Source organism: Mytilus edulis, chromosome 8 (assembly GCF_963676685.1).
Source record: "Mytilus edulis chromosome 8, xbMytEdul2.2, whole genome shotgun sequence".
Classification (NCBI taxonomy): domain Eukaryota; kingdom Metazoa; phylum Mollusca; class Bivalvia; order Mytilida; family Mytilidae; genus Mytilus; species Mytilus edulis.
This window is the reverse complement of record NC_092351.1, coordinates 15,854,158-15,998,336: the sequence shown is the minus strand read 5'-3', so window position 1 is coordinate 15,998,336 and position 144,179 is coordinate 15,854,158. Positions and strand designations below refer to the sequence as shown.

Below are 144,179 nucleotides of genomic sequence, written 5' to 3'. Positions count from 1 at the left end.
TAAAAACAAAACAGGTTGACGATACCATGGAGAATAAAACCGTATTACTAGATATAGATGGTGATTGCCATAAAAACCCAACGAACGGACAAATAAGACCGTACGATACTACTTAAAAACTAAAGACTCATCAACATTAAACCCACCAAAAGTGGAAGGGTATGCATATTTTGCTTCATTTGTGGTACTCATAATGCTACAATTGTCGCTATTGTGACTTTTATGTTTCGTTGTTGGATTGATATTTAAAGTCTTTGTCACCGGTGGAGCCTCTTTTGCGTGCATTTTAATTCTTTATTAACATATGATGTGTTTTCGATGAAAAGATCAAGTTCGTGAAATCATGTATAAAGTAAAATCACAAAAATATTGAACTCAGAGGGAAATCTAATCGGAAAGTCCATAATCACATGGCAAAATCAAATGATAAAACACATAAAAAACGAATGGACAAGAACTGTCATATTCCTGACGTGGTACACATGGTACAGGCATTTCCAAATGTAGAAAATGGTGGATTAAACCTGGTATCATGTATTTTATTTTTTAAAAGTGATACTTTAAGATAAAGTTCTGAAGAATACATTTATCAAAACAGCATATACATAAATGATTTACATGAACGGAATTAATCAGAATCCGTAGTTTTATATATAGTTTATTTTGTGAAAGCGCTCAACTTGATACTGTTTTTTTAAAGCTGTCTTACTGTAATATACATGTAAATAAAATTGAAAATAGAAATGAGGAATGCGTTAATAAGACAAAAACCCGACCAAAGAGCAGATAATAGCTGAAGGCCATCAATGGGTCCTCAATACAGCGAGAAAATCCCACACCAGGGGTCGTGGTTCAGCTGGTCCCTAAACGAAAATGTGTACTAGTTCACTGATAATTGACGTCATACTAATTTCCGATATAAATAAATGAACTAAAATTAAAAAAAAATCATACAAGACTGACGAAGGCCATGCATGTATGTATGATGAATATTCTATACAAGACGATCAGAACGGAAAGGTAAGAACGGTTTATATAATTAATAATGTGTCTTTTGCACGTGCTAACTAAACTAAGGAGCACAGGTATATAAAAAGAAAACTTTTTATAAAAATATTTCTACAGTTCTGTATGCGGGCTATAGGAAGAGATTACCTTAGCTGTATTTGGCAAAACTTTTAGGCACTTTGGTCCTCAATGCTCTTCAAATTCGTACGTTATTTGGCCTTTTTACGTTTTTATTTCGAGCGTCACTGATGAGTCTTTTGTAGACGAAACGCGCGTCTGGTGTAAATACTAAATTTGATCCTGATATCGTGTTGAACCGGTGCTTCTAATAAAAGGTCTTCGACGTGGTTGGACATCACCATTTTTATTTTTTTACATAATCCATAATTTGATAATATTTAAACCTAGTTACATAAAATTATCCGAAATAAGCACTTGAATTTTAGAGTACTATCGTTATATATTTAAATGTATAATGTATTAACACATTTTCCCGAATTCGGGCTCGAAGTGATTTGTTGTCATTTATATCTATTTATAGCAATAAATTATATAATATATAAACTATTTCGGCGTGCAATCAACTCAATATGCATTTTTTTTAAATTTGTATAATGCAGTCATGACAGATTTAAAGGAGCAATAACTATGAGATATAAGCAAATATGATTTATTTTGGGTAAGCAATCATTATTAAAATTAAATAGTGAAATAATTATTTGCTTTAATCAACCAGTTTAGTTCAATGCTGTCAAATTAAGGTTTAAAATGAATATTTCGGCCAAATGGATTCCGTATTCATGTGACCTTTAATTTAACCAATTAGCTGGAGATTTACGCATAATATAGTCAGTTGACCACTAAACTGTGTACAAGTTTAGTGAAAACAGATGTCAGACTAAACTCAAAAACATATAAATGAACTTAAATAAAACATAATACAAGACTAATAATAGCCAGAGGCTCCTGACTTGGGACAGGCACAAAAATGTGAAAAGAGGGGGAGGGGTCAGACTGTATGGTGCCCTTTCGATATTGTTTCTTTTTAGTTTTGTTTTTGGTTACTGTGTCATTTGCGTTTAGGCTCCTTTTTAATCATTATAAACATAATCTGGTTTAAAATAAGCAAAATTTGTATAGTTTGCTAGACACAATGTAAAAAAGAGTTACAAGCTTCTACTTTTTGAAACTTTGACCAGTTGACTAGTGATGCCGCTCTCCATATCTGTATGCACCACGCAGTCTGCCTTTGGTGTTCAAAAAAAATATTCATGATTAAAAAGAAGCAATGTTTATTGTATTTGTAAATTGCTTTAACGAATGCCAGAACATAGATTTAAATAAAAATTGCACAAAAAAGTATAAATGTCTTATGTACGGTTTGCTATTACCGTCACTGGATTTGGTTAAAAAGGCTTCTTTTCCAAGTAGTCAATCAGTAAATTTTGTGACATCGTCTTCAAATCATATTGCCAATATCAAGATTAAACAAAAATGTATTAAATCGGATGAAAACAATTACAAAAATAATCATCATAATGACGAATTATCAAAACCTTTAATGATCTATGTCAATTTGCTTCACCAAACTTATTAATTTCAGTATTTTGCTTATCCTTTGTAAATACTCCCATAAAAACACAAATTTCAATACAGATCGTTTGACTTTTAATATAGATTCAAACATCTAAATTGCTATTTATTTGCCAATTATAAAAGGGCTAAAACAATCATTCTAGGAAGGAACCTAACCAAACTAAAACAAAAGCACTGTGTTTAACGCTCCTCAATATGACGGTGTTACACTCAGTGCTAATGAGCAAACTGTTGTTATGACAAACATTCTGCGCAGAATAAATTTGTTTCCATTTTGTTGATTTCTCTTTTTAAATAGTCTGATGCAACATACATAAGTTCTCTATACTTTATCATAATTGATTTAGTTTAAAGAGCAGGAGGTTGTCTATTATTATTTTGATCAAAGTCCAACAAAAAAGTAGAGTTAAAACATGAACATACTGTTAAGGATTAGGGCATTTCTGTCAAAGGTAGACAATCAACATAGTTACATATCTACTTCGATAGTTACATATTATGTTGTAGTGCTTATCATATACAGAAAAGTCATTCAATAGTAAATATAATTAGGTCATAACGTTAGAACGATTTGCAACCGGATACGAAAACCATGCTAAATATTCATTTTAATCTATAAGATCTATTACAAATAATAAACTATATATAGTGTTTAATCACCAATCTTTCTGTTATATTACAATGACCAAGACCTATTGCATAATTTACGATTAGATGCATATAGATAGACTAATCTTATCTCATTAAAAAAAATAGTTAAACATTGTGATGATTGCGAGAAAATTATGTAATAGATATAGACAATAATAGTGCATTGACTTGACATATCAACGATATAAGGATGAGGCTTAGAAACGGGGAAATGCGAGGCTGTGCCGAGCTATTTCCCCGTTTCGGGCCGAATCCTTATATCGTTGATATGTCAAGTCAATGCACTATTATTGTCTTTATACTGCAATCTAAAAAAACATTGTCAATTGTTGTTTAATGCGTTAAGGTTATTCATTTGATTTAAATATTGCGGGAAATACCCTTTAAAAAGGCCTCACATCATGCTCGCGGAGAAATATACAACACAATGAAATTTACATTTACCTGATGAAACCAACACTCGATGGTGAACGAAATCGTTTGAGTATGGACTTAAATATCAACCATAAGCATAAAACATAATGATTTATAGGTTGCAAACAAAAAATATTAACAAATTAAATATGTTTTTCCAATAATTGCAAAAGAAACAATGTTGAGTCGTTCCACGCATCGTTGTATGCATTTGAAACAAGAACAGGTTGAAGAGGTCGTATGAATAATTCAATATTATTTCGGCAATTTCTATTTAAATATTCATGAGGAAAAGTGATATCGGGTCAGTGACTGTATATGACATAGAAATATACAGTCAACGCATTTTGACTGCTCAAATAGAACGAGTGCAGTATAAATATCATTTAAACGAACAAATTTTGATGTAATTTATTTGAAACGTATATTGTTGTTAACACATGCTCCTTATCTGCCTTGAAACATTATTTCTGTTAAATTGCACAGCACTAGGCGGTGCAGTTCCATTAAAATACGTTTTTCAAATGAATGAAGGTCTTTGCATTGGAATTAAACACAATTATCCTAAAACCAGTAGTTGGCATGAGACGGGTTATGTCCTTTTCATATATTTTATGATGGTATAATACTAAACCCTAATAGGAGGGATTGTGCCTGGTATTAATATGATGAAGACATAATCTTTCAATCAGTTTCATTGGGGTCTGACGCTGGCATGTCAGTAACTGCTAGTAGTATGTTGTTATGTATGTATTATTGTCATTTTCTTTATTTTCTTTGTTTCCTATTCTGACATCGAACTTGGACTTCTCTTTAACTGAAATTTACTGTGCGTACTGGTGTGTATTTTTTTTAATTGGCTAGATACGGAGGAGGGTTAAAATCTAAAAAAAATATGTTTAACCCCGCCGCATTTTTGCGCCTGTCCCAAGTCAGGAGCCTCTGGCTTTTGTTAGTCTTGTATCATTTTTAATTTTAGTTTCTTGTGTATAATTCGGAGTTGAGTATGACGTCCATTATCACCGAACTAGTATACATAATTGTTAGGGGCCAACTGAAGGACGCCTCCGGGTGCAAGATTTATGCTGCATTGAAGACCCATTCGGCTGTTGTCTGCTCTATGTCGGTTTGTTGTCTCTTTGACATATTCCCAATTTCCATTCTCAATTTCATTACAATGTTGACAAGTCTTATATACTCAGTTAAATGATGGCTAATTTGGTTGTAATGGCCTGAGGGAACGCCGTTGGACATAACAACTGCTCAAGGCCATAATTAATACAAATTTACATGGTTCGTTCCTCTATTTAGGTATGACAAATCACTTGATAAGTATCCATAAGTTTAATGATATTAACATCTATACATTGAATTAAAGTACAAATGACAACTCCAACCGACGACATTGATTATATCAAATACGACGATGCGCATACAAAGATAACAAATCGAGCAACGCATGACATAATTACACGCGACATGATTTTGAACTGGCAAATTCATTGTTTTATAACAACGCATTCAATGACAGAAAAGAAGTAACGGATGCTTAATCTTAAGTTTTGAATTTCTGCGTTATATTTTGTTACATCTCTTCCGACATTCTTCCCAATCTATAGCTAAGTTTTGATTTTGTTACAACACCTTACTTTTCATAATACTTCTAGTGAATTAGTTATTGTAATTTTCGCACATTTTAACATTCATTTTACCATACCTATACCTCTCGGATTAATATGTAAAACGTGTCCCATGATTAAACAAGTACAAGTTTAATGTGTTTGAGCTTTTGATTTTGAAGTTCAATCAGGAATTTTCCGTTTTGAATATTCCTTGGAGTTCAATATTTTTGTGATTTTACGTTTCCTGTGTTACCAATTAACCGGAGTGCTATAAAAAATATATGAACCTAAAATATAAATAGCCAAAACTCTTTAATGTTTAAACATTATCTATTTAAAAACGGCGTTATTTGTGAAATTATAATTACGTTTTGTAAAACATGTAAGTACCTAAGCAATGACTACGGAGTTGATGATGAAAAAGTATGGTCCGCCCAAACATTCCAAATTACTTAAAGCAGTTATATTCATCAGTATCAGCGGTTTAAGAACGATGAATGATACATGTTTTATCTTTTGAAACATTTTCGAATTTAAAAGAGTTTATATTTGCTAAAATAAAAACAGTGGTCACAGTGTTTAAATGATTGAGAAGCTATATAAATGTATGCTACTTCGTATATAAATATAAAAGACTAAATAGATATCGAACAAAGTACCCTAATATATTCCGATATTTTCCTTTAATGTACTAATATGTTTGTGGTATATCCAATATACAAAATGGGATTAACGATAACCAACGAAACAACTCCCTTGATACCATTTGCGAGTATGGTCTTGAGGAAACGATGATAGTCCGTCGGAAGGGGACGATAAATGGCTGACCCGTGTTAAGAGAGAGCCATATCTCTTGCACGTTAAAGACAGCCTTGTAGATTTCAAAAAAGAGCAGGCTAATACCGCTACAAGGCAGCACTCGCACCCGCAAAGTGGAAAGGGATTAATATAAGTTGCAAAACTTGTTTCCCAATCCACTATAATTAAATATGTTTAAACTAAACTAAAACAATTAACAAAGGATCAAAGAGTGTGAACAATAAAAAGCCATAATTTGGCCTACAATGGATTAATTTTACAAATTGTGACTTGAATGGAGCATTGGCACTCATATCCCATCTTCTTAGATCTACCTACCATATGAACCCTCGACGACAAGGCAAGTAATCGGTCTACAGTTACCGACAAAAAAGCTTCGGACTATATCACAATAATGCAAAACTAGTCCCCCCCCGTATTTTTAGGCAAACGACAATAACCGAACAGTTTCCTGACTTAAGATAGGTGCAAACAAATGGAGCGGGATTAACCTTTAAACAGACGCAACATTTTAATCCTGAACTAAACAGTAGCATAACATTACAACATAGAAAGACATACTATCAAAAAACAAAAAAAAGTAGAAATCTATTGGTATAGAGAAACGTTTCTGATTCTATAATTCTATAAAGATACGTTTTAGATTCTATAACCATTTCAAAGTTGATCAAGCTAGTAAAAATACATAAAAAGTAAAATCACAAGAATACAGAACTCCGAGGTAAAAGTCAGAAAGGAAAGTCCCTTATCGAAGGGCAAAATCAAAAGCTCAAACATTGTATTTCAATTGTCATATTCCCGACTTGGTACGGGCATTTTCTATCGTAATTAAGCACACTTCATACGGCGAAATATAGGGAAAATAGTATACTGGAGGTCAATAATTCATTTCAGAAGGTTTTGATAATAAAAATGATTTTCTTTTACAAGAAGGTTTACTTACTCTTGTATTATATAAAACTTAGCCATTCATGTATACATGTGAACATGATTTTTTCAACCTTTTTTTAGTTTAAACTTTCATATGATTTTAAAATATATGTACAATGTATAATGTTTTAGTACATTTTGATGAGGTTAGGTTAAGTAAAATGTTCCACAACTTCATATTTTATTAACAAAATATTTATAAAACAAAAATTAATTTAAACTGTAAAAAAGAAAACCATAAGGTTGTCAACAAGTCAACCAAAAAGAAACTATCACAGAATCTATGATGTTTGTTCAATATTTACATATGTTCGTACGTGTCCATTGATACAGACGCGGCATGAGTATTAGGATTTGGATCAACATATTTACTCGAATTTGTTTGAATATCCTCTGAATAGTCCGAATGTTCATCGTAAGTCTCCGACACTCCTTCGTTCATTGAATTGTCGATAGACGTCGTCATATGCGAAATCGACGAAGACCGTTGATTGTGCTTTCTTGTTGCATTTTGGTATCTGAATCTGAAACATAAATAGAACATTATTAAAATCACAATGTACATTTTCATTGGTGTAAATACGGCTGCATACATGTACTTAGTATTCGTTTAGCTTATTCTCGATTTTTTTTTTAATATTTAATGTGCACTGTTTATAACATGTTAAATTGTACGAAACACTGACGTTTTTCAAACTCAAGTTTAGATTTTCCTTATATCATTTGGCATTTTTGTTTTTAAATTTTGGGTTTGAATGTTCTTTAACGTCATATTTAATTTAGTTTTGAATTGTTTTGATTCAAGTGGTCAAAACCTTGTACAATTGTTTCCCAGCAATGGCTTGGTATTGCTGAAGGTGAACGGTAAAGCTCAGTAATCAGTGCCCCAATAATGCGGCTTTTACGGATATATGAGAAAAGCATGCATGCATAAGCATAACTTAAAGTATTCTTTGAAATATAAAGTTGTTCGGAGTTTGTCTGTAGTTAACAACTCAGTAGTTGGTTTATATGTTATCCAACTCACCAACTCTTTTTTAATTTGATTATTTTCAATTTGGGTATACTAATATATCAACTTATATAAATATATTTTTTTCTCTTTTATAGATAGATTTTGAATGTGTAATAACTGTATATGCTTGGCTTTGTGTAAAATTAAGAATGGAAATAGGGGGGATGTGTTAAAAAGACAACAACCCGACCAAAGAGAATTAAGACTGATTTTATATTGACTTTAGTTCAAAAAATTGCAATAAATATTGAAGATAATTTGGTAAAACTGTAGTCAAATTTATCCTATTCATATGTTGTTTTATTTTATAAATATTTTTATATTCGTTTGAGTTTTGCCAGTTAGAATTCAACTACGATTATCAGTGTAGAATAAGTGTCGATTGAATTTTTAAATAAATAAATGGCTATGAATGTATGTTCTTTTCTTCAATTTTACTCGGATATGTCTGCTCAAAATGACAATGTCGAAAGGACAAACAAAATTATTTTTTTTATTCATTTTGATTTGGGAACGAATTTAAGAATTTATTTTTCAATTAATAATGGCGATAATATTAATAACATTTATAAATGATTGTTAAATTGAACTGCAATAAAAACAAAAACTAAATTTTTTAAGAACAAACGTTAATATTCTGACCTTTACTGAAATCATCTTATAATAAGTATTTTTTTAAAAAGCATATGAATATGTCATTGTCATTTATATCCCCTCATTACTCATTCACCACTGTATATTTTTATGTAGATTTTCCCTATGTTTGATTACATTTTTTTGTTATTTTAAATCAGTTTATTCTTATATTTCTTAATTTGTAAATGTATCGAATGAATTTTAAAAATAAAAAGGACAAAACTGTGGTTTTTTTAACTTTAAATTTCACACAATTAGTTACTGCTTTATATATCATACCAGATTGAAAATTTGTTTTTAACACAACCCGAGTACTATATTAAGGATAAATTAGTCCATTATGGTTAACATATGACGTTAATATACAAATATAAAAAAAGAAGATGTGGTATGATTTCCAATGAGACAACTCTCCACAAGAGACCAAAATGACACAGAAATTAACAACTGTAGTTCACCGTACGGTTTTCAACAGTGATCAAAGTCGGCTATAAAAGGCTCCGAAATGACAATGTAAATCAATTCAAACAAGAAAACTAACGGCCTATATTATGTACAGAAAATGAACGAAAAACAAATATGTAACACATAAACAAACGACAACAACTGAATTACAGGCTCCTGACTTTGGACAGGCACATACATACAGAATGTTACGGGGTTAAACATGTTAACGGGATCCCCTAACCTGGGACAGCGGTATAACAGTACAAACGTTTACATATTACAACTTACCCTTTAGGTTTAAATCCAAAGATTTCTTTCGCCTTTTCTCTAAACACTTTGTTCCATGCAGCATACCAAACAAAGTTGAGCGAATAATTTGAGTATTGAAATAAATACATCACCGACCATGCGACATCCTTCTTTGCGTTATTTAAATCATCTTTAAATTTAAAATAAGAATCGTAAATAAAGTATACACTAATAGGGACTGTTGAGCATAAAAAGTATGCGCTGGTAAAAAGTAACATTCGAGTGAGTTTCTTACTGAATTGTCGTCTATTACCTCTTTTTCTTCTGCTATGCCGTGACTCAACAACGGAGGCGCTCCTAAAGTCATGATGTCTTTTTAGAGCTCTATAAACGAACACATTCAGAATCAACATTATTAAGAAAGGCAACGCAGATAAAATAATAATATCTATATATACAAACACAAATTCCCCGAAGTTATGGTATTTTTGGTTTAGGTCATCGCATTCTCCATCTTTTATTCCATTGGTCCAGAAAAAATGTAAGTCTATCCCTGCTAATATGATAAATAGAACTAAAATAATGAGACAGGTTTTCTTCATAGTTGCTACACGCATGTATAAAAATGGAAAATTTGTTTTGAGAAATCTATCAATAATCATACAAACAAGAATCCATGAAGAGTATTGCATAGCAATATAAATCACAAATAAATTGATTTTACAGCTTGCATTTGACAATGTTCGAATGTCTATTTTAAAAGCATAGTTAATCCAATAGCGTAGAAGACCATCTAACAACACTGTTATATCCGTTACAGCTAAAACGACTAATAAAAACAACGGCGTCCGTCGCCAAAATCTCATCTTTTTCAGAACAGCAATGCTTAAACAATTTCCAAATACTCCAACAAGAATTAAGACGGGCGACACGTACGTCCATAAGTAACTTTCCACTGAGTTTAATAAGGTGACTTCATCAATATTGAAACTTTGTTCTGACGCGGTCGTATTAATAGTTGATGTGTTTAAAAAGTACAGAGATTCATTTTCATGAAATGACTGGAATACTGTGGTCATTCCTGTTGTATTGAACATACTCTTTATTGAAGCATTTGAATTCAGTGAAATATTTTTCGGAGCATCCATAATTGCCAAATATCACATTTTCTCCATTAACATTGTTGTGTTACAAAATAATGAGTCACATCATGTTAAGGTGCAGTTGACATGTGTTTCTAATCGGATATCTCGCATTGTTTTAATAGTGTCCTCAAATATTGTTACACACCACGTGGCTAAGTGTACTCCAATATACTAGTAGTTACAAATTGCACACCGTGCTACTACTTAAAAAAGTTCGTGGAAGCCTATCCAGTTAAAGATATAAAGTGAATGAAATTAAATCATGTATTTGCATATGATATAATCTTGTTGATTACAATATCATTATCTAAACTATGAGGACCCTTTTATCCAATTTCACATACCCAATCAGGAAGTGTTTGTAAGCAAACGTAGGTCTAGTCATATTTTCTGATTTTTTTCAAGATCGATTTATTATGTATGCATTTCAGCAAAAGAGACATATTTATGCACTCGTACTTACAAACCTTGTCATACAATGTCCGTTTGAATGACTTGTATTCTTATAAAGCGTATGCTATAAGAAAGATAAATATAAAAACCGAAAACAGCTTTTACCTTTAAATAGTTTTAAACAAAAGTGTGCATTGGTTATTGAAATGACGCTTTTAAATAATCTATTGTACAAATGTACCCTAAATGCAATGTGAGTGAGCGTTTGGGGTTGACTACAATGTTTTAAACTCATCATTTATTTTATTATTCCTATGTGTCCTATTGTTATGCAAAACGCGGGTTATGTAAGAAGGATCTGCTTACCTTTCCGGAGCATCACCACCAGTTTTTGGTGGGGTCCGTATTGCCATGATGTTGTCAGATTATTTTCGATCTATGAGTTTGACTGTCCCTCTGGTATCTTTCATCCCTCTTTTATGATGTATTTTTTTTAATAAAACACAAGTTGTTAATAATATTCTATTTTTATTCATTTACGCAGTAATCTATTTTCCCCTCTATTTATCATGTGTTGTGGATGGTTCTTATGTGTGTTTCACCTACCATTGTTATAGCAATTAAAAGTTATTTAACACAATTATGAAATAATTGTCGGATTGTAAGTGAAAAGGCAAAACATGACTAATACTAACTTATTCTTTAACTTATACAAAATATCTTTCGTTTTAAACCTTTAAAATCACTAATCAGTTAACTTGTAAACTGGAAATGGTACGAAACAAAACAACTTTCTACTGCCATTACACCTTGCTATTAGATTACGTTATGGTAAAATGAGACTACCAAAAAAAATCAAAGAAATCACAAAAATAAATTCCAAACAGATAGACCATAATAAAATGGCAAAATCTAAAGCACAAACACACCAAATGAATAGAAATCAACTGTCATTTTCCTGAATTGTTACAGCAATTTTTCTGTGTCGAAAATGATGGATTATACCTGGTTTAATAGCTAGCTAAACCTCTCACTTGTACGACAGACGCATAAGATTCCATTATATTGACAAGGATTTGTGAACAAAACAAACATACATATATAAGAGGAAAATTGTCCAAAATAGAGGTACAGCGGATAAATACAGAGCAACTTCAAATGCATCAAAGAAACCCAAAGAGCATTTAGTCAACAAAACCTATAAGCAAAAATTAAAGACATGAATAACAACATTAACACAATGGTGGGTTGTGTAAGTACAGAGCCATGTCATATGTATCAAAGTAACACAAAAGGTCATAGGCAAGGCACATTAGCAAAAGTGAAAGACAAGAATACAAAATATAATTTTTCAATTTAATTATTTAGTTTACTTGTGTTTTAATTAACATCACCACGTTTCCTGAGTCTTTCTTTGAACAAGGGGTATTACACTAATTTTGTATAAAATATTTAGTTTATTCATGATTATTCCTTATTTTTCTCAACCAAATACTGAAATTGCAGACTAGTGATAATTGTATGACATACAATAAACAAACAGTATTGTCTCGTGTTTCCTAATGTTACAAGTCTTCACCGTTCAACAAAATAAAACAAAACTGATGTAAACATGTCCAGTGTTATACTTCTGCCTGCGATGAGGAATGTGATAGTCTTTAAAAAGCCTTAGAATATACTACGATGAACAATTAAAAACAAACAACTCATCCCAGACTATCAATATAGAAAGGTACAAAAATTGTGACATCAACAATGCTAGTATAATGGGCCGATTTGTACTTGCCAGGAACAATAACACTGAAGCTACTAATCCGGCTTCTTTTGTAAGGATCATATATCTAAGCACGCTGTAACCACATGATTGTTTGCCTTTTTGGTCATTGTACTGACTAATTGTTATCGGCAAATTGTATTTTATTCCTTCTTGGAAATATCTTCATCTAGTTTTACTGAAACCTAGAAAAAGTCAAATTTTTACTTTTAAACAAGCCCTGCTGGTCCAGGTTAAAACAATCAATACACATTACTAAAACTTCAAGCAATACATACAGAAGTTCTTATATAAATATTTAGTTAACTAAGTATTTTTAGACTTCTGCAAATCTCTTTAACTTACTCAATCTTTTTATATAATTTTGAGGTGAAAAAAAACCCAGGATACGAATTGATACTCCAGAGTCGTTTTCCGACCATATAAAGCTGTAATGTGTTACAGAGTGTAATTGCATAAAAAAAAAAATGAAATAAATATTGTGTCAAATCTGGTTAACGAAATCAATGTATGTTGTTCATACCAACAACAACACAACTATAAATAATGAATTTGACAGTTTGGTAAACGCTGCAATGACTACAAAAAAGGGAATCTGAACAACACTGGAATTAGTATGAATGATGATAGACCTAAGTGGACATCCGTCAAGGCTTACAATCACGTATACGTCTTTCTTTGCCTTATTAAAACACAATAAAGATGGCAACAATTTCATTATCCTGTTTAAAGAAGGAAATGTGGTAGGATTGCCTATGAGACAAATGTCATCCAAATTCCAAGTAAATAAAGGCGATGCAAGTAACTATAAGATACTTAAACAATATGCAACGCTCATACCGTAGTAAGAAAGCTCCGATAAGACAAAAAGTGACACAAATAAAACAAAATAAGGAAGCGGTCTAAATTATGCAATTTGAAAGAGAATAAACGAAATTTGACGGACATCAACCAACAATCAATAAACTGCGTACACTTCATTTGACACATACACACTCTCTTACTGCAGGAAGTTCTTACTGAACAATATCGTTGTCGCGGAAAGTTATAAATTAATGTTTTACCCCAACAACACAAACACATTTAACAAATTTGGATGGTTGTAGAACCTGAAGGGTGCCAATTTTTCCAATTGAAAACACTTATTGACTGTCATTTTATTGTATGTGGTATTTTATAAATGTATTGTTGTCGGCCTGATAGAAAGTGTCTTCTGAGCTCCAATGGCATTTATATTATTTACCATTCGCAACACGTTTTATACGATTATGTAATCAATTCTAACTAAATGCCAATAACTCCTAGTTTATTTTGAATTCACCAATCTTAAAATTAATTAAATATTATTAAATTTTAATCAACTTATACTTTAAGCTCATGTAGTAGTTAAAGGGTGACATGACAATTTCTTTAACTACTACAATGTACTAGTCGTTTGCCCTTTCCTTCGACTTCTTTTCATCATCTGCTTGTTTCTCTCATATTTTAATACTGCCCTAATGACATATAAATGATAAATGAAATAAAACATTTCAGAGTTTTTTCACTACCAAACACGATTATGGATAGCTATTACAAATTTGAAATGTCATTGGAAAAAAGAGATTAATGGATAAGGGAGAATAAAGCCTTGAAACAAGTCACCTACGGATCACTCACAGAGTTGTTGCAAGGTCCTAACGTGCAAAGAGCAATGCACAAAGTATACAAGTTGCAGCGGATTTGCAATCCCTATTCTCACCGGACGTGACTGTAACCTACATATTTGAAGGGGATCACAACATCGTCATCAATGCGCCTCTCTTGACCTATAAGGATCTATAACCGAATATACAGATTATAGTTTTTGGTTTGGTTCGTGTTGCTTATTCTTTAGTTTTCTATGTTGTGTCATGTGTACTATTGTTTGTATGTTTGTCTTTTCATGTTTAGCCATGACGTTGTCAGTTTATTTTCGATTTATGAGTTTGACTGTCCTTCTGGTATCTTTTGTCCCTCTTTAATACTATAAATATGGGCTTTTGTAATGATCTCGGCGTTCAGGTCGAAGAACCAGACATGATAGATGTGAAATAATTCAAACGAGACACCATTGCAAACGGCCTAATTGATAACAAAACAATTTTCAAAACATATATATATGACAGATATGAACCAACGACAATCAATGAACTACAGGCTCTTGACTAAGATCTAATTTAGCTGTATTTGTTGGTCCATTTAAAGTTCCTTTGAAGGTCAGAACATGAAAAGGTGGATTAAACGAAACACAGTGTGATACTTGTTCCAAGTGATACACTGGATTCGAGTTCGTTCTTACTCCTGGAAACTAGACACTTCCGTACAATATTTCTATTACAGATCTACAGATTCTCCACTCTTTTTTGCAATCTTAATATATTCGTGCTGGAACAAGTTACATTTTGAAGGCTTAAAGAATAATAAATTATTATGCTTTGAACTTTTCTAAGAGATTAATTATAAATGGATGACGCAGTTGAAAGTAGCTTGGGAGTTGTAGAAACCAGGGGCTACTTCAACACGTATAATATCAATATACGTATAGTTCCAGTTTCGTATAACTACATGTAATGACTAAAAAGTTATATTTTCTACGTTCATATGTACTTCGATTTTCCGAAAATTGCTGGACAACAGTTCTAGTTAACCTTTATCAAATGCATAGATTACAAATGTTCAAAACTAGTTTTAAGATTAAGATTGTAAAAGTCTATTCATATTTTAATATCGGTTAGATAAATTTAGATTATTAAACGATTTTTATTCAAGCTTGTGTATTACAATGTCATTATCTTAACGTTGACAACAAGTCTATCAAACTTTACATGACCAATCAGGAAGAATAGTTTTGTGTAAGCACAATGTTCAGATAGCGAACTGATACATATAAAGAATAGTTCAAATGAAGAGCAAATGTGCTGTCTAACCCGGATGTGTCTATAGTAAATAGATTAATTTCAGAAATTTGCATACCTCCACAATTCATATTCTATCAAAATCGCTATTTAAGGAGGCTCGCGGGTATAAGATTTTCAGAAAAATATTAAACATTATTTTCCATTACAAATTTAATTGATTACCTTAAGTAGCTGTTACTTTATCATATGGTACAAAAATCATTCCAAAAAATCAATTCGTGTTGGCCCCAGCGGACTTTTAAAATGTAGATGTCATTGAAAAAGCTTCAAATTATCTCCCTTTGGTGCAAAAATGCCATTTTTTGGCATAAAAAATGAAATATCTTTTTTATCTCATCGGTGACCTATATTTTTTATTGTGTTTTCGAATAAGCTGTACATAGACTAAATAATTGTAAAATTTTAGCGATTTCTGTAATTTAGTTCTTTTTTTATTTCGATATTGCTCTCCTATTAGTTCAACAGAAAAAAAGAACATTAACAAAAATGTATGCTCCTTTCGGAGACAGATTGTTAGCGTAAATGAACGGTGACCCCATTTTTTTATTTCATTTTTCTATTAAGTATAAGAAAAAGTTCATTTATAGAAAAATATAGTGAAATCTTATATTAAATAGAAAAAATCATTTAGACCCGCGAGCCCCCTTAACTTAAAAAAAATCTACTTTGATTGTTTTTTTATTTTTGTTTAAATATTATAATTGTTTTTTGTTCTCGTGTTGATTTATCTTGTGTGTAAATTGTGACTTTTTTAAACGAATGTCTGACTTGTTTTTCTACATATGAATTGATTGATTGACTTGCATTTACTCATGTTAAACATCACGCTTATTTCATTAATACTGATCTCAATATCTATATAAGAAATAAATCAGGAACAACAATATTAAACAATGCATTCATTTTATTTTCAAAGCTACATGTATATTGACTAAATACTAAAATGAACATTTGATCAAATATGAAGTGCCTAAACACCTGACGCATTGGTTGTAAGCAGAAGGTCTGATGGGTTATCGCATTATCAACAATTATATGCATGTCTTGATTGTTTGCATGCTGCACATAAGTATGTTGCTATAAACCATGTGTTAGGTACGGACTAGAGTTAAACTAGTAAAGGCCAACTACAATGTTTTACGCATCATACTAGATAGGAAAGAAAAAAACAACACACAACTGTCAAAGCACCGACTTAAGACCAGGGTAGATTTTATCTTCTAAACCCCGTTAGATGTTATTAAACAAATGTGTTTCAATAAAGTGTGTCAATGTACAAAATCGAATTTTGCTGAGCTGTACTCGAGTTTTGTAAGCTCCATTGTAAAATAGTGCTTAATACGTCTTTTCTTTTTAATGTGTTCATTACTATACGAGCAGTGAACAGTGAAAATTAACGATTCTTCGTTGCAAATGACTTTGTACAAATGTTTACTACTAGTTTTAATTTTTAGAAAGCGTTTATGAACTTAGATAACGTTAGCTATTGTTTAAGGTCTATTTTGGTCATATAGCTCGTCAACTGTTTAGGTAATTATACATTCTTTGCTTTCAAATACAATGTATTCAGTTTAGAGCATTCCTGTTGAAGATAAATCAGAAAAGCGCTTCCAACTTTTTATTGAGTTGTATTAATCCTTTACATCCCGGTGGTATTGTCTGTTGATGGACTATCATTCCCCGAAGGTATCGTCAGCTTGCTCAGTAGTCAGTACATCGGTAGTTAGACATGATGTTTAAAGAAACTTTCTAAATTGTCCCTTTATACATTTTGAAAAAGTATAAGAAACGAAAGTTCCAACTATTGTTTTAGGTTCTTGTTTGTCATAAAGTTCTTCAACTGATTCGTATAAATAATTTGTATAAATATTAATAATTTATATATTTTTGTGATAAATGATATTAATATATGATTATACTATCGTTTTAGTATGCTTAATGTAATGGTTTCACTTGTGTTCTGTAAGAAATACTTTTTAAGCGGGGAAGGATATTACAAAGTCATACGAATAAAATATATCCGGACCTTCAACTTATGATAACATTTATAAATAGACTGTTGAAGGTTCAAATGTAACATCAAACAGTAATGTTGGTTTCAATCTTATCTTGGAACAAATTACATGTATATGAATATTCAACACTATCGGTCAATAAATGTAAACAGTCATTATGTCAACAAAAAACGATCAAGAAAAGAACTCAACTGTTTGATATCTGTGTTGCATGACTTGTATAGACACAAAAAAAAAAAAAACAGTATTTGTGACATTCTATTACAAAATTGAATTACACATCTTATTACTGGTTGTCGGTACGGCAGATGCAATATGCAATTAATACAGACAAAACATTTGCTGTAACTCAATTAATTTCTTTAGAGAAAATGTTTTTATTGCATAAAACTTTGTAAAACGCGATTGAAATGAGTAAACATATTGACACAACATTTATGTAAGTATACATTTATCTTAAAACATTCTATCTTATGTTCAGTGGTTGTCGTCTGTTTATATGGTTCATTTGTGTTTCTCGTTTTTCGTTTTTATATATATTAGACCGTTGGTTTGCCCATTTGAATGGCTTACACTTGTAATTTTGGGGTCCTTTATAGCTTGCTGTTCAGTGTGAGCCAAAGCTCCGTGTTGAAGGCCGTACCTTAACCTATATATTTAATAGCTAGACTACTTTTTAATTGTTGACATTTATGGCTATTGTTGAAAGCTGATGGATGACCCTCTGAACTATATAAGATCCAGCTTTGGACTCGAACAGGAATAGATTGGTACGGCGATTCTGACGGATAGATTCCGACAAGGGATTCCGCCAAGGTCTCCCCCCTCGTGGATAGGCTGGAATTAATGCACTTAATATCCAAATGTACTCCAACAGAACTGAACAGTTATACCACTATACAATCACGTGTTCGTGTGAGATATTGAACATTCGAACAATTCAACTTTAAAGACAGTCTGTGAACATTCGAACAGTTTGAACTTTAGAATCTTTCTTGACTTTTTAATTACATAATAAAATTATTTAATTAACCACTGACTTCATTACATACGTGTATATATGATGTCCTCTTGTACACCTATGTGTCTGAGGTTTATTAATAAAGTATTGTCTATTGTCTATTGAAACATAAATCTAATGTAATTATTAAGGTATTTAGGATTTTTTTCTGTGACAAATGCCTGTGAGTCTGCACGTAGAAATTTAGAAGGAAATTCAAACCATTGACCGATCATGGAGTTGAAAATGAGTCAGTGCGATATCTAATATTGAAACCATGCCTTCTTACTCACCTCTATTGACTCTGTTTTAAACAGGAAGTTGTAACTGAACAATACATGAAGTTGTCAATGATTGAGTTTATTCGAAAATGCAAACAAAGTTTACAATTTAATTTGCCTCTCAGGACTGAAAAAAAATACCCTCTTTGTATTTAAACAGCAATTTAAAGCACTTGGTAACTGTAATATATACCCTTTTTAAAGTAATTTATTAATATATTGTTTTCAGCGTGATAAACTTCATCGTTCTCTAATAAATCATCCACAGAATATTTATTTTGTTTAAATACAGGAAAAGTATCACGCATTTATGCAATGAATATACACCGTATTGCATTAGGTACTTAGGTTGATCATTTATCAGTTCTGGAACTATAAATTATAAATTACCGAAAATAAGCATGTCTTTTATTCTTTTTTCAAGTTTTGTGAAAAGTTGGTGCAATGGTGAGTTTAATTTAATATACCCTTTTATAATTGACTATCTGGTATGGGCTTTGCTCATTGTTGAAGGCCGTACGATGACCTATAGTTTTTATTTTTTGTACTTGGTCTCTTGTGGAGAGTCGTCTCTCTGGGAATCATACCACATCTTCTTTTTATATTAATGTATGAATGTACAAAATAATGTACCTCAATTATCCCTTCTTTAATGTGTTCAAAGTGTTCGAAATCAATGCGTAAGACATGTGTGCAAATTGAAGTAAAAAAGGCAATATCCTACTTATAGACTGTACTAGATGTACCGGAATTTCTTAATTTAAAAAAGTATATGGATTTAAATTTCGAACGGGTAAAATGGCCCTTGTCGACCATTAAATAATCTTGTGGAGAGTCGTCTCTCTGGGAATCATACCACATCTTCTTTTTATATTAATGTATGAATGTACAAAATAATGTACCTCAATTATCCCTTCTTTAATGTGTTCAAAGTGTTCGAAATCAATGCGTAAGACATGTGTGCAAATTGAAGTAAAAAAGGCAATATCCTACTTATAGTAATTGACTGTACTAGATGTACCGGAATTTCTTAATTTAAAAAAGTATATGGATTTAAATTTCGAACGGGTAAAATGGCCCTTGTCGACCATTAAATAATTAATCCGTTTAACGAAAGCTATTGTCAAACGATAAAGATACCAATTCGTTGTCATTACGTTCGTTACAATTATCATGATCAACATTATCAACAATCGGAGGTTATAAACCATGCGGAAGGGTCAATTGTAAGTACTGCAAAGTCGCCAACATCGAAACCCAATTCGTCAGCACAGTCACAAAGAAAAATTCAACATATTTATAACATCAAATTGCAAAACGCAAAATTGCATTTATGTTCTAACGTGTGGAACTTGCCAATTACAATATGTTGGTAAAACAGAAACACCATTTAACATCCGACTAAATAACCATCGGTCATTTTATACAAAAGAAAGGAACTGCCCAATTACAAGACACCTTTTAAGAGCAGGACATGATTTTGAAAACGTCACATTTCAAATCATTGAGAAAAATCAAAATTGGGATACACAAGGAAGACAAAAAAGAGAGAGATTTTGGATGCACCAGTTACGAACTCTTGAACATGATGGACTCAATGAGAGAGACGAAAAAAGATTTAAAAGCAAATCAAAACCATAATTATCTTGAAATCATACAAATTAAATTATAGAAATTCATACAATTAAATGCGTTATTAAACTTTTATTCCAACTTCATGTAGTTGTAGCTACAAACATATTTTATGCAACATCAATCAATATGTTACACTTTTCCCCAACTCTTGTAGAGATGAAGCTACAAAAATATTTTTTTTTGTCATGCATCCAATTTCACCTTGAGAGATGCACACGCCTGATGAAGCTAATTTGTTTAGCGAAATATTGCGTATTTCTATTTAAAATCTATTAGAAAATTAGCGTGTTTAAGTTATACTCTTAGACATTTATATAATTTTAATTCAGTAACTGTATCAGTTTATTTTCACAAGCTGATCCACGCGTAAATAGATTGAATGTTGATTGTTGCTATTTTTAGACATTATATATATACAACTCGTCTAAACATCAACCCAACAATGTTAGAGCTGTAAATTTGCTTTCGCAAATTTTTTGTTCTTCCCTCGCCGGAAATTTACAGATCTAACATTGATGGTGATCCAATGGATAAATCTGTTGTAGAGTATTGGACAGAGAAAAGGTTGATTTTTGTTTATTTATTTGTTATTTTTAAGTTATTGAAGAATGTGTACACATATATAACTAATTTCTATTGTGAGGTGTAATATATTTCTATAACCGTTCTATATTAACGGAGAAATACGTAACAATGCATGTAAAAATGACGAATTGAGTGAACCTGGCCTCGAATTTGTTTAATATCTCGTTGAATTGTTCACATTGTACGGGAAGAAAGGTATGAAAAGAAAGATATTGACACGGAGATTACAAAACTAGCCACTTTGAGCACTTCAATACTTCTATTTCTGAGCACGTGTATGGAATGAAAGAAATGTGGCATGTCAAAATGGAAGGGGCCGGTTTGGTCAATGTTGTTTAGGCAGCAACCATTTGATTTTCTGGTCCAAAAAAAACCATAGCCCCCCCCCCCCCAGAAAATCAAATGGTTGCTGCCTTACTACACAATCACCCGGTTTTGTCTATGTATATCACCCGGTTTTGTTTTGTTTTGAAACCACAAATTTATGAAAAGCAACACTAACACGGATCTTAATAACAGTGTCTGTTGAATAAAATTCAACATAAATATGACTGCTATTGTAAAAAAAAATTACTTGTGCTTTTCAACAAAAATAAATACTACATACAATGTATTACATGTATTTATACAAGAGTGCACACACTGACATGTAGCGACTGCTTAAATATTCGTAATTTTGAATCTATTTCTAAGATCTTTAAGATAAATAATTTAATAAAAGTTTCACCAGAAATTAAAGTCATATGAAACGAGTGAGTGGTGAAAAAAATAATAAAAACTTAACATTTACCAATCAATCAATAAGATAAGTTCTAGGTAACAAGTCATAATAGTCATGTGGCCATATGAGCAAATATAGTTGACCTATTACCCATGGTATTAGAGATACGGACTTGTGTTACATATTTGTTTTTTCTCGTTTGAATTGTTTTACATTTGTGATTTCGGGGCCTTTTACAGCTGAATATGCGGTATGTGCTTTGCTCATTGTTGAAGGCCGTATGATGACCTGTAGCTGTCAATTTATGTGTTATTTTGTCTGTTGTGGAGAGTTGTCACAGTGCCAATCATACCACATCTACTTTTTTTTTAATACTGAACACGAAATGTTAACCTTCATCATGGATATCAACAATTAAGGAACAACCATTTAACTTCCTGGAGAGGGGTATGTTTTTTTTTCTTTTCAAAAAAATAATGAATTCTGATCACCAAATTGATGAAAAAAAAATAGTCTGGGTCAAACAGATTACAAAACAAAAATATTTGAAATGCAGAATTCTAATATTAAAAAAAATTAAAATAGTCTGATTGATATAATTGTGATTTTTTTTTTAGCTAGAAAAAAGCCGTTAACCACACCCCTCCGACTTTGAAGTTGATTGATTGCTCCCTCATCAGTGCGACATTTACAGCTATTCATTTTGATTCGAAATCGCTGATCTATAAAAATGAGTTCAATTGAGGGCAATGGTCATACATGTATGACAGATAGAAACAACGAAAGGCAAAATATCTGTGTGCGAGGTTTATTGCAGTCAGGCCTTCTCATTTCTTACATATGAAGCCTCATACAAATAGTTCAAGCCGCCATGAATTTGCATTCCTCGGTGTCGCATTTCGACGATTCTAAATTACCAATGTGAATTTTTAGATTAAACATGATAATCCTTTTCATATACATCCAATTTCACGGGTGTCGCTGTTTTCTTATTTCTACTAAAAATTCTAAGTTGGTATACGATTTAGTTATATCACATTTGTGAGGAATCCAGGCGGTGTATAAGTCACACGCCCCACATCCACCTGGGATGGCCCTTAAAAAAATAAATCTTGTTTTTACGTTGTTTTTTTTTTTTGTATAGCTTAAAATCGTCTCAAATACATTTGTCTTCTTATCATGTCTTATTTAAACACTTATCCTTAACATGCTTAAGAAGATCTATAACTACGATGGATTAAAGTAGTCTTAGGCTATTTTAATAGATCATAAGAAAGATTACACCCCTTGGAAGCGGGGAGTTACGGTTGCGTGAATTTGTCCTACGTTTGCGCGAGTAGATTGAATTACTTATAAAGTTAACCATCCTGTTGTGCAAGAAATTCACATATCAAATGTGCGTGTTCAATTGTTAATACCTTAAACTGCAATTTCAATTTTGATCCCATACATTTACATAGTGCATATAAAAAACGTATCGAGAACTTAATTCTCAATTTGTGTGATAACCTTCATTCCTGTAAATTTCGCAGTTATGATTTTTTTTTTATGAAAGCCAAACAAATAATTTCTTTTTTAGTTTTAAATAAAGTAGGAATATAAGTGGACCATTTAAAAAAAAATGAGGATTTTAACTTTTTGTGTTTTTTTTTTATTAGTTAAGTTTAGAATAATAACACAGGTGTCATAAAATGCAGGATAGTCAGGGCTAGCTTGCTACCAAGTTTCATGAAGATATCTCAAACCACTGCAAAGAAATGCTAATAAAAAAACAGGCCATTTTTGTCAGCAGTGTGACGCTTGTTGCGTGACATTTAAAAAAATAGAAATTTTCAAAGAAGTGTTAAAAAAGGTGGATTGTTTTTATGCTATACTGAAATATTTCTGGTAATTGCTACATTATTAGACAATAATATTTTTGTAATGTTGTCCAATAAAATTTTAAAATAAGTAAACACTGATCTTTATTGTGAAGGTATGTACAAAAAAATGTCTTCCAAAAAATGACACTTTTAAAATCAAAGCTTCCTTGTAACCATGTTTTAAAATCTAATAATATCAGTATGTGAAATAAGTTTGTATTGGATATATTAGTGCTATAATAAAGGGTATATTGGTGCTCTAAATCACATATTTTATTGTTTTAATGGACACCAAAAGGAGGCACCCAACATGGCAGGAGTGTAACAACTGTCTTTAAAGATCTACCAAAGAATACATAGGACTCAAATGCTGTCTTTTTTTTCATTTTTCAGAATTGGCTATTCCAGAGAGACGAAAAAAAACTATACTACAACTGTAGTATGTTTATATCATAGATGTGGGAGTGCATTATATATGTCAGGAGTGTGACGTTTTTTTAAGGCATTTTCTGTCAATTCATAATTTCACAAGTGCAAGATCCACAAGTTTCTTTGTGTTAGAAATATGTTAAACCAAGTTATATTCATTTATCATGATTGTTTTGACAAAATAAGTTTTAATTAGTCATTTTTCTATTTTATGTGCACAGTAATGCAAATTTATCAAAGAAAATAAGTTTCTACAACTACAGTATCATATAGGAAAGTGAGGAAATGTGTTTTGTACAAAATAAAACAACTATTTTGATTTAAAATGGCAGATTTAAAGAAGTTTTGAAACTTGAACAAGGGTTAACCATTCAGTTGTTATTAGTCACACTCCTGACATGAATTTAACAATTTAAGAAAAATGTGAAAATTAGCTATATTTTTCCGACAGATAATTGAAAAACAGCTAGTAAATTAAAGAAACTTTTGGTAAAACTTCCATTCCTTAAAAAATCCAGTAGACTTGCTGAAATAAGCCGGGCAAAAGTCTCTAGAAGAAATGAATCTAAGAAAGAGACTTCGAGAGAGATAACCCGCTAATACTGTCTGAATCTGAAATTGAAAAATTATCAGAGGAAGTTGGACAATCTTAAACAAAATAAAAAACTACAAATCCAAGCTAACAAAAAAAAAGCTTATTGATCTCTCATTACGTTCTACTACATATGAGATCTAACTACCAATATGTAGTTTCACTTCTGACGATTTTACACGTGACTTTTTAAACCTATTAGAATTCGCCTTAACAAATCTTTGCAGTCCATTCGATACATAGATGTATATTTGGCTTATCGATATCATGTAGATATGTCCTGAGAATACCGAAAGATAAAACCGCGGGTAAATGACGACAGCTTGTTACTCGCTTCAAACACAATGTCTATTGGTAAGCAAAAACAGGTTGACGATACCATGGAGAATGAAACCGTACTACTAGATATGCTTGGAATGTGATTGCCATAAAAACCCAACGAACGGACAAACAATACCGTACGATACTACTTAAAAACTCAATACTCATCAACATGAATCCCACCAAAACTGGAAGGGTATGCATATTGCTTCATTTGTGGTACCATCATGCTACAATAATCGCTATTGTGACTGTTATGTTTCGTTGTTGGATTGATAATTAAAGTCTTTGTCACCGATTAAGCCTCTTTTGCAAGCAATCGAATTCTTTATTAATATATGATGTGTTTTTGGTGAAAAGATCAAGTTCGTGAAATAGTGTATTTTATTTTTTAAAAGTGATACTTTAAGATAGAGTTCTCAAGAATATATTTATTAAAACAGCATATACATAAATGATTTACATGAACGGAAATAAACGGAACACGTAGTTTTATCTATAGTTTATTTTGTTAAAGCGCCCCCCAAGGGTGATTTGGGAATAGAAATATGGTCCTTTGGTCTTCTCCCGAAGTGGGGCGTCCGTTTGGCTGTGCGGGATGTATTAAGTTCGCAGCCACGTCCGGTCATAATGGGGACTTTAAATTCGATGTCTCGTGTAAAGAGAGTGCCACGCTCTTTGCACGTTAAGAACCCTTTCAACAACTCTTTGAGGGCCCGTAGGTGGCCTGTTGCAAGGCCAAATTTCTGTCCGTATCCAATATACTCTCATTTTCCAGTGACAGTCCAAATTTCCCCGACCATCATCCCTTTCGGCCTTTATTGTGACAAGAACTACATATTGTATTTATTGTGAACTTGTTCCCGTCCTGAATATGCATGAAATATTTGCCACTGGACGTTAAGCAACCAACAATCAATCATCAATCAATTTTGTTAAAGCGTTCAACTTGATACTTTTTTTTTTATTAAAGCTGTCTTACTGTAATATCACCAGCCCAGTAGTCAGCACTTTTTTGTGCTGACATGAATTATCATTGATATGGTTATATTTATAAATTTAACTGGTTACAAAATTTTTAATTTGTGAAAAAACTAAGGCTTTTCTACCTCAAGCATAGCTGTATTTGGCAAAGCTTTTAGGAATTTTGGTCCTCAATGCTCTTCAACTTCGTACTTTATTTGGCCTTTTTAATTTTTTTTGGATTCGAGCGTCACTGATGAGTCTTTTGTAGACGAAACGCGCGTCTGGCGTATATACAAAATTAAGTCCTGGTATCTATGATGAGTTTATATACATGTAAATAAAATTGAAAATAGAAATGAGGAATGTGTTAATAAGACAAAAACCCGACCAAAGAGCAGAAAATAGCCGAAGGCCATCAATGGGTCTTTAAAACAGCGAGAAAATCCCACACCCGGGGGCGTGCTTCAGCTGGTCCCTAAACGAAAGTGTGTACTAGTTCACTGATAATTGACGTTTCACTAAACTCCGAAATAAATAAATGAACTGAAATAAAACAAATCATACAAGACTGACGAAGGCCATGCATGTATGTATGATGAATATTCTATACAAGACGATCACAACGGAAAGGTAAAAACGGTTCATATAAAAAATAATGTAAGTTCTGCACATGCTAAATAAACATCGGAGCACAGATATATAAAAAGAAAACATTTTTTATAAAAATAATTCTACAATTCTTTATGCGGACTATAGGAACAGATTACCTTAGCTGTATTTGGCAAAACTTTTAGGAATTTTGGTCCTCAATGCTCTTCAACTTCGTACTTTATTTGGCCTTTTTACCTTTTTTTGATTCGAGCGTCACGGATAAGTCTTTTGTAGACAAAACGCGCGTCTGGCGTAAATACTAAATTTAATCGTGTTGAACCGGTGAAAAGGTCTTCGACGTGGTTGGATATCCCAATTTTTATTTCTTCACATAATCCATTATTTGATAATATTTAAACCTAGTTACATAATATTATCTTAAATAGACACTTGAATTTTAGAGTACTATCGTTATATATTTAAATGTATAATTTATTAACACATTTTCCCGAATTCGGGCTTGAAGTGATTTGCAGTAATTTATTTCTATTTAAAGCAATAGATTATATAATATATAAACTATTTCCGCGTGCATGCATTTAATTTCTTTTATTGAATTTTTTAATGCAGTCATGACAGATTTAAAGGGGCAATAACTATGAGATATAAGCAAATATGTTTGTTTTTGGGTAAGCAATCATTATTAAAATTAAAAAGTGAAATAATCCTTTGCTTTTATCAGCCAGTTGAGTTCAATGTTGTTAAATTAAGGTTTGCAAATAAATAATTCGACCGTATGGATTCCATATTCATGTGACCTTTACATTGGTTACGCATGATTTAGTCAGTTGATCCCTAAACTGTGTACTAGTTCAGTGAAAATAGACTAAACTCAAAAACATATAAATGAACTAAAATTAAAACAACATACAAGACTAAAAAAAGCCAGAGGCTCCTGACTTGGGCCAGGTCAAAATGAGAGGGGGTCAGACCGTATGGTGCCCTTTCGAAATTATTCTTTTTAGTTTTGTTTTTGGTTACTGTATCATTTGTGCTTAGCCCCCGCATCTCCTTTTGATCATCATAAACATAATCTGGTTCACAATAGGCAAAATGTGTATAGTTTGCGAGATACAAATGTAAAAAAGAGTAACAAGCTTCTACGTTTTGTAACTTTAATTAGACGTCTTTAACCAGTTGACTAGAAACAAATGTTTCTGATGAAAAAGAAGCAATGTTTACTGTATTTGTAAATTGCTTTAACGAATGTCGGTGCTTAGATTTCAATCCAAAGAAGCACACGAAAACTATAAATGTCTATTGTACGGTTTGCAATAACCTCCAATTGATTTGGATAAAAAGGTTTCTTTTTCAAGTAGTTAATCAGTACATTTTGTGACTTCGTCTTCAATCATACTGACAATATCAAGATGAAACAATAATGTTTTAATACGGATCAAAACACTGACAAATACAATCAAAATCATGACATTTTTTTGAAATAAACTTAACTGAACTAGGTGAATATGTTTAACCAAATGTATTCGTTATTTTGCTTATTCGATATTTTCTCTTATAAAACACAAATTTTTATAAAGGTTATCTAACTTTCGATATCCATTCAAACATCTGAATTGTTATTTTTATTGCTAATTATAAAAGAACTAAAGCGATCCTTCCAGGAAGTAACCTAACCAAATTATAACAAAAGCACTGTGTTTAACGCTCCTCAATATGACGGTGTTACGCTCCGTGCTAATGGGCAAACTGTTGTTATGACAAACATTCTGCGTAGAATAAGTTTGTTTCCATTTTGTTAATTTATATTTTTAAATAGTCTGATGCAACATATAGAAGATCTCTGTACTTTATCATAACTGATATAGTTTAAAGAGCAGTAGGTTATCTATTATTTATTTTGATCATAGTCCCAAAAAATAAGAGTTCAAACATGAACATACTGTTTCGGATTATGCATATCTGCCAAATACAGAAATCGTCAAAGTAACATATCTACAGTATATATATATGTTGTAGTGTTTTTCCGATAGTTCGAAAACTCAAATAAAAGCAACAGTAGTATACATTGTACCGCTATTCGAAAATTATAAATCAATAATGGTAAAACAAATCCGGGTTACAAACTAAATCCGAAAGTGATTCATAGTAAATACCACGAGTACATAACGTCATAACGTCAGAACGACTTTGCTACCGGATACGAAAGCCATGCTAAATATTCATCTTAATCTATCTATTACAAATAATAAACCATATATAGTTTTCACAATCACCAAGCTTTCTGGTATATCACAATGACCAAGACCTATTGCATAACTTTACGATTAAGATGGCTAGTTTTTAATCTTATCTCTTATAAAAAAAAGCATTGTGATGAACGCGAAAAATTATATAATAGACAATCATTAATAATTAAACGAATTCAAATTTTATGAAATTTGTTTAAAACGTATATGGCATATTATTGTTGTTTTACACGTGCTCCTTATCTGCCATAAAACATCATTTTTTTTTAAATTGCATAGCAGTAGGTCATACAGTTCCATTAACATTTGTTTTTGAAATGAATGAAGATGCATACAATGTTGAGGAGGCTATAATATATACTGAATTAAAAATTCGAACTGCACAAAATGGTGTACTTCCGTATGTGTCTGCTGTAACTATTGGCCAATATAAGTACTATTATAGTAGTAATGTATGGAATTTTTCATATTTGCTCTGTAACATGCCTGAGGTATAAAGAATGGCAAATTTGGTTGTTATGATCCAATTTAACGCCTAGGGACATTACAACTATCCAATTCTATTATTAATACCAAGGCCATTATTAATACCAATTTACATGTTTCGTACCTCTATATAGGTATGACAAATCACTTGTAAAGTACCAATAAGTTTTATGATAATCACATCTATACATTAAATTAAATTACAAATGACAACTACAGCCGATAGTATTGATTATGTCAAATACTACGATGCACAAACAACGATAAAATGAATCGAACAACGCATGACATAATTACATGCCACATGACTTTGAACAGACGAATTCAGTGTTCTATAGCAACGAGTTCAATGACAGAAAAAAAGTAATGAATGCTTTTCAATTTCTGCTTTATATTTTGTAAAATCCCTTCCTTCTGATAAATCTAAAGTTTTGACTTTGTTACAATACCTTAGTGAGTGTGAGCAATAAAAGGCAGTAATTTGATCTATAATGGTTTAGTTTTACAAATTGTGACTTGAATGTGTAATTGTCTCATTGGCACTCATACCACCTCTTCTTAGATCTACCTACCATATAAACCATCAACTACAAAGACAGTAATTTAAAGGCAAACGGCAACAACTGAACAACAGTTTTCTGACTTAAGAGAGGTACAAACAAATGCAGCGGGATTAACTTTTTTAAACAGACGCAAAATCTGCTCCCTGACATAAAACAGTAGTATAACATTACAACAAAGAAAGACATACTATCAAATAATAATTAAAATAGTTTAACTCAATCAAAAAGAAAATTAACAAAAACAAGTAATCATACACTGAACGGATAAATTTGATCTCTGTCCCAGTAAAAATATAATATGTTAAAAAAACTATAACTTTTGTCAAAATAACTTTAAATAAAAGAATAACGTACACACGAAACTTTTATATACTCTTTTTTTTTTGTGTTAGTACGGAAATATTTTAACCTTCAACTTTATAATTATATTGACACTCAAAAGTGTAAATTGAAGTAGAAATCTATTGGTATAGAGAAACGTTTCAGATCCTATAATTCTATTAACATACGTTTTAGATTCTATTACCTTTTGAACGTTTATTAAACTTGTAAAAAATACATAAAAAGTAAAATCACAAGAATACAGAACTCCGAGGAAAAAGTCAGAAATTAAAGTTCCTTATGAAATGACAAATTCAAATGCTCAAACAGATCAATCGAATAGATTAAAATTGTCATATTCCCGACTTTTTACGGCATTTTCTATCGTAGTGAAGCCCACTATATAGGGAAAATAGTGTACTGGAGGTCAATAATTCATTTCAGAAGATTTTGATCATAAATAAGATTATCCTTTACAAAAAAGTTCACTTACTCTTATAAAGACTTATAAAACTTAGCCATTCATATATGTGAACATGGTTTTTTCAACCTATTTTTAGTTTAAACTTTCATATGATTTTAAAATATATGTACAATGTATAATGTGTTAGTACATTTTGATGAGGTTAGGTTAAATGAAATGTTCCACAACTTCATATTTTATTAACAAAATATTTATAAAACAAAAATTAATTTAAACTGTAAAAATGAAAATCATAATGTTGTCAACAAGTCAACCAATAACAAACTATCACAGAATCTATTATGTTTGTTCAATATTTACATATGTTCGTACGTGTTCATTGATACAGACGCGGCATGAGTATTAGGGTTTGGATCTACATATTTACTCGCATTTGTTTGAATATCCTCTGAGTAGTCCGAATGTTCATCGTAAGTCTCAGACACTCCTTCGTTCATTGAATTGTCGATAGACGTCGTCATATGAGAAATCGACGAAGACCGTTGATTGTGCTTTCTTGTTGCATTTTGGTATCTGAATCTGAAACATAAATAGAACATTATTAAAATCACAATGTACATTTTCATTGATGTAAATATGGCTGCATACATGTACTTAGTATTCGTTTAGCTTATGCTCGATTTTTTTTTAATGTACACTGTTTATAACATGTTAAATTGTACGAAACACTGACGTTTTTCAAACTCACGTTTAGATTTTCTTTATATCATTTGGCACATTTCTTTTAAATCTTGTGTTTGAATGCTCTTTAACTTCATATTTAATTTAGTTTTGAATTGTTTTGATTCGAGTGGTCAAAACCTTGTACAATTGTTTCCTAGCAATGGCTTGATATTGCTGAAGGTAAACTGTAAGTTCAGTAATCAGTGCCTCTATAATGCAGCTTTTACGGATATATGAGAAAAGCATGCATGATTAAGCATAACTAAAGTATTCTTTGAAATATAAAGTTGTTCGGAGTTTGTCTGTAGTTAACAAATCAGCAGTTCGTTTATATGTTACCCAACTCACCAACCCTTTTTTAATTTGATTTTTTTCAATGTGGGTATACCAATATATCAACTTATATAAATATCAGTTTTTCTCTTTTATAGATTGTGAATGTGTAATAACTGTATTGGCTTGGCTTTGTGTTGCATAAAATTAAGAATGGAAATAGGGGATATGTTAAAAAGATAACAACCCAACCAAAGAGAATTAAGACTGATTTTATATTGACTTTAGTGAAAAAAAATTGCAATAAATATTAAAAATAATTTGGTACAACTGTAGTCAAATTAATTTTTTTATTCATTTTGATTTGGGAATGAATTTTATAATTTATTTTTCAATTAATAATGGCGATAATATTAATAACATTTATAAATGATTGTTAAATTTAACTGCAATAAAAACAGAAAATAAATTATTTAAAAACAAGCGTTAATATTCTGACCTTTACTGAAGTCATCTTATAATTAGTATTTTAAAAAAAGCCTATGAATATGTCATTGTCATTTATATCCCCTCATTACTCATTCACCACTGTCTATTTTATGTAGATTTTCCCAATTTTGATTACATTTTTTTGTTATTTTAAATCAGTTTATTCCTATATTTCTTAATGTGTAAATGAATGAATTTTAAAAATAAAAAGGACAGACATGTGGGTTTTTTTTAACTTTAAATTTCACACAATTAGTTACTGCTTTATATATCATACCAGATTGAAAGGTTGTTTTTAACACAACCCGAGTACTAAATTCAGGATAAATTGGTCCATGGTTGACATATGACGTTAATATACAAATATAAAAAAAGAAGATATGGTATGATTACCAATGAGACAACTCTCCACAAGAGACCAAAATGACACAGAAATTAACAACTGTAGGTCACCGTACGGCTTTCAACAATGAGCAAAGTCAGCTATAAAAGGCTCCGAAATGACAATGTAAAACAATTTAAAGAAGAAAACTAACGGCCTAATGTATGTACAAAAAATAAACGAAAAACAAATATGTAACACATAAACAAACGACAACCACTAAATTACAGGCTCCTGACTTGGGACAGGCACATACATACAGAATGTAACGAGGTTAAACATGTTAACGGGATCCCAACCCTCCCCTTAACCTAAGACAGCGGTATAACAGTACACAAGTTTACATATTACAACTTACCCTTTTGGTTTAAATCCAAATATTTCTTTCGCCTTTTCTCTGAACACTTTGTTACATGCAGCATACCAAACAAAGTTGAGCGAATAATTTGAGTATTGAAATAAATACATCACCGACCAAGCAACATCCTTCTTTGCGTCATTTAAATCATCTTCAAATTTAACATACGAATCGTAAATAAAGTATACACTTATAGGGACTGTTGAGCATAAAAAGTAGGTGCTGGTAAAAAGTAGCATTCGAGTGAGTTTCTTACTGAATTGTCGTCTATTGCCTCTTTTTCTCCTGCTATGCCGTGACTCAACAACGGAGGTGCTCCTAAATTCATGATGTCTTTTTAGAGCTCTATAAACGAACACATTCAGAATCAGCATTATTAAGAAAGGCAATGCAGATAAAATAACAATATCTATATATACAAACACAAATTCAATGAATTTATGGTATTTTTGGTTTAAGTCATCGCATTCTCCATCTTTTATTCCGATGGTCCAGAAGAAATGCAAGTCTATCCCTGCTAATATAATAAAAAGGACTAAAATAATGAGACAAGTTTTCTTAATAGTTGCTACACGCATGTAAAAAAATGGAAAATTTGTTTTGAGAAATCTATCAATGATCACACAAACAAGAATCCATGAAGAGTATTGCATAGCAATATAAATCACAAATAAATTAATTTTACAGCTTGCATTTGACAATGTTCGAATGTCTATTTTAAAAGCATATTTAATCCAATAGCGTAATAGACCATCTAACAAAACTGTTATATCCGTTACGGCTAAAACGACTAATAAAAACAACGGCGTCCGTCGCCAAAATCTCATCTTTTTCAGAACAGCAATGCTTAAACAATTTCCAAATACTCCAACTAGAATTAAGACGGGCGACACATACGTCCATAAATAACTTTCAACGGAGTTTAATGTGGTGACTTCGTCAATACTGAAACTTTGTTCTGACGAGGTCGAGTTGATAGTTGATGTGTTTAAAAAGTACAGAGATTCATTTTCATGAAATGACTGGAATATTGTGGTTATTCCTGTTGAATTGAACAAGGATAGATATGACATACTCTTCGGTGAGGCATTTGAATTCAGTGAAATATTTTTCGGAGCATCCATAATTGCCAAATATCACATTTTCTCCATTAATATTGTTGTGTTACAAAATAATGAGTCCTTTCATGTAAATGTACAGTTCACATGTGTTTCTAATCGGATATCTCGCATTGTTTTAAAAGAGTCCTCAAATATTGTTACACACCACGTGGTTAAGTGTACTCCAAACTAGTTATAAATGCACAATGTGTTACTACTTAAAAAAGTTCGTGGAAGCCTGTCTAGTTAAAGATATAAAGTGAATGAAATGAAATCATGTATTTGCATATGATATAATCTTGCTGATTACAATGTCATTATCTAAACTATGAGGACCCTTTTATCAAATTTCACATACCCAATCAGGAAGTGTTCTTAAGCAAACATGGGTCTAGTCATTTTTTTCAGATTTTTTTCAAGATCAATTTATTATGTTTCTATATATTTCATAAGCATGCATGCATTTCAGCAAAAGAGACATATGTATGCACTTGTACTTACAAACCTTGTCATACAATGTCCGTTTGAATAACTTGTATTCTCATAAATCATATGTGATAAGACGGATAAATATAGAAACCGAAAACAGCTTATACCTTTAAATAGTTTTCAATAAATGTATGCCATTAGTTATTGAAATTTCATTTTAAAATAATTTGGTGTACGTCAAATGTACCCTTAAATGCAAAGAGAGTGAGCGTTTATGGTTGACTAAAATGGTGTTGATTAAGTATCTTTTTTATTTATCCATTCGTTTGATGTGTTTGAGCTTTTGATTTGATTTCACCATTTGATTGGGGACTTGCCTTTTTGAATTTCCTTTGATTTCAGTATTCTTGTGATTTTTTTCTAATTTTTATTTTTTTTAAAGATCATTACATTTTGATACCTTTTGGTTGTTTGCCTTTTTGGCCATTGTACTGACTAATTTAGATATTTAGTTGAGCTTTTGATTTGATTTCGCCATGTGATTGGGGACTTGCCTTTTTGAATTTTCCTTTGATTTTTTGATTTTTTTCTAATTTCTATTTTTTTAAAAGATCATTTGAAACCTCTTGTTTTTTTTTGCCTTTTTGGCCATTCTACTGACTAATTTTTATCGGGAAAATGTATTTGGTTTCTTCTCGGCAATATCTGCGTCGAGTTTTACTGAAACCTAGATAAAGGTCAAATTTTACATTTTAAACAAGCACTGCTTGTCCAGGTTAAAACACCACTCAATACACATTACGAAAACTTTAAGCCATCAAGCATTAAATACAGTAGTTTTTATATAAATTTGTATATAGATATTTAGTCAACTAAGTATTTTTAGACTCCTTCAAATTATCTTTAACGGAATCAATCTTTTTATATAATTTTGAGTAGAAATCCAATGATACGACTTATGAATTGATACGTCAGAGTCGCTTTCCGACTTCAAGAGACCATCTGAATGCATCACATAGTTGAAGTGCGTAGAAAATCTAAAAAATAAAAAGAGTTTGTGCCAAATCTGGTAAACGCAATCAATGTATGTTGTTCATTACAATAAATAATGAATTTGACAATTTGGTAAATGCTACTATGACTACAAACAAGGAAATCTGAACAATGTATATTACAAATAGTGTGAATGATAATAGACCTAAATGGCCGTCGATCATTGCTTACAATCACTAATACATGTATGTTTGCCTTATCAATACAGATGACAACAATTCAATATATTGTATATAAAGTGAGATATGGTAGGATTGCCAATGAAACAAATATCAACCAAATTCCAAATAAAGGCGATATATAAGTACAATAATATAATTCAACAATGGCAAAAGATCATATAGAGTCAGCCGAAAAAGGCCCGATAAGACAAAAAGTGACAGAAATAAAATCAAATAGGGACGCGGTCTGAATTATGCAAAGAGAATAAACGAAATTTGACGGACATCAACCAACAATCACTAAACTACGCACACTTCATTTGACACATACACACTCTCTTACTACAGGAAGTCTTACTGAACAATATCGTTGTAAAGGAAAGTTATAAATTGATGTTTTACTCCAACAACGCAAACACATTTTACAAATTTGGATGGTTGTAGAACCTGAAGGGTGCCGATTTTTCCAATTGAAAACACTTGTTGACTGTCATTTTATTGTGTGTGGTATTTTATAAATGTATTGTTCTCGGCCTGATAGAAAGTTTCTTCTGAACTCCAATGGCATTTATATTATTTACCATTCGCAACACGTTTTATACGATTATGTAATCAATTCGAACTAAATGCCAATAACTCCTAGTTTATTTTGAATTCACCAATCTTAAAATTAATTAAATATTATTAAATTTTAATCAATTTATACTTTTAAGCTCATTTTGTTAAAAGGGTGACATTACAATTTTTACTACAATGTACTAGTCGTTTACCCTTTCTTTCGACTTCTTTTCATCATCTGCTTGTTTCTCTCATATTTTATATTGTAATACTGCCCTATTGACATATAATGAAATAAAACATTTAAGAGTTTTTCTCTACCAAACACGATTATGGATAGCTTTACACTTTAAGGCAGTTTGAAAAACGCTTTTTTATTTTAGGTATTCAGTGAACCTTCTATTTGAGAACTATTACAAATTTGAAATGTCATTGGAAAAAAGAAATTAATGGATAAGGGAGAATAAAGCCTTGAAACAAGTCACCTACGGATCACTCACAGAGTTGTTGCAAGGTTTCTAACGTGCAAAGAGCAATGTACAAAGTATAAAAGTTGCAGCGGATTAGCAATCCCTATTCTCACCGGACGGGACTGTAACCTGTATATTTGAAGGGGATCACAACATCGTCATCAATGCGCCTCTCTTGACCTATAAGGATCTATAACCGAATGTTCAGATTATAGTTTTTGGTGGGGTTCGTGTTGCTTATTCTTTAGTTTTCTATGTTGTGTCATGCGTACTATTGTTTGTATGTTTGTCTTTTCATTTTTAGCCACGACGTTGTCAGTTTATTTTCGATTTATGAGTTTGACTATCCCTCTGGTATCTTTTGTCCCTCTTTTATACTATAAATATGGGGTTTTGTAATGATCTTGGCGTTCAGGTCGAAGAACCAGACATGATAGATGTGAAATAATTCAAACGAGACGCCATTTGCAAACGGCCTAATTAATAACAAAACAATTTTCAAAACATATATATGACAGATATGACAATCAATGAACTACAGGCTCTTGCCTAAGATCTAGTTTAGCTGTATTTGTTGTTCCATTTAAAGTTCATTTGAAGGTCAGAACATGAAAAGGTGGATTAAACGAAACACAGTGTGACACTTGTTCCAAGTGATACACTGGGTTCGAGTTCGTTCTTACTACTGGAAACTAGATACTTCCGTACAATATTTATATTACAGATCAATAGATTCTCCACACTTATGCGTAATCTTAATATATTCGTACTGGAACAAGTTACATTTTGAAGGCTTAAAGAGTAAAAAATTATTATGCTTTGAACTTTTCTAAGACATTTATTATAAATGGATGACGCAGTTGAAAGAAGCTTGGGAGTTATAGAGACCAGGGGCTACTTTAACATGTTTATTTACTAATATACATATTATTCCACTTTCGTATAATTACATGTAATGACTAAAAAGTTATATTGTCTACGTTCATATGTACTTCGACTTTCCGAAAATTGCTGAACCTCAGTTCTAGTTAACATTTATCAGATGCATAGATTATATACAAGTAAACTATTTTAACGATAAAGATTGTAAAAGTCTATTCATATTTTGATATCGGTTAGATAAATTTAGATTAGTAAACGATTTTTATTCAAGCTTGTGTATTACAATGTCATTATCTTAACGTTGACAACAAGTCTATCAAACTTCACATGACCAATCAGGAAGAATAGTTTTGTGTAAGCACAATGTTCAGATAGCGAACTGATACATACTAAAGAATAGGTCAAATGAAGAGCAAATGTGCTGTCTAACCCGGATATGTCTATAGTAAATAGATTAATTTTTAAAATTTGCATACCTCCACAATTCATATTCTATCAAAATCGCTATTTAACTTTAAAAAAATCTACTTTGATTGTTTTTTATTTTTGTTTAAATATTATAATTGTTTTTTGTTCTCGTGTTTATTTATCTTGTGTGTAAATTGTGACTTCTTTAAAAGAATGACTGACTTGTTTTTCTACATATGAATTGATTGATTGACTTGCATTTACTCAAGTTAAACATCACGCTTATTTCATTAATACTGATCTCAATATCTATATAAGAATAAATCAGGAACAACAGTATAAAACAATGCAAACATTTTATTTTCAAAGCTACATGTATGTTGATTAAATACTAAAATGAACATTTGATCAAATATGAAGTGCTTGAACACCTGACACATGGGTTGTTAGCAGAAGGTCTGATAGGTTATCGCATTATCAACAATTATATACATGTATTGAATCAAGAACTAATGCTAATTGTTTACATGCTGTACATAATTATGTTGCTATAAACCATGTGTTAGGTACGGACTAGAGTTAAACTGTTGAAGGCCAACTACAATGTTTTACGCATCAAACTAGATAGGAAAGAAAAAACAACACGCCAATATCAAAGCACCGACAAAAGACCAGGGTAGAATTTAATTGTGTTAATGTACGAAATAAAATTTCTTAGAGCAGTACTCGTTTTAAAATGATACATGGGCGTTTTTCAATAAAAACGTACTTTCTTGTCCTAGCCACTTTAAACAAAATGTGTTTGATCTTTGCAAGTAATTTTTTGTGCAGTCAGTACATTGAATTAGATATAACATTTTTAAGCAAAGAAACAGTTCATACTCTAAAACATCGTAAAAAAATGTAGAAATAAACATAAATTTTACTTAATATAAGTTCTTTAATAATTCAAAAGTATGTTTAGAGCCAACATATTTTATTAAACAGCTTTTAACATAGGATTTTTTATTTTAGAAGGTGTGTCCCTAACACAATGTCCACTACGAAACGAAGTCATTAAAACTTGCTTATAAACAGTTTTATAAAATCAATGTAATTTTTTGTTTGCAAGAGATATAAACATTAGGGTCTTACAAAAGAAGTGATGTTTTTATAACGGCAATTAAACTGTTGGTAAGAAAAATTGAGCACATCAAATGGACCAGAGTGATACCGTATTTTTGTAAATGTCCACTACGAAACGGATCAAATCTCCTTCAGTAACTGGTATTAAAATTATGAAAAAAATATCAGTGTACAGCTTGATAACGCTTTGATGAATACAGTCAGTCTTGTTACTATTGCAATATAGGGGTTGTGAGAAAAAAATAAAACATGTGAATACGTCCCCTACGAAACGCTCCCCTACGAAACAAGTTTGGGAGAAAAACGTTTCGTAGTGGACACTACCACTACCATGCAGTCTTTTTTTACTCTTTTTTCAATTATATTCGTGCAAAGCAAATAACAAAGATTAGTTTCATGTAATTTTTATTATGTTTTTATTAACATAAAATAGGGTTGATGTCAACTACGAAACTTTTTGTTCACTACGAAACGGTTTTGTCAACTACGAAACGCATCAAAATGTCCACTACGTAACATGAGTTGTACCTTCATATGTGAAGTACTGTCTAATCTTTATCGATAAAAATTGGTTCTCCAATTCAGAAAAAAAAATGAGATTTTTCTAGTATATAAAGTAAACAAACTGGAATGTCTATAGGAAACATTTAAAATTGCAAAAATATGTGTTTTTAGAAGCAGTTTCGTAGGGGATATAAGTCCCCTGCGAAACAGTACACAAATTATGAAAATAATATCATTTTAAAGATGTTTTGAGATTGCACTTTTTGTTTACAAACAGGTCTATAATAGAGGTATTCAAAATAACTCTTGAAAATAAATTTTAGACTAGTTAATTTTCCATTTTTTTAGGTCTGAAAGGAACGCTTTTATTGAAAAACGCCCACATACGTCTTTTCTTTTTAAAGTGTCCATTACTATACGAACAGTAAACAGTGAAAAAACGATTCTGGGTTGCAAATGACTATGTACAAAACGATTTACCTCTAGTTTCAATTTTTAGAAAGCGTTTATGACCTTAGATAAAGTTAGCTATTGTTTTAGGTCTATTTTGGTCAAATAGCTCGTCAACTGTTTAGGTTATTATACATTCTTTGCTTCCAAAAAGTTAGTTTTGAGCGTTCCTGTTGAAGTAAATCCAGAAAAGCGCTTCGAACTTTTTAACATGTTGTGTTCATTTTTTACAGCACTGGGTCGATACCTCTGTTGGTGGACTATCATTCCCAGAGGGTATCATCAGCGCAGTAGTCAGTACGTCGGTACAGACATGATTTTTAACAAACCTCCAATTTCTTTAATTTTAAAAGTATTAGAAACGGAGGTTCCAACTCCCTCAGGCTTCTCTGCAAATAAACCGACCAAGAAAAAGAATTCAACTGCTTGATATCTGTGTTACATATATAGATAGAAAAATAAGTATTTTTGTAATTCTATTAGAAAATTGAATTACACATCCTATTACCGGTTATCGGCATGGCAGATGCAATAGGCAATACAGATCAAAACCTGATGTACACCATTGGGAAATCCAATGTATTGCGATGTCAATTGGAAATACAGACAAAAAGCTGCTGTACACGATAGCCAAAGCAGTTTGTTTTTAGGTAGCAATCTAGTACACGGATAATATTGACAAATGCACAAACCAGAAAGATGTCAAGTCGTGTTTATGATTAAATCTTTTGTAACATTTTGGACAATATAAGATATCTTTTTCTCTGATGCATAACTTGTATATAACTTCTTTTATATTCTTTCAGTTTGTATTTCTCTTTTTTACAACTTAATCAATTGTGTTGTTTTTATTTAAATTCTCACCTTTTTGTATTTGTCAAAATTCTGAAAATTAACATTATTGACATGTACACGGAAAAAGTATGCACACTTGTCTCAGAAAAAAATCCTATATACCATAATACATGTATGTGTTATATTAAGGTATTATATAGGATTTGTTTCTGAGACAAATGTCTGTGAGTATGCACTAAGAAACTTAGAAGGGAAATCAAGCCATTGAATGAACCAGGAGTTGTAAATAATTCAGTGCTATATATAATATTGAAACCATGCCTTCTTACTCACCCCTATTCACTCCGTTTTAAACAGGAAGCTGTAACTGAACAATACATGTAGTTGTCAATCAAGTTATAAAATGAGCGAGTCTATTCGACAATGCAAACAAAGTTTACAATTTAATTTGGCTCTCAGGATTAAAAAAAACTTTTTGTATTTAAACAGCAATTTAAAGCACTTGTTAACTGTAAAATATTCCTTTTTTTTACGTAATTTATTGATATACTATTTTCAGCGTGATATACTATTTTGTTTTCTAATAAATCATCGACGGACTGTTTTAACTACTAGAATAAGTATCATGAGATTATACAATGAATATTCCCCGTATTGCATAAGTTCTTAGGCTGATCAGACAGGCACCATTAATCAGTTATCGAGCTAATTATTTATTATCAATAAGCATGTCTTTTTTTCTTTTCTCAAATTTTTTAAAAAGTAAGTGCTATGGTGTGCTTAATTTTTGAATATAGCCTTTTATAGCTGACTATGCGGTATGAGCTTTGCTAATTATTGAAGGCCCACAGTGACCTATAATTGTTCAATTCTGTGTCATTGGTCTCTTTGGTCATTGGCAATCATACCACATATTCTTTTTATATTAATGTATGAATGTACAAATGTACTCAAATAGTCCCTTCTCTAATAATATGGTTCAAAACAATGCATATTGGACGCAAGAAAAATTTAAGTAAATACCATACTTATAATGATTGACTGCACCGGATGTGCCTGAGTTTTTAAATCTAAAAAAAGGATATGGACTTAAACTTCGAAAAAGCAAAGTGGCCCTTGCGACCATTACAATCATTAATCAGTGTAACGAAAGCCACTATCAAACGATAAAAAAACACCAATTAAGTCGTTGGCATTACTATCGTTACATGTATACAAAAACTACCTACGTGTAATGAAAGGTCTTTCGAAATCATGTAATCTATATCTATTATTCATCAAAAGTTACATTTTAAAATTTAACGATGCTGAGATATTAGGGAATTTTACATACTCCGTTCAGTTAGTAGACTGATGGTAATCTTTATTTCACAAATTATGTCAGTAGATTGTTGGTAAAACACGGGGGATAAGAGATGAAAACCATTACAAAACTAATTAAAATCTTAAAAGTTTTGATCTATGTACAAAATGTATTATTTTTTTTAATATTTCAGATGTATTTAAATTAATAAAATTTAAAAATCCAAGGACCTTTTGTGAGAAATTATAAATAACGACCCTATAAGCATCCGTGTATATTATCTCCTTGGAATGGACAGTAACTTGGACTTCCTCTATAACATAGAAAGAACATACAATGACCATATGATTGTATTATCATGTTTGTTTGTTTAAATGGAGATACATCCTCATTCCGTGTGATAAATCTGTCAATCTATACATGTATATCTGTAAATCGTTTGTTACTTCAGATCAATTGATTATATGTGAATGTGTGAATATTTGATAAATTATAGTTAATTCAATTTAATAATGAAGTTCACAAGTTTGTATTCATAACATCAAATCCATATGGTTGCGTTGCAAGGTGCTGCACAGCTGCATAGCAATAACATACTAAGACACTAAATAACTAAATGTAAACGACGTTCTATACTATTACTATTCTAGTTATTTCCCTTTTTGATACGTATAACAGCTAGTATGATTGCTTCCATGACAAATCTTATAAATCCTACTATCGTTTCTGCATGTAAAATATAATTTCAGTAAATATTTTCTTGCTATTTCTAATTAAACTCACCATAGATACCAGGATTGAAACTTTGTATATATATGCGCCAGATGGGCGTTTCGTCTACAAAAAACTCATCAGTGACGCTCGAATCAACAAATGTTAAACTGAATGCCAAATAAAGTACGAAGTTGAAGAGCATTGAGGACTAACACACTGAAAATACAATAAATGTACATCTCAAAAGTAATTCCTGGCGGCAATATAATATAAATTATTTGCAATATTTACTAGTTCTTTTACTTAAACTTAATTTTATAACTATTCTCTGATTGTTACGACAGCAATTTATATTGTAGTTTTATTTTGAAGTTTACTGGTATTTGATGATCTCTTGTAAATTTTGTGTGTGTGTGTGTGTGTGTGTGTGTGTATATGTTGAAAATGCGATGCAATGTAAAAGCTACATGACACAATTTATTTTAAAGATATACTCATTGAGTAATCATGGTTAAAACCAATCTAATTAAAAACCGATCTCTCATCGCTCCTGTTTCTGATATGTCGCGTGGGAGATCTAACGAAACCCGCTTTGAGGTCACATGTGAGTGACCTCGTAGGTGTGTCTTTTTCGACCAATGAAATTGAGTCTTCCACGATCTTGGAAGTTTAACGTAAGGCAAAGGGATGTAACTCATTTTATTTACGACGAAATCGTCAGTCATAATAATTAATAAACTTTTTTGATTGGCTTAATAATAGGTCGTCAACTCATTTGCACATCTTAATAAATTTATGACTTTTAGTTCACTCACATGTGACCTCAAAGCCGGTTTCGTTAGATCTCCCACGCGACATATCAGAAACAGGAGCGATGAGAGATCGGGTTTTAATTAGATTGGATTAAAACTTATATACATATACACACACGGATTCAACATTCACATGCATTATGATAGTATGTATTTCATCTTGCTTGAACATAACTTCACACGTGGTTTGTAGGTTGTCCGAATGAAATGTTGTTCATCATGTTCATGTTGTACTCTTTGTGAAAATTAATAGTCAATCTGTATTAAAATTTCATTAAATTTTGATAAAAATTGTTTATTATATCTTATGAATTTTTTGTACTAAATGATTGTATCAAAATATAATCGATTTCCTTTTTTACAATTTGAGTAAAGGATTTATTGTTTACTTGTCATGGAATTGATTGATACCATTGAACCGGGAAGATCGCATGGATATGCCAAAAGAAGTGGAATGAACAAATAATGTCATTTTTGACTGCTTTGCATGTGCTAAATAATCATATGTCTCTTTGAAAAATAGTAAAAGTTATGTAAAAATATCTCCAAACTTTTTCGTTGCTATTTAAATGCCTCATTTTTTAAATGTTTTGTTTACATTAGACTTAAGTGACCAAATATCAATACGTTTTGTAAATCTTAAGTATATATTCTTCACACCTATGAAGTGATGTTTCTTGAATCCAAATACATCAAATGAAAAATGATCTTTTTTTGCATTTACTTCATTTTTAGATTCTACAATTACTAAGTTCTAAATGCAAACCACCTGATTATGTTATGAAAATTCCCTTGATTGATTATAAGAATTACATCATTAAGATAGCACAATACAAAGATTTTTGCATCCCCAATCAGACAACTTTAAACTGATGCAATTCATTTCATCCTTCTTTATATTTTATAAATGAGGTACCAAAAGAAAGAAGAAAGATTAATCTTTCAAAGTTTGAAAAATTCATTATGACATAGTTATTACATAATTAATTATCATGTAATTAGTAATGTTGTTATATTGTGATGTCCACACTTGAATGAATTTAGCGTCTTTGTTCTTGATAGCATCCCGAAATATTTTATAGATTCTTGTACAACACAGCTTGACCTTCAAAACTATGTCTCAGATTTCCAGATTTTCTCTTATGAATTGATGTTGCAAACTTCATTGAAGATTTATGAGAGAATGCAATGCAATAGGAAAAATCTGAGACACAGTTTTGGAGGGCAAACTGTGTTGTGCAAGAATCTATAAAATATTTTTGGATGCTATGAATAACAAAGAAGCTAAATTCATTCAAGCGTGGACATCACAATATAGCAACTAATTACATAATAATTAATTATGTAATAATTATATCATAATGAAATTTTCAAGTACACAAACACTTATGGAGTGGCTGAAGACATCCTTGGGTGTCGGGTTGGGTGGGGGGGGGGGGGGGTCTTTTTCAAGTCTAGTCTTACTTTAAGGTAGCACAATACAAAGATTTTTCATCCCCAATCAGACACCTTTAAACTGATGTAATTCCACTCATCTTTCTTTAAAATTTATAAATGAAGTACCAAAAGAAGGAAGAAATATGAAGTAACTGTAATTCTACCTCAAATCTTGCTGTAGTATTTTAATTATTCAGTGTAAAAAAAAATGAGAATCAACTCATCAACTATAATAGCCAATGTCATCAGTAGTGGCAGATTATAAGAGTAACTATTAATAGCACTAATACATTATAAATATGATGAATATCAATAAAAGCTTTTTTCGTATGCATGCCATATCCTCTCTTTTTCGTAATGTAACCGATGTATGTACATGTAATGCAACAGGTCTCTTGTATCTCCGGATTCGCCAACTTATGAAATATTTTTTAAGGTACAAATTGTTCTATCTCAACATTTTATTTCGCGTAATGAAAATGACTAGATATAAAATGTATTATTTAACTTTTTGTTAGTCACGTAAACATGGTAAACGAAGGGACTCCAACATTTCCTTTCATATACACATATTCAACGAAGGGCAATTCAAAGATTTCAAGTACACAAACACTTATGGAGTGGCTGAAGACATCCTTGGGTGTCGGGTGGGGGGGGGGGGGTCTTTTTCAAGTCTAGTCTTACTTTAAGGTAGCACAATACAAAGATTTTTAATCCCCAATCAGACACCTTTAAACTGATGTAATTCCACTCATCTTTCTTTAAAATTTATAAATGAGGTACCAAAAGAAGGAAGAAAGACTTTAAAAATTATAAATGAAGTACCAAAAGAAGGAAGAAAGATTAATCTTTCTTCCTTCTTTTGGTACTTCATTTATAAATTTTAAAGAAAGATGAGTGGAATTACATCAGTTTAAAGGTGTCTGATTGGGGATTAAAAATCTTTGTATTGTGCTACCTTAAAGTAAGACTAGACTTGAAAAAGACCCCCCCCCCCCCCCCCACCCGACACCCAAGGATGTCTTCAGCCACTCCATAAGTGTTTGTGTACTTGAAATCTTTGAATTGCTCTTCGTTGAATATGTGTATATGAAAGGAAATGTTGGAGTCCCTTCGCTTACCATGTTTACGTGACTAACAAAAAGTTAAATAATACATTTTATATCTAGTCATTTTCATTACGCGAAATAAAATGTTGAGATAGAACAATTTGTACCTTAAAAAATATTTCATAAGTTGGCGAATCCGGAGATACAAGAGACCTGTTGCATTACATGTACATACATCGGTTACATTTCGAAAAAGAGAGGATATGGCATGCATACGAAAAAAGCTTTTATTGATATTCATCATATTTATAATGTATTAGTGCTATTAATAGTTACTCTTATAATCTGCCACTACTGATGACATTGGCTATTATAGTTGATGAGTTGATTCTCATTTTTTTTTACACTGAATAATTAAAATACTACAGCAAGATTTGAGGTAGAATTACAGTTATTACATATTGTGCAATTTACGAGTTATATAAATGTCATTTTTTTTATCGTTATAGTGTCGCAGTTTCAAAGCTAACGTTTCCGTTTTTACTCACGCGGCTTTTCACGTTCCCGACTTTGATTATTTTATTTTATTTTTCTTTAGAGAGGGGGAGGTTGAGAGTAGCTAGGGTATGACGGTGAATTTATTTTTATCAAATGTTGATTTACACTTACAAGTTACAGATGATTATCATTAAAGTTGTATTGTTGTATTGCAGTAGCTGTCTAAATAGCATAAATAGGTAGAGATCATATCTTCCATGTTAACAAATCTGGCCTTTCTGAAAACTAATATATTTACATTTCAAAATTTTACTTATTATTATGAATCTTTGAAAAGGAGAGCAGATAAATATAGTAATTATCAGATAAATGGTCACATTTTAAAAATATATGTCATTTAATTGTATAAAACATACCCGTCCGGTATTTTGCAACACCCCCCCCCCCCTAATTAAATGTTACCTAAGACGAGTTTGATTTTCCCTTTGTGTGCCCATTTACTTTTGATACTTTTAAACATCTGTGTACATGTCTATTATGTCTTATAAGACATTTGGTGACAGGCATGCAACATCAAAATGCAAGAAAAAGAGAACTGTCGACTCTCGTCTTGGCACTTATGATTGAATACGTAACATTCGGTAACAATTATTATTACCCACAAATTTTAAACTATAAAAAGAAAGTTAACTCGATATGAACATGGACAGTATCATTGAATCCAATTGAACCCACCATATCATGATATAAGCAAGGATTTGTATAGTTAGAAGGATTGGAATCTCGCGGTTTATCGTAATCTCTTCCGCGGCGAGACTTCGGTACTCGCCACTATTACTACTACTACTACTCGTCACTTACGATATCGGAACGTGATTTTTTTGTACACATGCATCGAGTTGTGTTATTATTTTTGTCACGTATAGACAATGTTGTAATGGTTAAAGACTTTATTCTTACTATACAAATCCTTGATATAAGTCATATCAATATTTTGAGTTATTGTTCTTTGTACACAGTTGGAACGCGTTTGAGAAGATCGAACATCTGGTTTTTTTTTCTGACTTGTAAAATTTGCCCATTCCTTCTTGATCCCCAACCTCTCCCCGAAAATTGAAGAAACGGACGTATTTCAGTTCTATACAAATATGTTTGTATCAGGATATATTATTTTAATGTAATCCTGCTTAATGTCCACTGGTAAATACTACCAACACGACTAAAATATATACTTTACAAGGTTGGGGGACAAGAAATTTCGATTTTTCATTCTTATTTTAAATTTACACGTAAAAAGGAGAATAACATAGCAAATTCCGTATGTTAGAACTTGACTGTCTTTCACTTAAGATAAGGACCGAAATTTTCATCATTCAAATAAGAATGTTTTAGCTTTTTGGTTTAAGACATGATACATGTAACAAGAAAATAATGACCTACAATTTGATAAGACAAGGATTACCATTGGGTAACACATGTGATTGACCAAACTCGGCGAATGAACATTGTGCTCAAAAGATGATACATTTCTGTTCCACATTTTCACATTGTAGATGATGTAATTTTACCCAATACTTTCCTAGTAAGGACTTTCATATTTTTAAGACGTTTGGTGTTACAACATATTTGTATTAGAAAAGATTTGTCAAAGCGTTTTCAAGTTATTGTACGTATACTGTTTTGCAGTCGCCCACCCCTCAGCCCGACCGCCCACAGTGCATCACCAAATTAATAATCGATATTTTCCATCGGAAAACAGGTTAAAATATTCCTGACTTTGTACATGCATTTCCAGAGAAAAATGATATGTTAAATCTGGTTTTATATCAGATAAACCTCCTACTGGTATGCCATGGCCAGTTTTTTTTTTTATTGTTACGTTATAAAGACAAAATTGGGAGAGCAACCTAGTAAACTGACATATGGATTAATGTGACAATAGTTTTATTATACTTCACGTTAAAATGCCATATTTTGTTTGGCTACTACGAGGGTGTTAATTTACGCTTCGCCGCGGTAGACAATGCTTATCGGGGTAACAATCTGCTCTATCACCCTCTCAGCTATGTGTTATTTATATACTATAACATGGCTTAGAGGGTGACACTTTTTTAAATGTTACCCTCTCTTCCAGACCAATCAAAAATCATTAATATAAATGACAATGAATTGAAGTTAATAAAGTCAAATTGAATGCTTAAGTTCCGCCTTTTGGCTCAGATTCTTTTGTTTGTCTTTCAAAATAATAAATAAAACATCTCGCTTCACTTCTGTTGATTTTTTTAATACCCATAATGTTGTTATACAATGTGACGTCAAGAGAGCCGTGGTGTAGTGGTTAGTGCATCGGACTACTAAAACAAAGGTTCCTGGTTCGATTTCCGTCTGGGATGAAAATTTCAGGGACTGAATTTTTGGCTCTCCCTTGACACCATTTGCGAGTATGGTCTTGAGGAAACAAATGGCTGACCCGTTTTAAGATCTAGAGAGAGCCATATATCTTGCACGTTAAAGACACCCTTGTAGATTTCGAAAAAGAGCAGGCTAATGCCAATACAAGGCAGCACTCGCACCTGCAAAGTTGAAAGGGATTAATATAAGTTGCAAAACTTGTTTCCCAATCCACTATAAATATATATGTTTAAACTAATGTGACGTCATAGAAAATACCCTTGAATAAAATTCATTTATAAAAAACAATAATGATAGAACATTCAGTGTAATAAATTAAATAACACATAGCTGAGAGGGGGATAGAGCAGATTGGTACGCCTCGAAAAAGCATTGTCAAACTTGGCTTCGCCGCGGTTGACAATGACTTATTGTTTTCTCGAGGTATCAATCGGCTCTACCACCCTCGCAGCTATGTGTTATTTATATCTCAAGCAGTGAAAAAAGAACACGAGTAATAACATATAATATTCTAAAAAGGCTCTGGATTCAAGTTCGACCAATTTTGAAAGAATGACTGCTTGATAAATGTTTTGGAGAATTACATATATTCCTACATTTTGTAGAACATATTTTTAATTCTTCACATTGGTCTATGTGTTTATGTATATCCAAAAGTTGATTGTTCAATACTTTTTTCTAATTTTAATGTTCAGATATAATGATAGTCTCAAACAAGCGAATTTTATATTAAAAAATATGAATGCATATAGGTATTTTATTTGTAATTGACCACTGCATACTCTTAAAGATTCAGGTTAGTAATCCAAATAACCCTACTTTCATCTATAAAATCCACTTTTTAAAGTGTTTCCCATTCACTGGGTTGGACAATACTTATAAAACCAGCTTGTGCCAACCCTGGTGAAGGAACGTACGTTTTTACAGGAGTCGTCATTTTTTTTTTAGATACATTGATTTTGTGTGGTATCTCATTTTTTCGCTTTGGCAAGTTTGTTTGGTGAAAGAATTATACAGTCCACCCGAATTATTCTCACTTATTATCTAAATGTCCTGCCAAGTCGATTGACAAATATTGTAATGTGCTCTTTGGTTGTCTCAAGAGTGGGCAGGACCTTTTCGGGACGTCGGGATCGGGTGTTTTTAAGCTCGGAATTTCGGGATAGACCCTTTCGGGATCCGGGATTTCTTTTTTCGAATTTCGGGATGTCGGGATTTATCTTATTTTAAATTCGGGACCTCTGGATTTCATGTTTTTAAGCTCGGGATTTCGGGACCAGGACCCATGCAATTCCCCTCTCAATTATGATTAATTATGAATTTTTCACGCATATAATGCATGTAAATGTTAGAATGAAGAGTAATAACCACTGGTGCTTGGGTATCAATTCAATTCAATCAATTCTTTATTACTTTAAGCACATTATGCTTATCAGTGCAATAAATACAAATACATTTCTATAACACAACATGACATAATACATCAGAGAAGCAAATACATATCAAGTATTGACCAATAACAGTTTGGTCCTATGATTATAAGTGCATTAAACAAGAATTTACACAAATTACTCAAATCTTTTACATTTTCCGTGCTGAGAAGTTGCACTAATTTGAACGACGATGGACGTCTATAATAATAAGGTTTAATAAACTGTCTCCTCAAGTCTCTATAGCTTTCACATTGTAACACAAAATGGAATTCATCTTCAGTGATATTCAAAGTACAAAGAGTACACTTTCTATCTAACCTATTTACCCCATGATAACGGCCTACTTCAACAAACAAATTATGAGATGACAATCTAAGGCGAGTTAAATACAGTCTAAAATTCATATGTTTAGTTTGATAATTCTGTAAACATACATTATTGACAATATATTTATATAAATAAAATAACACTTGGATGAATCGTTCAGTTGATCATTCAAAGTCTGTTTTGCTTGATCATATATCCTTGTTTTTACAAATAATAATAAATTTGTATCAATAATCAAATTGTCTTGGTTATACCAGATCTCATTTAAACCTAAGTTAAATAATAATTGTTGTAGTTGATAAATACAACTGCTTCTAATATTACAGAAATTAAACAGTTGTTCCCTGTAGCAGTTTTTAAGAATACAGTTGCTTGTGGATAACAATTTTAACCAGGGGCCTGGTTTTCGAAAGTATCATAAGATATGTCATAAGATATATCTTAGGACATATTTTATGATGATCTTATGACTATCATATGATATGTCATAGGATGTAAATCAAAGCTGTCTTAAGAGAGTCATAGCTATGATGCTCTTATGACTGTCATAAGTGAACATTATTTTCTATTATTTAAAATAATGATTAAAAAGTGATAAATATAAAAATAAAAATGAAAAGTATGAACATATTATTTATTACCTTTCTTAATATTTACGAATATTCTATTTTTTCGTTAGAATGAACATGAAATTTTATACAAAAAGGAATTGAAATATAAGTGGATAACTTGTTTAAATTTAGTTTGTAATATCTAATAAATCTTGAACTTCGCTTTCGTGTATTACCATACATGCATTGTTATTTAACTGTGAATACTTTTAAGATTCGGTACATCGAGTACCCGCTTAACGAAATGCCCGAGCACATCACTAATATAGTACTATTAAATATACTAGGAACGAAATAATATGTATATTTATTATACAAAACCATGAGTAAGAAAAGAATTCAATATTGTATGACGCAGGCATGAGATTCAAATTTTAATTCACGTAGGTGATTAAGAAAAATCAAATCTTTACTGATTAGCTAACTGAGAAACACAACATATATTTTTATTGCAATTAACATGGAATTATACATGAAAAGCAATTAAAATTTTAGTTGACGATCATAAGTCATGTCGCGAGGGGTCTTAAGTTTACAACATAAGTTATGACAAATCGTAACTTAGGACACTTTCGAAAACATATCTTAATTACGACTTTGACATGTCGTAAGACCATCATAAGACATGTCTTAGTCGGGAGAGATCCGTTTGCGCCAAAAATGCGTCCTTTTGCGCCACAACTTTTTTTCTCAAATGCTACGTTTGCGCCACATGTTTTAAAATTAGATGGTTTCATTTGCGCCAAAAATAAAACATACGATTGCGCCAGTTAAAAGGAAATTACTTCCTTACTCCTTTATTCGGACTTGGAACCGGCAATGTAACACGGCACATGTTTCCTTTTCTGAAACATATGTTTTTATTACTGCTGCTGCATGGGTACTTCCCAATTTAATGTATGTAGTAGCTTTTAACTTCTTTTTATTGTCCAAAAACACAAACATTGAAGGATGAAATCAATAAAATAGTTAATAATAGTTCATAATAATAATAAAGCCCATATGCATGGTGGAACAAAGCTCTGTGTCATCAACATTTGTGGCTAAAACATAAAGAGCAAAAACCTCTATTTTCTATATTGGCATATCTTTGTTAAGCAAAGCAATAAGTTTTATTCTCTCTCTGTACATTGACTGTCTAATGCTGCTTAAGTCATTTAATTCTCTTCAGAAACTCGTCTTTATGGTGAAATATCTCCTAACATGTGATACCTTTTGGGGCAAAAATAAGAATACATATATAGTAATCATTAATATTTATGATAGATATATGTACAGGTAAATTGGCGCAAATGAGTTCCGAACATTGGCGCAATTGATACATTTTGAAAATAAAATTTGGCGCAAATGATACCCCTGAAAAACAGTAATTGGCGCAAAAGGACTGCTGCCTCTTAGTCATAAGATACTTTCGAAAACCAGGTCCCTGTACTTCATTATTTTGTACATTCTAAAATATATCAAAGGGTATATGATACAGATTTTTTTTAATATTTTTTGTTGTTGATTACAAAATTCATTTTTCTATATTTATAATACGTATCTATCTATGGCAAGCCGTTGTGGAATTTATTCCCTATTTATTAATATTAAAAAAATCATTTATTAAAATTTCAAATAATGTGTCTTAAATAATACGGTAAGTAGTTTAATGATACAAGACATTTGACGGCTTACTTTATTTTCTTTGCAATTGTGTTTGTTTCTTACACTCAACCATAGATGTAATACATCTATGACTCAACCAATACGGTTTTGAAAAGAGGGTTTTATACAGTGTGTGTCCCGACCTGTGAAACAAGCAAGACTTTGGAATTTCATTGAAGGGCATTGAAAAATATTTTTTTTTAATATGATTGCCAATGAAACACTTCAACAGAGACCAAGCGACACAGAAATTATCAAAAGTAAGTCACCGTAAGGCCTTCAACAATGAGCAAAGCCCATTCCGCATAGTCAGCTATAAGAGGCTCCGAAATCAAATGTAAAACAATCAAACGAGAAAACTAACGGCCTAATTTATATACAAAAAATGAACGGAAATCATCAGCAACACATAGAGTTGTCTTTACAAGTAACAAAAAAAGTCTTGTGAACACTTAACGCCAATTTTAAACTGGTTGTAAATTGATTGGCCTCTAATTAATTTTTGTTTTTTTAACACTTAATCTATAAATATTCTATTTTTTTCAACCTATGCCAACATATTTTCATACAATTTTATACCTAAATTTCAAAATGTTGGCATAGGTTGAATGAACCGTTCAAACAAATTCTAAATGAATATTTACTGACCTATTTCCGGTTTTGTCACGTGAAGAAATAATGTACACTTGACGGCTAAATATAGCACATTTAGCAAGAAGGAAGTATCAAGGACACTGATAACATTTTTTGGAATAATGCATAAATTTCAAATAATGTGTCTTAAATAATACGGTTAGTAGTTTAATGATACATTTTGTTGTACAAGACATTTGACGGGTTTCTTTATTTCCTTTGCAATTGTGTTTGTTTGACTTTCGATTTTCTTACAGTAATACATCTATAATGACTCAACCAATACGGTTTTGAAAAGAGGGTTTTATACAGTGTGTGGTCCGACCTGTGAAACAAGCAAGACTTTGGAATTTCATTGAAGGGCATTGAAACATATTTTTTTTTAATATGATTGCCAATGAAACACTTCAAGAGAGACCAAGTGACACAGAAATTATCAAAAGTAAGTCACCGTAAGGCCTTCAACAATGGGCAAAGCCCATTCCGCATAGTCAGCTATAAGAGGCTCCGAAATCAAATGTAAAACAATCAAACGAAAAAACTAACGGCCTAATATATGTACAAAAAATGAACGGAAAACAAATATGTAACGCAGCAACAAACGTTACGACAACCACTGGATTACAGGCCCAACGGCTCGGGACAGGCACATACATATAGAATGTGGGGATGTTTAACATGTTAAGTTCATTTCATATTGCATTTTTGGCTAAAATTTTCAACGTTGTGATTTTGTATGCCCTTATCAAAATACTCCGTTTCTCGCGGATTTTTCGTTCATTACAACATTGTATTTTAATGCTCTTCAACGTCGCATGAGCAAATTTTTCCCCTGGGAAAATTTTGGATCATTACCATTCTTCCCCCGCGGAAATGTGGCAATACGTATACATATAGTCACTTATAGTCTAAATGTATATCCACTAATCCGTCTACATTTCAATTGGTCCGTCTATGCCCACTAGTCTGTCTGCATGCAGTGTTCAATAGTTTGACTTCATATTCACCACTTCGTCTTTCTGTCTACTATTCTGTCTAAATACCCACCAGTTGTCCACCAGTCTGTCCACCAGTCTCTCCATGGTTAGGTAGCAATACACAGTTAGGAGTTTAGTTTCGCATTTTGGCCCCTGTGGATTTTTCAAATAGGCAAGTTATTGTGTAATAAAATTCATTTTTAGACAGATGAGTTCTTATTTATAGCCTTCAAAGATGGTTTATAAGTGCATCAAGATTATTTTTTACATGTTTTATGGGCTGTTTTCTGTTTGACAATCCGTCTTTTCATAGCTAGACCGGCCATCGGTCCAGAAATTAATGTACTGTTTACAAACACACTTTTTCTACACGAAGTTTTTGGCGCAATTTTACAAAAAAATGAGACGAAAGACATATGATTTTTACAGGATTTGCTGAATGATATATGTACACAGTTTCAGAAAAGGTATTACTTTAAGCGATTGAAATTCTACTTTTAGCCAAATTTTGGGGAAATATGTGACATCTTTCCCCCCTTTTTGCAATATTTTATAACAAATAAATGCAGATTGTTGCCATGGATACACCAAAAAGAAATTATATTTTACCATTTTATATACTGGATATAAAATCTATGGAAGATTCAATCTGATTACATACATATGCCCATATATGACACAAACAGTAAGCTTGATATTGCAAGAAAGCAATGAAAAGGGGATGGTAAAATTCATAAGGGCAAATTTTATTATTTTTTCCTAACTGTTTATTGCTACCTTGGATTAAGGGGATGATTGAATGTTTATATCCGCCACCATCTATTTCTGCCACTCCGAAGCCAGAAGCATGTAGTACAATGGTTGTTGTTGGTTATTGTCGATATATATTGTTGTTTCGTAAATAAATTTGTTATAAATTAGGCCGTTAGTTTTCTCGTTTGAATTTGGCTACATATGTATACAATACAATGAAGGCTTGGTACTAACTAAAAGTGTTATTATTCTTTTGTTATACAAATTTCGATCTGACGTCGCCGACTTTATATTACAAGGGGGAAACATTAGCTTTTCGTGCTAATACGGGGGTGGGGGAAATTGGGCGGATCCTGCTTTCCCCCATCACGATGTGGGATGAAAAGTTGGATCATGCCAAGTCCCCCCCCCCCGGACAAAAATGGATCGATCAAGGTCCCCCCGGAAAAGTTGGCAAGGAGGAAGAATGGCAATAGGACACCGGTGTCTATTGTGACGATCCCGGTAAACTTATCGATCCTTTAAATGAACTTTTATCTAAAAGGTTATCAATACAACACTGTAGTTGGATCTTTGAATATTGTTTTTATTTGTATTAACGAATATTCGTTTTGTTATCAGCAAATTAATATCAAAATATATACATATGCACATTCTTGGCCATGAGCGGGGCGACGGCCCTGCAATCTGTCAATACCTGTATGATATACTATGATCTACTATCTTGGTATTGCACAAGGTCATATATTTCTCTAGTTGTTGATGATGTCTGTATACTTAATCTTTTGGATGTTGGATGTGAACTGATAGACAATTCAGTCTCAGATGCATGCTCTTTTTCTTTTAGTTGTTATTGGCTTTAGACTAGTTGTTTTATCCTTAGTTCCACAATATAATCTCAGGTTTGGGCCGGGGAAGGGGGGGGGGGGTATTTGTTGTCGCCATCAAACTTGTTTTACCACACCATATTCCGTATTCGCCAAGTTGTCCCAAGTTTGGAGCCTGTGATTTGGTGGTTATCAATCGTTTGTTGCTGCGTTACATATTTAGTTTTTGTTCATTATTTTGTACATAATGTAGGCCGTTTGTCATTTCGGAGCCTTTTATAGCTGACTATACACTGTATGGGCCGTATTGATTGTAGAAGGTCGTAAGGGTGATCAACTGTAACAGTTGATAATGAATGTTTCTTTTGGTCACTTGTGGAGATTTGTTTCATTAGCAATCAAATCGTATTTTCTTTTTATTTAAAAAAAGCGTTTTCGGTCTATCAGATGATCAAATACTGTATAAACATTATTGTTTGAAGGTGATCATCCATTTATTCATTTACTGTTCCTTTACAAAATTAACCTTATTTTGAAAGGACATCGGTAATTAAGCCTTTATATCCAGTAGTTTATCATAAACATAGGATAAGATTGACTGTGCAATTGGATATTTTGTAAGGTCTATTATATAACTAGCATCCAAAAGATAGATTAAATTTAACGAGTTTTTTCTGTTTCAGAAAGACAACTGTTTTGTTTTTCGGTGGGCATTTTTATGCCCCACTTACGATACTAGAGGGGCATTATGTTTTCTGGTCTGTGGTTCCGGTCGTCAGTCTGTCCCGCTTTCGGTTAAAGTTTTTGGTCGAGGTAGTTGTTGATGAAGTTGAAGTCCAATTAACTTGAAACTTAGTACACATGTTCCCTAATATGATATGATCTTTCTAATTTAAATGCCAAATTGGATTTTTGACCACAATTTCACGGTCCACTGAACATAGAAAATAATAGTGCGAGTGGGGCATTCGTGTACTATGAACACATTCCTGTTTTGTAATGTGACGAGTATTTAATTTTCAAAGAACACATTAATATCAAAAGAAATTATAGTAGTCTTTATATTCAGATAAGGATATGTTTGTTTGAATGACTGGCCAATATTTCGGTACATATTATTCAGATTATCATAGGCCTTTATTAAACCACATTTCCACCATAGAGCAATAAAACGCTTTGGTGTTAAAAAAGATTATTTAGAACTGTGAACATATTATAGAATTATCACTACAGAGAAATAATCTTTGTAATTAAAGCAGGAATAATTCAATTAGCAAAATAAGAAATATTTTGTTTGTTTTATTTATTGTAGGTTTTAGAATCTCCGAAAATGGCTCAAAGCGCAAAACAAAATTTCTGTGAAATGTGCATGAGTGCACGTGGGAGTCAATTTTGTTTAGATTGCAACCAGTATTTCTGTCCAAATTGCAAAACGAGTCATTTGCGGATTGCTGTTTGTCGAGATCACCGATTCAAGAACTCTACAAATGCAGCACCAGACACATCACTTTTCTGTCAAGATCATAACGAATCACATGTTTTTATTTGTGATGAGTGTGATGTTCCTGTGTGTCGAATTTGCACAGTCAAAAACCACAAAGGACACTCAATGGCGGATATTGAAGAAACTGTTTCAAAAAAGAAAAACACATTTTTATCTTCTCTTAAATCAACCCTTAATACGGACGAAGTCCTTGAACTGGAAAACAGCGGTAATCAAATAGATCAATACCAAGTCATCTTAGATGAAAGCGTAAATTCAACAGTAGAAAGTATCCGAAGAGATGGTGAAGCCATCAAAATGAAGGTCGACACAGTTGTTAATCAGATGATACAAGAGGTAAATACAGAGTCATTAGAACAGAAAAGTTTGTTAAATGCAGCCGTCAAGGAGACGAATGATGCCAAGGAATTTACCAAAGATCTGAGGTGTAAAGAGGCAGAAATTAGGACAAGCAAAGACACTATTGGTTTACTACTTGAAATGAAGTCATTAGAAGGCAGTTTTGAAAAGATGAAAGTTCCATTCATCCCCATACCACACACTTTTAAGTACACCAAGTCGATGGCCAAAGAAGATGACGTAAGAGCATTGATGGGCAAGGTTGAAATTAAGTGAGTCATTTTTTCATTTTAAGTTATTATATATAGATAACCTCTAGATATTTTTTCAAGGGCGCTGAGTCCTTTACTTATTACAAAAGAGGGACGAAAGATACCAAAGGGACAGTCAAACTCATAAATCTAAAACAAACTGACAACGCCATGGCTAAAAATGAAAAAAGACAAACAGAAAAATAATAGTACACACGACACAACATAGAAAACTAAAGAATAAACAACACGAACCCCACCAAAAACTAGGGGTGATCTCAGGTGCTCCGGAAGGGTAAGCAGATCCTGCTCCACATGTGGCACCCGTCGTGTTGCTTATGTGATTACAAATCCGGTAAATAGTCTAATTCGGTAGGTCATATTCATGAAAGGGAAGGGGATTGTAGTTACGACGTAAGGAACATATCCGATATCATTTGTGAAACGGTTATTCCATAACGGTCAACCAACTCGTGATGGCGTCCGTAAAATTTACGAAGGGATGATTTCAACTTCACCATTTGGAACTCTTGGTTTAATAGCTTCCTTGTGAGCAGCAAACCTCTATCAAGAAAATCATGATAGGAAATGCAAGCACGGGAATATCGTATCAATTGGGAGATATATACCCCGTATGCAGGTGCTGCTGGAATGTTGCTACTTAGAAATGGAAAGTTCACAATTGGAAAGCTGAATTCATCTCTTTTGTCGTAAAGTTTTGTTTTCAACCGACCCTCATTGTCAATTTCTAGATGTAAGTCAAGATATGAAGCCGACTTAACTGTATCTGTAGTATCCTTTATCTCTAGTTCGATTGGATAGATGCGTTCCACATAGTCACCAAATTTTGAATTGTTTAGTGAAAGAACATCATCTATATAGCGGAAAGTAGAGTTAAAGGATATTGCTAACTTCTTATCTTTCTCATGCATGAAGTCAGCCTCATAATAATAAAGAAACAAGTCGGCGAGTAGAGGGGCACAGTTTGTTCCCATTGGAATGCCGACAGTCTGTTGAAAAACACGTCCTCCGAACGTAACAAATATGTTGTCAATCAAGAAATCAAGCATCTTGATAATATCAGTTTCAGAGAATTTTTTGTTTGAATCAGAGTGATTCTTTACAAAGTAGGATTTATCCCTCCCTAAGACAAGATACTTGTATCTACGTTGGCCATTCTTTTTTATGAAGCAAAGTAATACCAACTCTTTCAATTTGTCTTTTAGTTTGGAATGTGGAATACTTGTGTACAGAGTAGAAAAGTCAAATGTTTTAATACTGTTACAAGATGAAAGAGAGTTAGATTGTATGTACTTTAAAAGATCTTTTGAATTTTTAAGTATCCACATCTGATTCACGCCACCTCTAGAATAGGCAGTTTCACAATAACTTTGAAGCCCGTCTTTGATTGCTGATAAAATAGATGTTAATAATTTAGAAAGAGGTTTCGTGGAGCACTTGGAAGACCCAGCAATATACCGTTGTTTGTAAGGACACTTATGTAGTTTAGGTATCCAATACAGTGATGGAAGATCCAGTTCTTCATCTTTGGTTTACAAACGACGCTGTACACAATTGAAAACAAGATGCATACAAATACAACACCTATATAAAAATGAAACAGTAAATACAAGATACAAAAACGTTGGTACGAAATTAGACTAATGCACATATGTTGCTTAAACCACACAGTGCTAACCCCCGCAAATAAATGTGTTATTTTTTTCCCTTATATATAAATAAGCAGCCTCTATTGTTAATATTAAATTTGCGATCACTTTGAAATTTCAGAATTATTCAAAAAGGGGGGTGGATTTTTTTTAATGTGTTAAGTTCCTGATTGGCTTTAGTAATTTCATATTAAGTTGATCAGAATCATTTTACATTTTCCATCGTACTATAATGAAGGATATCTGTTATCTGAAATATGTATCGATACGTGTATTAACTGTTTCACTTTTTATCGTGGTGTTCGCCAGTGAGTGTATAGGACTAAAAATATAAAAGCAAGACAAATTTTAAAATCGCTGTATTGTATAGCGATTTCGTCAATTGCATACAAATATATAACTAAACAGTGTACAAGAACATCTTAATAGGTTAATTATAGAAAGCTATAATTGATGATCATTTATGAAATCAAACCTCTATTTTGGAAACAAATTACACCCTTATTGAGTTTCAACTGCCTAATTAACAATAGTTATATCCTTTTCCGAAATCCTAAAGATATACATAGGTCAATGCCTAATCATTACAGCAGTACGTTTATACATAAGTTGGAGATCAGTGATATTGTTGTCTTTTTTCAAAACTACTTCTGTCGTTTTTATTGAGAAAAATGCATATTTTTTATTGAAAATGGGAAGCTTGATTATTAATTTTTGAAACACATCTCCGATTTTTGCTGACCTTTGCGGACATTTTTGCACAGTTTTGTCACGTATATTTTGGTTATCAGACATTTTCAACCTGAAGGGTATTTTGGGGGGAGGGGAAAGAAACAAAAACAAAGCCACATGTGTTACAAACACCGTGATGATTCTGATCAGAAACTCAGATCTCAAAAGGGCTTTTATGATATTAAAATAATAACATGAATATGAATTTTACAAACATTACTACCAATGCCATCACTATTTGGGGGAAAATGTAATACTTATTGTGATGATTTTTTTGCCAAGTAATTGGACATTTTTTCTAGGGGAAAAAGCTGAATTTCTCATGTAATTTGAGGCAAAAAGTATCTATAAAGATGGTAAACAATGTAAGCACATACTGGCTGTCTCAATGGCAAATAAGCGGGATTGAGATGGATCTGACTGTCCTTTATTCAATACCAATTCAGCTTGTATATTTATCTAGTAAATCAGTATTTTTACATTTAAAGACCACGATGTTTTCTTTAAAAAGAAACAAAATTACAAAAGAAAACCTAAACAAAAAAATTTCTTTCATTACAGAGATAGACGTGTCTTCGTAGATGAAAATGAAGTTTTGTCAGGTATAGTTTTTGAATCTGTATTAAGCCATGGAACACAATTTAGGAACACAACTTGTTTTTTGAAAGATAAAATGAAAGCTACAAAGAAGCCAAATGATACACAATCGCTGATTTTATTTTACAAAAGTCAGATGATGAACGAACTAAGTAGTTCATATACACCGAAAATTGTACGAGTTTTTATAGAAATCAGTTCAAACTGGAGACATTTCGTTTTGTCGTCAATTGAAGAGTTAAATATGTACGTGCCAGGGTTGGTCCTTGCTGTTACTAAAGATCGAACCGGAGCTAATGTTGTTATGATTGACAACGCGGCATCACCTAATAAGATTTATATATCTTGGTTTAAAAGGGTATCGCATTATGTAGCGGAAATCGCCTTCGGTCAGAATTTTAAAGGCACATCCAAGCTAATGAAAGCAGCGGCGATGCTTCCAATTGTACAAAGTATAGGATTTCGTTATGAAACAACGAGATTGTACTCGATTCTTGCGAACAGTAAGCTACCAGATAAAAACGAAAACCAAGTCATTAAGAGATTTGATCCGTATAGTATTCTTTTGTTAGGGTCGATGAATCTGATTGAAAAGGGTGTTTGGACTTTTCAAGTAGAAGATCAAAACATCGAAGGCTTAAGTGAGCTCGATAAGGTCGTCCTTAACTTACTTTTTCCTCCATGTTATACCAAGGATTACAAACCAAAAGTAAGCGATGGAACTGGGTTCTTGTATTGCGGACGGAGAGTAATGGCAAACCACAATCACCCTGCCAGATCATTTACTGATGGACACTGTGGTCCAGAAAATGGTGCAAACTGTCCATCTTGTAGAACTATTAAAGAGCAAACACTTGGTATGATGCAGCGGTGTGGTGAATTAGGTAAATTCCAAGGCTGGAGTGGCTTGATTTATTGCAACGATTCCAAAAAGAGTTGCGGACCAAGTTACGGAAAACCTTGCCAGTCATGTTTTTAAACAACATAACCTACATTTGTAAGTCTAATTTGCTGTTGATATATTCCTTTGTGTACATGGTGTATGAAAAAAAGGTCGCGCGTAGTTCCAGAACATTTTACCTGAACACGACGACGGAATCAGATCAATTCACTTCTATAGTGTTATTTTTTTTCATTTGTGCGTTGCTATCATTCATTTTGAAGACATTATTCGTTCATTTAACATTTCCCTTGTATTTTAAAGTTGATTTGTTTTGATGGATAATCACTAAAATTTTAATGATTTGAGCTTCCGATTCGATAGTTTATTTTCTGTTTATCGGAATAGAATAAAATGCTTTTGAATTTATATGCTCTTTACGGACAGGTTATATAACAGATATCGTGTACAATGTTGTCAAAATGTTCGTAATGTTTCTGTCTCACTTGCAATGGAATTGTTGGTAAATAATGTGTTTTTTTTCAATTTTTTTTTTGTCGCTGATGAGTCTTTTGTATACGATACGCGCATCGGGCGTACAAATTCATAAGCACGGTTTCTTTAAGGAGTTTTGTTGCCCTATTCAACTTTAGATTGGTTGATATTATTTTAGTTTATGCATTCAGGTACATGTAGGAACAATGTTCCGGGAACCACAGAGCTTTTAGCGTGTGGTGAACTGTTGCCCCGTGTTGACGGACACACTGTAAATTCGAAATCAAAAACTGAGCTTTCTATTGCTTTGGGATTTGTCTAATGTATGCATATTTTTTGTGTAATTATAAATTAACACTTCAAATCCTTAGTTACTTGTCTAGGTTGATTCATTCCGTAAAATATTCAGTATTGCCTTGGAATATATATAATTGTTTTCAAACTTGTAAAATAACGGTCGGGTACCAGTCTAGAATAAGGGTTTCTATCAAAAGATACTTTGAAAATTTGTATAACACTTCATGACAATGATACTTTACTTACAAGTATTATTACATGTTCGATACTTAGATATATGAAGATGTGGTATGAGTGCCAATGAGACAACTCTCCATCCAAGTAACAATGTACTTACAATGTATCTAAAATCTTTTTGTAATATTAATGGTTCTCACTTGACTCAAGCTAGCGACCAATCCTAGCGACCAATCAAGCTAGAGACCAATTCTAGCGACCACTAAAGAACACAATGAGAATCAACTTGTCAAAGAATCATAATGTGGTATATGAGAAAACCACAAAACGACATAATGAAACAACGTTCTGTTAAAAATAAAATATGGCTACCAATACGGTTTATATTGTTTTTTACTTTTAAATAACTAGAGATATCAATCATATCAATTCAGAAGGGACACTATAACATCAATGCCGTCTGTAGCCTAATGTACTGACCAGTTTGCTTGCTAAATGTCTGCATTAATATAAATCAGTAAAGGGAGAACGTTCCAGAAAATCGTAAAAAGTCAAAATATCGTAATACAATAAAACAAAGGAGATAGGGTATCTTTAATCAGGAAATGCACAGCGCAAAATACACAAAAAAAAAGCAAAGGAACAATCTTTTAGCGACGATTTTTATTCCCCTACACAAACACATACTTTATGTTATTATATATGTATTTATAGAATGGAAAGTGCGCTCCTCTACGTATTTTACTCTATAGAGAAGGGCATATACTAAATTTTGAAGTCTTCTTTACGTTTTCTCGGTTTTCCAAACTCTTCACCGAGATGGTAAAAAAAAAATCAAGGATTGCAAATAAACTATTAAAAACGGATCGTATATCCCCCAATGACATAATAGTTATCATATACGAGTAATTTGCGGATGCGAAATGAGAATAAAAAGTAAACGAATTAAATTAGAAAAAAAACCAACAGTGTTTGTCTATGATGAATTGCTCGCACAATTATTTTCCATATTCAGAGAACCGTAAATAATTTTAAAAAGAACATAAGAGTATAAATGGATGGATACACGGACGAACGAACAAACCTACAGATCAGATACGGTTTTTACTGTTGTAGGCATAGCATAGAATAACTATTTAATGTGAGTTGACTTGAACTCGTTCCTGTGTTAATTGTATAAGCTTTCAAATAAACGAAATAAGAAATAACTTATGTTCGAAAGAATTGCTTTCAATACATTCGGCATCCTCAAATGGTCCGAGTACACAGTTATCGTCCTTTGATTTTTTCTTTGATATAGTCCTTAGTGCGACAGTGTGTTATTTGCCATTTTGATATACCCCTTCCAAATGTATTTCTTCATGTTTTATGCCTCAAATAGCAAGTTAGGGGGATTAAAGCACACTGTAAAAAAAATGGGTCATGAATTTTAGAGTAAGTAGTGATTTGGTCCAGTTAATTAGAAAAGGTTAAAAAAAATAGCACATCGGAAGCTTTCAAAAGATTTAAGGAACCCCTTAACATAAAATTGTCCATTTGGAGTTAGAGTTAGAGGCAAGGCATTTTTCTTTATTATTTGGATGTTAGTGAGAAAGTGTAGGTGGGATTCAATTCCCGGAAGGTTTTAACCCCCAAAAATCATTTCAGTGGGCTCTGCTCTGATTTATTACCTTTTATTTGAGCCATGTCCGGTGGCGTACTTTACCGTATGGAGCTTGCGAGGTTTGCCGAAAAAATGAACGTTGGACACGAAAAAACAACATCGCCACGTGTGGGAAAAAACTTTGCCGTATGGAACTGTACAGAAACACTGAAAAATGAACCCATACTCATTACTGTATAGGTACCTCAGATTTTGGATGGCCAGTGAAGTCTTCAGGTGCACTTTCCCACCCAGGGATTGATACGAGTTGAAAATATGGATAATAGCTTTCAATCTAACCACCTGCGGTCAAGAACTTTGCCGTATGGGGATGGGAGTAAAGCGACTGCTGCCACCACCCATAATGGACCAAAATGAGAAATTGAGTATGTTGTTGTCAGCTTCCGGTGCACTTTCCCACCTGGGCATTTTCATGAATAAAAGGGTCTTGGACAAGCTTTCAATCCCACTTGGTGTGGGGAAAAACTTTGCCGTAGGGAACTGTACAGAAAGACTGGATAATGAGCCCATACCCATAACTGTATAGGTAACTCAGACTTTGGATGGCCAGTGAAGTCTTCAGGTGCACTTTCTCCACCCAGGGATTGATACGAGTTGACGATATGGATAATAGCTTTCAATCTAACCACTTAGGGTAGAACCGTTCTAGGTAGAACTGTTCAAGGACAGGTTAGAACAGTTCTATGACAGATTATTCTGACAGTTCTAATGAGAAGTTAGAAGTGATCTCCACTGTACATACACAATGTGGCGGGGTTAAACGTCATGTTAACGGGATCCCAACCCTCCCCCTAAGTTTGTAGGAATAGGTGTCCTGGGGAACAGTGGTTAAAAGAACTTGGGTACACAGTTTTAATAGGGCTTCAATGGGGAGGACGCATGAAGAATCTCTTTAAGAACCAACAATAGCAATGCAGTTATAATTTGCATCAAGCCTCAGTAGTACTTTAAGATTCAAGTGTGTACAAATGAAGGTACAGAGATCCGTGGGTCTGAGCACTAAGAGTCCAAAGTTTAATATGTCTTTATTGGGAAAAGCTTAAAATTCATTTTATTCAGAACCTGCAATGGAAATGCAGGACTTCATAATTTACACAAATCTGTACATGCCAAACATAATTAGAGGTCTAAGGAGCTTGAATTGCCCCTCTTTTCAACTGGGTATCATTTGACTTGAATATAAATAAAGTTCTAGTATGTGCAAGTCTGAGGTGCATGCAAGTGAATAACTTTAATTAAGCTTGATTGCATATAGGACGACCATTTTGAAATTCCTATCGCTTCAAAAAGTGAAAAGTTTAACTAAAAGGTTGTCGTTTTTATCAGATCGCGTTCAGGAGTCTGTAATTCGTTTGTTACTGAACTACATATGATATTCATTTTTTGGGTTTTGTTTGTACATTATTAAAACTGTTATTTTTTCTCGTTTGAATGAAATTGTTAAACAGCTGTCATTTCAGGGACTCTCCTTTTGGTATCTTTCGTCCCATTTTTATAGCTGACTATGTGGGGGCTTTCTTCATTATTGAGGGCATAATGATGCCCCATAGTTGTTAATTTCGGTGTCTTTTAGTCTCATGGCAATCATAATACATATTCTTTTATATATATAGCGATGTCGTTATTACGACTAGCTATGTTGTTATTACGACCTAGTGATGTCGTTTTAACGACATGTTATGTCGAAATTACGACATCAATTTTTGATTAATGGCCCTTATCGGCTTCCGTAATAATGTGAGCAATTTTCATAATGTCTAACTTTAGTATTCTGTTTTGCTGTACTACTTTTTTGTATTTGTAATTGTAACTCTACATTGTCATACTATGTACACTTTGCCCCTTTATGATACCTCTTATGGTAAATAAAAGATATTCTATTCTATTCTATTCGTAATGGTTTTATCGAATACATGTAGTTTTTATGCCCCGAATCAACAAACATACTTCATTAGACATATTCAGACAAAGCAAGCAGCAGTAGCTTACTTGTCTTGAATTAGGGTTATTACTAAAAGAGATTGACTTGTAAAAGTTGCCCGACTTCTAAAAGTTGCCTTACACTTTATGGCCGGAAAAATTTACTTATCAATACACAACTGATATTAACGATGTATGCAATGCATTTAAGTTATTATATTCATAAAGTACACAATTGTTCAGGTATTAGCAAATCATGAATGGAACTCGGTGTAAATATAAGATAATAGCATATACGAATACATGTACATGTACCTACTATCGCAAAGGAATCATTTCTCGTCAAAATTCAGTGTGCGAAAGTAATCGTTGATGTTCTGACAAAAGTCTTAACCAAAGAAATATTATTGTTTAGATGTCTTTCTTTAGTAGTGCATTTTTTAGGAGAAAAGGTGATGCAGTTTTCACTTCCACATATATGCGCGAGTGATTTTTTGAATAATATTTAAAATTAAATGTGATGCAAACAACATGTCACTTAATTTTTCAATATAGAGGAATGAAGACTCTTCTTTAAAATTCAACGACGGTCGATGGTTCTCGCTGCGCTCTCTGGCTTCTTTTACCCATAAGGCTGACAACCACAAGTTAGCCATACATTCAGAAAAAGGCTTTATATATCAACCAACTCGCGGGTGTGTTCTAGTATCGTTTTAAACTAAGTGCGAATATTTGTGTGTGTAATACAAAGCTACACCCCATATATATGGTGTTTGTTTTCGTAGCGATTAAATTGATAAGTATTTAAATAAAAGCGCAGTCTGATTTGAAAACGAATCCTATAATAACGAGCACAGTGAGATATCAAATAAACGTCTTTTATGTAATCTGTCATTTGCATGTTCTTTATATAGTCCTCGATTTGAACGACATACACATGACATAACTATTCTCTTTAAACTTTAATATAAACGTTGTCAGAAGATATTGAGTTACTCTTCCCTATCTGAGATAGGCTATTTCCACAAGAGAAAACAGCAAAGAATTCACTGAACGATATTGAGAAATTTTAAAACGACAAAAGCTCGGATTTGTCGTTTACATATGGTTTGTTTTAAAGATCAGTGAAACATTTAACACGCTTGCAGGTTTAGGACGATGTTTCACAGATGGTTAAACGTGTACAATGACTTCAGTTTTAATTATGATAAAAATACTACTCTCCCCGTTTATTTACAAATATTGTAAAGGTGTTTCAAATGAATTGCATTTTACGTGTTTGAACCGTGTATACCTTTGTGTCATATGTTATCTCCACATGCCAAGAAGAGTCGAGCAATTGAGGTTCCCGCCCATTGCAAATATTGAATTATGTTGGTTTTTCCTTTGCAATTTCGTAACATGAATTTACATATTTACGATACATTGAATTTCGTTATCCGCCCTTCATAGATACAATTTGTATTAAACAGTTGAAAATATCTGGAAATCATTGCATTATATTTTGATAAAAATGATCAACGTGAAATACTTTGAAATATTTGACAGATCAATGTAAACACAAAATACCAGAACTAAACTCTTCCATAAGACAAACAATCTCGAATAACAAGCTATTCAGTTTCTTGTATATTCCTCCATTAATTGCGTAGCACTATTCAAAGGGTATAATGTTAGCAACTATATACACTTTAAAACATAAGGAAACATTAATTTATATACAGATGACTGAATTTGGTTATAATAATCACTAAATAATAAATATCATAATTAATTCATAGGATTGTCATCATAAATTAATAAAAAGATATATATAAGGTTCATATGTGTAAGGAAACGTTAAGTAACAACTGCATATATTTACAAATAAAACACCATCATATTCGAATTGAATTTAAAAAAAATGTATCTCAGTTGAATCGTCCAGAAGCCACTGCAATGAGTGCGGAGAGTTTTGAAGCTGCTCTCTTTCACAGTCAAATAAATGAACAGCAACTCGCAGTCTTTTTATTATTGTAACATTAAAACATTGTTTCTAATAATGTTTAATTATATAAATACCATGAATCTTGACTGAATAATTAGTTAAGTTATAGTAACCAAAAGTACAAATGGAACATGTAATAAGGAACTCAAATCAAAATGTGTTGAAGGCCGTACGGTGACCTATAATTGTTTTTAAAATGTCTGTGTCATATTGGTCTCTTGTGGACTGTTGTCTCATTGACAATCATACCACATCTTCTTTTTTTATACCCCATTGTTATATATTTAAATAATCTAAAACATTTTGTTGAATCTTAATAAAGAAAAAGAATGATCAGTGATATTGACTTACAAGATATTTGATTGTGCCGTCTTCCGTCTTTCAGACTTTCTTTTACAAAAATGTAGTTTTTTATTATTTCATTTTTGTAGTTTTTTTCTCTCGCTATGATCAGTACAAAAGTAATCTTCATGATTGGTCACCAATATCGTATGGTCGGCTATATAAAAGGCCCCAATAAAAACAATATGAAAGAACACAATAACGAACTAAGTTATAACAAAGAATTTTACAAAAATATATGACAGAGTTATATCAATAACAACCACTTAACTATAGCTCCTTAATCGGGACGTGCATATAAAGAATATGGTTGCTTTAAATATGTTTGTAAACGGAAAAACTTTTCAGTAATACAAGACAGTGTAGTTAAAGCAACACATAAGTACAAAGTGTAAAAATTAAAAACAATTAAAAAATGATACGCTTAAGAGGCATGTTAACTTTTTGGATTTTAATCCTAGGAATGAAACTCATACAAGGAAGGAACCTTGTTCTAACTCAAAAGTTCAGATCCTTGTATTATCATATAGGACCTTATTTCATAATTTCAATGAGCCGAAAATTCAATAGCTGTGTGTATATGTAAATCAAATTTTAAACATTCTTTATTGATGATGATCGTCAGAGATATGTACTTTCTATAACTTGATTATGTGTAAAAGATTCATCTTTACCAGTAACGAGGATCGTGTTTTGTTCTGATAAAGCACTACTATTATCTCGTAGTGATGGAACAAGTAACAATGACAAATCGAAGATTTGGGGGGATGTCGCTGTTTTCTAACATGTTTGTCTGACTCCTGACATCCAATTGAATCTTTGGAAGCATGAACGTTGCCATTTTGAACCGAGTTTGAAATATCAGATTGTGCTGTCATGGTAGAAAGAGTTGAATTCTACCGTGTCGAAGTCCGTCTTTGTATTCTATAATAAAGTAAAAGAGTTAACATTTGATAAAGTAAAGCATTGCCGATTTTTGAATGCTGTCTGAACTAAAAAGTAATCAATCCATCTATTTGTATTGTAGCTATTTATACAACAGTTATGTTCATTTTTATGTACGTTGCATTTTCTTTTGTTTTTATGTTACACTTAAAGGTTCTGTTTTCTTTGTTTTCCTCTTATAGTTGATGAGTTTCTCTCCGTTTTGATAAGTAACCAGGATTGAGCAGCGGTATATTACTAATGCCTTTATTTATGATTTGCAATTAGGAATTATTAGGTCAGTATGTTAATTCTATTGTCGACATCATTTGTCTCCTTTAGTGATTAGTATTTGTTTCCGAAAATTCCCCACAGGTCACGGTCATGTTTCGTGCATTTACTGCATAACACAAACAAAAAAAAACGATCCGCAACAGATTCATCCTTGATAGAATATTTGAAATGTAGATATGTTAATTTAAAACTTCAGTTTGCAATCGATTCTCGAAAAATAATCTGCAGTGCACAATAGTCGGGGAAATAAATGTTTGACGCTTCTTAACTTCCCTACAAACCTTTTCTTAGAAAGGTAATTATTTGTCGTTTTTTTGTATTTTGAATTTTAATATTCTCGATAGATTAGATACTAATTCAAAATTTATGCAAGTTCACCAAACTGTTGTGAACAGTTAAAAGTAATCCTTCCTTATTGGCGGTGTTTGTTTTCGTAATTCGACTCGAAATGAATGTTAAGCACAGCTCTTCCTTTTTGTGATTAAAAGATTAAATTGATAGATAAATTATTCAAATGAAAGTGCAGTTTAATTTGAATACGAGTCCTCTAATAACGAGCACAGTGAGATATCAAATAAAAGTCTTTTATTTAATCAGTCTCTTTCATGTTCTTTATTATATTGTACTTGATTTGAACAACATCAACATACTTACATGACGTAATAACTACTCTTTTTAAAATTTTATCATAAGTGTTGACAAAACATATATGTCTTATTCAAATCAGTCACTATTTCGTTTCAATGATAGTAGAAAACAGTGAAGTAGTAATTTGCAAGGATATTGAAAATAACCTAGCTCATGACGGTCATGTACTTGTTGTTTGTTTCAAAGTTCAGAGGCACATATTTTTCAAATATTTAGGACAAGAGCAAATGCAATAAAGAAATAAGGTAGGTACTGGACAGTTGGTCAATCGGGAGGAAGTTGCCAATGTGATCTATTCACAGAATAAAGGGTATTATTTGCTACAACTAAGCGACAGAAATTATGAAACATGTTACTAAAGGAAGTAGTCTGCTCTCTTGTCACCTCCAGATTACACTATGGCAACGCTTTGTAATATAATGTAAACTCTTCCACTATAGCAAGACTGCAACACGTTCAAAACACAGCAGCTAGACTTATCACAAGAAAAAGGAAGTTTGACTGCATACCACCTGTTCTGATGCAGCTGCATTGGCTCCCCGTGCAATACCGATCACATTTTAAACTTTTACTTGACGTTTTAAAGCCATTACACGATAAAGCACCTAAATATTTAAAAGAACTGATTGTACCATACGCTGTTAGAACACTTCGGTCAGAAAATAAAGGACTCATAACGAAACCACTAACGCACTGAAAGACGATTCGATCGTGCTGGAGCTACATTGTGGAATGACTTACCAATTTCATTTACGGAAAGAGCAATCGCTTCCTCGTTTTAAAAAAGGTTTAAAAACACATATTTTTAGAATGGCGTACTGTGACGTGTCTGACCTGTAATATCTATTTATTGTTCTAATAGTTTAAATGATAGGGCCTTTTTATTTTTACTTTATTTAAATATACTTAATATGGTAACAAATAGTTAGTGCATGATCCAATTACCAAAACAAAATGAGAAAAGTAAAAACAAAATATGCAATACAGGACGTGAAGTATGAAAACTTTCAAGTTATCTATTGTTATTAGTATTCCCTTTTTCTAGACTTTCGCATTTTTAAGATATACTAGAACGAACCCGTGATATCGCGGGTCCGTGACTGAATTAAAGTATATAACTATGCGTATGCCTTATTTTAGTATTGGTATTGTCATCAGATAAAGTCATGCCGATTATAAGATGCACAGTTTTCTCTGCTTTCAAAATCTTTCTCTGTGAATCCGTCGACCTGGAACCTATGAATTATTGATAATATTAATAATTTGGAAAACAAAAGGGCCTGGAATGGAGTATTTTTTACTCAATAGTATACAGCAAAATTCTAAATACACCGTTTGGTGGTGCGCCTGTCAGATGCGGAACGTACAGATAAGGTAATAGGTAACATATGAATATACTATTGATATCGGTGTCGGACTCGACGACACGGATTTTCTTAATTATTTGCAATATTAATTACGTGGAAAACAAATGGGCCTGGAGTGGTGTAATTTTTAATCAACACCATTGTACTATTTTAGTTATATATAAAGTTATATTCTTTGATTCATCGTTTTTACGTGATGACGGCTGACAAATTGGACCTCGTTATTTTAGTATTATAGATATGTTATAAAAAGGAAATTTTAGTAATTGAGAATTTTTATGACTTTTATTTTGAAATCTTCTCTTTCAAACTAGCAAAACTATTTGTCATACACTCATGTAAATGCGCACACAAGACCTGGCGTGTTTCGATATATTTTTACTCTTAAACTGACCATTACTTTAAGGATCGATGTCTTCGAAAAACTGCATATTTCATATTTGACTGAATAAACATTCAGATCTTATCAACTTCAATTCAAGAAGTTTGGTTTCTATAAGCACAAACATCTAGAATCTTTTCGTTATCAAAATCCTGTACAATTGGTCGTCTACATATACAGAAAACTTTTGCATGATACAATTAAGCTCTAGAAGTTTAATTGATATTAACAGTTTATCACTACATTTATATAAGATATTTAAAATTTAACTGTCGAGAGTGGATAAATATCGTATTACACGAGATTTGGTGGTGGAATCTGTTTCTCTAATGATTTTCAAACAATATGCAGTCAAACTTATTCCTTCTATGCGACTGATCTGCAAAAAGATGTGTTCTTTCTATGTGACGTCATCAGATATGGTCGCCTTTCTTCATGCCGTCACAATAAGAAATTCAGAGGAAAACAAGAAAATTCGACGTCGAGCCTCTCGTTTTAAATTCGATAATTTAACTGTCTCGAGGGGATAAATATCGTATTACACTCGATGCAGTGGTAGAATCTATATATCTATAGTACTGCTTCCACCTGTTTGAACATCGGCAACCATTAAATGTTTTGATATTTTCCATCAGAACAGGGTGCTAACATAATCATCGAACTCTTTCTTATAACAAAACGTACAGAAAGTTTACTAGGGTGCATCTATGCACGGTAACATGTGCTCATTGTTCGTCACTTGTATTCTTTTCTTTTTATACATAATAACTCTTTACCTCTACACGGGTCACAATCTCTATACTTCCCCTTTAGATAATTAAAACTGTTGAAATATCAAACTCTGCTATAAAGTCTGATCATATTCAATTTGCGCCTTTTTGTGAATGAATAATTCCTTCAATGATACTCTGTACACTTTATTTGAATAAATGAGTTAATCTTTTATTAGACCCTGGTTCTTCGTTACATTTGGATCGAAAAGATTCAACGACTCATTGGTAGGGTTATGCCCCTATTAAAATTAACCGGTGTCGGTTGGCCACCAAAACTCAGAAACCGTAAGTCGTAGACACCTAGGATCTTCACCATTCATCATCAATTCATGTGACTTCGAAAAATACCTCAAGGTCAAATGTGTATGTTGACCTTGACCTTTGACCTAACACCTTCTTATGGGATAATCTCAGCAACCTTAATACTTTCAGAAGTGTTGTATAGTAGAAAATGTTTGGGTCATTAATGCGCAACTTTGTTACATTTTGACCGAAGATATTTGACCTTTCTGTAAGGGACATAACCCCTGTTTTAGGTTTCTGAAAAGAGAAAATCAGCTTTTACTATATAACCAAAGGTCCTATACCCATGGGGTCTTCAGCAATGACATTGAGGATTAATGACCTTGACAAAGGTCAATAGGTCAAAGGTCAAGGCCATGTCCCATATATCGAATTATGTGTTTTTGACCTTATTTAAAGGATTTTCAGTGTGTTTTAAAGTTTTTTAAGATTGACCTTGACCTTTGACCTTACAACTTTTTAGTCGATATCTCAAAAACGATTGTACTTACAGAAATAGTAAATAGTGAAAAACGTTGAGGTGGATGAGGCGCAACTTTTTTTACATTTTACCGAAGAAATTTGACCTTTCTGTAAGGGGCATAACCTGTGTAAGAACTTTTCAATACATTCTACGTCTATTGGAACATGTATTTTACATTTCAAAAGGAAAGACCTCTCAATTGTTCAAGAACAAGAACAATTGACATTTTAACTATTTTTTCGTTTTTTATTGAGATTTGATCGTTGGTTTTTTTTTATTATCTAAATGGTTGTTCGCTAGTAATTTTTGAGGCACTTTATAGCTTGCTGTTGGTTGTGAGCCATGACTCCGTGTTGAATGCCGTACTTTGACCTTTAATGGTTTACTTTTACAAATTATAACTTGGATTAACAGTTGTCGCATTGCACTCATACTACATTTGTTTTATATCTATACATTTGATTGTTACCTGATTCTTGTAACGAGATATGCGCATGTGTACACTACCTTATTGTATACGAAGAGAAAATCAAATCCATTGTGACAATTTGAGATTTACCGACAACGTTAGTTCAATATAAAAGTAAAATAATACCAGAATATTCATATTTACACCAACAAACTACTCTTGAGCCTTAATAGTTATCAAAGGTACAAGGATTATAATTTAGTACGCCAGACACGCGTTCCGTCTACATAAGACTCACCAGTGACGCTCATATCATATTTATAAAGCCTAACAGGTACAAAGTTGAAGAGCATTAAGGATCCAAAATTCCAAAAAGTTCTACCAAATACGGCTAAGGTAATATATGCCTGGGATAAGAAAATCCCTAGTTTTTCGAAAAATTCAAAGTTTTGTAAACAGGAAATTTATAAAAATGACCACATTATTGATATTCATGTCAACACCGAATGTTGACTACTCGACTGGTGATACCCTCGGGGACGAAACGTCCACCAGCAGCGGCATCGACCCAGTGGTGTGAATAGTTATCAAAGGTACCAGGATTATAATTTAGTACGCCAGACGCCCATTTTGTTTACATAAGACTCATCAGTGACGCTCATATCAAATTATTTATAAAGCCAAACAGGTACAAAGTTGAAGAGCATTTAGGATCCAATATTCCAAAAAATTGTGCAAAATACCGTTAAGGTAATCTATGCCTGGAATAAGAAGATCCTTAGTTTTTCGAAAAATTAAAAGTTTTGTAAACAGGAAATTTATGGAAATGACCACATTATTGATATTCATGTCAACACCGAAATGTTGACTACTGGGTTGGTGATACCCTCGGGGACGAAACGTCCACCATCAGTGGCATCGACCCAGTGGTGTAAATAGTTATCAAAGGTACCAGGATTATAATTGCTAATAAATCCTCTTCCTCTATAACTATAAGCGTGTCAACTTCTGTTATGTTAAACCACATCAATAGTAGAGAAATTCTTACCATGGTTTTTCTATGTTGGAATGTTATACTATTGTTTCAGAAAAAGGGAGAAGGTTTGGTACCATTAAGACGTTTAATCCCGCTGCAAATATTTGCAACTGTCCTAAGTCAGGAATTTAATGCACTGTATTGTCCTTTGTTTATGTAATTTATTCGTGTTTCTCGTTTCTCGTCTTTTTTATATCGATTAGACCGTGGTTTTCCCGTTTGAATGGTTTTACACGTCTAGTAATTTTGGGGTTCTTTATAACTTGTTGTTCGTTGTCAGCCAAGAATCAATGTCGAAAGCCGTACTTTGACCTATAATGGTTTGCTTTTATAAATTGTTGTTGGGATAGAGAGTTATTTCGTTGGCACTCATACCACATCCTATATCTATTTACAATCATTTGCTGAAGAAACATTTTATAACGTTTTTTGTTTTGTAATGCTCTGGTTCTTTTGTGGTGATGCTATTTGATATCTTTACATATTATTTATTTTGACGGATAAATCATAACACTTTTATAACAACTATCGATCGGCAGAACACAATTCAAAGAAGGACAACATCTACTTTAAATCATTTATATGACAAACGAAATTGACTATTGAAAAGACGATTTAAAAATGATTTGTTAACGACATATTGTAAAGTTTTATATTTTGTTATAAACCAATCAAACAAAGTGATAAAGATCAATAAAAAGTGCATGTTGTTATTATGCCATGATACATTTATCATACTCAAATTATACTGTAGGAGGAGGTTGCCATATTGCTTACTTAAATACACGGTTATTCATTATATTGGAAAAACTTATTCATATTGTTCTTTTTTTTGAGAGTTTGATACAAGGTTCTGGAGAAATAAATTAAAACTTTGATTTCAACTTACACTAGACACACTACAGTTTAACATATTTACAAAAAGACATGTTAACAACCTTAACTTGGCTTTTCTAGCTGGTTTAGATAGTTTGTGAATGAGTAACAATCCATCAGGGTGAAAAAGTGAACCAATAAAGTTGCAATAATAAACCCATAAAAATTCAATAGTTAACCCAAAAATAAGCAATAGTGAACTCATCAATGTGCAATGTTGAATCCCTAAAGGTGCAATAGTGAACCCCTAAAGGTGTAATAGTGAACCCATATAAATACAATAGTGAATCCATGAATATTTGATAATGAACCAATAAAGGTATAAAATAAAGGTGCAAAATTGAACACATAAAGGTACAATACTGAACCCGTATAGATACTATAGTGAACCTTTAAAGAATAGTGAAGCCATAAAAGTAAAATTGTAAACCCATACTGGTACAGTGGGGAACCAATCAAGATGTAATAGGGAATTATTGAGGGCTTGATTGAGGACTATTCTCAAGAAAAAAAATAATGGTACCAAAGTCTAAACTGATAAAGTCATGAAAGTTGAAGTGATCTTTTTAAGACGCCATTGGGATATGTTTGACTGCTTTGTAATAGCTATGCTACAAGTACACACAGATGTGTTCCTCGTGTCGTAGCTTATATAGCATCCATAGTTTCTGTGATATGAGATCGCCTTATGCAAATTATCACCAAATATGATACATGCTTCTACCAACGATACATATCAATTAGTAGAGCACGTACCATGTATCCTGTCACTTCAACTTGACTGACATATAAATGTAAGCTATTTGGCTTTAGCACAGATACCATAAAGGTAATTAGTGGTGATGCAACTAATTGGTTGTCCAAATTCAATACCTCAAAAAAGAACAATGGTGTTTAACCAGTTTCGTCAATTTTGTCAATTCATTTAAGGCAGATGTCAACAGTATTCTTTTCCTCCATTCCTCTGTCCATATCGTAATCTTGAATATGTATGATAGCTCATTGTAAACTTGGAACATGCATGTTAACAGCTGTGATTTTATTTTTAGGGTTCAAAGTGTATCACACAATTGGAATGGCCTGTGTAATGCAGCTTCGAATTCTGCATGTAAGATATCCTTACTTTCACTTTGCTTAATTCCCTGGAAACTCAGATCTTACCAAAAATTTACGAGTCAAATAGTTATTACATTTTCTCTTTTTTCTGCTCATAAAAAAGCACAACTAGTAAAGCTCGGTCAGTTATCAAAATTGCCAAATTGTCCACTTGTCGTATATTATGGCATAGAGTTAACTGCTTTAGTTTATTTTACATCAACATTTATACAAGGAAAATAAAGGCAACATAAGTATACGGCCATTAAAAAGTCAAAAATTGTTTCAAAAACAAATCCGGCTCACAAACATAAACCGAGAGAAACACTTTAACTATAAGAGGAAAACAACGGAAAAACAGAAACAACGAACTAGTATTGCTACAGCAAGAACCACCAACATACATTGAAACGGTGTATACCAACTGTCATCTTCAAGACTTGGTATAGGACATTTCAAAAAATAATGTCTGGAAAGCAGACCTGTATATAGGCTGATAGGAATGACATTAATTGATAGTTTGACACTACATTGATAGAATCAAGCATGAGAAAAGAAAAATAGGAACTTACAGAAAATAAATATTGTTTTGGTTTGTCTATACATGATAGTTATTCTCTTGATCCCATTAAATGGTCATTTTTATAAATTTCATGTTACAAAACTTTGAATTTTCGAAAAAAAACTAAGGATTTTCTTATCCAAGGAATAGATTACCTTAGTCGTATTTGTACTTGTTTGGCTTTATAACTATTTTGATCTGAGCGTCACTGATGAGTCTTATGTAGAAGAAACGGGCGTCTTGCGTATTAAATTATAATCTTGGTACCTTTGATATCTTTTGAAGATGTTTCTATTTCATTTAATGTTGAAATTCTATGCTGATGTTGACATTGTGTGCTTCACAATATTTAATGTTTAGACAACATATTTTTTTCTATAGACGGTTGGTCATGTTCCTGATTATCAGACATCGAACCGTTTTCGATTGATTTATCAATCTTTGCTAATGTTCAAACTCCGCTACACTTTGATAACGAGTGCGAAATTAATGAAAACCTTCAATTTAACCGTTGAAAACTTTACATGTTGTAACGCGATACGTTTAATTAAAAAATATGTATATTGTTTCATGAATAATCATACAAAATTCTACATGTTTGTCAGTTATTCAAAAAAACTTTTTTTTTAACATATCCGAGTACAGAATTGACTCGTTATGGCAGTTTTATTGTAAGCAATTATAATGTCAAGATTAATGCTCATTTTGGTTTAAAAACATGTTAAAGTGTTGTGTCAAAACATCTAAAACTGTAAGCTACTTATATATTTCTTCCTGTTTACAAATGTCTTTAATTTTCATGCTGAGATTTATGTCTTTTACCGTAAGTCAATTATATGTTTTAATTGGTGCGTTAAGCTCGTCCTTTTTCACGGTTTATGAACTCCATAAGAAGGGTGTTGAGCCTTATAAAAAAAGACTGCTTCCAAATAGTTATCAGGGAGAACGACTGAAATAGAATCTAGATTTATTAACAGGTCATTCTTACAAATTAGTTCACCGATACAATATGTATCTCGACTACCTAGTGATATGTTGTCACACTCTTAGATGTTTATAAACCAGACTTGTTAGACCGTTGGTTTTTCCGTTTGAATGGTTTTACACAGTCAAGTAATTTTGGGTCCCTTGATAGCTTGTTCTTCGGTGTGAGCCAAAGCTATGTGTTAAAGGCCGTATATTGACCTATTATGGTTTTCTTTTATAAATTGTTATTTGGATGGAGAGTTATCTCATTGGCACTCACACCACATCTTCCTATATCTAGTTGTATGATCTATTATGTTACCGCTTGTGTCCTTTCCCGATTATAACATTTTGACTGAATGTCGCATCCACATGATACCTGTATAGTATTTTTGCCATACCAGATCTCACTTTTATTGGATCATTGGATTTAATACTGTTTCTTCAGAATTGTGTTTTCTAAATCAATTTATTAGCTCTGAACATACGTTAACTAATGTTGTCCAAATTTGTACATTATCGTCGCGAAAATTAGTGTTGCAATCAGACTTTCCAAGGTTCCCTTGTTCTTAATCTAAAATGTCCTTTCCGTCTTACATTATGTTAAATTATTTGACAACTTAGAGAAAAACGTGTGTGTTGCAGATCATCAATAGCATGATGCTAAATTGTTTTATTTAACATTTAATCTATATGCAATAAACAGTATTTAAAAAACGGTATTAATGTACAATGAACTGTTTAAGTATGCATTATGTGAATTGTATTAATTGTTTAATGGTATAGTATTCACGCTATCATTATGTCTTTCGTGGAAAGACCTTTTGTTTTTCTTCTGATTATTATTTTTTTTCTGCCGTCTGAGATGCTTTTATGTTTTATAACATATCGAATGGGTTTTAGGCCAATGATGTTGTACAGTAATGGGGGTTTCAAAACTCACCCTGTGTGACCGAACACTTATTCATATAGGAGTTATCTCCCCGTGTCCCCTTTTCTTGTTATCGCTATATCTCTAAAACCGTAAAAGATTTTAACAAACTGTTTGCACCATATTGTTTCTCTACTCTTAGGAATGATTTATTTAATTTAATTGGAGTGATCGGAAGACATCTTATGGGAGTTATTTCCCTTTGAAAATTTAAGATAGGCGATATGTCGGATAAATTCATACGTTATAAGTCGTAGAGGCCTACAGTCTTTCGATATGAAGTCCTTGGTCCATTTGAAGGAATTTGAGGTCAAGGTCATGTTCTTAATTTTGAATTTTGCTTGTTATCGTTATTCTAAAGAAACTGTAACAGTTAATGATATCAAGTGTTTGCCAAATAACTGTTTACAATAAGGCGCAACTTCAACCTATTTTATTCAAAGTGTTTTGGTTAACCCTTATAGGAGTTTTCTCCCCTTATGTATCTGAAATCGGTATTTCTCCATAACCACGGAAGTAATTGACCTCGGATCATTCGATTTGAGTTCACTGACCTATATGACATTGAAATGGAGATCAAGGTTGAAGGTCAAGGTCACATTCTATAAATTTTGCTTGTAATCTATATTCAAAAGAATCTGTATCAGATAATGATATGATGCGTTTTCCAAATAACTGTTTACGATAAAGCGCAACTTCAACCCATTTAAGTCGAAGTGTTAAGGTTAACCCATATAGGAGTGTTTCCCCTTATTTGAAATCGGTATTTCTCCACAACCATACAAGTGATTGACCTTGGGTCTTTTGATTTGTGATCACTGACCTATGACCTTGAAATTTTAACTTAAACATAATTGGTTATCATTTTCAGACCAACAAAGGCCAGCTGTTCCTGTCTTCAGAGAGGCACATCAAGGGGTAGAGTTAAACATGTATTGTGAGATTTTAACCCTCCCCTTATACTTATTACCAATGTAGAATAAACAGACACACATCAATACGCACGGTGAAAATCAGTTTATGAGAAGTCCGAATTACATGTTTGTAAAGGTAACAGAAAAAACATATGACAATGATGAATATAAACTTAGAAAGACTTCTAGCAGTTACTGACATGCCAGCTCCAAAAAAATGACAATTAGAGAATTGGACACAGGGGTACAGGACACAATCAATGAAAAAACGTAAAATAACAACACTACAGACCTCCCTGGAAAATTCAAAACAATGCATCGCTAAAAGAAAATCGATGAAAAGTCAACAGGTTACAAAATACTACACATAAAAACTGAGATAAGAAACTATTGTTATCTCTGGCCTCATGGTCATAAAACTTTCGAGCATGATTTTTGTACTCAGACTCAAAAATCAACCAATCAAATTGCTGGATTTCATGTTTCGAGCATGATTTTTGTGCTCCGAGCACTGAGCAAAGTTGTATGCCTTCAAGGCCAGGTATCTCCAAAGTTTACACTACAACAGCGTCGACGAGTACAACAAGTTTATCAAAAATAAAAGTCATGAATGGAAGACCAATTGACCGTTTAACACAATATACAATTAATAAGATTATAATATAAGTTCGGATTTTTCATTTTGTATATATTACAAGATTTCTAACCTTTTCCTGCATGTAAAAACTGAACATCGACCAAAACGACTCCTTTCGGAGTTTGGAAACGCTTTTTTTGAGATAAAAGTTACTAGGAAACACATCCTTTCAGATAAATTAGAAATGCTTATACCAACGGTTAGACTGTAGATAGATGCAACTTTGTTTAAACATTTTGATGTTCCAGGCTTATAAAAGTCAATACGAAGGATCTCGTATAAGCATTGATCAGCATTTTGTTGTAAAAATATTTTGTGTAAATTCAAATCGATAACTTATGATTTCCCCGACTTCCTTGCTTAAGGAATCATATAAACAAACCTTATGTAAATTGTCTTGTCTGTCAACTCAGGATTAACAAAACTGCGTCCTATATATCAATATTGTACATAAGTGACGTAATAACACCCACGCCAACATTTTACGTTTTCTGAGATAATTACAATTCCGAGACATGGATGACATTGAAATTCCATTTTTTTTAATTCACGTTTTAATGATCAGTGCATCCCTGTTAATAACCCACATTATGAAAATTTAGCAACTTTAAGTAGTACAACATTGAGCTCCATAATAAATTCTTTTATTTGTAATAATTAATTTCGAAAAAAAAATCTACTTTTACTAACATGCATTTCATTTTAGAGAGATCTAGAGATACAGTTTAAGATAAATTTTATAGAAAAACAAATCAACATTGACCGATACATCTGAGTAGAAGCGGATACTTAGGATGCAGGGAAGGAGTGTTACTTGCAGTAATTTAGAGTGCACATCTGCCGACAGCATTTTCAAGACTCGAAATTTCCATTTTTATAACAAAGTAATAATAAACATGTGCTTCGTCGAACCTCTGTGTAAATTAAGGGCTTAATGCTATAGATTAGAACTAAAACATTTTCTGTTGAAATTAGTTTGAGGTTAAATCTTAGTTTGACTGGACTAATAGTGTGTGATAACATTTTGTGAGGGAATTCGAGGTTTGCTATAGAACTGTTCATTTCAACGCACTTAATGACGATACCACTTTATTTAATCAATATGAATGAAATGTTTTGCAGTGTTTTCAGAATTATTTTCAAGAAATAATTTTACTTTAAAATCACGTATCATTTGTGAACTATTACATGTTTTACCAGGACGAATTTTCTGTATAAAATCAATAGTTGTGTTAACTTTTGAAACCAACACTTTTTATAGCCTTAAATACGCTAATGAAAGATCTGTTCTTGTTCGTATAAAGACAATTTAATGTCATGTTTGTCTGTGATAACGACCCCCTTTTGAGGATTGCATCAGAACTATAGTTATCTTGTATCTATAGCATGATGATGACACATATCAACTGAGCAATTATGTTTGGGACTTAGTTTTGAGAAATGATGTCAAAGTAACATTATGAAAATATTTTTAGTAAGCTGAAATATATATTTATTTTTTACGTGACATGTTTATGTCTTATAAGATATTTCATTTCTGTCTCGTTTTTTTTTAAATATGCGTCTGGAAAGTTGAAATGTTTTAACTGAATGGATAATTTAAATTAATTATGAAAATTGTTAAAATTAAATCAATAAAGGAAATTATTACCCAATTACAAACACTACCAAGGGGATAATCCATAATGATTTTGTTTTAGTTATATGTTTTAGCACATGTATAATTAGCCCCAACTTCAGCCTGGTAAACTTGTTGTCTCCTTGTGAAATATAAAACATATTAAAAGTTATTTCCTGCTAAAGTCTTTTATTGATATAAAGTTTAAACGTTCTTGCTTTTCACTAGACATCACTTCAATCCTGTCAGGTTTAATTCTCATATATGTGGATGAAAAATAAATGTCCCCAAAACATTAACATAAAAATAGCAGCAATTGCTTTTACAGCCTTTAAGGCTTTGATTTTTTACAGAAGAATGTCCACCATGCACTTGCACTGCACTATAATAATATTATTAGTATAAAAGTCAAATACTGATTTGTATCACTACAATATAATAGTTATTACGGTGAGGTTGAATTTCCTGTCATTTATTCATTATTCAAACACGAACTTGTATCAGAAAAAAAATATCTCTGTAAATTAACCTCAGTTTCATGTATAGAGATGTTATCTGTTTTTGTGACATGTGCTTTTGACCATCCACTGGAACCTGCGGACTTAAGGTGTTCAGTACTTCAGTACTTCGATTTTTAAAACTTAAGAACCTCATCAAAGCGAACGACCCCATTCATTTAATTTTTTTTATACTGTGTGATCTTGTTGATAGTAACTGACTATCAAGAAAATTCTATCTGAGGAAATTTATACAGATAATCCACCATAAATAGTGTCCCGAATCGACAACGTATGAAAATCGTCCAGTGGTCAAACTTGCAAGACTTTTCATTTCTTTGAAAACGAAGTCGTTTTGATTACGCAAATTTTCAAAAAGTATTTCGCTGTGTTGTAGAGTTAAAGTACAATTACGAAAAAAGCACTCTTTGGCATGCAACAAATCTAAATGTTCAATAAATGACGTCGAAAATGACAGTTTATTTGTAAAAAGCTGCGAAATCCGACATTGGATCCGACATTGGACATCTTGCACGACATTGGCTTGAAGCCGTTGCATTTCAATAAGTGGAGTGAGTGCTGCAAAAATTGGATTTTGTTATGGTCTATCTATGTACTTTTGTGAGCATAATTTACACAAACGAAATTTCATATAATCTTATATTTAAAAACCTATGATTACTTAACAATATCCTAAATCTGACCATAATGAACACTATTTGTTTTTGCCAAAAAATAGAATTGGTTGTTACAGGAAGCGTATTCAGTAATTTTGTAATACTTTTACAATAAAGCATTTCATTCTTTCGAATTTTTGCGGATATTACACTGTTTTGAAGAACACAAACACCCCTGCTAAAGTTCTTATGCGTATAGTCTGCTACGTCTGACACGCATATTTTTGACGTTTTCTCAACATGTTGTCCTTATTTTAGACTATTGTAAAATATGATAAAACAATTTGTAGTTTTTTTCGGAAAAGTATTTACCTGTCTAGTCTATGGATATATATTTTATATAACTTAACTGTTACGATTTTATAGAACAATTATTATGATTGTGACTGGTTTATTATACGGTATTGACGCAATAACGTACGTAACTTCATACGGTGACATTTTATTATGTTCTATATTAATGAAATGTTGTCTCATTGTCACAAAGTTCATATCTTATACTTTTTATATCGTAAAAACAATAAGTTAAAGTCGTACTTAATTCTTAGCCTGAGCGTACGGCTACATTTTGATTTAAAAATAACATTACTTATACGAGAATCTGAAAGGAGTCGTTTCCTTGGACTCTGAAAGTAAGCGTTTCCAAAATTGACGCTGGGACTGATTTACCCAAAAGGAAGAGTTTCCTTGATTTTTTCAAAAAAGAGTTTTACAGATGTTTCAGGTTAGCGGGACAAGGTAAAACCATTTGATAAGTAAAAATATAATGAAAAGATTGCTAATCAATATGCTTCGTGCATTTTAAAATAGTTTCTGATGAAAAAAAAATATTTTTTATTTGAAATCGTCAACGACGCTGAGATTGTGGAAATGTTTAAACTGGTTTATATTATTTTTTTAATGAAATCAACTTGGTATAAATGAAGACAAAACATTCAAATGTTCCGTGATCTACATATTTTTATTAAACTTAGCTCTTGACGGCAGCATTATTCATTTTTAACTCGTGCTCCTGTGCGATGTCGTCATCGGAACTCCAAAAGGAAGCGTTAAAGTATCGGAAAGGAAGCAAAAACGACGATTCTATCGGAAAGGAAGCGTTATGAATATACACCGTGCATTTGTTTTTCAAGTGGTATATGTCATATTACAAAGTCCGGTTGAAATTCAATAAACAGTTAACTACAGTTATTTCTTAATCAACGAAAAGGAAAAAAATGCATTGTGGGTAAGACATTTGAACCACGTCTTAAATCATCTATGACATAGGACAACACAAGTATAAAACCGTCGAATAACTTTCGCGGTCTAAGTGGTCCGGAAAAAGAGTTATTGTCCCTTGATTTTCGTTTTCTAGTCCCTAGTGGGGACCGTGTGTTACTTGCCAATTTTGTATACACTTTCCAAATTCAATTAATCATTTTGTTAGCGTCAAATAGCAAGTAAAGGGATGAAATTGCGCTTTAAAAAAATTGGATCATGATTTTTAAAGTTGTGAATTGGACCAGCAGTAAAGGTAAAAAAATAAATAGCATTTCGGCAGCTGTCAAAAGAATTCAAGACCACTTAACATATAATTGTCCATTTTGGGAGTTAGAGCAGATAAAGTTTGCTGTAATATTTATATAAGTTGTCCCAAAAGTAGTACACCACACTGTTAAAATATTATTAAGAAACCGGAAGTGGGATTTTTTTTAATTTCCATTAATTGTATCAAAGAAATTCACTACGAAATAACTGTGTTCTCGGACCTAAGAGCATCATATAAAATTATACATCAACAGCTTTATTTTTTTATAAATCTATCTTTGTTTTTTGGTGTTTTGTGCCTTGAACTGACTTTTTTCAACTGGCATTGATTTTAACATTTTCCGTTTATTTTGTGCTGTTAAAACACTACATAGGGACGATAAGGAGAAGTGTAACAAATCACCTCGCAGAAAGGGAATCATCCCTGAATTCTGTCTTTCCATCAACAACACTTTGAGTTTCACTATCGTATTACTGTTGTTTAATTTGTCCATAATCGTAATTACATAATAGTAAAGCTTTTATAGAGCCGGACCTGGTTACCTCGTACGGAATAGCTTTTGGTGAGTAACTTGGTCTTTGGTTCCCTATACAATGTTATGTGAACTTGTTTGTCCATTCGTCTTCTCTCGAATTTTTAACTATGCGCTGTCATTATATCTCGACTTAATGAGTTTCAGGTGACCTCTTGGTTCCTTTCACCTCTTTTTTGAGACAAAATGAATACATTTAACCTTACCATCTAATTATGGAACATTTAATCCAGTGGTTGTCGTTGGGTTGCTGTCTGTCATCATTTTTTTGTTTATTTTTTTTTAAATAATGATTAAAAAAAATTGTTTTTCCCTTTTCGACTGTTCAATATTTTTCATTACAAAGCTTATGAAAGCTTTCAATTGTCTTAGACCGTTGTATGAAATATAATTGCTTTCATTCATTTTTGCCCCGTATGAAATATATACAATATAGTGGTATAATGCCATAACTTCTTATTTTTATAATAGTTTTTTTCTGTGTAAATGTTGTTTGCATGCAGTTTTTATAAAACAAATAATTTTGTTTAAATATAAATGTTCTTTTTATAATGTAGATAACTGAATTGATTGTAAATAATCCGATTATACTTATCGTCTATGAAAAAACATTATCTATAAAGAAAATTATATAAGTCGGAGATAAATGTGAAAAACAAAGGTTTTAATTTCGTTTGTTGTTGCTGCTCATTCTGCATGTACAAATGTAACGTGTTTTTTGTTCTTGTAAAACAGTTGGTTCGTTCGTAGCATTGGTATTTAAAATCTGGTTATTTTAGAGAAACAAATTATGAAAATAATGTAATGATGTTCACTCGTTTCAGATAAAAAAAAAACACTATTTGCTATTTTTGACGTAACAAATTTAGAAGAAATGCGTATCTACCAAAAGGTTTGTATATATAATTTGGCAAAATCAACAGTGGCGAAACCCCTCGCCAAAATATTTTTGCTAAAATGTTCTTAAAATAACATATTCAATTTTCTTCCAAAATTTCAGTTCCAGTCTGTCAATAGACGAGGGCTGGGACCCCTTTCGCAATAATGAAGACAGGTAACAAAACTGACTGAAATTTAAATCTATACATGTTCACGTTTTAATGAACTTATACATGTAGATGTTATGCAGATATACGATTGTTCTTATTATATATTTTGCAAAACATACATTTAAGATTGATTCAAATAATTTAATTTTACACATGTCACCTGTCGTAATCCTAACCCTGGTGGTAATATCATCAAAAAGAGTTCGGTGAAGACACAATTGTCATTTTTCTTAAGTATGTTCCTTAGGTTTGAAGTATAAGTCTTTGCAAATTTGGCGTGAAGTACTTCTCTTTAGATTTTTCATTAAAAAAGTTAATGGTACTGCGTGCATTAAACCAAAGGATTCCGAAAATCTGGAAAAAATCAAAAACAAGAGGAGCGAACACACTAAAGATTTCTTCATTAAATGGTTTTGATCATAAAACTGTACCTTTCAATGAAAAACAAGACGGGTGGTACTTGTAATGGAAGCAACTTAGCTCACATTGGGGGGGGGGGGGGGGGGGGGGTTCTGAGTGTTGTTCTCTTTTAATAAATTTACATGCATGACATATATATATACTTCATTCATCTTTTAATTGTTTCATTTTTGTATAAGAGTCCACTGAGGGAGTATTAAAAATCTACAACTAGTTTCTCAGTGTTTGGGTAAATGTAAGACGTAAAAGCATATGTGTAAACTGAATTCCCGTCGCTTACGTCATAAAATAATATGCCACATAAATTAACAAATCTGACCTAGAAATAAGTGATGTTTTAGAAATTCATTTTATCAAAATATTTGCTAGAGGAATTTGATGGATAAAAGATACATTCCACTCATTGATAGAAATTAAACTGACAACACCATAAAAAAAGAAAAAGACAAACAGACAAATTATAGAACACCATATAGGAAACTAATGACCAAGTAACTCGAAACACATAAACAATTTTGGTGTTCCCAGGTGCTCCGGCATGATAAGCAGATCCTGTTTCACATGGGGTATCCATTGTGTTGTTCAAGTTAGTACAAACCCGGTAAATAGTCTACTTTGGCATAAAAAAAAATATTTTAGAAATTCACAGCGGCATTTTATCAGAAATATCAGTGAAAGTTTTCATTTGTATTGTTTATTTATCAAACAAAACAAATTCACCGTGTTGAATGCTATATATATTATAAGCTCAACACGGTTTTCTATTATGGCCATATGAAGGCACTCCACATGTGCTTGCTGTATAGAGTGTCCTAGCAAATGTACATCTACTTCTATTCGATTTTAACCAATTGGTAACTTTTCTATCACACTCGTCACCGCATGTTATCATTGCTGAGCTTCGACAACCACATCCAAACAAGCCAGTACAATGTTGGATTGAGTGAAAATCGTGAAGTGTTCTATGTGTATCTGCATCAACAGCTTTACAAAAACAGCTAAAATAACATCAATGAATGCAAATATTAACATAAATATGCATTGAATTTCATACCGAGGAACATGGTTCAACTGGTGACGTATTTTTCTTGGATAAAACAACAAACAAAAATGAAGATATGAAGAACATTTGAAATAAGTTTAACATATAATATCTGACGAATGCAGCAAATTTCGTTTATTTTTTCTCACTATTTATGTTTATGAATATCCATAACATGTTTAATTGGGTTTGCGTATATGAGACAACATCAATAAAAACAAAAACAAAACATACAGAAAATATATATATGCCTTGTGTAACAAACGTTACAGATACTGCAATCATCAAGATATAAATATTAAATCTTTGGTTTTCCCGTTTGAATGGTTTTACACTAGTAATTTTGGGGCCCTTTATAGCTTGTTGTTCGGTGTGAGCCAAGGCTCCGTGTTGAAGGCCGTACATCGAGCTATAATTGTTTACTTTTATAAATTGTTATTTGAATGGAGAGTTGTCTCATTGGCACTTACACCACATCTTCCTATATCTATTGTACTTTTTACTTTATAATAATTGCATTACATATTAGTTGGCAGATTTGAAATCATTTAAACAATCTGGATTTCTTTTACATTTGCTTTGTTCCTTAATGTGGATACGGTAGACTGCATACATAAGCTTTTAGAAAAAATAAGCGTCTTTTAAATTTGATTTGTTCCTTAGTTTGGATACGGTAGACTGCATACATAGGCTTTTAAAAAATGATAAATTAGATTGCTTAAACTGTATGTATAATGTCTTTGCACTAATCAATTTTAAGCTTGGTGTTTATAGCAGTCATCCTGTTGAATTTGAGATTAAGGATATTAAAGATACAGTAAAGCTTGTTTTATTTCAAATACTATCATGATATATGAACTTTGCGACAAAAAAACAACGTTATTGCAATTTTCATTTTCAAACTTTCTCTTAACTTCAACTCCAACAATCATGCATTTTTAGAGGGATTCCAAATATCAAATCATAATTTATGCGAATCATGTGGACTCTTTACAGGAAAGTTACTTTACCGATGGTTTAAACGGTAAAATTGAATCATATATTCGATATAATTTATGGATGCAATCCACAAGCAAAAGAATTGTCCCAATGGTAATAAGCTTCATATAACTATATTCGTATGACGAACGATTGTATTAAAATATGTATATATCGAATGTTCAATTACTTACTTTTTAGTGGTGTCAATTTTAATTCCTCGTGGGACTCTAATTCGTGGGACGACTCTAATTCCTCTTTCTCGTGGACCTCTAATTGGTGAGACTCTAATTGGGACTCTTATTCTTCTGAAAAACCCCCATCCTTCAACCTGGTAGGTAAATACAAGGAACATAAGGACGAACAATAATTTCTGCATATCTTCCTGGAAAAATACATATATGAATAAATATAAGGATAGCAATTTCTAAAGGATGTATATATCGAAGCAATACTATCTTCAATACAACTGCTAATTTGTTACAGCGTGTATAAAAATAACAAATCGTAATATTTGCATATGAGTAAAAATTACGAGTCTAAAATTCCTAATTGCAATAGAATTTTCGAAGTTTTGTAGTTTATTACATTGTGATGCTTCACAGTTACCAACCATCTGCCAGAACTCGGTATTTTTTAAATTTTGACTGAACCACATATGCATATCATGTTAATGTAGACCAATTTCAATATTTGTGTTGACAGTTTAGAAACAAACATTTCACACTCAGAGGAAAATTCAAATCGAAAAGAACCTAAATCACATGGCACAATCAGAAGATCAATCACATAAACGTATTCTGATAGCATGCATTAAAAGTAGTATTCACAATTAAACGCCACAAACGACGTTTAAGACGAACTTCTATACACTAACTATCCCATTTGTATTTGGTTGGATACATTCTTCTTTTTTTACAATTTGAAAATATGATTTTGCCTCAGCCGAAAATGAATAATAAATCAACAGGTTTATATATATATTATACCTGTATATATATATATATTATTTCGAAGTTTGTAACATTTTAAACCATATATACCACTGTTCATACACCGTATTTTAAATATTTTATGTTTCGATCAATTCCATTATAACAATCATAACTTACCTGGTCTTCAAATTTTCTCAATAGATGAATCTGCTCCTGTTGTTGGAACTTGTGATGGAATGCAGAGAAGAACAGTCTGTTTTATAGTCAGGGAAGCAGTTAATGTATTCAGATTGTGCAACATATTGCAAATACACCGTTGATAACTCAAATGCTTTGTATGCTGATTAACATAATGTAGGCGGTTGATTATTTTCGGACATTTGTAATTACTGTTTTTTTTAAGATGGCAGTGCTAGATTGTATATGAATGTAAGTGTTTGGTCTCGACCTCTTTGTTTATGTTCAATATTTTGTGGATATTGACCACCCGTATTAGCTGGTTGATATGTCAAGGTTAAAGAGTTATTTTATCAAATTGTATCAACACTGGTTATGTATTGTGAATCCCATCTGATAAAAAAGTCTACCTGACATGATACTCCTATATAGCATACATATATACTTTAACCATGTAAAATCTGATCACAATTACGTTTGATGCCATTATTAAAGACATTCTTTCTTATCGCCACAACTTGTTTACCTTTATACCTGTAATTTTGTATATCAAAGGTGTCCCTATGTATACATATATTGTGAACACATGTCCTTGAACATGGATGGTCAAATCACTTGGTAACCTATAAACTGTACTTGCTGAGGTAGATATTGTTTTATAGTCATAACTGTTTCATGTGTTTGTTATGCAGATTGCTGATGAATACATACATTTTACACCATTCGATATTGTGTAAAACTATATGTCGTAATCGTAAACACTTTGAAAAGAAAATCTTTTCTTTTTCAGAATTTAGAAATTTAATACATCATTGTGTTCATCAATTAAAATCTTGTTCAGATTAACTCGCCACCACTTCAATTACCTACATTCTGAATTAGAAGTGTTTTAAAAGGGTTCAGAAAGATTTAAAAGATGGGTAGACTGGGTTGGTTCTCACGATTACAGAGCATGCTATTATGTTTATATCTGTCCCTTTTTTTTGGCCTTCAGATAGCACGACTAAGCTTAATTACCATTGGTCTTTTTGATAATTTTTAAATACATCCTGCCACTAACAATACTATTACAAAATAGGAATATATGAATTAATCGCAAAATAAACTCATAATAGATACCAGGCTTAAAATTTTATATTAACGCGCGTTTCGTCTATAAAAGACTCATGAGTGACGCGCGAATAAAAACATGTTTAAAAGGCCAAATAGAGTACGAAGTTGAAGAGCATTGAGGACCAACAATTAACCACCTGTCCGGGATTTGAATACTTCTCCAACACTTTACGAAATCTGCACAAACAATACTCAATAGTACAGGTAGTATATTATAAAAGTACCAATAAAGTACCGTCAAATGTCATTGAATTAATTTGAATTTTGGGATGGACATAACATAATATGTACAACTGAGAATGATTAATTACATGTTCACAGTAGATTTTTTTCATGTAATGTAACAGATTTGTGAATAATTATGATGATTATTAATTTTCTTTGTCTGCAAAATTTGTTGAAAAGTACAATGTCTCGTAACTTTATTTAAAATGTGTATTTGTTGCAGTAAAAAAATGAACATTTCACATTTATAAATTTCGGTATTTGAATGTTTTCAATGCGTGTATTTGCGTAACTTATTAACGCTGTCAAGCATCATTGTTTATGTTGACTTCAGCTTTAATGTAGCCAACCTTGACTGGTTAATCGTTCCTATTTCTTGGTTTTTTCCTTACACACTATCTTCAATTCCACATGTCCAACAAGATGTGGCATGCATTTCAGTTTTTCTTTGATTTATTTATTGATATATATTTATGAATGACCATCTTTTACAATAAAATGTATAAAATACCCGTTGCAGATTGAATTTTATCGGATTCTGCTTTGGCTCTAGAACATTACTTTTTATAGAGAGGAGTAAGTTTCTTTACTTTTAAATACTCCACAAATATCCACGATGTAATTTCAAAGATACATAATGCATTTTGATTCTAAACGAACTTCACAAAAACAATATTTAATGTCTTCAGATATTCAATATGGACGTTGCATTTATATTTTTCTATAACGAAACCACATCGTGCATGTTATCAGTAAGGGCCGGGGTAACACCGTGTATGAATATGTATCTTCTAATGCAACTGTGAACAATACATGTATATCATGTATATAGTAGCTCAATGATGTTATGAGTTTTGATTATTTTAATATAGCTAGCAACAAATGATCATATGAACGTAAAAATAATAGAATTTCAGATGTGTTTTAAACGGTCATTGCATTCATTCCTGTCTTGTACCAAGAGATCCCGAAAAATGGCCACAAGAGCAAATGAGTTTAATGATAATATTATTGATTTTTTTTAATTGTTAAACACATGAAATAGTTTATCTACTTCATATTTTTTAAATGCATAAATGCAAGCAGTATGAAGGAATTAAATGCTACTGCTTGCATGTTGATGGTCTCATCATAGCACTAGAATTAAACTCATGTGAATTTATGAAAAGCGATGTAATCATCTTCTAATTGCAACATTTCTTCCGTAAAGAAGAAACTGTTGTCAAAAAAGTGATGATTTTTTATTTTTTTTATTTAGGTCAAATCTGTGTAAAGATGTATCCGATGGCATTGCGTACTACAAGGAGGATTTATTTATAGCAGCAAATAATGGCAAGTTTTATCATAAATTTTAGAATATAGTCATTCACTATTTTTTGTATCTATTTCTTCTAGGATTAAATTTAATCTCATTGGGCGAGTGAGGAAAAGATTAATAAAAAAGTTACAAGACAAAGTGAATATGCATAAAAAAATGTTCCACCGTAGGTTTAATTTGATTTAAATTGTTTAATTAGCAAAACAGTGAAATTTATATTTTTACACCTCAGTAATCACACTGGTTCAAACTAGATTTTTGTTAGTATAAACTCTTGCATCAAATTTACTAACTAGATTATTTCACTCTTTTTATTGGATATACACACTTCCCTTGGTTGTTAATTGTTTATTTATACTATTGCAAAGTGATTTCTTTACATTTTTGAATTTGATATTACGTTGAAAGCGCGACCGTTGTGTCAGCGTCTATACCTACATATGTTAGTGGAATAGATGGGTTTACAACTTAGGCCTTTCCTGTTGCCACTATTGGTCGTCTTACTGAATTAATTTCAACTGGGAAAGTATATTTAATTTCATTAGATTTCGTTCTAGTACATGTTGGTACTAATAATAATTTTTCGTCTCAATCCGTAGATACTATTATGTCATATTTGGAGATTTAATTCACAAGTTTTAAAGAAGACATTTGCTAAGTTGATATTTACTTCTATTGTTCCAAGACCAGTTGATCCCATGAAAACTTAAGCTAAAGTTAAAAAATTTAATACTGAGTTAAAAAGATTGTGTGAAAAAATTAATTTATTATATGGTAAATTGTATAGGAGTTTCTAAATCGACAATATTCCAGAATCTTCCTTATTTGCTCCGAGAGATGGGCTTCATTTAAATTTTGCTGGTACAGAACTTTTCAGAAAAAGATTATCAATATTATTAAGCATCAAAGTATATTAATTGTAATGTGTTACAATTGCGTTTTTATTTACTTCATACATGTATATTGTTTATTATAATGTTTCTTTTTTCTCTTTTCAGAGAACTTGCATCCTGAATACTTTTTGGAATTTTGGATCCTCAATGCTCTTCAACTTTTTACTTGTTTGGCTTTATAAATATTTTGATATGAGCGTCACTGATGAGTCTTATGTAGAGGAAACGCGCGTCTGGCGTACTAAATTATAATCCTGGTACCTTTGATAACTATTTACACCAGTGGGTCGATGCCACTGCTGGTGGACGTTTCGTCCCCGAGGGTATCACCAGCCCAGTAGTCAACACTTCGGTGTTTACATGAATATCAATAATGTGGTCATTTTTTTTTTATAAATTTCCAGTTTACAAAACATTGAATTTTTCGAAAACCTAAGGATTTTATTATCCCAGGCATAGATTACCTTAGGCGTATTTTGCATAACTTTTTGGAATTTTGGATCCTCAATGCTCTTCAACTTTTTACTTGTTTGGCTTTATAAATATTTTGATATGAGCGTCACTGATGAGTCTTATGTAGACGAAACGCGCGTCTGGCGTACTAAATTATAATCCTGGTACCTTTGATAACTATTTTCCTCTAACTACTCAGGATCTACATATATTTGGAGTTGGTTTCCTGTTATTTCTTTCATTATCTAAACACATTTTGAAAGGATGGAGCTTATTTGAAGAGAGAAAAAAAGAGTGATAATAGTATGTCTGGTTTTTATCATGATTAACTGTTTTGATAGTTATTATTTTATCTTTATTTTTTTAGCGGCCTTGCAGGCTTGGTGGATGTTTGCCAAAAATTACAACAATAAAAATATATGTCGAATGATCACAAATGAAGAGAAAACAAGCGTGTAAACAATTATAACAGCTATACAAGAAAAAATATTCAAAATGTTCCAAACTGACATGCATGACGAAGGTCCCTATTTTTCTGCCTTGGTCACAAAATATGATCTTGACTCGGCAGTTTACTAATAGTTGACAGTTATTGTTTACCTGGCCTTGTCCTTCTGAATACCCTCCCTCTTTTCCATTTTTCTGCAAGGCTTCATTTCTTATGTTTTTTTCATTGCCAATAATAGTGCATTGACTTGATATATCTACTATATATGAGGATGGGGCTTAGCAGCGGGGAAATGCGAGGCTCTGTCGAGCTTTATCCCCGTTTCGGGCCGGATGCTTATATCGTTGATATGTCAGGTCAATGCACTATAATTGTCTTTGTACTGCAATCTAGAAAAATACATTTTCAATTGTTGTTTAATGTCTTAATGTTATTTATTTCATTTAAATATTGGGAAAAATCCACCTTCAAAAAGTCCTCATGTCAGACGAAGAAATAAACAGCAACTTGAAATGTACATTACGTGTTGAAACCCGCAATCGATAGTGAACAAATTCGTTTGATCATGAACTAAAATATCAACAATAAGCATAAAACATAATAATGTATAGGTTTCAAACAAAACATATTAACAAGTAAATTGTAAAAACAATAAGTTTGAGTCGTTCCACGCTTCGTTTTATATATTGGAAACAAAAAACAGGTTGAAGAGGTCGTATGAATAATTCGGCAACTCCTATTTAAATATTTTGAGGAAAAGTAATATCGGGTCAGTGACGGTATATAACATAGAAATATACAGTAAGCGCATTTTGACTGCTCAAATAGAACAAGCGCAGTATAAATAAATTTATGATCCTTGTGTTTCTATTTTCTAATTTGTATACTCATCGTCGTTGGTAAGCGAGGTTATGCATTATATTCATATACAAGCGTTTTTGTAAACGAGAAATCCGACACATTTTTTTTACAAAATGTGTACTTCCTTAGTTTATGACGCAAATTCCCTACACAGGGTGCGATTTTAATGTTGTGTTTTATTAATGGTTTATTTTCCATTTTGTCCCAAGAACAGTATATGGCTTGTGCATAAGCACTTAGCAAAACATCTTCGTCGGATAGACCATTCCTTCCTAACAATGATTCTAAACTGATTTTACTTCTGATTCTCGTGTTTTAACAGGTCTATCAAACGTTTAAGCACCTTTTTTTTTCCAGTGTAGCTGAAATTGAAGGTAGGAAGAACGAGAGCAAAATAGAGGTCGATGCAGATGTAAAATAATTAGGCGATGATATACATTAAAGCCTCAAAAACAAAACTTTACAATGTACATTGTCAGCTAACTGTGTGTAAAAGGAGGTAACCCAAAACAATCGAAAACACATGGAGCTACAGAGAGGCTTGAACATGTTAAATTAATGAACATGCAAATGGTAAACCACGTGGCAGCAGTCATCTAAGGACGTATACAGAGTAAAATAAACTAGGCATATTTCTACTGCAATACTCATCGTAAATTGCAAAAGGGATATGCTAAAATTAAACGAAAGTGTTGTTTTCATTTCAACTTATTTGTTATTTTATATTTATCGGAGCGTTTTCCCGTTAATTTATGCTTGAAGGCGTCCTTACTTAAATGGAATAAAAATTGAAAAGATCTAGTTTAAACTGTTGACAGCGAAGGTAATATTGTTTTCACTAGATTTCTCACTGTGTTGTGGCTATTCAAACATCACATTTGAAAAAAAGTTAGAAATAGAATATAAGAAGGCTTATCCTGCAATTGGGTGTTCTACTATACAGATACAGAAGAGTTGTCTCATTGGCACTCATACCCCATCTTCCGATATCTATTTTGAAAAATATTCATTTTAAATTCTAATATTTGTGTTTTACATTACGTCGGCTTTCATGTTGAGAAATTCACAGCATCTCATCATTTTGATGTTGCCATAAACCTAGGGTTACTAAGCTGTGATCCTTTTTGAAAAATTACCTTTAATATTCGGGTGCTATGCATATGACTGTGTCTGTATTTTGATACTTTGTACAGGAGAAATGTCTTTTATTGTAGTGAACTTTTATGTATAGTAGTTGATAGATGTTTTGAATTTATTTTCGTTATTGGACTTTATACCCAATGGCGTATACGTATATGAAAGTGACTGTTTTTTTTCAAATCAATACTTCAACCGAATCTCAGTAATTAATGAAATATATTCACATTTCTGACATCAGACTCGGGCCACTTTACAACTGAGTTTTACTGTGCGTATTGGTGTGTGTTTCTTTACTCTACATTGGCTAGAGGTATACGGGTGATTCAGATCTCACAAAACCTGTTTTACTCCGCCTCAATGTGTGCGCCTGTCTCAAGCAGGAGCGGCTTGTATGTTGTATTTTTTTTAAATTTAGTTCATTTGTATATTTTGGAGTTTGATGTGACGCCCATTTTCATTACTTGTACACACTTTGCTTATGGGCCATATGAAGCCCGCCTCTGGGTGGGGTATTTTCTCGCAGTGCTGAGGACCCATTTGTGACCTTCGGTTGTTTTCTACTCTTTGGTCGGGTTGTTGTCTCTTTGACACATTTTTCCATTTCCACTCTCAGTTTTATTTCTATTTGCTTTTTGTACTGAAGGAGAAATGTATATGTATTTATACTGGTTGTAAAAGTTTAGAATCATTTTATTGAGTTTTGAAGGCACCAAGTGACATGTACTACTAAACTTATTTTTTGTAAAATTTGGTGCTTTGTTACAATGTTAAACATGTTCAACTCGAGATACAAAGTGTTTAACAATATTTGGTGTTTCATGCATCTGGTTTAGGTGGACTTTTTGTGGTATGCTGATATCTATTTAAAAAAATATACTATATTCTGGTTGATGCTCTGATACTTAACCGACAAGGTGCTGCTAAAACTGTACAATGAAAGTTATCTAGATGTTATTTTTAGTATCGTTACATGAAAAATACTGAGAGGTAGAATAATAGTCAATGAGACAATAATTTTCAACAAAACAATAAAATACAAAAAGAAAATGTATAGCAAACCTATCTACTAGACAACGATCAAACAAAGCAATAAAATATGAAATCCAATATGGAGAACGACTCTATCTTAAGTCATCCTTTATTGATGCGGAGGCTTTAAATGGAAACTTCAGACAAATACCAATTTAGTCAAGACACAAGCAATTTTTCATCTCTGCAAGAACTCGGCGAATTTCAACACTTAAATACTATTTAATCATTTTTAATTGCAATCTACATATTCCTGTCGGCAACATGGTGGTGATGAAAATGAGAAGGAAAAAAAATAATCACATACATGAATTTTCTGGTTTGTCTTTATGGAAGATACTGAGATGAGGAATTAAATCAGCATGATGCAACGTATTTACAAATAAAAATGGTTGCTTTATTTACTACTAAATGTGATGCATATCTTTGTCACCAATCCTCTACTCGCAATCAACTTCGCCAGACCGGCTTGGTGATTAAGATATTCCACACCCTGACGTCCCTACAATCTTGTATATATTTCTAACAGATCTCCCTAAGATAAAGAGAGTAGTGCAATACATTTATACTACAGTTTTGGTTTTAGAAACAAATTCAGGGTTGTATACTCAAATACCGGTTTTAATATAAGTTTTTATATACTATATATATATTGTAATATTTATTTTTTATGTTAAAATACTAAGTCATTTTTTGGAATAATGTTGTCTTTAAATGTGATGTATACTTAATTTACGTTTTTTGATTGAGTTAAGCCTTCCAATTGATAATTTATCGTGTGTTTTTCTGTGTTGTGATGTTATGCTATTGTTTCAGAAAAAGGGAGAAGGTTTGGTATCATTAAAACATTTAATCCCGCTGCAAATGTTTGCACCTGTCCTAAGTCAGGAATCTGATGTACAGTTATGTAGTTGTCGTTTGTTTATGTAACTTATACGTGTTTCTCGTTTTTTATATAGATTAGGCTGTTGGTTTTCCTGTTTGAATGGTTTAACACTTGTAATGTTTGGACCCTCTATAGCTTTTTGATCGGTGTGAGCCAGGCTCCGTGTTGAAGGCCGTACATTGACTTTAATGGTTTACTTTTATAAATTGGTATTTGGATGGAGAGTTGTCTAATTGGCACTCACTCCACATCTTCCTATATCTATATAATGTATATATTACGTTTTTGATATTAAAAATAATTTATTTTCTTCAATCTTTGTGTTATCTCTTTTTTCGCAAGTTTCTGTAGTTTGTGTTTTGTGGAAAGAAAATGGATGCCATCCTTGCAAACAACAATCTCTCTTTCATATTGACTAACTCCAACCAAATAACAATTAAGACAAGCAAGGCAAAACAACCCAAAATTCTGCAACGTGGACAAAATGGACGTCATCTCAAACGTACCTTGAAAAAGTCGGCAACGTGGATACAAAAATGGACGACAAACATATCCTGGTTACCAACCAATGTTGCTCTACCTTGAAAGATCGGCAACGTGGAAACAAAATGGACGACTAACATACCCTGGTTACCAACCAATGTTGATCTACCTTGGTCCAAAGTATGACACGTAGACACAAAAATTTCACCATCACTAGCACAATATTTACATAAGCTGCTCTACCTGCTCTACCTGCTCTACTGTTTTCTTATCACTATTCTACTACTACTGACAACAACCCGACCATAGAGCAGACAAAAGCCGAAGGCCACCAATGGGTCTTCAATGTAGCGAAAATTCCCGCACCCGTAGGTGTCCTTCAGCTGGCCCCTAAAAATACTTATACTAGTACAGTGATAATGAATGTCATACTAAACTCCGAATTATACACAAGAAACTAAAATTAAAAATCATACAAGACTAACAAAGGCCAGAGGCTCCTGACTTGGAACAGGCGCAAAATTGCGGTGGGGTTAAACATGTTTATGAGATCTCAACCCTCCCCCTATACCTCTAGCCAATGTCGAAAAGAAAACGCATAACAATACGCACATTAAAATTTAGTTCAAGAGAAGTCCTAGTCAGAGCATTGATAGGCAAAGTTGAAATTAAGTGAGTTACATTTTCAGATCATATATACATATAAATGCCTTTTAAGATAATATACGTCTAAAAAGTGTACAACAACACCAACATAAACAATTTTGGTCATAAAGCTCTTCAACTGAAACGGTTTTTTATTCATCCTTGGTTTCTAAATATTCGGCTTTGAACGTTCCTGTTGAAGGTAAATCCAGAGAAGCGCTTCGGGCGCACGAAATTTATAAAGTGTTGTTTTCATTTTTTTGCATTGCACAAGATCATATTTTTCTCTTACTGTTAATGACGTCTTAAACTATATCCATTGGATGTTGGATTTTGGATGTGTACTAATTAATGTTTTGGTCTTGAATACATTATATTTTTATTAGTAGTCATTTGCTTTCAACTAGCTTTCAATAACTTCAGATTTGTACGTAGTATCTTGTGTTTGTGTTATCTGTTTTGTTGTTGCTTTGTATAGTTCTGAGAAGTTGAGCTTTTTTTCAAATCAATTTTAAAATTTGTTCTTATATTGAACTGTTGCACCACTATCCAAAGTAAGGGGAGTTTTGGGCATCCGCAAAAATGTTTAACCGGACCACATTCTATACATGCCTGTTGTAAGCCAGAATCCTGCAAATGGATGGTAGTCGATTGTTGCTGTCTATCATATTTGTTTTTTGTTTATTGTTTTGTACATAAATCAGACCCTTATTTTTGTCTTTTAACTGTTTTATAATTGTCATTTCGGGGTCTTTTATGGCTTGGTAGGCGATATGGATTTTGCTGATTTCAAAGATCGAAAGTGAAACTATATTTGAAAACTTCTACGTCATTTGGTATCTGCTGCAGAGTTGTGTCATTGGCAATCATGCCACATCTTCTTTATTTTATACAGGCTTTGTGTGACCAGTAAAAATCAGAATGCATATGAAGCATCTGGCATACTATGTATTTACGTATACAATAGTAACATTTATGAGAAAGTTGGGGAAAATAATATATATATTGCTTTATGAACTAACATTGTAACGTTCATCATTTAAACCATCATTGAAGCAAATGAAAAATCTCATGAAGATTTCCTATGGCTAAGAAAAAATAAAGATGCTAACTTTCTGATACTTAAGACTAAGTGAAATTTACAAACAAAAGGACACATTGTGTCATAAATTTGGCAACTTGCAGATAAAAATGATAAGAGTAATCAGGAATATGATTAGGATTAAATTGAGAATGGAAATGGGGAATGTGTCAAAGAGACAACAACCCGACCAAATAAAAAACAACAGCAGAGGGTCACCAACAGGAGCACATATTCTAGGTAGGCATACGCGTTTTGCAAACCAATAAACATGTATCAATTAAACCTAGTAGGTGTTTTATTCACCAAATGGCTCTAACTGTCCTTCAATACAAACCAGTGTTGTTCGCTGAATGGCTCTCATTGTCCTTTATTCAAAACTATTTTTTCTCCGCATGGCTCTGATTGCATGTCCTTTATTCAAAACAATTTTTCGCAGATTAGATATATATGTCATTTATTACATTCAAGCCAGTTTTTCGCGAATGTTCTGGTGGTCCTTAGATCAATACATGCTTTTTTCACTTTCCGAATGGCTCTTACTGTCCTTAATTCAATACAAGTAGATATAAGAAGATGTGGTATGAGTGCCAATGAGACAACTCTCCATCCAAGTCACAATTTATAAAAGTAAACCATTATAGGTCAAAGTACGGTCAGCCTATTTTTCTCTGAATGGCTCTGACTGCCCTTTATTCAATACCAACCAGTTTTGTTTTGTCGAAAGGCTCTGACTGCCCTTTTTCAATACAAACCAGTTTTTTTTTCTTTTTTTGCCGAATGGCTCGGACTGTCCTTTATTCAATACAAGCCAGTGGTATTTTCACTAAATGGCCTTGAATGTCCTTAATTCAATACATGTCTTTTTTTCTCCGAATGACTCTGACTGTCCTTTATTCAATACAAGCCATTAATAGTTTTGTTTTAGTTCGAACGGCTCTGACTGTTCTTTACTTAATACAACCCAGTGGTTTTTTTTCTCCGAATGGCTTTGAATGTCCTTAAGTTAATACAAGCCTTTTTTTTCTCGGAAAATGACTGACCTTTATTCAACACAAGCAAGTTTTTTTTCGCAAAATGGCTTTTCATGTCGTTTATTCAATACAAGCCAGTGTTTTTTTTTCTTCTTATGGCTCTGACTTTTTTCATTCAGTTACTTTGATTGACAGAATTAAATACTAAATTATTAGTTTACCTATTAAAAGCCAAAACTTTAATTTTAGAGAGAAATAGTATTACGACAAAAACATTTTTTTCGTTTCAGATTGGAAAATGTATTTGTAGATGAAGATGATGTTTTGTCAGGAAGAGTTTTTGAATCTGTACTTAGCCATGGAACAACATTTAGGAACGAAATTTGTGTTTTGAAAGATAGAATGAAAACTATAAAAAAGCCTAATGATACACAATTGCTGATTTTATTTTACAAAAGTCAGATGATGAATGAATTAAGTAGTTCATATCTATCGAAAATTGTTCGCGTTTTCATAGAAATCAATTCAAAGTGGAGACATTTCGTTTTGTCGTCGATTGACGAGTTAAATATGTACGTGCCAGGGTTGGTCGTTGCTGTTACTAAAGACCACACCGAAGCTGGTGTTGTTATGATTGACAACGTGACATCATCAAATAAGATTTATATATCTTGGTTTAAAAGGGGATCGCATTGTGTAGCGGAAATCGCCTTCGGTCAGAATTTTAAAGGCACTTCCAAGCTAAAGCAAGCAGCTTCGATGCTTTCAATTCTACATGGTATAGGATTTCGTCGTGAAATAACTAGATTGTACCGGATACTTGCAAAAAGTAAGCTACAAGATAAAAACGAGAACCAAATCATCAAGAGATTTGATCCGTATAGTATTCTTTTGTTAGGATGGATAAATCAGTATGTAAAGGGTGTTTGGACTTTCCAAGTAGAAGATCCAAACATTGAAGGCTTGAGTGAGCTCGATAAGGTCGTCCTTAACTTACTTTTTCCTCCATGTATGACCAATGATTACAAACCAAAAGTAAGCCAAAAAACTGGGTTATTGTATTGCGGACGAAGAGTAATGGCAGACCACAATCACCCCGCCACATCACTTACTGATGGACACTGTGGTCCAGACAACGGTGCAAACTGTCCATCTTGTAGAACAATTAAAGAGCAAACAATCGGTAAAATGCAGCGGCTTGGTACATTAGGAAAATTCCAAGGTTGGAGTGGCATGGTGTATTGCAACAATCCAAAAAAGAATTGCGGACCAAGTAACGGAAAACCTTGCCAATCATGTTATAATAACATCATAACTGCAGTCTAGTTTGGTGTTGATATCTGTATATACCTTTGTATACATGATGTATGAAAAAGGTCACACATAATTCAAGAACATTTTACACTTAGGAAGAACAAGACGCACACATTGCCATTGTGTTAGTTTTTGTTTTCATTTTGTAGATATGATTCTTCATGTAACATTTCCCTTATCTTACGTATACTTTAGTGATTTGAGCTTTCTATTTGATCATTTGTTAACCAAAATTGATATTGATAAAAGTACATGTGAATCATTTGCACTTTTCTGATAAGTTATCTAACATGTATCGTGTAAAATTTTGTCTTAATAATCGTGTAGTTTCTGTTTAACTTGCAATACACTTCTCGGTAAATTATGCCCTTTTTTTAAATATGTTTGTCACTGATGAGTCTTTTGTATACGAAACGCGCATCTGGCGTAGAAATTTTAAGCACGTTTTCCTTAAGGAGTTTTGTTGCTCTATTTAATTTTTAATTATTTGATATTAATTTGTCGTATTCATTAGGACAGGAGCCATGTTCCGAGGACCTCAGAGCTTTCAGGGAGGTGTAAACTGTTGCTCCGTGTTGACGCACTCACTATGAACTCGAGATGAAAAACAGGTGAAATAAAAAGCGTTTATGTGCTTGGGGGTTTGCATGTAAAGTTTTTGTGTAATCAAGAATGAATTCATCAAATTCATAATTACTTGTCTAGAAAAAGGGCTGCTATCAAAAGAAACTTGTAAAAATTGCATAACACTTTATGACAGTGATACTTAATTACTTACAAGTATTATTACATGTTTGATACTTACAATATATGTGAAATCTAATAATAATATTTATGATACTCTATTGGTAAGGTATTAGGAAATCGAGAATCGCGTACGGTGTAATTATCAGACGATAATGTACCAATTAACTTATATCACAATGGTTATCATTGCCTTGTCATATTTCAGTGTACAAAAAGAACTGTTATTAGAATGTTGTACGTCAGAGGTGCGTTTCGTTTACAACGACCCGTCAGTGACGTTCAAATAAAAAAAGTGTCAATGGCCATGGGCCAAATATTACAAAGTTGAAGAGCATTTACAACCAAAAGTTTCTTTCTTATAGTTAGAAAGAGTGAGGCAGTTTCGGATTTCCATGTATATATGAGGGACTTCTTTCAATAATATTTCAAACTTTTTATGGAAAAACAACAAACCCCATCACATTTTCAATGAAATGGAATGGAGGGTACTTGTGCTCACAATGACTCAAATTTAGTGTTTAAATTTAAAATCGTAAATTTCTAATATTCCAATTAGAGTTGTTCCTCTTTATTGTGTTTTTATCATAATAGAAATATAAGAATTGTGAACGTTTGTACAGTTTATTAAGATATTGCAGGTGGCTTGATAACATACTTGGTTATTTTTTTCTTGATGATATATGATTACTTATTTAGGAGATGTTAGTCCAATAGTGAATGTACCATCTGCCTTACCACCAGTGTTTTGAAATAGGTCTAAAACTTGTAAAATGATTAACATACAAAAATGGTCCGTGTAACACTTATCAATTCAAAGTTTTAAAAAGTTTTGAAATTTTGGATTTTTTGGAATTTTGATCAAAGTTTTAAAATATCAAAATTTCAAATTGTGTAAAAGTTTTGAAATTTTGAAATTTTAACCAAATTATTAAAATATTAATATTCTAAATATTGTTTTTAAATTTGATAGTTTGGGATTTTGATAAAACTTCTAAAATATTAAACCTTACGTGCAATATTGATTATTTCACTTTTGAAAGTTTGATTTTTTAAATTTTTGATTAAAATATCAAAAATAGAAAAGGGGCAAAAAGAGGGGTACCTGTAAAAAGCGAAACGAAATAAAAGCGGAACGAAACGAAACAATATGATTGAAAACATACTGATACTTAAAAGTTAATGTATGATTTAAAAAAAACACAGACAGACAGTTGTAATCGGTGAAAAATTGGATGACAAAATAAATATTTCTCAAAAGAAGAGAATTCATTTCAAAACAAGACGTACGGATCTGATATTGGCCATTTTACTTGCTGGGTTTTCTAGCACCCATATTTTAGGAGAAACAGGAGTAACAGTAAAAACTGAACAACTCGCAGTAGGTCAAATAGTATGTTTAGGTTGAGCATGTATTTATATTTTTTACTGAACTCTAAGCAATAGAAAGGCTCAATACACGGTGTATTATCTCTTTTGATTTCAAATTTTCTGTTTTGCTCTACGACTTCTTACTTTCTGCAATCATGTTGGCTAAAGAATGAATCATTTAATCTGTTCTTTGTAAGTTGTTGGCACTTACTATTCAGCTTTGAGCGTTTCCTAAGAAGGTCAATCCAGAAAAGCGCTTCGGTCGTAACTTTTAACGTTATGTTTTCATTTTTATCGGTTGTATGACGATCATAATTATATTGCCTTGTATCAATGATTTTAGTTGATATTATTTTGGTACGGTATGAATACTGAATGCATGGTGTCCCAATTAAGGTTGTGCTAGTCTACAATGTGGGTGGTTTTTGATATACATATATCTTATTTACGCTGAAATTAAGAGTACTAACACCAAATATTAGTAGATTGGAGCCAAGATACTGTTACAAGGTATCTACATAAACTCATCATAGATGGATACCGGGATATGAATTTTGCCGGTTTTTGCGACAGGCGCGCGTTTCGTCTACTAAAGACTTATCAGTGACGCTCGATTCAAACAAGTTAAAAAGGCAAATAAAGTCAAATAAAATTAAAAAGACCAAATAAATTAAACGTTTATATCAAACTTATAGCTCTGGTTTTGTAAAAGTTGAAACCATTCATATCATGTATAAACGTATACCATAAACCTTATTTTCAGCATTCATATGTATGTAATAGTTGCCGTTGTACTACATTAAGCGCCCATCTATCTATTTGTAGGTGTCTGCATTTTGAAAATTGAAAATTCTTTTCAAATTAAGGTTTATATCAGTGATAAATTTGTTAGCGCTTCGACAAAACAACAACACCCCACTTTTAAAGTTAAATGGTTGCTCCCTTATATACAACGTTTGGACTGGTTATCATATACGTACATGTAGCTCCATTATGGGTCCTAGATCAACCACTGTTTTTTAATAGTAAATAAAAGGAAAGGGATTTTTTTGTATTAAGGGATATTATTGTTCCCTATTTGCATTTTGTTATTTGAACATTTTTAAGTTATCGTACGACAATCGACTTTTAGCAAACTAAAAGAACACAGGTACATCCAGTCAGAATGGGGCGTGTAAAGAGAAGCCACAGTGTCAGCTGCATGATGGATTTTTCCATTTTTGGCCATACACCAATATTGCTCTCGAAAAACCAGTACAATGTAAAACGTTGAATTTTAAGTAAAGAATTCAACTACGGAACGCTGAATACTGAAATTTGAAAGTCAAGAAAAATAAGAACCGAAAAAAATTGAAGAGGTGTTTGGCCAAAGTGAAGTTAAAACATATCAAAATCCATCTATAAGGGCTATTTTGTCCAAGGAAGTTGAATCCTAAGTTTCTTCGTTATTTGTACGTGAATAATCTATTTGTAATTATCGATTTGTTGTTGCCAGTGACGCATATTTCATGAATGTTCCTGAACAAATTAGCAATAAATATAACAGGGAGAGAGTGTGCGTAATGAAGACAAGTCATAACCTTTCAATGAATTTAAGTTGGCGTGTGACAGTAACTGCTAGCTTTATATATAGTAGTCCTTTGTTTATTTATTATCAATGTCATTTTAATTAGTTTCGTTTGTTTCCTATTCTGACATAGGACTTGTATTTTCTTTTCAAGTGCGTTTTACTGTTCGTATTACTGTGTGTTTTTCATTCTTTATTGGCTAGAGGTATAGAGGAGGGTTGTGATCTCACCAAACATGTTTAACCCCGTCGCATGTGTGCGCCTGTCCCAATTCAGGAGCCTCTGTCCTTTTAAGTCTTGTATGATTTTAATTTTAGTTCATTGTTATCGGAAGTTTAGTATGACGACTATAATCACTGAACCAGTACACTTTTTTGTCTAGGCGCCAGCTGAAGCGCGACTAGCACAACGTTCATTGCGACGCTATACATTAAGTATTCCTTCCGTGTTATTTCTTGGAACTGAAATAAATCATAAAAGGTAATATGTTATCGTCATGCAATCGATAAGAAAGAAAACAAAACGTTTAAAGTTGCATGCGACCGAAGCGCTTTTTCTGGATCTACCTTCATCAGGAACGTCAAAAAGGCGAATAATACTATTTGGTTTACTGCGAGTTGGTCAGTTTTCACTGTTACTTCTAAATGTTGGGCACTGGGAACACCAAATAGCTCTGAACTATTTATCTCAAACGCTAACCTTATATAAAAGATTTAAATCAACTTATTTAATTCCGGTTTAAATAGGTTTAACAACCTTAAAATTTCAGGATACTGTTATCCCATGTGATGTCTTACGAAGTATTCTTTTTAGTGTACAGAAATGATCATCTACTCATCTCTTCAGTATAATTACAGGATGCTAATCTATTTTTAGAAGCATACAATCACTGTAAATTCATATATGTATATCTCTGCCTATGTGTAGTGACAACTGCAAATTATACCTTGTCCATCGGATTTCTTATGATTAAGAAATACCAGGCGTTAGAATATGTATAAAGTGCCTAGAAAATCAACCTAACGATGTTAGAGTAGATTTGATTCGTAACTTCCTCCCCGGCGCCGGGGCTGGAACCTGTACTTTTTATTTCTAACTTCTACGACAACACCGCCTAGCATTGCGCAGAGACCTTATCCCCTCCTCTAACTCTAGCTTATAAAAATAAGCTTTCGTTTCGGGAGGTGTTATACATATATATATTGGGAGTTTCAAAGCACCATTTTAGTTTTATTTACCGGTAGTATTTTTATAAAATGATTTTGAAACTTGAGATTACATTGTTACTTAAGCTTGTAAACAGTAAAAAAAGGGGTGAACATTTGATTTATTAACTGCCAGTGATGGTAATTATTTATATACAATGAAATGTTATGTGAAATTTTGTATGTAGTACTGGAAAGGATAAAACTTTTCTCATGTCAAGTATTTCTTTTTTTTTTTGAACATGTTGAAACGAAGATAAATTCTGCACATTTTTTTTAAAGTGCTAATTTAACAAAGACTAAGAGGGGAAATCAATGGTGGTATTGCTCCTAGAAAAATTACAATAGTAAAGTTAACAAATAATAATAAAGCATTACACATATTGAACATGTTGGAAGATAGATCTAATCGCTACCTGGTCCTTAATCTATTGGAAAATGGCACTTGATGTCGTTTTGTACAATTACTTATGAACCACTTTAAATTGTTTTGCTGATAATTATTTTTCAAGATTAAAAAAAAATATAAAAATTCCCGAAATTGTCAGTCAAAACTTTATAGGAGTTATTGCCATGTAGTTTAATGAAGATTTTCCCCATTTTTCAAAACTTTGGTGAATAAAAAAAATTGTCAACAGCACAAATTATCAGCAAGACAGTGTGACACAGGCTGTTAAGAGCCTCTATTTTTTTTAAAAGTCGCAAAATGACAAACATAGACTTACATTGTAGATTGCAATCCGGGGTCAGCGACGACATACACTATACAAAGCTTTTTTTTAGAAGTTAGAAACCTGGATACTTCTTACATTCTATCCAGATATATAATGTTACGAAGCTGCCGTCTGTCATATGTACATGTCCTTTGACTTGATTGTCACTGTTCAGTTTCTGCTTGAAAATTTGTTTTGAGTTTTTTTGTCAGATGTGAAATATTCACTTATAACTAGTAATAGGATAACTATATTTAGTATAGAGGATCTTCGCAAGGTCTACATGTTTGTCAGACACAGTTTACTAGACCTCATGTCAGGTTAAGTCGGTATCTCAGATACTATAAGCAATAGGTCAATTGTATTTGGTCAATGTAAAGATTTTTTATTTTTTTTCCTCAGTTTATCAAATACTTTAAGCAAGAAGTGAACTATATTTAGTGTAAGGAATGATTGATCATTTTAATGGTTTATTTGTCAATGTTTAGTTGTTTTAATTATGTTTTTGTATCATATGCTGCAAGCAATAGGCTCACTATATTTGGTGAATTGCATGATTGTAAGGTGAACATGTTTGTATGTTGGTCCGGGTTTTTCAGACCTTGCCCTCATTTACATAGATCATTCATTGATAATGTTCAGTTTATGTGATAATTGTAAAATTAAAATTGAGAATGGAAAGGGGGAATGTGTCAAAGAGACAATAACCCGACCAAATAGCAAAAAAGCAGCTCAAGGCCACCAATGGGTCTTCAACACAGCGAGAAAATTCCCGATCCTGTAGGCGGGCTAAAGGTAGCCGTAAACTATAATGTGTACTAGTTCAGTGAAAATGGACGTCACACTAAACTCCGAAACAGATAAATGAACTAAAATTTAAAAAAAAAACATGCAAGACTTACAAAGGCCAGAGGCTCCAGACTTGAGACCGGCGCAAATATGCCGTGGGGTTAAACATGCTTAGTGAGCTTTTAACCCTTCCCGTATACCTGTAGCCAATGTATAATAAACAAACACACAGCAATACACACAGTTAAACTTAGTACAAAGAAGTCCGAGTCCGATGTCAGAATATGTAACAGAAGAAACTAAGCCAAATGACAATGATACATAAATTAACAAAGGAATACTAGCAGTTACTGACATGCCAGCTCCAAACCTCAATTAAACTGATTGATGTCTTCCTCATATGAAAATCAAGCACAATTCATCCCGTTAGGGGTTTAGTATCATGCCATCATAAAATAAATGAGAAGAACATAGCCCATTTCATGTCAACAACTGGTTTTAGAATAATTGTATTTATTTCCGATGCAACGACCCTATGAGTAAATCAATATTAATTCCAAAATATGCCATTTTTAATGACCTGATAACAGTATCGTAACTATATCCCTTCTGAATAAGTCTGTTTAAAGGTTTTGTTAGCTTTTGAGGTGAATTTCGAAATGTTTGTGCTTTGTATAGAATATTACCCTAAAAGATAGGATGTGAAGTACCTGAACGTATTAGATGTTTGCATGTTGATTTATATTTACGAATGATGTCCTTGTACCGATAATAAAATTTAGTAAATGTTTTGACTAATTTGTGATATCGAAAACCCTGGTGTAATAATTTTTTCAGTAATACAGAGATTTCTTTCGTTAAAATGAAATACGTTGTTACATACCCCAGCGAATCGAACAAGTTGAAATATATAAACACCATAAGATGGTGACAAGGGAACACACATTAGAATTGTAAGAAGACACGACTTTTTCACCTAATTTGGCAAACACAGATCTACATTTGTGTGAGTTTTCAATGTAACATAATACAATGCACAGAAAAGTTATTACAGCTGTTCTATGTAGCCCATGAAAATTACATGTTTTAGTCATGCTACTATTGACAAATCCTTAAATACTGTATTTGAGAAAACTAGAACTTTATTTAAAATATGATCCACATGGATATTTTTTAATGAAACTGAAGAAGCTGAAGTCGACAAACAGGCAACTAGTTTTAAGAAAGTTTGTGAAGTATGAAAGATGGGAAAGATATAAGGCAATTGGTTCATGTTAAAAACATTTGACAGATAGCGAAATTTTGGAATAGGGATCCTATTTTGAACCTTTTATTAGTTGGCGTTAAAATGTCAGCAAACTTGGCGAACAGGAGAACTTATGTTTGAATGTTTCCGTATCAACTTCACAAATAATACACGATGGTCTTGAAGTATAGATTTTGCGTACTGACGTTGTTTATATCTTAATAACGTGTTATATTATTCCTTTATTTGTCTTTATTAATTTTACTTTTATACTTTGAACGACAAAATTATGTTATGATGTGACTCTGTACCTATGTATCTTGTCATACTTTGAATGACAAAATTATTTTATTTATTAATATTACTTTTACTGTTAAAGGGAAACTTCGCAAAAAAATCAAAAATTGATATTATGTCAATTCTGTATAGAAATGCTCAAATTTATAGATATTAAAGTTTTATTCCGCTAAATAAGAGATCACCATCGATTTTAAATTTAGAGTATCAATTCTCTGCGTTCCGCCATTTTGTCGTCTTCCCCGATTAAAAATCACGATGTGTCTATAAACCACAAAGGATCAAAACTACAGTAATCGATGTAGTCGTAATTACGTGTCGATATCCTGTCAATCGTACGATTGTTTTATCTGACAAACTAACTTGATACGGAAAATGTTCTTCAGCAGTTGGAAGGCAAACGCCTGAATCTGACAGATAGAGGTCAATTTGTCGACAAAAAAAGAACCCGTATGTAAAATGTTTACGCCCACAAACAGCGCCACCTACAATTTTTTCTACGGCATCTTTGAGAACGATGTCCCATTCTGTAGTAAATTAAAACATTAAATTAGCTAAAACATAGAAAAGTAAGTGTAAAACACAAATTGAAAGATATATTTGCAGATGACTGTTTATGCATGATACGCTGGCAATGTGCGCAATGTACTTTAATCCAAGACTGAAAATTAGTTTGTTTCCTACGTCAAGATGGCGGATTTCAATGTTTACATTTTTTCACCTATTTATAATCTGACAGAATTTCGTATCCAATCATTTATTAGCAATTTTATTATTGATCTTTGAAGATCATCCAATGGCATTTGCCGTTAGAAAGTGGCTACACGTTACCAGCCGTCGTCACAAAGTAGCCATGTGTTTTGTGGGGATACCTTGGGAATGTTGTGTATTCAAAAGTTACGGTAAAAATCAATGTTATCTTCCTTATATTTCCATGCATACACAATTTATAACAGCAAATACATTCTTAACAGACCCCATAACGTAAACGTACATATTTAACTGTCTGCTTGAGCAAAAATTCGTGTAAATAAGCCTGATGGGTCGTTTTCAAGCACAGCAGACAAACACGTGGTAGATTGTTTATGTTTGACAGTTTGTTTACTTGAATTGCACGTTGATGTTACTATATACTTACCAATAACCTTTATGGTGTTATACTTTCAATAGTTATATAATAAATCTTACCCAAGAAATACGTCTAGGTAGGTGCAGGGACTTCTTTTACTTGGTCCTTAACTAATGAGGGTGTAATGATACATTACAGCATTTTTTGCATTTGATATATTTCATGGACATGTACATTTTGTGTACACAAAGAACAATAAAGTAAATGAACGTACATGGGTTTAATTCCCACCCTAGGAATACATTTTGACTCTCATGACAGGTTGGAACAAATAGAGCAGATAGCAATTGACAATAATGTAATGCTAAAATGCTGATTGATGGGGTCAAATCATCAATATAATTTTTTCTAGTATACAGCAGCTCCTCTAACGGTTAGTAAGGGTACTTTACTAAAAGTCCAGTGGCTAAGTCCTGTCTTTTTTGCCTCTGATATTTTCTAATTTATATTATAATTTCTAATATTCTCTTGTGCATGTAGTAAGGCAAAAGCTATTGTTACTCTTATTTTCCTCATTTGCCTTAAAACAATGGAATGTATTAATTGTTGATGTATGTCAAGTGACTTGTAATTTAACTGTCACTGCTAACAGAGACTTGGACTCTGGTGATTAGTTTCCATGCTGTTATGTCATTGGCAACTATACCATAAATGTCAGTTTCCCCTTTATAAGTTTTTAAGAAAAGAATTTAATTATAATATAATAATAAGTTAAAAAAAAGTTGTGAAAAGTTAAGCACAAGTGACAAATCTAATTGGCTTTTTATTCAAGAAAACCTAGAGGCATTGAAAAGTGACTGTGTTGCAATTTAAAATAAATGGTTTGAACTCAGAAAGTTATCAATATATATAGAGAGTACAGATAATGTTTTAATTGGGCATTTGGGAATATTTGCCTGTTAATTGAAGATATAATTATTATATGCCTTTTCAAATATATGTGTGGCTCTGAACTAGCTGTGGTTTAAAATCTAAGAATGGAGTTGGTTATCTCCATATTTATCTGATTTATATCAACATCATTGATCCATTATATATACACATATATAAATCATTGTAATACATGTACATTACTTTGCTCTTCATATGCCCTTTAATTTGAATAAAATATCTTGTCTTATACCACAATTATTTATTTTAGTACTGACAGGTTAACTTTTAAAAGCATTTGTAAAGTAAGTGAGTTGATGACAAGCTTAGTCAATGATTGTAAATCCAGATAATATCATCTTTTTTTATAAAAGTAAATAATGTGATTAAACTGGTTATCTCAATTAAAAGAACTGACATTCTGCTTTGATACTATGAGATTATTTCTGATATCAGAACAATAAATATCTTTTTGAACTTTGTCCTTTTTCAAAAAAATTCTGAACATACTGTATTTAAGTGAAGTCAGTTTTGTTTTTGTTTAAGACTACTATAACATGGGAGGTGACCACAATCTCTATGTTATACATTGAAGTAGTCTCAGGTTTTTGTAGTCCAATTGACTGTGCATTTTAGTGCAGGTAAATGTGAATTTGGATTAAATTTGAAGTTGATTCAGTATATCTAATGACATAATACCACTATTTTATTTCAACTAAGCATTTTCAAATTTTATTTACTGGTCAGCTGATGTTATTATCCAATCAATAATTGATTATCAAGCACTTAACAGTTGGTTGCAGGACTTTTGAATTCAAATATAAGAAAGAAGAAAAAATATAAAGCAAAACTTCAAATATTTATACATATAACAGGATTTATGATAACTGCAGGATATATCAGATTACAATACAGCTTTTGTTCAGTGATCTTTGTGTTGATTATTATGTTTTAAGTCCCTTTCTGGTTCTTTGAATGTTCAGATTTTTTCTCTTGATTAAGGCAAGCAACAGAACTTGTACAACTTATGTAGTTTCTTATCTCAGGGTGAATCCAGAAAATTTTAAACATAAGTGGTGGTATTCTCAACCAAGGATAAAAAGGAGGGTTCCAACTATATGCATGATCCCATTCAAATGCATTAATCTTCCATAAAAAGAGGAGGTTCCAATCATCAGACTCCCTGAGATCTGCAACTGTATCTTAAAGCAGCTATAATAAAACAAAAATTGTACATGTACTTCTGGCTACTTCAGATTGATTTTATTTTCAAGCTATGGTAATGGTCACAATTTTGAAGACTATATACATGTATATTTCCTTTTTTCCCCCATATTTTTGTTTAAATGTAATCTTCTGCTTCTGCTTCTATTGTTACACAGGTTCTTCTGACAAATGACTGATAAACCCATCTTGTATCCTTGTATCTACTAAAAGGGTGTTTGAGAATATATACAATATATTCAAGTTTCAGAGAGTCAGTCTGATATAAAATGTTGGTAAGTGTCTTCTTTGGAAGTGTTCAAAAACCTGTAAGAACTTGAACTTCCATGACTATTTTAATGTTACAACAGTAGAGGAACATGGAATATTGAACGGTATTCAAGAACTCGTCGAAATAGATCTGCAATCATTAATTTTACTCATATTTACTATTGTGAACTTGCAATTTCCTACGATGCGCGTACCGAGTTATCTCCCTTTGATCTCCGCTTCGCCACGAATAATCTGACAGAATTGCGTATCCGGGGTTTTTGTTATCTGATATTGGAATATTAGGAGCAAAAAATGGTTTTACTTCATATTTTATACCTCTCAACACGTTACCAAACCTATTTAAGGATTTATTAAGGATTTTCCGTGGACCTACGCAAATTTTCAGAAAAAAAGTTTCACTTCGCTCGTGAATTTATAACATTTTAACAATACTTTTTTATTATAATTATATAAAATAAGAAAGCTTATTCAATCTAGAATTGAACACTTTGGTTTTTATTAATGTACGAGTACAAATAAGACGATACGAGTCCAAAAACCACGAGGCATGCACGTTTATAAAAAGATCGTAAACTCTGACCTTTTATTACGTGACCAATGTCTTGAACTTAGAAGCCATTAAATCGTTTGCCGTTCAACAAGATTTTTTTTAAATAACCATAGTCTGTTATTTTTAAACTGTTAATATTGGAATTAGTTAAAAAGTCAAAGTTTAAATCATAAATAAGTGTTCCGTGAAAACTGTTTTCGTAAATCTAATTCGTTTATAATTCTTTAAAGTAATAAATGTTATTCAAATAAATTCGGATCTTCCCTCATCTGATCACCAGCATGACTAAAGGTATTACTCCCAAAGGTATTGTGAGGGGTGTGAGGTGACACGTCCAGGTATTCAATCGATTTCCTGTCGGGCTTGCAAGTTCATGCATCGTTTCACTTCTGTAGGTATTGATCAGTGTACACGGCCGGTAACTTATAACTCTCCATTTTGAACTATCAGGTGTATAATATATATCTCTGTCTTGCGTGTCCGAAAGTGATATGATATACTAGTCATTACTAAACTCATACGCTTGTTTATAAATAACATTTAATACTGGTGTAAAGAATATTATTTATAAAAATATAAATAATACCAAAAAAACAAAAAAATTGATGAAATAAAAATCTATATACATTTTTTTTCCAAGGTTTAATTTGGGAAAATGTAATATGTACTCGTTGTCAATAGTCAAGGACAGATTGGAACATACCAGAAATATTGATTTTAATAAAATGTACGCACTTGTCGACGATTCGTTTCTACGCCTGGATAGAAAGTTACGGAGCTATATCGCAATTTGAAATATATACATGTATACATTGAACATAAGAAAGAAACATACATTTTTTTGTAAACTGGGGTAACAGTTTTGTAAATAGCCTAGTCCACGTATGCCAACATTATGTAATCATCGAATTCGAGAGACTATTGTATACCAAAAGAAGAAGAAGAAGAGGACCAATTTGATTCAAGTACAGGTCGATATAACTTGCTTCGGTTCATCGAAGTTATAAACATAGTAAAATCACAAATTTATATAATCAATTAGATCGTTCTCCAATAAAGGAAGAAATTCGACATCATCACAATTGTTCCGACATTCATGTAAAACATAAGCAACTGGACGTACACTAATAAACCCCAAGGGATGTGAATATCTTCTAGGAAAACTTTTGAGTATTAAAGTTTCAAATTGATTTCGGGATTTATTTTCTTTCTTGATATTCAATGACAGCAATTTAAAGAATAAACTGCTTGTCCGCTTTAAGGGTATTCTTGCCAGTTGAACAGTTTTAATTACATTCAAAAATAGGGAAATTAAGATGACATTAAATTCGTTGTCTTTTTTTTTAAAACATCGTTGGTCAAATAGCTAAAGTATTATTCGTTGTGAGAAGAAAACTATTTTAATCAGGACGCTCCCGATTATGAATAAATTTGGTTGACGTTTTTCACACTTGAAAAGAATATCTATTCGTAATTTTTCGATTCCATTCCAAGAGGATCCTTAAATGTCCTGTCAATTTTTTTAAAACATCTTTTTTTTTCAAATAGCTGAAGTATTCATGCGTTGTGAGATTTAAAATATTTTGATGAGAACATTAATTCCTAAACAGGTAAATAAAAATCGCTTTAGATGGACTAAATTATATAATTGCAATCTGTTTGAAATATTAAAGGTTGGCGATTTTAATTAAAAAAAGTACAATTTTTAGTTCATACACTCGTGTTTAGAAGGCTATTTTTATTTATAAATTTATTCAATTAAAATAATTCAGTATTTTATCGTTACAAAACTAATCAGAAGTCCTAATTCATTTAAAAGTGAGCTTATGCAAAATATAGAAAAATATACAACAGCTATCCAGTTATTGTGCGACCTTTTTTCTCCCGTAAATTCATTTTAATTCTTTTTCTTACATTTCTATGTCTAAAACTATAACTGACTCATGTATATCATTCATACGAAATGTTGTTCACACCTGAAATGCTGAACCGTGACGCCTAGGTGTCGCTGAATGAAGATCAAAAGATTAGAATTAAATAATGCTAATCTTTTAATTACCTTAAGTTTAACTACGCATTCAACATTCACTAAGTGTCACAAATTAATACACATTTAATTTCCACAGTACAAGCAAGTGAAAATGTTTTCTGGAAGGAAGCAAAAAGTTCAGTATACAAACATGTATTTTTTAATACACTATCGATCGTGTCAGTTTCATATGTTTGTTTAAAGTATTTGAAGAAAAAAAATCATAAAAATGTTCTATTGTATTATTTACTTTAATTACTAGAATTCGTATAAAAAAATCCACACATGAATCCTACAATCTAATTTAAAAAGTTGCATGGCTATCCCTTACTTTTCGTTGGTTAATAGCTACACCAAAAGTCGTCAATGCGCTTTAAATAGCATTATTAGATGGTTAACGAACTTAAATGACTTAAATGAGATTAATTTCACTCCCGGCATGCTCAAAGACTTAAACTACGTCACATAAGTCAGGAAGTTTGATAAAATAAAATTAATAATTCCCAATTTTCTTCTTTATTACTTTTCATATCGAAATAAAACTTGGTGAATATGTTTTTTATGGTATTATGAACATAATAAGATGAAAAGTGAAAAATCGCGAATTATCCCTTTAACCCACTTTTTTGTGATATACATTTGACGTGACTCTGTACTTATGTATCCAGTCATACTTTGAACCACACTATTATTTTATTTAGTATTATTACTTTAACTGTCAAGTCAGTTTTTGTTATATCTATTTTTCGTGACTGTATTTGTGCATCACGTCATACTTTGAACGACAAAATTATTTCATTTCTACCTTTGCGAATTTCAAACGCGCAATTTTACACCAGTACTCAAAACCCTCCTTCCTTGATGGGTGCATTTTACATAGACAAATAAAATCGTATAATATAATCAAAATGAGGATGTTAATTTGATGTATGCTTTTTTGTGCTTCTTCGTTACATTTGTTGTTTTTATAGTAATTAAGATGATTACACAATGTTGACTACTGTACCCTTATTGTTAACAATTTTACCTATTGTGTCTGTTTGTTTTGTTCACACATCGGTGACAATATAATGGAACTTGATGCGACTGTCATAAAAGTGAGAGGTTTAGCTAGCTATAAAACCAGGTTCAATCCACCATTTTCTACATAAGAAAATGCCTGTACCAAGTCAGGAATATGACAGTTGTTATCCATTCGTTTGATGTGTTTGAGCTTTTGATTTTGCCATTTGATTATGACATATATCTAGAAATTGACTATGAGGGTCGGTTGAAAACAAACCTTTACGACAAAAGAGATGATTTCAGCTTCCAAATTGTGCGAATTTTTATTTTTAAACCCAGAGTTCCAAATGGTGAAGTTGAAATCACAACTTTGTAAATTTTACGGACGCCATCACGAGTTGGTTGACCGTTTTGGAATATCCGTTTCACAGATGATATCGAATATGTTCCTTATGTCGTAGCTACAATCCCGTTCCCTTTTCACGAATGTGACCTACCGAATTTGACTATTTACCCCTATTTTTGACATTTTTGCCTATTGTTTTTGTTTGTTTTGTTCACACATCGTTGTCAATATAATGAAATTTGATGCGACTGTCATACAAGTGAGAGGTTTAGCTAGCTTTAAAACCAGGTTCAATCCACCATTTTCTACATTTGAAAATGCCTGTACCAAATCAGGAATATGACAGTTCTTGTCCATTCGTTTTTGATGCGTTTTGTTATTTGATTTTGCCATGTGATTATGGACTTTCCGAATTGATTTTCCTCTGAGTTCAGTATTTTTGTGATTTTACTTTTTTCGATGTTGTCAACTGGTCAAACAGAAGTTCTTGTTTGAATGTTGGCGAACAGGGATCATTCTTACAATGTTTCCGAAGTTGGCAAACTTGGCGAACAGGGGTACTTGTTTGAATGTTTCCGAAAGTTGGCGAACTTAGCGAACCGGGGTAGTTGTTAACGCTTTTCCGAAATTGGCGAAGTTGACGAACAGGGGTACTTGTTTGAATGTTTTCGAAGTTTGCGAACAGGGATACTTGTTAAAATGTTTAGGTATTCCTCATTACAGAATATTGGAAGGTCGGACCAGACGATTTAAAAAAAAATTCTGTATCGATTCAAATTAAAATTTGTGAAACTATATAGTAAATAAGGATTAATTTTCAAAATAAACAACAGTATGTAAAGTTTTGTCTGTTTCACAAATAAAAGAAGGTGGAACAACGGTCAAAATAGGAATACAGAAAGGAAACTTTTGTCTGTTACACTAAGAAAGTGAAATAGGTGAAAACTAGGTACCTTCACGTTAGCTAGCTATCAAACTAAGTTTTACCAACAATTTTTTTCTGAAAAAAACGCCTGTACTAAATCGGGAAAATGACGGTTGTTTTCTCGTCATTCTGTTGGTTAATATCTATATATAGTTGAGCGTTTATTTTTATCATGATAAAAAATCCCCCCTTTTTGGTTCACCATGGAGTTCTGTATTTCTGTCAATACACTTTAAAAAGGGGGTGGCATGTTGTTAGGGTGTAGGTAGGCAAAACAGTTAGGATGTGGGATGTATGGAGTAAAAAAAAAGACAGATGGAGAAAGAATAAAATAAATTTGGGAAATTGGAAAAAATTACTGTGACAAGAAAAACAGGATTTGGGAAATGAGCATCCCGTGTACCCTTAATCAACCTTTTTCCCACCTCCAAATGTTTACAATCATGAGTTCATTTATACTCAGGATGACCATTATCCAAATGTATAGACCTTATCGCTATTTCGGAACCTGCCACAATTGACCTCAGAATGTGACACTCGAACTATTGACGTCATAGAATGAGCCGTGGAAGGGAGCAAACCCCCCACTTTCGAAATGGATGGAGGAGGCAAAACATATTTCTTTGACTTTGTTGTTTTGTACGTAGGTATCATATTTTTGTGTGTGTGGAGGGGTTTATATAAACGCGTACGTACGTTGGCATAGTTGCCGGGAAGGGAACCATTACACACTTGCAAAGGTGAGGGGCACAATTATAAGACCCCCCCCTTTGGCAATATAAGTGGCTACGAATGAGGATATACACTGATTTGTAGACTATTTCTAGACACATTCCCCGTTTCCATTCTCAATTATATTAGACTGTCATAAATGAAATTTTAGATTAAAGGTGTTTTTTTTTTTGGCTTGTCACTTCACAAAGTATCTCCCCATTCTTCACTTTTCAATCTACTCGTACTGATATGCATCAAAGGAATAAGCAATAATTAACATTTTATAGATTTGAGAAGCGCTAGTGTTAAGGCAATATACTAATTTATTAAAGACTAGATATATCTTCAAACATCGTGATACATAAACAGGTATGCTATTGCTTTGTGTTCAATCTTTTGAATTATGCAAATTGTATTACTTTCTAATTGGAAACGTCGTACAAGTCAGATACAAAACAAAAGTAGCAATATAAACGGGATGGCAACAACCAGCCGTAAAGTTTATCTGCTATTGCCTCGTACTTTACCTGACTTCGACGTGCAGAAAAACTATACTGGCCTGTTTTTTTGTTACCTTTGTTCTGTATCTAATACTTAACATTGAGAATGGAAATGGAGAATATGTCAAAGAGACAACAACGCGACCAAAGAGCAGACAACAACCGAAGGCCACCAATGAGTCTTCAACGCAGCGAGAAAATCCCGCACCCGAAGGTAGTCCTCAACTGGCCCCTAAATAAAATTGTGTACTAGTTCAGTGAAAATGGACGTCACACTAAACTCCAAAACATATAAATTAACTAAAATTAAAAAACATACAACTTGAAAAATAACAAAGGCCAGAGGCTCTTGACTAGGACAGGCGCAAAAATGCAATACAATATACAGTATTCAATACTATTTAATATGTCTTTAAACATAATTGGTGTGTCTTGCTTAAACAACTAAAAATAAAAAGTAACTATCATCGTATAGTGTTTTCAAAGCACATATCTTCACTCTGTTTTCTCTAAAATGAAAAAAGCAGAACATGTAGCACTATAAATTATAATTTCTAATAACAAATTCTAAATATTTGATAGAACTAATAAATTACAATAAAATACATTTTGCAAACACTTTTACATCGTTGATTGGAACATTGCTCCTCAAACAAAATTTCTAATATCATCAATATAAACATGATAAAGTTGATGAATCCCTGAAAAATCCAAGTTATATGTGGTACATGTGTAGGTTGAGAACGTTTCATTAGATGTTCATTGTCAGGCCTAGTGAAGTGATGGGCTTGACACCCTGCATTCGCTTTCACTAATTGTTGCTTTACTGGAATATTCCTGTGTAAAGTCTGGAAGTTTTTGATTGCAGTTATTATCTATTTTCATTGGCCCAAGCATTGAATTTCATCGGTTGAGAAGTTGGTGTTGATTATCAATCCGAAAGGTCAAAATTATCCGCTTGTAGTCGCCGCTGCTTCCAAAATGACATGAATTTCTATTTTTTTTTTCTTTGGTAAGATTCCACTTCAAGAATTATATTTTTCACCTAAGTTAGCAAACCAATGAAAGGTTTACCTTTTTTTTTCTGCTTACACCATTTTTGTTTTCTGCTGTTTTAGTTTTGGTTTAGATTTGCTTGAAACCCATTTGGTCTTGGCGCTCCCAATGAAAGTTATGATAGAATTCAATGCCGTAATCGAGTTGACATTATATAGAATGTCGTTTCTATTTAGATCTTCTGATTTTTATTCTCCAATATAGTAGGTGGGGTTGGGCCTTCCAAACATTTGATCTTAGGGCAAAATGTAATGGCTTGTAATTTAAATGCAAGCTTTTGTCTGAACACTTTCTGTCCATTGTATATATAATTATACAACAAACGCATGGAATGCCCCAGGTAAAATTGACCTTAAGTTATGTCTATTCTGTTAACACCATCTTGGTTTTTTATGATCCCAGGCGTTTTATTTTTTTGCCTATCCAAATATATGGTACGGAGTTATCTGGTTGAGATCATCCATGAAACACCTGGTGTGATCACGGAAATCATACTCTATATAAACTATTTATATTCATCTACGATTTTATCATATAAAAAGGACGTTTATTTCTAATATAAACTTTATTTGCCAATTTCAGAGCTAAGCATATATGTCTGCTAATTTTAGAGAAATGTTGGTTTTAGAATTCCTAAATTCCTAAAAATCCTGAATTGAACCACTTTATATGATGGGTTTTTTCTTGTTCAATCGTTTTCTGTGTAGTTTTATTTACTTTTTTCCTTTGGTCATAGTGTTACTGTTCATTACTTTGATTTGTGGTAACATATACATGTAATAAGTAGAAGATTGATTTTTGAAGTCTCAGGCTAATGTTACCAAAAACTAGTGTGAAAGACAATATAACTGTCATAAATTATGTAAGAAATGAATAATTTAATAAATAAACAGGAAAAAACATCAGACAAGTCTTTCCCCCTTTTGCCTACTCATCATAGGTTCTGCATTTATTATGATAAAAAATAGAAAGTAGAGTTTTCTTAGTATTAGTCCACATTTAATTTACTGTAAATGTGTTTTAAAATAGAACAAAGGTATCACATTAAAAGACGTTTCAACAATGTTTTATGACTGTATCATGTGTTAAGTACGATACACAAAGGGTAATGCATGTTCTTAGAAAAGAAAATGATGTTTATACATTTTTTGTACTTACGATCTTTCAGAGTGCTTATGAATAATGGATCACCAAGTTGGCTTTCTCCATCTGCAGAACTGGCAGATAACTGGAACTTGTATTCAGTGTCAGCCTTTAGCCCATGAGCTTTGAACATTTTACCAGGCGCTGTCACGGAATTTTTGTAGTTCGTTAAAGGAGTTATCCCGTAGTGGATATTGAATTTAACGGGTATGTCAAAATCTGGAGAATCCCAACCGATCGCAATACTGGTTTGATTGCGTAGTAGTAGCTGTAAATTGCTTGGAGTCGGTGGAACTAAATAGAAACGTTTGAAAAACTCAGTATTGTTAGTAATTAAATGCAGTCTAACAAAGATTGCAAAATCAATAAAAGAAATGACATATCAACCACAAAACATAAAGTTTCATTCACATAACGTAAAGGTGCAACCATATGTTATAATGATATATCCCTATACCTCAAAGATATAACCACATTAAGTAATGATATAACCATGTAACGTAAAGATATCAGCACAACACGAAAAAGATGTTACACATGTACCACATATTAACGTTTTTATGTAAACATATAACGTTTAAGCGTTCCTTGTGAAGTTTAACCTAGACAAATCGCATCTGACGCACCAATTCATATCGAACTATTATAATTCAATGTACTGTAAATTCACAGAAAAATATATTGATTGGCAATTTGTACATTTTCCATCCTACTACCTAACTGTTTTTAGATCATAGATAGAACGTGATATTCGAAAATATTCGGTAATAACGCCACGTAAAACAGTAACGTCAGGTTTTCGTGTCAACCCGCGTGAATTTATCATGAAATGCACGCGACATTTATTCACAAAACTGAACAACTATCGCAATTTTGTACACATAAAAGCAGTTTTTATAACTACTTTATGGTATTTCATATTATAAACCATGTTTAAAAATATGTGTTTAAAGACATATGACTGCTGAAAAAAAGATTAATGCCAATTGTCATTTCTTCAGCTCGATCAGCAGCTTGCAATAGCGTGGTCACTTGATATTCTTGCTCATAAAGTAAGTATTACAAACAAACACGGCATTATTCTATATATATCTGTTATTACGTTTAGTTTTTGTTGAGGTTATATTAGTACTACTTTCTTGATACCTTTGTTTTTGAAGCATCTTTTACCCGTATCTTACAGTGATTTTTTTCTCAAATTAATTTACAAATATTATTTTACTCTATTTTTTTCTTAATTTGTTGTTTTGTTCTATATCTAGCATCCTCCAAAAATGTTCCCAATGATGACTGGCGTATAAAACTATATTCATATGTCATCTGGGAGATGTTCAAATGAGACACCATATTCAGTCATACTGAAGTTTGAGCCAAATTGAATGCATCGTGTTTTCAAAATATTACAAGGGTCTTTTGACGTCCGAAAAGCCTTGCAATAACTGTTTGAGTAATACACATAAGACAATATTTTGTTAGTTGTACAAGGTGTTCCATGGTATCAGTCTTTTGAACAGTTGAAAAGGAACAAAATGGATAAAAATAATGAAGAACTTCCCAATATCAAAAATACTGGTAATGGTATATACATAATTGAGTGTTGTGATTTTGCATTATCATGTTGTTTTGATTCTTGTAGGTGTGAATTCTCTGGAAAATTAATCTTAATAGAATTCTTTCAGTGCGCATGACACGTTCTGTTGATATAAACCTCTCTTGGTGCGCTATATATCAAATACCAAGGGGACATTCAACTCCCAATCGGTATACCTTGGCAGATCTGACTTTCAAACGTAGATGTATGGTAGCGATATTTGTCGATTGCTTCAACTCTGTTAGTAGGAGAAAGGCAGGCAACAGTATTTTTCGAAGAAGAAAAAAAGACAAACTACTTACACAAAGCTTATATTGATAATAATAATAATAATAATAATAATAATAATAATAATAATAATAATAATAATAATAATAATAATAATAATAATAATAATAATAATAATAATAAAAATAATAATACTACTACTACTACTACTACTACTACTACTACTACTACTACTACTACTACTACTACTACTACTACTACTACTACTACTACTACTACTACTACTACTACTACTAATAATAATAATAATATTAATGTAATCAAAACATTACACCTACCTGGATCTAAACAGCATGATAAGGCACGATCACAACACACAAGAATAACAATCAGCATCAACATTTCTTCTTCTTTGGTGTACTTTTGTCGTTATGAAATTAACTTAGTTGGGTCAGTTTTTATACTAACATATCTTGATAATTAATTTTTTGGTTATGTTGATTATGACATTCTGGTAACGTGTTCTCTAATCATTAAGACCATTTATATTATGTAATACCAACCTTTCTGGAAAGAAACATAATTATATAAAATGATATGAATAAAAAGATGATAAATGTCAGTGACGCCTTTGTCTGGATTTTGCTAGTGCAATAAAGCTAAATTTACATAAAAACACAAACAAAAATATCCCAAAGTGCAGCTTCACCGGTTGCGATAAAGAGCATGTCCTTATGTTTGCTGTCCATATCCGGTGCAATTTAGAGTTTGTTTTGTCTATACGTGTATACAGGCGGTCGATTTAGGTTTGCTGTTTATACCCGCGGCTATTAAGAGGTTTCCATACCGTGTACTGTCAAAATCAAAAAACGTTTTAGAGCTTTTCAAGATGTGTCTTGTCTTTACCAGGATAAAAATGTTATATTTACGTCAGACGCGTGTTTCGTCTACAAAAGACTCATCAGTGACGCTCAAATCAAAAAAATGTTTAAAAGGCCAAATAAAGTACGAAGTTGAAGAGCATCGAGGACCAAACATTCCTAAAAGTTTTGCCAAATACAGCTAGGGTAATCTATTCGTGAGGTAGAAAAGCCTTAGTTTTTCAAAAATTCAAAGTTTTGTAAACAGTTAATTTATAATTAAGAACATATCAATTATAACTCAAGTCAACACAGAAGTACTGAATACTGGGCTGGTGATACCCTCAGCTGTTCTTTGATGTATCTTTTCATGTGTTTTTGTTATGTAAATTTATTTTTATTGACCGAGTATTTTCTTATTATAAAAACAATTGTCTAAACATAGCTAGATCCAGACAAAGGCCTCATTAACATTTATCATCATTTTAGTCATAAGTTATTATATTGAAGCATGACATATTATGTAATTTTAGTTTTCTATTAACTTTATTAAGTATGTAAAATTATATAATAATGTATTTATAAATATAAACAAAAATGACCAATTTTTAAAAATGTATTAACGGAGAATGTTTGAATAACAATAACATGTGTAATGGTAACGTTTTCTCTAATCATTAAGACCATTTATACCATATTATGAAGTACTAACCTTGCAGAACAGTGCACATGTTATTGTTATTTCAAACTTTGAATTTTAGAAAAACTAAGGCTTTTCTACTTCAGGAATAGATTACCCTAGCTGTATTTGGCAAAACTTTTATGATTTTTTAGTCCTAAATGCTCTTCAACTTTGTACTTTATTTTGCATTAAACAGTTTTTGATTCTAGCGTCACTGATGAGTCTGTTGTAGACGAAACGCGCGTCTGGCATAAATATAAAAAAAATAATCCTAGTATCTATGATGAGTTTATTTGCAACCACTTGGTCGATGCCACTGCTGGTGGAGATTTATTTCCCCGAGGATATCACCAGCCCAGTAGTCAGTACTTCTGTGTTGACTTGAGTTATCATTGATATGTTCTTAATTATAAATTAACTGTTTACAAAACTTTGACTTTTTGAAAAACTAAGGCTATTCTACCTCAGGAATAAATTACCCTAGCTGTATTTGGCAAAACTTTTAGGAATTTTTGGTCCTCATTGCTCTTCAACTTTAATTTGGCCTTTTAAATTTTTTTTGATTCGAGCGTCACTAATGAGTCTTTTGTAGACGAAACACGCGTCTGACGAAAATATAAATTTTTCATCCTGGTATCTATGATGAGTTTATCTGGACCTTAAATGAACGTCGAAGCGATTGTTATTTTAGTATAAAATAAAAATCATATGGATCAAATTTAGAGCTAATAATAACATGTGATGGTTATACTGAGAGCAATTTAAAGATTGAAATTTCGTGTGTTGATGTAGATATTTCAATATCGTGAGCTGTCTATATCTTGGGCGATTAAGAGCGCGTCATACAGTTTGCTGTTTGTATCCGGTGCGATTAAGAGCTTGTCATACCGTTTGCTGTCTGTATACGGTGCGATTAATAGCGCGTCTTACCAGTTGCTGTCTGTAAACTGTGCGATTGAGAGCGCGTCATACAGTTTGCTTTTTAATTCGGTGCGATTAAGAGCACGTCATACAGTTTACTTTTTAATCCGGTGCGATTAATAGCGCGTGATACCGTTTGCTGTTTGTATCCGGTGCGATTAACAGCGTGTCCTACCGTTTGCTGTCTGTATCCGGTGAGATTAAGAGCGCGTCATACCGTTTGCTATTTGTATCCAGTGCGAGTAAGAGCGCGTCATACAGTTTGCTCTTTGTATCCGGTGCGATTAAGATTTTTTCATACCGTTTGCTGTCTTTATCCTGTGCGATAAAGAGCGCGTCATACTGTTTACTGTCTGTATACGGTGTGATTAAGATTGCGCCATACCGTTTACTTTTTGTATCCGGAGCGATTAAGAGCGCGTCATACAGTTTGCTGACTGTATACGGTGCGATTTAGAGCTTGTCATGTTTAAACTGTCTATATATGTATACAGGCGGTCGATTTATAGTATTTATAATGATTCCTGTCTATACCTGTGGCCATTTATAGATTGTCATACCGTGAACTTTACATATCCGAGACGTTTTAGATATTTCGCGATTTCAAACTTTTCATCGACCGAAAAGAAAGCGTGCTGTTGAGTGCAAACTTTAATATGATATCCTTGAAATGATTTTAGAAATAAAAGAATGACTGAAATAATATTGATAATAAGGGAAGAATTCATTGCCTGTCTTAAGCTGGGGTCACACATTCACGGTTTGTACTGCCGTTCTTGACAGGACCATTCCCGATTAAAATTTATCAAAAGTCTGATCAAGATCCTATGAATCGTGGATGTAAATTCAAATTTAAAAAATTTAATCACGACAGCAATCAGATATTGTTCCGGAAGCGTCGATATTCAACCGTTTCCAAGCGAATTTATCCCGATAATCCCGTTCTAAATCCGCTTCTAATCCGATTTGTATCTTTCGCCAGGTAAAATTCGACCGAGTCTGTCACGACTGCGTCCCGATTCTACCGAATGTAATCCGACAGAGATCAGATAGTGACAAGACAGTGAACCGACGCTGACGGAAGTTATCCGTTCGAACAAATTTCTCCAGATCATTCCCGTTCCACAGGACACCGTCCCGAATACACAGAACATTGTTAGGAATTCGATCCGATACAGCAAAATCTGTCACGACATAGGCACGATTGTAATACGACTAGACAAAATCGGCTGAGTTTCCCCGAATGTTACGGGACGCACCTAACTGTCGGGATGCTTTGCCGAACTATTCGGACCCTTCTCGACCAGTAGGAATCTGTTACGAACTAAAACGACTGCGTTCAGACAATAATAGGACATTCCAGATATTTGAGGATACTAATCCGACTTTTTCACTTTTCGTGTCGTATCGCTGTCTGATCTCAAACGGGAGTAATAATCGGCAATGTGTGAACCCCGCATTACAGAGAAAAACGGACTTATTAATAATGTATAGAATAGCCAGGTTTGGTCATTGAATACAAAAAGAATATCATAAAATATAGACTGAGTTGTATTAGAGCGAGAGAAAACATATGACGATAAAACAGATATAGTTTTTATTAATTGACTCAAAATAAACGTTGCTATAACAGTCATGTGGTTTATGTTACAATTTTGTATTTATTTATTTCTCTGTCGATACATTCTTGGCATTGTTTTCGCTGAAGAATGGCGTATAATTTTGAATGCAAAAAAAATACGAAAATGAATCAAATAGGTGCTGAACTTTAAAATCTGTTAAAACATAATATCTTTATAGTAAATATTTTCCTTCAAATATCGCTTCAAGAGCAAATCATTGGAGCAATCTGTGATTGATCTTTATATTTCGTATCTTAAAATTAATACGCCCTTTGAAAATTATGCTTGTTCTTTAAATGTTATGAATCACAGTGTATGGCAAAACTCAATAAAGATCCGTCTAAATTACATTTTATTGATTCAGTTAAAAACATTTACCGTTACCTTGATAATATTTTTGCTTTAAATAATGAAAATATTAGATACCATCCATGTTAAATCATTGATTCTTTGCATTAACCTATTCTTAAAGATTATTAATTTAACACCGTTACGGTAATACTATCATGAAATATTGTGTTTTTCGATACTAGCCTTGATTTTTGGTTTTGAAAATTGATGTGGTGTGTTCTATACAGTTTTACCCCTAATGTTCTAAAGAAATAACATTGTGTATGCTACATATGCAGCAAGGAAAAACTGTCGACAAAAATGTCGTACCTTATCATTCTTATGTATATCAAACTGAAGTTTCCTGATATTTGACTGATTGTTGAAGAAATTAAAAGTTTTGTTACTTATAACAGGTGTGTATATAGTTTTACCTCGTATTTCTAAAGAAATAGTAATAGTTGTGTTGTAACTCATAAAGCAAGATAAATTTCGGTATTGGTTTTAGAAATTGATTGACCGATAAATACAGATAATAGATTTGCTAAATGTACTTATTAATGATAATGTTCGTTATAGTTTTATATCTACTGCTCTGAAAAGTACTTGTTGATACTCGTATAGAAGACTGACATTTCCTTATTGTATTAAAAATGATACTGGTTTAGAAAATGAAAATATTTGCTATTGCTACCTTCATGTTGCAAGATTGTTGTATTCTATTTAATTATACTTCTAATGTTGAAAAGACATAGGAAATTTTTTCGAGCTCTCAAACATGTTTATTCCGCCACATTCTTTATGTGCCTGTCCCAAGTCAGGATCCTATATTTCAGTGGATGTCGTTGGTTCATGTCTGTCATATTTGTTTTCCGTAAATTGTATTGTTATAAATAAGTTTTCTCGATTGAACTGTTTAACATTTTTCATGCCGGGGCCTTTTATAGCTGACTAATACAGAAAGGGTTTTTCTTATTGTTGAAGACCGTACGATGACCTTTAATTACTGATAAACAGGTTATTTGAATTTTCTCATTGAAAATCATACCACCTCTTGTCATGTTATATATTATATGTTGAAGCTAACATGCGAGTTATGACCAACCACTTATATTATGTTTTAACAGACTTTAAAGTTCAGCAACCTTTTATTCATTTTTGTTTGGTGTTAGCATTCAAAATTACACGCCACTCTCCAGCGAAAACACAACTAAGAATGCATTGACATAGAGAATATTTAGGTATGAAATTATAACATCAACCACGTGACTGTCATATCAACGTTGTTTTTTTATTATATCAAATACCCGAAACCCGGCTTTTTTATTACATTATATTTAAGTCCGTTTACCCTGCAAGATTGATTAAAGGAATTCTGCCTTTTATGATCCATAGTATTTTGAGTTATCATTCTTTTACCGTTGTGATAAAGGTCATTTCCAGTATGTCATAAGTTTGCATGCACCAGCGAGCCCTATTTTTAGTTGATGACACGGTCGTAATCGCCTGAGTAAAGACAAGACACAGCTTAAAAAGCTCTAAAACGTTTTTTGATTTTGACAGAACACGGTATGGAAACCTCTTAATAGCCGCGGGTATAAACAGCAAACCTAAATCGACCGCCTGTATACACGTATAGACAAAACAAGCTCTAAATTGCACCGTACATGGACAACAAACATAACGACATGCTCTTTATCGCAACAGGTGAAGCTGCACTTTGGGATATTTTCGTTTGTGTTTTATGTAAATTTAGCTTTATTGCACTAGTAAAATCCAGACGAAGGACTGACTGACATTTATCATCTTTTTATTCATATCATTTTATATAATTATGTTTCTTTTCAGAAAGGTTGGTATTACATAATATAAATGGTCTTAATGATTAGAGAACACGTTACCAGAATGTCATAATCAACATAACCAAAAAAATTAATTATCAAGATATGTTAGTATAAAAACTGACCCAACTAAGTTAATTTCATAACGACAAAAGTACACCAAAGAAGCAGCAATGTTGATGCTGATTGTTATTCTTGTGTGTTGTGATCGTGCCTTATCATGCTGTTTAGATCCAGGTAGGTGTAATGTTTTGCTTACATTAATATTATTATTATTATTATTATTATTATTATTATAATGTCACCCGATCGACAATGTCGGGTGACATATTGCTTTTCCTCCGTTTCTTTGTTATTATTATTCTTATTCTTCCAATGATTTTTGTCCGGCAGATTTTTTGAAGGCAATGGAACCAATCTTAGTGATAGTCAACTATAATGAGGAACACAAAATTTCGGGTTGCAGTAGGTCATAGGACCATTAAAAATGGCTGCCGTTACCATGGAAACGGAAAAATTGTGAAAAATTCCACTTTTTGGTTTTAGGGAATTATTTGGAGATGCTTAGACTTAGAATCATTATATTTTGATACAATGTAGGTGCCCACTTTATACTTGTTTTGGATGATTTTTGGCATTCATTGGAACTACTATGTTGCCATGGATACTACACCAAAAATTTCCAATATATCAAAATGCTCCAAATTTAATGAAACTTCACAGGAACGATGAGCAACATTGGTAGATGTGCAATTTGGCGTTGGAATTTTGAAAATGTCTTGTGTTACCATGGAAACAAGGCAAAAATGGTCAAAACGCTTTAAAAAACCTTAAAAGTGGCATTTACTTCCTTAAAATGGTAGGTCAAATTCATTGAAACTCTGATGGTATGTTCCCTTCCATGTACCAATGGAGTATCTGCCATTAAAAATTTGGAATGGTCTGTGTTACCATAGAAACCAGCCAAAATGTCAAAAATTTCAAAAACTTCAAAATGCTTCAAACTTGATGAAACTTAATATATTTGTTGACTGTCTAGTCTGCATGAGACTTTTGAAGTTGGAATTTCCAAAATGGCTACCGTTGCCATGGAAACTGCAGAAATGTCAAATATTTTCAAAATGCTCCAAACTTAATGAAACTTAATATTATTGTTTACTGGCATGTATAGATGAAACTTTTGACTTCGGAATTTTCAAAATGGCTGCCGTTGCCATGGAAACAGCAGAAATGTGAAACTTTTGACAATGCTGTTATTGTATTGAAAATTTACAGAAAGATATATCGCAATTCATAGATCTGCATTCACTGTTAAGTTGTTTTAAAATGGGTGCCGCTTAGTGGCAATGAGGGGAAGGGTGACATCCGCTATTGCTTGCAATGGCAATTCTAGTTATTATTATTATTATTATTATTATTATTATTTTTATCAATATTAGCTTTGTGTAGTTACTTTGTCTTTTTTTCCTTCTTCGAAAAATACTGTTGCCTGCCTTTCTCCTACTAACAGAGTTAAAGCAATCGACAAATATCGCTATCATACATCTACGTTTGCTAGTCAGAACTGCCAAGGTTTGCCGAATGGGAGTTGAATGTCCCCTTGGTATTTTCTTATCTAGCGCACCCAAAGAGGTTTACATCAACAGAACGTGTCATGCGCACTGAAAGAATTCTATTAAGATTAATTTTCCAGAGAATTCACACCTACAAGAATCAAAACAACATGATAATGCAAAATCACAACACACAATTATACATATACAATAACCAGGATTTTTGTTTGATTTTTGATATTGGAAAGTTCATTTTTTGTATCCATTTTGTTCCTTTTTAACTGTTCAAAAGACTGATACCATGGAACACCTTGTACAACTAACAAAATATTGTCTTATGTGTATTACCCAAACAGTTATTGCAAGGCTTTTCGGACGTCAAAAGACTCTTGTAATATTGTGAAAACACGATGCATTCAATTTGGCTGAAACTTCAGTAAAACTGAATATGGTTTCTCATTTGAACATCTCCCGGATGACATGTGAATATAGTTTTATACGCCAGTCATCATTGGGAACATTTTTGGAGGATGCTAGATATAGAACAAAACAACAAATTAAGAAAAAAATAGAGTAAAATAATATTTGTAAAATAATTTGAGAAAAAGAATCACTGTAAGATACGGGTAAAAGATGCTTCAAAAACAAAGGTATCAAGAAAGTAGTACTAATATAACCTCAACAAAAACTGAACGCAATTACAGATATATATAGAATAATGCCGTGTTTGTTTGTAATACTTACTGTATGAGCAAGAATATCAACGCTAGTGCAAGCTGCTGTTCGAGCTGATGAAATTTAATGTCATTAATAGTTTTTTCAGCAGTCATATGTCTTTAAACACCTAATTTTAAAATATAATATGAAATACCATGAAGTAGTTAGAAAAAACTGTTTTTATGTGTACAAAATTGCGATAGTTGTTCAGTTGTGTGAAAAAATGTCGCGTGCATTTCATGATAAATTGACGCGGGTTGACACGAAAACGTGACGTTGCTGCATTTTTACGTGGCGTTATTACGGAATATTTTCGAATATCACGATCTATCTATGATCTAAAACAGTTAGGTAGTAGGATGGAAAATATACAAATTGCCAATCAATATATTGTTCTGTGCATTTACAGTACATTGAATTATAATAGTTCGATATGAATTGGTGCGTCAGATGCGATTTGTCTAGATTAAACTTCACCAGGAATGCTCAAACGTTATATGTTGACATAAAAACGTTAATATGTGGTACATGTGTAATATATTTTTCGTGTTTTGCTGATATCTTTACGTTACATGGTTATATCTTCACTTAATGTGGTTATATCTTTAAGGTACAGTGATATATCATTATAACATATGGTTGCATCTTTACGTTATGTGATTGAAACTTTACGTTTTGTGGTTGATATGTCATTCTTTTTATTGATTTTGCAAATTTTGTTAGACTGCATTTAATTACTTAATAATGTTGAGTTATTTCAAACGTTTCTATTTAGTTCCACCGACTCCAAGCAATTTACAGCTACTACTACGCAATCAAACCAGTATTGCGATCGGTTGGGATTCTCCAGATTTTGATATACCCGTTAAATTCAATATCTACTACGGGATAACTCCTTCAACGAATTACAAAACATCAGTGACAGCGCCTGGTAAAATGTTCAAAGCTAATGGGCTAAAGGCTGGCACTGAATACAAGTTCCAGTTATCTGCCAGTTCTGCAGATGGAGAAAGCCAACTTGGCGATCCACTATTCATACGCACTCTGACAGACCGTAAGTATAAACATCATTTTTTGTTTAAGAACATGCATTACCCTTTGTGTATCGTACTTAACACATGATGCAGTTTGTTCTTTTTTAAAACACATTTACAGTAAATTAAATCTGGACTAACACTAAGATAACTCTACGGTCTATTTTTTATACATTATAAATTCAGAACCTTTAGTGAGTAAGCAAAGGGGGAAAGGCTTGTCTGATGTTTTTTCCTGTTTATTTAAGAAATTATTCATTTCTTAGATAATTTATGACAATTATATTGTCTTTCACACTAGTTTGTGGTAACATTAGTCTGAGACTTCAAAAATCAATCTTCTACTTATTACATGTATATGTTACCACAAATCAAAGTAATGTACAGTAACACTATGACCAAAGGAAAAAAGTAAATAAAACTACACAGAAAACGATTGAAGAAGAAAAAACACATCATACAAAGGGGATCAATTCAGGTATTTAGGAATTTTAAAACCAACATTTATCTAAAATTATCAGACATATATGCTTAGCTCTGAAATTGGTAAATAAAGTTTACATTAGAAATAAACGTCCTTTTTAGATGATAAAATCGTAGATGAATATAAATAGTTTATATAGAGTATGATTTCCGTGATCACACCAGGTGTTTCATGGATGATCTCAACCAGATAGCTCCGTAGCATTTGTTTAGATAGGCAAAAAAAAAAAAACACAAAACGCCTGGTATCTTAAAAAAACAAGATGGTGTTAACAGAATAGACATAACTTAAGGTCAACTTTATCTTGGGCATTCCATTGTGTTTGTTGTATAAATATATATACTATGAACAGAAAGTGTTCAGACAAAAGCTTGCATTTAAATTACAAGCCATTACATTTTGGCCTAAGATCAAATGTTTGGAAGGCCCAACGCTACCTACTATATTGGAGAATAAAAATCAGAAGATCTAAATAGAAACGACATTCTATATAATGTTAACTCGATGACGGCATTGAATTCTATCATAACCTTCATCGGGAGCGCCAAGACCAAATGAATTTAAAGCAAAACTTATAAAACTAAAACAGCATAAAACGAAAATGGTGTAAGAAGAAAAAACAAGGGTAAACTTTTCATTGGTTTGCAAACTTAGAAGACAAATATAGTTCTTGAAATGGAATCTAACAAAAGAAAGAAAACATAGAAAATCATGTCATTTCTTAAGCAGCGGCGACTACAAACGGATAATTATGACCTTTCGGATTGATAGTCCACACCAACTTTTAAACCGATGAAATTTAAATCTGGATTTTGTGATTAGAAATTATTTTATATTTGATAGTGCCACATATTCTGTTTTTTTTTTATTTCAGAGAAAACAGAGTGAAGACATGTGTTTTGAAATCATTAGACGATGATAGTTAATTTTTTTTTTAGTTTTTTAAGCAAGACACACCAATTATGTTTGAAGACATATTAAATAGTATTGCATACTGTATATTGTATTGCATATTTGCGCCTGTCCTAGTCAGGAGCCTCTGGCCTTTGTTAGTCTTGTATGTTTTTTTAATTTTAGTTCATTTATTTGTTTTGGAATTTAGTGTGACGTCCATTTTCACTGAACTTGTACACAATTTTATTTAGGCATATTGACATATTCCCCATTTCCATTCTCAATTTTAAGTATTAGATTGCATAATTAAAAAGATTGAACACAAAAAAAATGCATTCCGGTTTATGTATCACGATGTTTAAATATATTTAGTCTTTAATGAATTAGTATATTGCATTAAGACTAGCGCTTCTCAATTCTTTAAAATGTAAATTATTGCTTATTCCTTTGATATATATATCATTGAAGTAGGAGTAGATTGAAAAGTGAAGAAAAAGGGGGGAGGGGGACTTTGTACAGTAACAAGCCAAAATAAATACCTTTAATCTATATTTTCTATCATAATAGTCTAATATAATTGAGAATGGAAACGGGGAATGTGTCTAGAAATAGTGTACAAGTTTGTTAATGTCCTCATTCGTAGCCACTTTATATTTTAATAACAAAATGAACTGCCAAAAGGGGGGTCTTATAACTTTGCCCCTCACCTTTGCAAGTGTGTAATGGTCTCCTTTCCCGACTGCTACGGCCCTGCGTTTAAAAAAACCCCTTTACACAAAAAAAAGCAAACAAACATACAACTAACAAAGTCAAAAATATGTTTTTCCTCCTCCATCCATTTTGAAAGTGTGCGTGGGGGGGGGGGGGGGGGGGGTGCTCCCTTCCACAGCTCATACTATGACGTCAATAGTTCAAGTATCGCAGATTCTGAGGTCAAGTGTCGCAGGTTTCGAAATAGAGATAAGGTCTATACATTAGGGGATTGGTCATCCTGAATATGAATGAACTCATGATTGTAAACATTTGGAGGTGGGGAAAAGGTTGGTTAAGCGTACACGGGGTGCTCATTTCCCAAATCCTGTTTTTCTTGTCACATAGTAATTTTTTCCAATTTCCCAAATTTTATCTTATTCTTTCCCCATTTAACTTTTTGTTTACTCCCTACATCCCACATCCTAACTGTTTTGCCTCCTATAACCCACATCCCAAAAGCATGCCACCCCCTTTAAAGTGTATTGACAAAAATACAGAACTCGATGGTGAACCAAAAAGGGGGTAGTCTTTTATCCTGATAAAAATAAACGCTCAACTATATATAGATATTAACCAACAGAATGACAAGAAAACAACCGTCATATTCCCGATTTAATACAGGTGTTTTTACAGAGATACAAATGTTGGAGAAACTTAGTTAAATAGCTAGCAATCGTTAAGGTACCCAATGTTCACCTATTTCACTTTCTTTGTGTAACAGAAAAAAGTATCCTTTCTGTATTCATTTAGTAGGTGTATCCATATTTACATAATGTGCTGATACCTAAAATTGTACCCATTTTGACCGTGTTTCCACCTTCGTTTATTTGTGAAACAGACAAAACTTCACATACTGTTGTTTATTTTGAAAATTTATCTTTATTTGCTATAAAGTTAATTTTAATTTAAAATCGATACAGAATCTTAAAAAAATGGTTTGGTCCGACCTCCCAATATTCTGTAATGAGGAATACCTAAAATGCCAGGCTGGTACAGGATTGGGGAAATGTTCGCTAACCCGCCAACCTGTTCGCCAAGTCGCCAACATTCTAAATAGGACCCCTGTTCGCCAAGTTCGTCAACTTCGGAAACATTCTGAATAGAAACCCTGAAGTCTAAGTTCGCTAACTTCGGAAACATTTATCAATACGACCCCTGTTCGCCAATTTCTGAATAGGACCCCTGTTCGCCAAGTTAGCCAACTTCAGAAACATTCAAACAACTATCCCTGTTCGCCAACGTCGCTAACATCGGAAACATTCAAACAAGTACCTCTGTTCGCCAAATTCGCCAACATTCAAACAAGTAACCCTGTTCGCCAAGTTTGCCAGCTTCAGAAACTTTTAACAAGTATCCCTGTTCGCCAAATTTCGGAAACATTCAAACAAGTACCCCTGTTCGCCAAGTTTTCCAACTTCCGAAACATTCTAAGAATTATCCCAGTTCGCCAACATTCAAACAAGAACTTCTGTTTAACCAGGTTGAAACATCGAAAACATTCAAACATAAGTTCTCCTGTTCGCCAAGTTTGCCAACATTTTAACACCAACTAATAAAAGGTTCAAAATAGGATCCCTGTTCCCATATTTCGCTATCTGTCAAATGTTTTTAACATGAACCAATTACCTTATCACTTTCACATCTTTCATACTTCATAAACCTTCTTAAAACTGGTTGCGTGTTTGTCGACTTCAGCTTCTTCAGTTTCATTAAAAAATACCCATGTTGACCATATTTCAAACAAAGTTCTAGTTTTCTCAAATACAGTATTTAAGGAGTTGTCAATATAATTTGTAAATAGTAGCATGACTAAAACATGCAATTTTCATGGGCTACATAGAACAGCTGTAATAACTTTTCTGTGCATTGTATTATGTTACATTAAAAACTCACACAAATGTAAATCTGTGTTTGCCAAATTGGGCGAAGAAGTCGTGTCTCCTTACAATTCTAATGTGTGTTAACCTCTGATACATAACATACAAATCATTTAAAACCGATGAAACTACGAATTAATAAAAAAAAAGGACAAACTGAGAGTTACTTGCCGTTTTTCTGTGGAATGGGAAATTCATACAAATCTAATACCATCTCCAAACGAAAACCTAATTCAGTTGATCAATTGCAACTTGTCCAGAAACTAAATAATGCTACAATTTGATAATGGACAGCCCATAAATAGTTTCCAAAAAGGAAAACAAATATCTTTTAAAAAAGACTGAACAGCCTACAAACAGCAATATTACATTATCATTATAAAATATAACAAGTGCTTTTAAAATTAAGAGAATATAAAACTGGGAGTAATTTCAAAACTTAAACTGTCAAATGAACATGGTCTTATAATTTATACACAAAAACACTATCAATTAGTGTCATTGTTGACTTTTTTAGTAATGGTCATGTAAAATAATCCAAATCCAGAACCATGAAGTCTGAACTGAAGTGTAAATTGAAATAAAATATCACATGTATCTAAAAGATTTGACATAGTTCTTAAGTTTTTATTTTTTTACCCTATATACCATTTTGCCTCATAATCTCATTAAGAAAAAAATCACACACCTAATTAAATGTTCATTTAAAAAGTCAGAATGCGAAAATGTATGTTCAAACTCTTTAAGGTCATTTTTGAGTAACAACACAAAAAAAGAACTATGTCAATTGGACCTTTGATGCGATAACTGCACTTGAATATTTACTAGATAACATTTATTACGGACCTGTTTCTGTATTGTTACGAAATACAAGTTATGACCAATCAGGACAACATCTGATACAAAATTTTAATAACACTTTTAGATAATTGGATGATATATTGGCTCTCAATGATGACCACTTCAGTATGTACACGTAAGAGAATTATCCTGCTGAACTGACTTTAAATAAAGCTAATGCTAACAATGAATACTGAAAATTTTTACACCAGGGTTTTCGATATCACAAACTAGTCAAAACATTTACTCAATTTTATCATCGATACAACAATGTACAAGGACATCATTCGTTAATATAAATCAACTTCTAATACGTTCAGGTATTTCACATCCAACTTTTAGGGTAATATTTTATACAAAGCACAAACATTTCGGGATTCACCTCAAAAGCTATCCAAAATTTTCAACAGACTTATTCAGAAGGGATATAGTTACGATACTATTATCAGGTCATTAAAGATGTCATATTTTGGAATTAATATAGATTCACTCATAGGGTCTTTGCATCGGAAATAAACGCATTTATTCTTAAACCAGTTGTTGGCATGATATGGGTTATGTTCGTCTCATATATTGTATGATGGTATGATACTAAACCCCTAACGGGAGGAACTGTGCTTGATTTTCATATGATGAAGACATAATCTTTCAATCAATGTAATTGAGGTCTGGAGCAGGCATGTCAAAAACTGCTAGTATTCATTTGTGGATTTATGTATCATTGTCATTTTGCTTAGTTTCTTCTGTTATATATTCTGACATCGGACTTCTTTAAACTAAATTATACTGTGTGTATTGCTGTTTGTTTGTATATTCTACATTGGCTACAGGTATAGGGGAAGGGTTAAAACCTCACAAAACATATTAAACCCCGCCGCATTGTTGCGCCTGTCCCAAGTCAGGAGCATCTGGCCTTTGTAAGTTTTCAAGTTTTTTTAATTTTAGTTCATTTATATGTTTCGGAGTTTAGTGTAACGTCTATTTTCACTGAATTAGTACACATTTTAGTTTAGGGACTACCTGAAGACCGCCTCCGGGTGCGGGAGGTCTGCTTCTGACCAGACCTGTGGACAAGTCTGCTGTTGACCAGACCTGATGAGCGGTCTGCTTATGACAGATTATCGTGTTTAAGAGTTATCATATCAGACTTGAGCTTTAATTAAAATATGTCAAAAACATTCGAATTGTTTTCCCAAGATAGCAAATTTCGTTACTCGCTATACATATCAACAAAATTCCTTTTTTTTATTTGATATATTCTTATATACATAAAACAATGCGTTTTCATCCATGCTGGACCAGACCTGACTGGTGCATTGACAAAATTAATTAACAACATCTGTATATCATGCGTTATCCCAGATTACATCAAGATTGGAATTTTATCACCAATTTTCAAAAAGAAAGGTTTGCCAACTGATCCGAAAAACTACAGAGGAATTACAGTTCTTCCTGTTATTGGTAAAATTCTAGAGATACTTCTTAAGGAACATCTGTGGCAAATAATAGCTGTCATCCAAAACCAATTTCAGAGAGGATTCACGTCTAAAATATCACCATTACTTTGCGCTCTTCTACTTAATGAAGTGATAATCGATGCAGTATACAGAAAAACACCTTTATATGTAGCACTGCTTGATGCGAAACCTGATTTTGACGTTGTAAACCATAGTAATTTATATAGGAAGTTATATCAAGCAGAGATTTCCGGTTCATTACGGCTATTTTTGCATGATCTAAGTGTTGGTGCTCAGACATCAGTTCGATGGGAACATCTGGTCTCTGAACCCTTCGATATTAAGCAGGGAGTTAGGCAGGGATGAATACTAAGCACAGAATTATATAAACTTTATATAAATGATGTTCTTATCCAAGTAGAGGACAGTGCACTGGGATCCTATATGGACACATTCACTGTCCTATACCAACCTGTGCAGATGATGTCACCCTGGTAGTGAATGACGCTACCAATATGCAAACCCTTTTGTCAACTGGAGAATAACAGTCAATAGGAGAAGTATTCATTACAGCCTACAAAATGTAAAATCATTAAAACTTGGAAACCAAAAATAGAGAATAACTTCAATTTCATATTAAATGATACACCCATTCAAAATGTTGAAACAGCTGTACATTTAGGAATTACCCGTAGTAGTAACCCATGGCAAATCATTCCAATCAATGTCCAGGAAAACAACAACAAAGCAAGGAGAACAATGTACAGCTTGATGGGAACATGCATGCATGGCAAGAATGGTCTTAATCTCGTAGCATGCTTGCAATTATTCCAAGTTTACGTGTTACCAGTACTCATTTATGGCCTAGAAATACTCTTACCAAATTCTACTCAAATGGAACCAATTGAAGTCTTCTATCGGAAAAGTATCAAACAAATTTTATCTATCCCCAATAATACACAGACATAGCCGTATATATATACTGTCGGGTACTATTCCAGTAATAAGTAAAATGCATAAACTAGCTTTAGGAAACTTTGCAAACATTTCAAGACAGGAGAACTCTATAGAAAGACAAGTTGCAGAAAGACAAATTCTTATCTCAACTGCTGTAAAGGACAGTTGGTTCAATAAAATTAGATCTTTATTAATTACAGCTTACCATCAATTTTTAACATTTTAGATGAACCACCCTCGAAATTAAAATGGAAGAATCTTATCAAGAAAGCAATTGACACCTACTGGGTTGATCATGTGGTGACCATGTCTGTCTACTACAAGAATATTTCATATATTTCTTCAGCTAATTATAAAACTGGTCATCTTCACAATGCTCTGACAAATATACAGACTTCTGCAAAAGACATCCAACGTCTCCCCTTCAAACTACGAATCCTTACTGGTACATATATTCTCCAATGAAACAGGGCAGCTTTTAACCAAATTGACATCAACCCAACATGTCTTTTGTCATGTTTTTTTCTAGGGTTTTCCATATTTGCCAATACTAAGTCAGGAAATTATTGTTATCACCCATTGCAAATATTAAATTATTTGTTTTTTTTCTTTTCCATTTCATGCTTTTAATTTAAAAAGTAAAATCACAAAAATACTGAACTCCGAAGAAAATTTAAAACGGAAAGTCCCTCATCAAATGAATTTAAATGTTCACGGTGCTCTGACTTTCGAAAACTGTCCTTTATCGATATAGTTTGTTTTACTATATATAGAAAGAATAATATGTATGATTTATGAGTCTGAATACAAAAAATAAAGACGAGTTAGATCTATTTTGATAAGATTGAATATAATTTAATAACAGTCTGTACACACGACGCGCGATTCGTGTACACAATACTCATCAGTGATGGGAAAAGGGAGGGGGGTTCTTGAAGAATGAGCTACACTATGAATTAAAGGCAGATACATGAATTGTCGGCGTTTCTCAACTCTTGGATACTAAATCAACCGTTAAATTGTTTCTCCTTATGAATAATGAACTATCCAGTGATTTATTTAAAACCACAAAGCATCCTAAAACTTCTCTTCGTGCAAACAATGCTGAGAAATAAAAAATCAACACTTTAAATATAAAAAGAGACTGTCAGATTAATAGCAAAACGGATTTCCTGTATGAAAATTATATATGTAAATATTTACCCCCAAACATATAGAGTGCATAAAATAAGTGAATTTTTGTAGGGTTCGGAAAAGAAATGCCAAAACAAATTGAAGTACCACTTTTCGCTACTTAAAGGCTACAATTCAACACTGTTGAACGTTAATATCCTGAAAATCAAACTTGATTTTTATTTATTAGTAGTTATATGAAACCAAAAATCTAAATTTGAAAAGAATATGTCAAACCGTATTCAAGTTATTAAACTGAAAACGCTTTAAGTATCAACTTTTGCTACTTAAAGGTCTAGAATGCAGCAACTATAACATTTCAAATAGTGAAAATCGAACTTGACCTTCAATCGCCCGACAACCCGCGCCCTATACACCACCAAATCAATAACGAATATTTTCCTTTTTAAATACGGGTAATAAGATAAGTGCGAACCCTTTATCCTGTTTTTAATTTTGCAATTGCCAACAAATTTATTAATTACAACACTTTCACACTAACGGGATTAGTTAGTTTACAACAGCATACATTTGCACTTTGTATATCCTGAAGTGACTATCCTGTTACTTTGGTTACAGTTACATAATAAGCAGTATTTGACCGAAGCACCTTCAAAAATAATAC

The 144,179-nt window shown here is 32.4% G+C and overlaps 4 protein-coding genes and 2 long non-coding RNA genes across 10 annotated transcripts; 2 read left to right on the top strand and 4 right to left on the bottom strand.

Annotated features, from left to right (window-relative positions):
- Positions 1 to 7,204: 7,204 nt before the first annotated feature.
- Positions 7,205 to 10,816, bottom strand: LOC139484932 (uncharacterized). Its single transcript, XR_011655198.1, has 2 exons — positions 9,427 to 10,816; positions 7,205 to 7,564 (listed from the first exon to the last, which is right to left on the bottom strand). It is a non-coding gene; the product is annotated as an uncharacterized lncRNA (long non-coding RNA).
- A 20,100-nt stretch (positions 10,817 to 30,916) lies between these two features.
- LOC139484931 (psychosine receptor-like) lies at positions 30,917 to 34,260 on the bottom strand. Its single transcript, XM_071268978.1, has 2 exons — positions 32,923 to 34,260; positions 30,917 to 31,276 (listed from the first exon to the last, which is right to left on the bottom strand). Exons 1-2 carry the CDS (start codon positions 34,044 to 34,046, stop codon positions 31,054 to 31,056), a joined length of 1,347 nt encoding a protein of 448 aa, XP_071125079.1. The 5' UTR covers positions 34,047 to 34,260; the 3' UTR covers positions 30,917 to 31,053.
- Positions 34,261 to 53,773: 19,513 nt separating this feature from the next.
- On the top strand, positions 53,774 to 81,489 carry LOC139484929 (protein wech-like). 4 transcript variants are annotated; one of them, XR_011655197.1, is made up of 5 exons: positions 53,778 to 53,892; positions 57,603 to 58,405; positions 61,348 to 62,380; positions 77,669 to 77,727; positions 81,045 to 81,236. XR_011655197.1 is itself a non-coding variant. In XM_071268977.1 (4 exons), the coding sequence occupies exons 2-4, from the start codon at positions 57,621 to 57,623 to the stop codon at positions 81,149 to 81,151; spliced, it is 951 nt and encodes a 316-aa protein (XP_071125078.1). In that variant the 5' UTR covers positions 53,774 to 53,892; positions 57,603 to 57,620; the 3' UTR covers positions 81,152 to 81,489. The 4 variants fall into 4 exon arrangements, 3 of the variants coding, with proteins under 3 accessions (XP_071125078.1, XP_071125077.1, XP_071125076.1); XM_071268977.1 differs by lacking the exon at positions 61,348 to 62,380 and having other exon boundaries at positions 53,774 to 53,892; positions 81,045 to 81,489; XM_071268976.1 differs by lacking the exon at positions 81,045 to 81,236 and having other exon boundaries at positions 53,774 to 53,892; positions 77,669 to 77,743.
- Positions 81,490 to 88,657: 7,168 nt separating this feature from the next.
- On the bottom strand, positions 88,658 to 91,273 carry LOC139486913 (uncharacterized). The gene is made up of 3 exons (XR_011655678.1): positions 91,181 to 91,273; positions 90,263 to 90,453; positions 88,658 to 89,046 (listed from the first exon to the last, which is right to left on the bottom strand). It is a non-coding gene; the product is annotated as an uncharacterized lncRNA (long non-coding RNA).
- A 30,651-nt stretch (positions 91,274 to 121,924) lies between these two features.
- LOC139484928 (receptor-type tyrosine-protein phosphatase S-like) lies at positions 121,925 to 126,056 on the bottom strand. The gene is made up of 3 exons (XM_071268974.1): positions 125,898 to 126,056; positions 123,756 to 124,034; positions 121,925 to 122,050 (listed from the first exon to the last, which is right to left on the bottom strand). Exons 1-3 carry the CDS (start codon positions 125,959 to 125,961, stop codon positions 122,037 to 122,039), a joined length of 357 nt encoding a protein of 118 aa, XP_071125075.1. The 5' UTR covers positions 125,962 to 126,056; the 3' UTR covers positions 121,925 to 122,036.
- Positions 126,057 to 131,894: 5,838 nt separating this feature from the next.
- LOC139484927 (receptor-type tyrosine-protein phosphatase S-like) lies at positions 131,895 to 136,602 on the top strand. Of its 2 annotated transcripts, none has more exons than XM_071268972.1 (3): positions 131,895 to 132,052; positions 134,861 to 135,139; positions 136,551 to 136,602. In XM_071268972.1, exons 1-3 carry the CDS (start codon positions 131,989 to 131,991, stop codon positions 136,571 to 136,573), a joined length of 366 nt encoding a protein of 121 aa, XP_071125073.1. In that variant the 5' UTR covers positions 131,895 to 131,988; the 3' UTR covers positions 136,574 to 136,602. The 2 variants fall into 2 exon arrangements, with proteins under 2 accessions (XP_071125073.1, XP_071125074.1); XM_071268973.1 differs by having other exon boundaries at positions 136,478 to 136,602.
- Positions 136,603 to 144,179: the final 7,577 nt, after the last annotated feature.

Excerpts from the sequence above, each read along its gene's own strand:
- LOC139484931 (XM_071268978.1), bottom strand. The coding sequence starts at position 34,046 with ATGGATGCTCCGAAAAATATTTCACTGAATTCAAATGCCTCACCGAAG. Across the intron at positions 31,277-32,922 it reads TTTGGATTTAAACCAAAAGG|ATTCAGATACCAAAATGCAA; the intron begins GTAAGTTGTAAT and ends TTTATGTTTCAG.
- LOC139484929 (XM_071268976.1), top strand. The coding sequence starts at position 57,621 with ATGGCTCAAAGCGCAAAACAAAATTTCTGTGAAATGTGCATGAGTGCA. Across the intron at positions 58,406-61,347 it reads ATGGGCAAGGTTGAAATTAA|AGATAGACGTGTCTTCGTAG; the intron begins GTGAGTCATTTT and ends CTTTCATTACAG.
- LOC139484928 (XM_071268974.1), bottom strand. The coding sequence starts at position 125,961 with ATGTTGATGCTGATTGTTATTCTTGTGTGTTGTGATCGTGCCTTATCA. Across the intron at positions 124,035-125,897 it reads ATCATGCTGTTTAGATCCAG|TTCCACCGACTCCAAGCAAT; the intron begins GTAGGTGTAATG and ends GTTTCTATTTAG.
- LOC139484927 (XM_071268972.1), top strand. The coding sequence starts at position 131,989 with ATGTTGATGCTGATTGTTATTCTTGTGTGTTGTGATCGTGCCTTATCA. Across the intron at positions 132,053-134,860 it reads ATCATGCTGTTTAGATCCAG|TTCCACCGACTCCAAGCAAT; the intron begins GTAGGTGTAATG and ends GTTTCTATTTAG. Across the intron at positions 135,140-136,550 it reads CATACGCACTCTGACAGACC|CAAGACACACCAATTATGTT; the intron begins GTAAGTATAAAC and ends TAGTTTTTTAAG.